The sequence below is a fragment of the Camelus ferus genome, chromosome 13 (assembly GCF_009834535.1).
Source record: "Camelus ferus isolate YT-003-E chromosome 13, BCGSAC_Cfer_1.0, whole genome shotgun sequence".
In the NCBI taxonomy this organism is placed as follows: domain Eukaryota; kingdom Metazoa; phylum Chordata; class Mammalia; order Artiodactyla; family Camelidae; genus Camelus; species Camelus ferus.
The window spans coordinates 39,344,560-39,486,474 of record NC_045708.1 but is presented as its reverse complement, the minus strand read 5'-3'; the positions used below and the strand labels follow the sequence as shown (position 1 = coordinate 39,486,474).

The 141,915-nt window shown below is 48.6% G+C and overlaps 4 protein-coding genes across 16 annotated transcripts in view; 1 reads left to right on the top strand and 3 right to left on the bottom strand.

Annotated features, from left to right (window-relative positions):
- The window catches only part of TTC4 (tetratricopeptide repeat domain 4), a 22,847-nt gene extending 2,534 nt beyond the window's left edge, over positions 1–20,313 (bottom strand). The window contains exons 1-9 of one of the 2 annotated variants that reach the window (XM_006180123.3): positions 20,111–20,310; positions 19,392–19,509; positions 18,452–18,613; positions 14,712–14,789; positions 13,171–13,295; positions 9,266–9,352; positions 6,625–6,842; positions 5,955–6,036; positions 745–827 (exon numbers count right to left, since the gene is read on the bottom strand). In XM_006180123.3, coding sequence (XP_006180185.2) covers positions 745–827; positions 5,955–6,036; positions 6,625–6,842; positions 9,266–9,352; positions 13,171–13,295; positions 14,712–14,789; positions 18,452–18,613; positions 19,392–19,509; positions 20,111–20,221 — 1,064 coding nt within the window. In that variant the 5' untranslated portion in view covers positions 20,222–20,310. Of the gene's footprint in view, positions 1–744; positions 828–5,954; positions 6,037–6,624; positions 6,843–9,265; positions 9,353–13,170; positions 13,296–14,711; positions 14,790–18,451; positions 18,614–19,391; positions 19,510–20,110 lie in introns of both variants that reach the window. The other variant, XM_032494363.1, reaches the window with a different exon arrangement.
- Positions 20,314–24,536: 4,223 nt separating this feature from the next.
- Positions 24,537–80,007, bottom strand: MROH7 (maestro heat like repeat family member 7). 6 transcript variants are annotated; one of them, XR_004325033.1, is made up of 26 exons: positions 79,948–80,007; positions 75,359–75,447; positions 69,537–69,571; positions 67,475–68,771; positions 58,991–59,064; positions 56,872–56,955; positions 55,881–55,960; positions 55,471–55,600; positions 53,508–53,603; positions 52,909–53,013; positions 52,564–52,699; positions 48,824–48,936; positions 48,268–48,444; positions 47,719–47,873; positions 45,201–45,339; positions 41,965–42,155; positions 37,398–37,535; positions 35,467–35,581; positions 33,000–33,140; positions 31,940–32,155; positions 31,208–31,363; positions 30,800–30,922; positions 27,440–27,542; positions 26,672–26,792; positions 25,359–25,421; positions 24,798–24,862 (listed from the first exon to the last, which is right to left on the bottom strand). XR_004325033.1 is itself a non-coding variant. In XM_032494338.1 (25 exons), exons 4-25 carry the CDS (start codon positions 68,694–68,696, stop codon positions 24,618–24,620), a joined length of 4,002 nt encoding a protein of 1,333 aa, XP_032350229.1. In that variant the 5' UTR covers positions 68,697–68,771; positions 69,537–69,571; positions 75,359–75,447; positions 79,948–80,007; the 3' UTR covers positions 24,537–24,617. The 6 variants fall into 6 exon arrangements, 5 of the variants coding, with proteins under 5 accessions (XP_032350229.1, XP_014410909.2, XP_032350232.1 ...); XM_032494338.1 differs by lacking the exon at positions 26,672–26,792 and having other exon boundaries at positions 24,537–24,862; XM_014555423.2 differs by lacking the exon at positions 26,672–26,792 and having other exon boundaries at positions 24,537–24,862; positions 31,940–32,119.
- A 1,402-nt stretch (positions 80,008–81,409) lies between these two features.
- ACOT11 (acyl-CoA thioesterase 11) lies at positions 81,410–141,135 on the bottom strand. 7 transcript variants are annotated; one of them, XM_032494343.1, is made up of 19 exons: positions 140,694–141,135; positions 116,681–116,882; positions 115,620–115,689; positions 114,986–115,039; positions 111,672–111,732; positions 110,548–110,646; positions 109,938–110,073; positions 108,407–108,563; positions 107,085–107,204; positions 105,501–105,645; positions 104,194–104,249; positions 103,319–103,385; positions 102,905–102,988; positions 101,696–101,829; positions 99,562–99,693; positions 98,778–98,904; positions 97,799–97,895; positions 83,383–83,463; positions 81,410–81,656 (listed from the first exon to the last, which is right to left on the bottom strand). In XM_032494343.1, exons 1-19 carry the CDS (start codon positions 141,021–141,023, stop codon positions 81,598–81,600), a joined length of 2,211 nt encoding a protein of 736 aa, XP_032350234.1. In that variant the 5' UTR covers positions 141,024–141,135; the 3' UTR covers positions 81,410–81,597. The 7 variants fall into 7 exon arrangements, with proteins under 7 accessions (XP_032350234.1, XP_032350235.1, XP_032350237.1 ...); XM_032494346.1 differs by lacking the exon at positions 140,694–141,135 and adding an exon at positions 140,542–140,668 and having other exon boundaries at positions 81,417–81,656; XM_032494347.1 differs by lacking the exon at positions 140,694–141,135 and adding an exon at positions 131,775–132,113 and having other exon boundaries at positions 81,417–81,656.
- Positions 86,963–97,674, top strand: FAM151A (family with sequence similarity 151 member A). Its single transcript, XM_006180126.3, has 8 exons — positions 86,963–87,094; positions 88,208–88,354; positions 91,650–91,802; positions 92,901–93,060; positions 94,496–94,720; positions 95,457–95,596; positions 96,346–96,489; positions 96,911–97,674. Exons 1-8 carry the CDS (start codon positions 86,968–86,970, stop codon positions 97,582–97,584), a joined length of 1,770 nt encoding a protein of 589 aa, XP_006180188.1. The 5' UTR covers positions 86,963–86,967; the 3' UTR covers positions 97,585–97,674.
- Positions 141,136–141,915: the final 780 nt, after the last annotated feature.

The window sequence follows — 141,915 nt, the reverse complement described above, 5'->3', positions numbered from 1 at the left end:
ACCGCGCCCAACCACCCTCATTCCTCTAGCACATCAGGCTCTTTTAGCCTTAATGCAAGACATTTACTCTGCTCAAAGCTTAGGGAAAAGTAGCCCAAGAGTCAGCTTTAAGCTACTGAGGGCATCCCCTTACTGTCCAGGAACACCCCTCCTCCCAAGTTGAAGACAGACAACTGCTAAGTCCAACTGGCTGCCACTGTGACTAACAAAGGTGCCCTTTCGTGGCACGATCACCCTTCACAGTTTATAAGGGTTTACACTTTAACTCCTACTCTCTCAAATACCTGAAAAACACAAAGGCAAGAGTCATTATCCCCATATTAGAGATGAGGAAACAGCCCCAAGGAGGCAGCATGTGCTCAGAGTCGCATGGTCAGTAAATGATGGTGTTTGACTTCAAGAGCCAGTGTTCTTTTCATATAACAGCACTGGGGACACAGGCACCACTGGGAACAGAAGGGCCATCCTGGCTGTCTCTGGTACAAAAGCCAGGTAGCTTCTTCCTTCTCAGGCTCCTGTCTGAGGGTGTCGTGGCTGTGGTGCAAATGGCTGAGTTGTCAGCACTGCAGCCGTTTGGCCAGTGGCCTGCACCAGCCTCCACGGTTGCTGTCTCACGGTTCTGAGTGCGGGGAAGGAGGGAGGGGAGTACGAGGCAAACACTCAGCAGCAGATGAGAAGCTGGCTGGATCGCTGGGACGGTGCGAGTGTCTTCCCTGGCCTCTCAGCCTCAGGAAGGCGGCTCACCTGGGCTGCTGCAGCACTTGCAGCAGGGTGCTCTTGGGAGGCACCTGGTATAGTTCTGCCCTGGCCTCATCCTCAAAGTAGACCTACAAGGTGAACAGAGGAGCAGGAGTCAGATGTGAATAAAGGGCTTCAGCAGCACGAGGCGTGTTGAGGCCAAGTCTAGGGAAAAGGTAAAGAGACGGCATTATTAGTGAATGCCTCCTTTACAGAGTTGTGGAGTATAAAGCACTCAGTCCTCCCCTGTGACACTAAGAAAGGTAATACTGGCTCCATTTTCTGAAGACAGAGACAAGGCTCACAGAAGGAAAATAACTCACCAATTAAACTCAGCTAGTAAAAAGAGGAAGACGCAAGTCCAGGCCTAGGAGCCTTCCCTTCCCTAACATTCAGTCCTAGCACTATCAGGTGTGGGGAAGGAAAGCAACAGTGGCCCAGAGAAAGGGAAGAGAGACGTCCACACTGGGGACATCCCTGTGCAAGTATCAAAGCCCAAGCAGGGTGAGGAAGATGTCTGCGTAGGAGGGCTGCTGGTGGGTGAGGAGTGTCAGAGCCTGGACAGTGGAGGAGGGCTTCCTTGCTGGGGACCGGCCAGCTAAGGGTGAGAAGGGCAGACACTCACAGCAGGGGGTGGCCTGCTGAGGGGAGTGAGGAGGTCGTTCATGCAGGATGGCCGAGCAGTGTGGGGTGTCAGGGTGTATGTAGGACGAGAAGGGCTGCTGCCTGACTGGGGGAGTCAGGAGGCCAAGTCGGGTGGGAAAGATTCCCCATGGGAGAGGGGACACTGGTGGGACAGGAGGGGGATTAAGTACAGGGGACTGATCAAATAAATATACTAAAAATAAAAGAAGCCACGTTAAAAATATAGGAAGGGAGAAAACTGGTCCTGTGATGCAGGGTTAGAACTGGAGATACCAGTGAGAGTTCATGTTTTCATACACATACACACGGCCCTGGAGCAGTGAGCACTTCCCTCCCTCGCCTCTGTACTTACGAGTATACCTACTACTAGATCTTGACTTCTAAATACCGTTTTCCACTAAAAAGAACCAGGGTTCTAGAGCTGGGGCAAGGAAAGCACAATTTGAGCCTGGAACATCTTTTGACAGAAAGCAAGGAAGTGCTTTAAAAATGGAAACAAGTTAAAAGGACACAGAAGCAGATTTGAAGGCATTCCCACTGACCAAATCTGGGACAGTTTGAGCATAACATTCATAGTAATAGATTATAGCACAATGAATAAAATAGGAAACCATAAATCCACTGATATAAACAATTATGTTGAAGGTTCAATGAACAATAAGATACTTATATTGTTTCAAAGTACCTCCCTTATAAAATACTAATTACAAAGGGGAAAAGAGTAACTTTGCAGGAGAGAAGCCTGGCAGACCCCTACCTCAATCAGGTGATCAAAGTGAACACCATCAATAAAGGAATGTTTGAAATTATGTGTGCCTGACAGGATACAGGGAGAACACAGCATCGCTTCTGTGATATTCTGGTCAAATATGCATAATCCAGGTCATAGTCACAGGAAACACAAGACAAACCTACACTGATGGACTTTCCACAAAATAACTGGTCTATAATCTTTAGCAGTGGTAAGATCAAGAAAGCTGCAGAAAGACTGAGAAAGTGTACACACCAGCACTGCCACAAGAACACGCAGCAGCTAAGCACTGGATCTCAGGTAGACGGGCCCTGGGAGAGGACTCAATCTAGCTACAGAGACAGCCTGGAGGGCCTGTGTGACTCAGAGGGAGGCACAGAGCCCACTGTCAGCACATGAACAAAAGTAGCGGGTCCAGCTATGGCAGACATTGTCAGCGTGTGCACCAGATGGTGCCACAAGAACATGCAGTGGCTAGGTGCTGAATCTTGGGCAGTCGGGCGCTGGGCAGGAGTATGCGGTGATCATTTCCCAGTGGAAGCACCCCAGCTCCCCACAACTGAGCACCAGATCTGGGGTGGACGGGTCCTGGGAGAGGTCTGCCACAGAGCCCAGGTCCCAGGTGTAGCACAGCCACCTTGAATCCCACAGCCACAGGGCCCTGACCCTCAACCCCAGCCTATTCCACACCACAGGATGGTTTAACATACATAAATCAATCAATGTGATAAGCCACATTAACAAAAGAAAGGACAAAAACTACACACGATTATCTCAATAGATGAAGAAAAAGCATCTGACAAAATACAACATCCATTCATGATAAAAAGCTCTCACCAAAGTGAGTATAAAGGGAACATAACTCAACATAATAAAAGCCTTTTATAACAAACCCACAGCCAATATAATGCTCAGTGGTGAAAAGCTGAAAGCCTTCCCACTAAATTCTGGAACAAGACAAGGATGCCCACTCTCATCACTTCTATTCAACACAGTAATGGAAGTCCTAGCCACAGCAATCAGGCAAGAAAAAGAAATAAAAGTTATCCAAATTAGAAGGAAAGAAAAAACTCACTATTTGCAGATGACATGAGATTCTATACAGAGAACCAGAAAGTCTCCACACAAAAACTATTAGAACTAATAAATGAGTTCAGCAAGGTAGCAGGATACAAAGTAATATACAGAAATCAGTTGCATTTCTTTACACTAACAATGAGATATAAGGAAAAAAAGTTAAAAAAAAAAAAAACCCACTTAAAATCTCATCCAAAAAAAAAAAAAAAATACATAGGAGAAATAACCAAGGAGGTGAGAGACCTATACACTGAGAACTATCAAACACTGACAAAGAAAATTGAGGTGATTCAAAGAAATAGAAAGACATCCCATGCTCTTGGATTGGAAGAAAAAATGGCCATACTACCTAAAGAAATCTACATATTTAATGCAATCCCTATCAAAATACCCATGACATTTTTCACAGAACTAGAACAAATAACCTAAAATGTATCTGAAACCACAAAAGATCCAGAATTGCCAAAGCAATCCTGAGAAAAAGGAACAAAGCTGGAGGTATAACCCTTCCAGACTTCAGACTATACTACAAAGCTACAGTAATCAAAACAGCATGGTATTAGCACAAAAACAGATATAGAGATCAACGGAACAGAATAAAGAGCCCAGACACACACCCATACACCTACAGTCAACTAATCTGCAACAAAGGAGGCAAGAATACAATGGAGAAAAGACATCTCTTCACAGCAAGCGTTGTTGGGAAAGCTGGACAGCTACATGTAAATCAATAAATTAGAACACTCCCTCACACCATATACAAAAATAAAGTGAAAATGGTTTAAAGACCTAAATATAAGACATTACACCATAAAACTCCTAGAAGAGAACATAGGCAAAACATTCTCTGATATAAATCATAGCAATATTTTCTTAAGTCTCCAAAGGCAAAAGAAGTAAAAGCAAACATAAACAAATGGGATCTAATCAAACTTAAAAGCTTTTGCACAGCAAAGGAAACCATCAACAAAATGAAAAGACAACCTACAGAATGAGAGAAAATATTTGCAAACAATGTGACTGACAAGGAGTTAATATGCAAAATATGCTCATACAATTCAGTATTAAAAAAAAACAAACAACCCAACCAGATGGGCAGAAGACCCAAATAGACATTTCCCCAAAGAAGACATACAGATGGCCAACAGGCACATAAAAATATGCTCAACATCACTAATTATTAGGGAAATGCAAATCAAAAAACCACAATGAGGTTATCACCTCACACTGGTAAAAATGGCTATCATCAAAGTCTACAAATAATAAATGCTGGAGAGAGTGTGGACAAAAGGGAACCCTCCCACACTGTGGGTAGGAATATAAATTGGTGTGGCCACTATGGAAAACAGTATGGAGGTTCCTTAAACAACTAAAAATAAAGCTGCTGTATGATCCAGCAATCTCACTCTTATTCATAAATCCAGAAAAGATGAAAACTCTAATTCAAAAAGATACATGCTCCCCAGTGTTCATAGCAGCACTATCTACAATAGCCAAGACATGGAAACAACCAAAGTGTCCATCAGCAGACAACTGGCTTAAGATGTGATATGTATACACAACGGGCTATTACTCAGTCATAAAAAAGATGATATATTGTCATTTGTAGCAACATGGACGGACCTAGAGAATATTATACTTACTTAAGACAGAGAAAGACAAATACTATATATCACTTATATGTGGAATCTAAAAAACAATACAAATGAATCTATATACAAAATAGAAACAGATTCACAAACACAGAAAATGAACTTATGGTTACCAAAGTGGAAAGGGAGGGGGAGAAGGATAAACAAGGAGTATGAGATTAAGATATAAACTACTATACATAAAATAGATGAGTGACAAGGATTTACTGTATAGCACATGGAGCTATGTTCAATTATCTTGTAGTAACTTATAATGGAAAATAATCTGAAAAAAATATATATATATAACAATCACTTTGCTGTAAACCTGAAACTAACATAATGCTGTAAATCAACTATATGTCAATTAAAAAATTAAAAAATAGTATGTACAAGAAAAAACATTAGTGGGAAAATTTGTGAAAAGTGAATGGAGTCTGAGGATTAGCTGGTACTAGTGTATCAAAGTCAATTTTCTGATTTTGATGATTGATCAGAATCATGAAAGAACGTGTGCTTGTCTGTAGGAAACAGACACTAAATTATTCAGGGGTAACGAGGCATCAGTTGGCACCTGACTCTCAAATGGTTAGAAGACAAATTCTTTGTTCTGTAAGTTGTGATTATTTTTTTCAAAATTACAACAATGGAATGTTATTCAGCCTTAACAGGAAGAAAATTCTCACATGTGCTAAAACATGGATGAACCTTAAAGACAGCACACCAAGCGAAATAAGCCAAATACAGGAGGACAAATACTATATGACTCCACTTACATGAGGCACCTAGAGTAGATAAATTCAGAGACAGAAAGTAGAAGGGCAGATGCCGTGGGCTGGGGAGAAGCGGACATAGGGAGTTACTGATTGATGGGTACAGAGTTTCACTTTAAGATGATGAAAATGGAGTCAGACGGTGGAGATGACTGCACAACAATGTGAATGTACTTAACACTACTGAACTGTGCACCTAAAAATGGTTAAAATGATATGTTTTATGTTCTGTATATTATACCACAATTTTAAAAGGCAGTGAAACCTCACTGCACCACCTGTCCCCACCCCCCAGCCCCTGCCAATTCCCACAGAAGAACAAAATAAAACTTCTCTTACCTCTAAATTATCAGGGCAGTATTTTTGCTCTAAATCCCAAGAGGGCGTTTCACCAAACATCACCATTAGATGATCAATAAACCTAAGGAGATATGACATGTACTTTCTGGGTATCAATAACTCATGATCTGTTTTCCCCCATCACAGTCCCCAGACATCAATCCACAGAGATATCAAGAATGTATAAATCATGAAATGCAGGCTTAATCCATTTTGACAGCAGTGCCCAAAATGTGTGAATCACTATGACATAGTAATTCTCTTTGAACTGACTGAGGATTAACAACATTCTTACATTTAGCCACATTCTAAGCATTAACCCTATGAAATCACATGTTAAAATGGATAGTTTTATGCTTTCTAATAAATATACCCTTCAATTACTATGCATGTACTACCTCCATTGAGTTCATCTCTCACCAGAGACAAGTACCAGTGCTTGACCAACACTGTACTATGGTGTTACTCAGCAAGAGGGTGAGACCGTGTCTGTCACTGCAAAGCTACTCAGTGAAAGGACAAATCAGCTATGTGATTATGTTAAAACCAGACTCTGTCAAACCCTCTCTATTCTCTTCACTCCTCAACCAAAAATCCACCTGTCTCTCAAGCCAAGGCAGCAGGGAAAAGCACACAAGCACGAGCAGAGGGTACCTGGGGAAGGAAGTACCTGGAGTCCTCGTGAAAAGCAGAGATGAAGTCCGACTGGGCATATTCCGGGTACAGAAAGAGCACAGGCCAGCTCAGTCTGCCCTGGTCATCCACACTCAGCCTGGCTCCGTAAGGGTTCTCAGAATTCAGCCCATTCAGGACAAGCTCACTGAGACCTTCTGAGGCTGAATCTTCATCCTCTCTGGCAGCTTCGGAGATTAGCCTGATGTTCCTAGCCTGGGTCAAAGGCAGAAACACACACACACCACTTATGTGTGGAAGGATGCAAACCCCCATCACTAAAACAGAGAAACCATACCACTGCGAGCTCCCTGGGGGCCAGCTCTACACGTGATTCATCTTCATTATCCCCGAGGCCTGGCACAGAGTCGGCATCACTCGTTTAACTCCCCTTTACTAGGCATCTACCACATGCTAGACTGTGTCAGAGATGAGCTAGACATGGTAAAAAGTACAGCATAAAGTAAGAAGTAAAGCTGTGGAACTGCAGACCATGAATAATTAATTCAGCCTGGGGGTTGGAGGTGACTGGGGGATGCCTAGGCCTTGAACAATGACTTTGAAAGGCAGAAAAATTGAGGAGCAGGGGTGTGGGAAGGGCATTCTACCCCAAGAACAGCCAAGGAACAGCATGTGCAAAGGTATAGGAAAGATCATGAGTAGCATGTATAGAAATGGCAGATGTTTCACTTTAGCTAGGACATGGAATACTAAAAATAATGTACACACTGACTTAATCTTAACTGTCTCATGGAAATAAGGATAAATCAAAGATCTGAACAGTAGTCACCTCTTGGGTATGCTGGGTGGAAGCTCCTAAGGCTAGCACCCAAGGAGAAAATCATACAGAAGCAAAATCATCTTGATCTATCTCCTAAATCAGGGGTTGGCAAACTTTCCCTTAGAAGGTCAGATAAGAAATATTTTAGGCTTCACAGGTCGAATGGTCTCTGTTGAAATTACTCAATTCTGTCATTGTAGTGTAAAAACAACCACCGGTAACACATACACCAATAGGCAGGGCTGTAAGCCACGGCTGCAAGCCACGGCCGCAGCTTGCTGACCCCTGCTTTAAACCATTAAAATATAGTATATATAGCTTTGTGTATACTAGTGTTGAGAGTAATTCTTACATACACTGAAATTTGAGATACAGTTAGGTTAAAGGAGAGAATCAAAATAAAGTCTGTAAGCAAATGTCTGGGTCGTCCAATATTCTACATTTCAGAAAATGACCAAATCATTCTAGAGTATTCCTTTCTCTTTAATTTGTTAATGTGTTAACAGATTGCTTGTTGTGGGGAGGGACCAGTGCAGTACATTTTAGTAATGTGTAGTTCTCAGAGTCAACAAGTACCTATAAATGGGTGCATAATTTAACTCAACAAAGAATGAAACCAATTCCATAGGTTGTCTTTTTGTTTTGCTTATGGTTTCCTTTGCTGTGCAAAAGCTTGTAAGTTTAATTAGGTCCCATTTGTTTATTTTTGCTTTTAATTTTATTGCTTGGTAGACTGCCCTAGGAGAACATTGCTAAGATTTATGTCAGAGGATGTTTTGCCTATGTTTTCTTCTAAGACGTTTATAGTGTCTTGTATTACGTTTAAGTCTTTAAGGCATTTTGAGTTTATTTTTGTGTATGGTGTGAGGGAATGTTCTAACTGCATTGATTTACACGTGGCTGTCAGCTTTCCCAACACCATTTGCTAAAGAGACTGTCTTTACTCCATTGTACATTGTTGCCTCCTTTGTCAAAGATTAATTGACTAAAAGTCTGTGGGTTTATTTCTGGGCTCTCTATTCTGTTTCATTGATCTGTATGTCTGTTCTAACTACTATATATAAAATACATAAATAATAAGTTTATACTGTATAGCACAGGGAACTATATTCAATGTCTTGCAGTAACCTATAATGAAAAAGAATATGAAAACGAATATATGTGTGTGTATATATATATGCCTGAACTATTAGGCTGTACACCAGAAATTGATACAACATTGTAAATTACTTCAATAAAAAACAAAATAAAATAAATAAAATAAAAAAGAATGAAACCAAGAACCTACCCTACAATCTCATAGCAGGTTTACCTCCCCTGTGAAGGCAAGGTTCAACAGGTGACGTGTTGGGTATCCAGATGAAAGCAAGATTTGGGTCAGACTACATTCATTTAAAACACAAGAAAGAGAGGGAAGGAGAGGCCGAGTTTTGTTGTTGTTATAGTTAGAGGAGCAGCATCCTAAAAATTCAGACTCCCTCAGGATGCGGTATAACACAGGGGCCAAGAGCAAGGGTGCAGCTCTGACACATATTAGCTGTGTGGGCTTTCTTCATCTCTGAGACTATGTGCTCATCTAGCAAAACAGGAGCAAAAAGACCTACTTCAGAAGGCTACTGTGAAGATTAGATAGTGCTTAACCCATAGCAACTATTCAGGATCTGTTACCTGACCAACACATGGACACAAGTGGGAGAGCTGACCGAACTCAGAGGGCCTGACTTGTCACACTGCTTCACCAAAAGCAGAAAGAAAATGAACAAATCATTCAGGTAAAGCATCCCCAGAAAGGTTGCCAACAGGCTACAGGATTAGTGGACTTCACAAGACCATAAATGCCTAAGGTTTGAGAACTCACCTTGATGGCCTGGAGTAAAGCCTCATTCTGATTCTGCTCCTTCTTTTCTTTCAGCTTTGCTTTCCTTATGTCTCTCTGTTCAGTTCGCTGAAAATGAAATTCAGATGCATCAGCTCCAGGGACCCTGCCTCCTCGTCTGTTACCCCCGCCTGATCCTAAATGACTATTTCTGATCTCTATTCAACCCAGGCTCCTGTATCAAGGGATACCAGTGGCTGGATTCAGTTCAATAAACACTTAAAAAGCACATGTCTAGGTGCCAGGACCAGTGGCAGCAGAAATGTTAAAATGTACAGTTCCCACATCCAAGGAGCTCACAGTCTACTGAGAGGGTCAGACACGTTAAAGGTCTGTTACATGTCACCCTGGTGGTGTGAACCAAGTGCTATGAAACACAGAGGAGGGAGTGACAGAATCTGCCCCACTGAGGAGGTGGGCTCAGATAGAAACTAGGTGAAAGAGAAAGGCATTCTTGGTTGAGGGAATGACATCAGGGCCTGTTTTGTTGGGTTTTTTCGTTTTTTGTTTTCTCAAAAAATCTTATATATCCTGGCTCCTCCCTTACTTATTCAGAACAGTCCCTCAGAGCTATCTGAGAGACTATATCTAGGCCTTAAGTCCCCAGTTAAGTCTGCTGAATAAAACTTAATTCTCAACTTCTAGGTTGTGCTTTTATTTTTTCAGTTGACAGTTCTTAGAACATGTTTAAAATAACTGGTTTAGAGGAGGGAGAGTACAGCTCAGTGGTAGAGTGTCTGCTTAGCATGCACGAGGTTCTGGGTTCATTCCCCAGTACCTCCACTAAAAATAAACATCTAAACCTAATTACATCCCCCCCAAAAAAATAAATAATAATTTAAAAATATAAGTAAATAAGTAAAATAGCTGGTTTAAAGTCTCTGTCTGTTAAGTACCATGTCTGGGCTTCCTCAAAGACAGTTTCTACTGATTTCCAGCCCCCACCCCGGGTATGGGCCATGCTTTCTTGATTTTTGTAATATTTTGTTGAAAACTGCAAACTTAAAATAATATATCATGGCAACCCTGCAAATCACATTCTGTCTCCCCTCCCCAGTGTTTGCTGTTGCTGCTGTTATTATTTAGTGACTTCCTTAAACTAATTCTGTAAAGCCTGTATTCTCTGTTGTGACTACTAATGTCTCCAGTCAGTGAGCTTAGTGGTCAGGTAATGACTGGACAGATTTCCCTAAATGTCTGAAGCCAGAGAGTGTCCCAGTCTTTGCCAACGTGCAGTGCATGCTGGGACAAGCCTTCGACAATCACCCTAGCAGTCAACTGTTGGGCCTCCATCTTCACTTCCTGCTTACACAGAGCTTCCAAAGCAGTCAGAGGTGAGAGCTCAGGACCTTCTTAGATCTTTACTGAGCACACATGTGACTGCCTAGAGTCCCAGGAATATGCTGGAGCTTTTCAAAGCCCCTATACAATCTCATTTCCCAGCTTTTCCTTTTAAGATTTCTGGTAAGCCTATTGTTTGCTTCAACAGTTTTTCACTGACTCAAGCAGCTGCAACCTTAAATAACTGCCTTGAATTGTTTTTAACAAATGCCTCCCACACCCACCCTCTGTGAAAACACTTCTCATACTGGGATAGCTCCAAGATGGGTCAAATAAAAACAGCTTATGAGTGGGGTCTCCTAGGGAACCACCAGATGGTCAAATAATGACAGCCCTCTGGAGTGGGGCTTTGAAGGAGCTCTAATCCTGTTCTGCCTCCTCTGGTGGCTGCCAGGCTGCTCAGTTTCACTATGATTGTGGGCTGTTGGCTTTCAAGGCTACTAGGAGGAGATGGGAATAGGGCAAGTTAAAATGCCACAAAGCTTGCTATTCTCGTGAAGGTTCAGCCATTTTTCTTGAATGAACACTCCCTAGACTGTTGCAAGCCTTTGGTTCATTTCAGAGTTCTGAAAAAGTCAATTCTGACCATTTTTGCCAGTTTTCCATTGACTTTACAGAGAAGAGAATTTTTGTAGGTCTTTAGTTGACTGTTTTTGCTGACGTCACCTTTCTTTACTGATTTCTTTATCTACTTATTATATCAATTACTCTGAGAGAGGGATGTTGCCATCTCCATCTCTCTGTACTTTTGTCTCTTCCTTCTTTGAGTTGTTAACTTTTTGCTTCATGTACTTTGAAGTTCTGTTATTAGGTACATATACATTTAGAATTATTAAATATTCTTGATAAACTGACCTTTTCATCATTTAAAAAAATGCCTTGCTTTATCTCTGGTAATACCCATAGCCTTGAAGTCCATCTTGTTCAACATTAAGATAACCATATGAGGTCTGTTGCTTACATATTACAAGCACATGTGAATCCAGAATCAATTTATACTCAGATAAAAGGGAATAATCCTGACACTCAGCAAGCAATGTCACCTATACCTAGGTCAAGCTTTTGGACCCTGAAATCTCTCTTTAATTATGCCTGTGCTGCAGGACCTAGAAGCTTTCATTTAGCTCCCATAAGGGCTTTTCTGTGGTAAGCTTAGCAATGGCCTTCCACAGTAGCCCTCTGGACACTCTCTCCTATATATACCATTTTTAGAAATTCTGGCTCACACCCAGTTACTTAGGCTTAGAATTCTGTTACTGAGCCATGTGGGTCTAGACATATCTATTTTTCTACCACTTCACATGACTAGAATGACTTTGACTAAAACTTATCCCTGTTCAGGGCCATCTCAAGGCTCCCTTGGCACTGAAAATTTCCATTCCGTAGTATAAGCAGTGAAGAGAGACCTGGACAAGGAATCAGAAGAGCTCAAGTCTTGTTCCAGGTTTGTACTGAACAGACATGTGAGGCAGTAGTGCACAGGGACTGAGAGTGTGGACTCTACAGCCAGACTCCCTGACCCTGAAGCCCAGCTTCGCCAGTTGTGTGACTTAGGCAACTTCCTGATCTCTCTGTGCTTTAGCTACCTCACTAGTGGAAGGTGAATTAGAGTACTGCCTACCTTACGGGGCTGTGTGTGGTTTAGCTGGATTCATATAAGTAAAGTTTTTTAAACAGCACTGGAACATACACACAGTAAGTGCTATCTACGTGCTGGATATTATTTTTGGTAGTGACGGTAGTCTGTTATTATTGTTTTTATCATCATTGTTGCTATTATGTGCCAGAATGTAGCATTTCATTAGCAAGTTATAGGTGTCGATGCCAGGAGCTACACAGTATTACAGAAGCTTAAGGTTTTGCTTAAACGTTTAACTGTCCTTTCCCCTTCTCTCTTTCAATAACTTTACTCAGTGTGCATACTAGACTATGGCAATAGTCTATTTAGTCAAATCAAAATAGCCACAGATTTATCAAGTCCTTACTAATGTCAAGAAATTTGCTAAGAAATACACATACACACACACACATTCTCTCTCTTTAATCCCTATAAAAACCTTTTGTATTATGTTCACTATATTCAAAGAGGGGACTTGAGTTTCAGAAATATCAGGAAGTTGCCCAAGGTTATATAGATCTGTTTTCTCCCATCTGGAATGTTCTCCCCCACATCCCCAAGCCAAGTAAACTCTTGTTCAGTCTTCAAGAGATTAGACTCAAGCATCACATCTCTCAGCAACCTCTGCTACCCCCATTTCTGCCTTGCTTTTGACCAGGGCAAAGTTAAATACCACTACTATATATACTATATATTCTTCCTTGCTTCTATCATGTTATAACTATTTATTTACTTATTTGTTTACTTATCTGTATCCCCCAGAGTCCCAAGGGTAGGAACTGATTTTGGGTTTTAAAGGAGAAAAAGTTTACAGTGACCCAAGACACAATCTGGGTAATGCTAATTAATTAATTAATTAATTAATTAATTAATTAATTAATTAATGCTAATTAACAAATGCCAACTGGGTACTGGTTTTGCCACCAACCTTTAATCTGTCTGCTTTAGCCCTCATCTCCAGAAGCTTCTTCTCTGTGGCATCTATTTGCAGCCCCTCATCGCACCAGCTCACAGCCTCCGCATAGTTCTTCAGTTCCAAATGGCATAAGGCACCTGTAGAAGCCAGCACCCTTAGTATCCCTGGACAACATGCATGGAAAGAGCCATCTTTGAACAGGACTCCCCACCTCAACCAGCTACCAGCCAGCACTCTGAAGGGAAAATGCATGACAAAGCCCCTTGTAGTGCATTTCCCAGACAAGGAAGAGTATTTTTTGTATCTTAGAAATTCAGTTCAAAACTCCTGTAAGCCTGGTGTCAAGGACTATTAAAGAAGGGAAGGCTACAGCTTAGTGACAAAGAACATAGTCTTTGGAATCAGACAGATTGGGGCTGGAAATCTGGTTATCATTTACCAACTACACATTAGACAAAGAACTGAGCAACCCTGAGCTTCAGGTTCCTCATCTATAAACAAGAGTAAAGCCCCACTCAGATGACTTTTTTTTAAATGGAGAGAAAAAATAGAATTTGCCTCAGTTATTCATAAAAGCAATAGCAAGACCAAAGACACTAGGTCTCTCCAAAAATTGTTCCTGATGGCTACCAGTTTAAGCTGCCTCTCCTTTAATCATGTTTTTTCCTCCAGTTAGCCTCTTTGAACTTTCCACAGTATTTAAAAATAATAGAACTGTAAGGGCTTAGATGTCAACAGAATCCAACCTCATCTTCCAGAAGTGGGCAAACTGATACTCAGAGTGGGTGTCTTGCCAAAGTCACACTGCTAAGGTAAAATTGACAATTCAATCAAGGTATTTCCAGCTATGGCCAATTTCACAGGACTACAGTCAATTTACTTGCCCTTCTTTGTTTAGTACTTTCTCTGCCTATAGCTGAAGGACTTAACCCCCTCCCCAACCATGAATACTTAAGGAAGCATAACTTTGATAAAGCATTTTAAGTTAATCCATGGGGATATAGAGATTAATATGTGATGAATAAATTAAAGTTTATAAAGTAACTTTGAACTTCTCAAAGAAAAGGTGAAGTACAAAAATAATAAAAGCACTATCATTACCTAAAAAGGTCAGGCTACAAGAGAAAAAAATAATCTGGAAACATCTCAGCACTCGTGTTATCGGCAAAAATCCCATAACTTCTCTTTTAATTAATATTAACATGGCATTTGAGATCTTGCCTTTCAATCAGCTAATTTGGAAAAAAAATTCCAATGTGGCTTTTGGAACTGCTTTGTTTTAATTAATTTTACTCTTTATTAATTTAAATCGAGTAGTTTCAATTTCTCCACAAATTCTTAAAACACAGAGGGTTGGATTATTCTGTGGGGAATTCTTTTAAAAATGGCATGTTGCTATTGATAAGGACCAGGAACTTAATATCAAGATTGCAAAAATAAGGTGACTTCATTAGTATCTTAGCACTTTTAATACCAAAGCTTAAAACATTTCTGGTGCAGTGTGTGCCAACTTTTCCATAATGATAATCATACTGTCACTCTACAAGACTTACCTCTTACTACTGCTTTGAGATGGCAGGGTTTTAGTTTTCTGGCAGCCGTTACATCATTGAGAGCAGAACGAAAATTGCCTAACAAAACACCATTTAGTAAAAGAGAAAACAAGTTTTGAGTTCAGATTATTTCCCAAATTTTGTGTGTGGAAACAAAAACACTCTTCTACAGTCTTGGAGAAATATAAACCAGAGCAATTGTTTATGGGAAAAAAAAAATAGTTGTGCTCATCAAGAGCCTCGGAAATGTTTGTAACATCAGGCAACCCACTGAACAACTATAAATGGCTAGTAAGCACATGGAGAGATAGATGCTTAACATCACTAACGACTAGGGAAATTAAAATTAACATGAAACTGGTAAAAATTAGATACCAGTAACATCCAATATTGGTGAAGATATGGGAAAAGGGCACTCTATGAGTAAATCAGAGAGCAAATTGGCATGGGCTTTGTGTATACACTTTGACCCAACAATACTCTTCTAAGAATTTATCCTTAAAAATGTTTGTAAAATTGTGCAAGGATAAATGTAAAAGCATGTTAACTGAAGCATTACTTTTAATTGTGAAAAGCTGGAAATAACCTAAATATCCTCAATTCAGTAATGATTAAATAAATTATGGTAACTCCATACTACTGAATTCTATGTAGTCATTAAGAAGAGTAAGATAGATCTGGTTGGCTGGAGCCCAGCAGCAAGTGTGAGTCAGTCAGAACCTGCTTCCAGGATCCAGAGATCCAGAGAAGCTGGGGTCAGAGCAGGTAGCTCCTCAAGAGTTACTGATATGAAATGGCTGAGAATGGAAAAAACTGTGACCAGAGACCTATAGCAATGAACAAGGAACAATATAATGGAACTTCACAAACGTGTCTTCAGTGAGTGAAAAGAGAAGGGATCGGGAAAAAAGGCAGAATATTGTCCTGTGGAGACAGCCACTCATTACCTTCCAGTATTTTTCTCTGGAAATCCTAGTAATCTTGAAGGAATGGACCTCAGAGTAAAGAGTTTTCCATTACCTTTTATATAAACCTAATTTACTAATTTTAGAAATCTTCAACAACTTCCTATTCCCTGTCACCTGCTCTATCAAAATGAATTAAATTTAGAACGTTATAGGAATAAAAGGGTAAGATAGAGTTGCATGTAAAAGGCACAACAGGATGTGTTAAGCGGTGGGTCAATGTGTAGAGAAGTCTATCTTTGTAAAATAAACAAACCAACCAATATAAATATACAACATATATACACACATATATATTTGTAAGTGCGTTTTAAAAAGGTGTGCAATCATACACGCTGGTTATCCAAAGTAGGAGGCATGAGGTAGATTTTCACCTTTAGTTTATCCTGTAAATATTACTTAATTAACAGTTTGGTATTTACCTACTAATTTCACTTCTAAAACCCTAGCCCAGGGGTTAGCAAAATTTTTCTGTAAAGGGCTATACAGTAAATATTTCAGACTTTATAGGCTACATATGGTCTGTTACACATTCTTCTTTGTTTTACAATCTTTTAAAAATGTAAAAACCACTTTTAGCTCACAGGAGGCTAGGGATCCAGATGTGGCCTGTGAGCCAGTTTGCCAAATCCCGCTTATCCAAAAGAATAATTAGAATTATTGGAAAAACTTTATTAATAACTTTGTTCATTTTTGCATTACTTAAAAAAACCTAAAAGCAGCTACATACTCAACAACAGCAGAATAGTAAAGGAAATAGTGTAAAGAGTGGTATATCCATATGATGCATCTTTATGCAACTATTAAAATAGTATTCACAAATAATTTAATGCTAAGTGAAATTGTTTATGTTACAAAATTAAGTGAAAAGAACTAAATACAAAATTGGAAGAACAGTATGATCTGAACTATGGAAAAAATACATATAAAAGAAATCCAAAAACTTCTGCTTAAGGCAGTAGACTGAACACGTGCATTTAACTCTACCCCTACCACTCCCCCCACCCCAAAAAGCCATAAACCCACAGAGACAAGAAGAATGAGAAGAACACAGAACACATTTTAAAGCTGGAAAACAAAGAGACGGGCTAAATGACTAATCAGGCTTGAGAAAACTGAATTCCAAGCCAGCAGAGGGAAAACTCAAAAGCCACCCGAGCTGTACTGCAGAACCTACAAAGCACTCAGGACTGAGGAATCGACAGCACCAGGTGCCGCTCCAAGTGTGGGTGAAGGTGTCTTCCGCTTGGTGTATTCTGAATCAGAACTGATTCTGCATCCTAATCCTAGCACTGTGTACCCTCAGATAATTCATTTGACTACATTTATTATATTTACTACAGTTTCTTACTGTGATAACTAGGGATAAAACTGTTAACCTCACCTATCTTACATAGTTGCTATGAGGTCAAGAGGGAGAAAAAATGTGAAAGTGCTTTGGAAGCCATACCAGTGACATCACTTAAGGAATGTTTCTGATTATTATGCATTTGCTCCTCTGGTATAGCACACACACGTTTTTTTCCTTGCAAGGTGCTTTTGGTCTTACTAGCCCTATACATGACATTCTTTAAGTTCCCCCAGGACAGGAACTATGTAGGTCTTGTTCACAGTGCAGTGCCTACTACACAGGAAATGCTTTATATTTAGTAATCGACTAAGTAAATGAATGAAACTACTTTAGGGAAAAGTCAGGTCTTACTCATTTCTATGATGCTAGTGCCTAGCACAGAACAAGAACTCAGTTTGCTGAATGAAAAAAATGTACTCCTCCAGAAGTTAGAAGACTGGGTTTTTAGTACAGGTTTTGGCACTAACCAAAAGGTCCCTCTCTGGGCCTATGTAAAATGAGGGGGCCAGTTAGCTCAAATAATCTCGAAAGTTATATACCACTCTTATTTGGGGGATTTTATAATGAAACAGGCTAAGGGAGAAAACACCTGGAGCAGATTACAACTGGGGAGAAACTCCGCTCAAATGGTGTTGAGTCCCAACAGGCTTAGTCCAGCCAGACTGCAGGCTTATTCCCTGCCAGCCCCTCAGAAATGCCTGAGGTCATTCCCTGGTCCTCTCTAAACTCTGTGATAAGAAACACGGGTCTAACATGACCAAGACTAGTCACCAGCAATAATGCCACCCAAATAATCAGTGTTCCCCAAAGTCATGTCTGCAGAACAGCACTCCATGTTAATAAGTATTATCTGCAAAGGGGGCTTATGAAACCTGTGAATCACAGGGTAAGGTTCTTTGCTGTAGGTTTTCTCAGTGTTAACATACTAATGTGCACTGCAAATCTCTAATGAAGAAGCAGCCCTTTCCAAATTTACTTGTCCAAAGAATATTTTTTACTTCAAATGTCCCACAGAATACTCTGAGAAATTCTCCCCTGGATTAATAGTTTCTCTCACACAAAGAACTCTATTGCCTTAATTCTTCTAGCACCCTTGAAAAGAGGCTAAAAGGCCAGAAAAAAAAACCTTTTGTTTTGAAAGCGTAGAAGCATTTTGGCTCAAAAATCCGAGATCATACCAACTCATGTATTAAGGCATTTGATGTTACTTATTTGGTTCAGATAGTAAGAATTACACAATCTACCTGGTTCCTCTTTTCACGAAGTCTACCTAAAACAGAGTTCAATTAGAGTAAACTATCCTTGGTTTCTGGGATAAGCAGCCCCTCTTCCTCTGACACTCTCAAACCCTCCACCAGCCATCATATAATGGTTTTTATCATATGCTAATTTTTTAGAAAGGACTAAATAATGGAATAAATTACCCAGATAGTACTGTGCTGCCGCCCGGTTGGTATAAAGAACAGCATTCAGCTCAGGGTCTGCACATTTCTTCTTTAATCCTTCGGTATATGAAATCACAGCTTTCTTATAGTCTTTTTCTTTAAAGTAATCATTGCCCTCGTCTTTATAGGTCCTGGCCTGTTCTATAGAGAAGAAACAATCACTATTTCCTATTTTTTAAAGGGCTTGTTAAAAATAAATTCTAAATCATGCAATAATGTAACATATGATAAACCAAACAAGAAACCAACAGGATAAGAAAACTTAAAAATGCTATAAAACTGGGTATTAACATGGAGAAATAAAGTTACATGTACTTAAAGCTACAATCAATTCCAAATATCTTATAAGGTAGATTATTAAGTGCTTACCAGAAAAAAAAAAAAGTATAAAGGAAAAAGTATACTTGTCCTAGCTCTTGAAGAGAGGACTGGGTTTTTTTTGTTTTTTGTTTTTTGTTTTTTTTTTAATTACTGAAGAGGGGAAATTACACTTCTGCTATTGTGTATGTTGTTCCACTCCCTGGAATGCAGATTTCTCTCCTCACCCTAGCAAGAGCCTACAAAACTGTTAGAATTCAGTTCAAACTGCTGATCAATTGAAAGCCCACTCCTACCTCCCCCACCTTTAGTGTTTCAGCAGCACCTAGTATATAGCTACATGTTGGCTCTTATCACACACGTTTGTCCTGATTCTTTATGACAGTTTGGCCTATCCACTGGTATGTGACCTCTGAGGGCAGTCTTATTCATGCCTGTATACCCAATGCCTAGCATTCAGTAGGTATTCAAGTAAGTATACATGGGATAAATAGTGACAAGTGAGCTCAGGCTAACTACTACTTGTTATCAATCAGAACATTTCTGACTTTATCTCAGTTCAACGGAGGATCAAAACAAATGTCAAAGTCATTGAAGATACCTTCTGGAGATCGCTCTTCATCAAAAATAATTGACTGGAGGCAAGCCAAGTCAGGATTCTCTCTGGGATCAATTTCTGATGGCGCTTTCTTCATAAACAGGGGGATTTTTTCAAATTCCTGGAGGTTGTTAAGAGAAGAATGAACTATACGAATAGGAGTTTCCACTAAGTAGCTCCAGTTCCATGTCTCTATATTAAAAGTTTTCTTACTCATCATGATTTGCAAATCATCATGATTGAATATATCTCTCCCCATTCAGGCCTCAGTCTCCCATTTGTAAAATGAGAGTGTAAGATAATAATCCCTAAAGATTTTTCAGTTCTCACATGCTTACAGGAGTGGTAGTAAATTGAGCGCTCACATGTTCCTAGCACTTTACCCACCCTCTCTCTTCAGCTTCCCCACAATCTTCGGAGACTGGTGCTACAGTTTGGGGAATTTTACAAATGAGACGACGGGCTCAGAGAAGTGAAGTAACTGACCCAGTATCACAGCCAGTAAGTGGTGGAGTCACAGGTTTCTGACTCCAAGACCTGGACACCTAAATGTACTGGCAGCTTAAGAAGACCTTCAAAACCTGGAGGCCGCTTTTTAACACTCAAGTAGAAACCACCTATCCGCTGCAGCGCCAGAGGTCGGGGGTGAGGGACGTGTCTCGGCCACAAACACACACACACACACACACATACACTCGTGCGGAATCCCTGGGCCCGCCCACCTCCTCCCACTGGTCCTCATGGAAGCCGCCGCGGTAAGGCTGGCTCTGGAACTTTTCCAAGAACGAGTCCATGGCGTCGGCGGCGGCGGCCTCTGGCTCGGGCAGCTCCATGTCAGCCCCTCCGCGATCCAGCCGCAGCCCAGACCCTGAGAGCAGCTCGGCAACTTCCGGGGGCGCGGGTGCCCTTCCCTCAGTCTTCCGGGCCGCATCGGTCCGCGCGTCTGGCGTTCCGCAGTTCTGGGGGCGTGGCCGACCCGACTCCACCCCGCCCCGCCCCCTCCTTCAGCAAGCGCCTGCCCGGCCCCGCCCTCCCCTAAACTGTGCCTCAGCCCCGCCCTCCCGAATACTCGTGGTCGTGGGTAGGCCCAGTGCCCTATAATACCCCACTATCACTTCGTTCACTCATTTGTTCAACGTGTCAGTCTACAAATAACTTCCTATGCTCCTTCCGTGTTTCAGGCCTAGTCTAGTTGCTGGGTGTACACTGCTGGGCAAAGCACGTAAAACCCCTGCCCTCTAGAAGTTGATAAAGTAGAGGGAAGAGACAGACAGTAAAACAAGTAAGATGTGAGAGTTGGTCAGGTGGTAGCAAGAACTATGGAAGAAAAGTTTTAAAGAGGGTGGACAGGCATTCAAGCAAAGAAAGAGGCCTGGGATTGGCCAAGGAGTGTCTGGGGAAGAGCATTCCCCCATGGAGGCAATAGAGAGGGCCAGGGGTGGGGGATGGGGCAAAGAGTGTGAGTAGAATGTAGGTGGAAGGGATAATGGGCCCTGATTCTTAGGGCTTGGGTTGGCCTTTAGAGTGCAATGGGACCTTTTGGAGAGTTTTGAGGAAAGAAATGATGTGCTCAGACTAGTCTATTTCTGAAGTTAACCACCCTTACACCCAGCCCCCACAGCTGAGATGGAAACAGGGCCTCTGGGCCAGGTGTGCCTTCCGGCAGCCGCTGGGTTGCCCAGCAAATGGCCGTGGGGCCTGAATAAGGTGCTACAGTCTTGGGAACTCACAGCCTATTCTAGAGGGAAAAGCAGACAGGAGAAGACCAACCTAAACCCGGGCTGGTCACAAGCCTGCACAGTGGAGGCACAGAGGAGTGCCTGTTCCCTGCGGGGTTCAGGGAGGTTTCACAGAGGTGATGCAGAGCTAAGAGCAGAGACGGGGAAGGTCTCGCAGACGGATGGGGCCTGGAGGGAAGCTGGGCATTTTAGGCAGTGGGGGTCCATCTGCAGAGAGACATGGAGGTGGGCAACCGCCTGCATGCTGGGTAGTGCAAGACTTAAAGGGAAGGCCAGCAAAGTGGGTGGAGGCCAGAGGGCCAGAGTAGCCCTTTATCATAAAGACATGAGGGTAAATTTATCTTCCAAAGACCTGGGTTGCCACGTGAAAGATTGATGGGGGAGGCTAGGTTAAGAGATTGACAAGGAGGATGCTGGTGAGAGGCCAGGGAAGAAAAGAGATCTGAAGCCCAGAAGCAGAGGTGGCAGGCTTACTCATTATTTGCACGAGAATGACGGACAGCAGGGCTAAGGATGACACACAGAGGTCTGTGAACCTTCCAGGGCCAGGACTGTGTCTTTTCCCTTCTAACCCATCCACACCCAGCAGAACACCTGGTCCAAATGCTCCCTTCCCTCCAAATCCAAACCTCCTTCTCCACGCTGCATCCTCCAGCCTGCTCCCTAATGGTTCCCAACTTACCCTTCCAATTATCTTTTCCTTTCTTCAATACAGATCCTATGAAGTCTTTTTGCTTCTATTGTAAAAGTTAAATACCTATAAAACCGTGTAAGAACTCATTTTACAGGTGATGATAGGGAGGGTTCAGCGAAGGGAAGTGGCCTCTGACCCTTCTAATTCAAGACCACTTGGGGTCTTTGGCCAATAACTGACACCATCAGCCTCTGTTGTGCTTCAAGGCCACCCAGACCCAGAATATGGCAGATGTGATTTGTCAAGGCCACCCCAGACCTGGGTTCCAGCCAATGAAAGCAGCAATATCTCTGGGAGGAAAGGGCTCAGGCATGGGAGTTGGGAGGCCTTTGGGATCCATACTTCTATTGATTCCTGGCATGACATTGGACAAGGCCCACCTGTCTTTGAGCCCTGTCTTCATCTGTAGAATGTGAGCAATGAAGCTGGCCTTCCTGTCCCATAACTCCATGTGGCTACTGTGAGACTCAAACAAGGCAATGCTCATGAACATTCTTGGCAACAGACAAGGTTATGCGAAAGGACCACCCTCATTTCCTTCTCTCTCTTAGGCCCAGAATCCTGATGGCCTTGGCCTACCTTTATTGGACGATGATTGTGTGGCCAACTTCGCAGTTTCCTCATCTGCAGCAGAAGCTTAAATATAGGTCATCTACAGGCTTATATCTCTTCCACTCTGCACACTCACCCAGGAATCTCACCTCACCCCTGTGCACAAATAAATCCCAAATCTGTTTCCATCTCATATCCCTCTGCTGAGCTCCACCCCCGTGTAGCCAGCACCTGGGGGATGTCTCCACTAGCATGGCACACAAGCCCCTTAAGTTCACCACATCCAGACTGAACTCATCCCCCTACAAGCCTGCTTCTGGTCCTGAAGGACACTCAGGGCGAGGGGTGTGGGGGAGGGACACCATTGGCCCAGTCATCCACCCAGAAACCTGACCACCATCCTTGACATCCCCCTCTCCCTCCCCTTCCTCCATCCTGTCAACCACCAGATTCTGAAAATACTCCATCCTCAGTCTCCTGCAGGTCCAGCCACCCTCTCCACCCTGCACTGTAACCCAGGTCCCTGCAAAGCCTCCGGCCGTGTCTCTCTATCTGTGCCCTTGTCCATCACTCCCTTCCCCACCCCTCGCCGCCAGCCCTTTCACTCCACTACTGCAGGAGCTTTCTTCCCTCCCTTTTTTCATTTATTCCCTTTTATGCTCCAGAGCCCTCCTCTTCATCCCCTCCCATCACTCTAATGTGTTTTAGTATGCATTTTCAGTTTGTAAGTGTTCTTGCAAAATGCGGCTTCTTTGGTGCATCCATGTTTTACGTACATTTTTCCCTCAGCACTAGGTCTTAGGTCCCATCAGTGGTGCTACATGTACCCCTACTGCCTCTAACTGCTGTGTGGGACTCCACAGTGCCCGCTCACTTCCCGAGGATGGATACCCAGACTGTCTTCTCTCCCAGGTACCGCAAATAACACTAAGATAGACTTCCTCATACCTCTCTCCTTATGGACCCATGGAAAGATTTCCCTGAGATGCGGAATTGCTGAGTCATGGGCATGCGTAAACCTAATATGACTGAACGATGACAGATTCCTGTCCAGAACGGCTCCACTCTCTACCCTCCCACAGCACTGCCTGTATCCACATGAGGGAGGAGCTTTCTAAAGCAGACATCTGCCCACACCTCTCCCCTGCTTGCCCCTCCTGCTCCCCACCATGCATTCCCATGCTCTCTGAAGACTCCAAAGCCATAGTGACCCAGCCCTTGTCCCCCTCTCCCCTCCCACTCTGGGCTCCAGTGCATCTGTATATCTGCAGTCGGTCCTTGGTCTCATGTGCCCTGCTCTTCTCCATACATGTCTGTCATCTTTCCAAGCTTTCTGACAGCCCCACCCCCAGCTGGTCTATGTACCTCCTCTGGACTTCACCACCCCCATGCTGCCCTTCTTCACAGCACTGACCTGCTGGGCAGTTGGTGTCTTTATACATCTCTGATACTTCTATTTGGCCAAAGTTTCTCAACCTTAGCACTTTTGACAGCTTGGGATGGATAAGCCTTTGCTGTGGGGCTGTCCTGTGCACTGTATGATATTTAGCCATATTCCTGGCCTCTACCCACTAGGTGATGATAACATCCCCCTCCACAAGTTGTAACAACCAAAAATATCTTCAGACACAGCCAAATATTCTCTGATGTCAAATCACCCCTAGGCATCAGACTCTGAACTGCCCAGGGCCTGGGACTGGGTCTTGTTCGTGTCTGTATCTCCTGTACCGAGAGCAGGCCTGGCCCAGACAAAATGTTCAACAAATGTTGCCTGAAAGAGTGGTGGCCAATCTCTGGACAAAGACTGGAGGGCGGGACTCAGAAATCAGGGTTCTGGGACATGCATGATGTCATAGGGCGGGGGAGTCTCTTCTTTTCCTCCTCCAAAGGCTACCCAGGTCATCTTCTTTCGTTCTTATCCTCTCCTTGTGAGGGAGGGGAAACTGAGACATCAGCAGACTTACTGTGTAGCCTTGGGCAAGCCACTCCACCTCTCTGAGCCTCATCTTCCCCACTTATAAGATGTGGACAACACAGCCTATGTGCTACTGTAACTGTTGACTGAGCCAACACTGAAGACAATGCGCATCTCACAGATTTGTCCCACAGAGCGACGGCTGCTCCTGACTATTGGGCATCTCCCACGAAGAAACACTCAATTGGGAGAGGCAAGCCATGTGGCATTTATAGTGAGGATGGCTAGGGCCATGGCCACCCCTGAGGAGGGCTGGGGGCTCGGGGACATCACTGCTTCAAGGACATCTTCCAGGAGCCCAGTGCCTTCATGATCCAGGAGCGCCGCTGGTGGGAAGTGGGCAGGTTCTCACAGCTAGGGCTCCAGCGGTGCATGGTGGCCGGGTCGCACACCCACGTGTCCCCATGTGGCAGTGGCCAGGAGTTCCGCCAGCAGCTGGCCAGGATATTGTCCTGGGCCTGGGCCGCATAGATGCACACTGATGCTTCTGGGTCATGTCTCAAGTTTTCCAGAGCTGAGTTATGGGGAGAGGAGATGCCACTTATTAAGACCAGGTTCCCACATGAGTCTCACAGCTCATGCTTCTCACTTCACACCTTGGCTTAGGCAGTCTGCTCAGCATCCCCTCATCTCCCAGCTCTTCAAATCGTTCATGCCTTTCAAAGCCTGAAGCAAAACCTGCCTCCCCTAGGAAGCCTTCTTGGACTTCCCCAGGCCTACCTTCATGCTCCCATCAGCTTCCTCAGTTACAAAATTAGCCTGCCCCCTGAACTACTCGGCCTGCACCGGTTTCCTAGATCATAAGCTCCCCTAGGGTGGGACTGTGTGTTCCGTGTCTTGGTGACCGCATAGTACCTAACATATACTCGCCTTGATAAATACTAATACAACTGGACTGAGCTGAAGTCCCCGGCCTGGGGCCACAACCCTTCCCCTTCCTATTAACCACTGTGAGCCTACTCCTTCTCTCACTGGCCCCTGAAATCTCACCAATGCCAGGCATGACTCACCCGCTTTGACTTCATTCAGACGATCTTCCGTCATGATGCTCTCCATGCAGGGGACCAAGGACCCTTGGGCATAATCCAAGAGGTGAGTGCATCCTCCTCCCAACTCCGACCCCCACCCTTGGACCAGACCTCCTCAGAGAAGCTCTCCCCATCCCCCTCCAGCCCCACAAAAGAGGACACAAAAGGAGAATTTCATCTTGACCCTGGGACAGATTCCCCGAGGAGGGTCCTAGGAGAGGTAGCAGGTCCAGCAGGCAGGGATGGCACCAAGACAGGGTCAGGAGCTGGGCTACAGCTGACTCTGACAGGTGGCCCTAGGTGTTCCCTCCCCCAGGCTGGTCCTTCGTGTCCTCATCTAAGATTCAGGGAGATGCTGCCTCAGCACCACCTCCTCCAGGGAGTTTGAGCCACAGTAACATGGAGGGTACCAAGTGCCTCACCTACCTTCCAGGCAGGTGGTTGGCAGGATCCCTGGAGGAGCTGAGACCCAGTTCCTTGGCCACCCACTGCTCAGCACTCCCCTGCTCCCAGCCCACGTGCCCAGCTCCCAGTATACCTGCAAAAGGCCCTTCCCACACTTCTTTGCCTGGCTAATTTGTCCTTGAATATACGGTTTAACATAGTCGCTCCTCCAGGAAATGCTAACCCTGCCCCAAGCTAGGTTAGGTGCCTCTCCGGGTTCCCAAATCTCTGAGTTTTATCTGCATATACTGTGTCGAATTTTAATTGTGATTAATGACCATCTGCCACCAGACCAGGGGTTTCTTCAGCTTAGATCCACTAGGGTGGGGGAATGGGAAGGGCAGTCTCTGAGGATCTTTAAGACATGTGTACAAGTGCATGCACATATGCAGTTTTCTGGGGAAAGTATTCATAACTTTCTTCAGGGACTCACAAAAGATCCCTAGCCCACAAGAGGTTAGGAATCAGAACACCACACTGGGGGCATATGCAGGCGATACTCAGTTTTGTTTTCCCAACATAGGCCTGGACACAGAGAAGACTCCCAGGGTGTTGAACCAACATTGTTAGAAGTGATTAATTTGGAGCAAGATTTAGAGAAGTCAGAACCTGGAAAATAATGTCACTGTGTGAGAAGTTGCCCCTTGTCCTGAGCATTGCTCCTCTGTCCCAGAACTGATCATGTTAACAGCCACGCTCCACACCTCCCCACCCTCAGCCATCAGCATCACCTCCTGAAGGATTCTTTGTTTTTCTGGACTAAGCGCAGGGCCTGACACAGAGTGGAGGATCAATCGATGTTTGTGGCATAAACAATGAATGCATGCATGGATGACCACATGGGCGCAAACCTTCAAGTGAACTGGGGGAAGGTACTACAGGAAACATCGCTTCACAAGGTGGGGGGCTGGGAATGTCATCCTCTCTGAGCCTCTTTACGGCAGGGTCTCCTGGTCCTTGAAGGGTGTGTGGCTGTTCGGGGGAGGGGAGGGGAGTAGCCAAGAGGAGACAGCATGTGATCAGAAGGGTTCTGTCAGGGGATCTTAAGTGTAGGGAATCTATTTGTCCCCCCCACCCCACCCCAGAAAGGCAGAGGTTGGGACTGTGGGAAGAAGAATGGAGGTGACTAACAATGAGTGAGCATCTTTCTGTGCCAGTCTTCACTTAAAAAAATATTCTCATCCAGTCCATGAAATAGGAGTTGATCCCCATCTTACTGAGGATCTTACAGATCTTACAGAGGAGGCTCAGTGGGAGTAAATGACTCAGGTAGGGTCACCCAGAAAGGGGATCATGGAGCTGAGATTCTGGCTCACTTTTCCACTGTGCAGCTTGGTGCCTCCTGCCATGGTCAACAGCAGGCTCCTGCTGGGCCTGGAGCCACACTGTACTCAGGAGGGAAGCAGCAGAAGCCAAGGCTGTCACCTGCACCAGGACTCCAGGCTGAATGCAGCCTGTGGCCCACTCCCCAGGCAGTGATCTCAGAGGAGGGAAGCCTTTCTAACTTGCACTATGACTGCCTGCCGGCCAAGCCTTGTCCCTAAGGGGAGGCAGCCACCCAGGTGCCGGAAGGGCAGCCGCTTCCTTCCAAGGGGACTAGTTCTGCCAGGGCAGTTTACCTATGAATATGACTGCGGACTTCCGGAGGGAGGCCCGGGAATTCTCGGCGTACTCCAGGCTCTGGCTGAGAAACGTGAAGGCGCTGTCTCGACGGGTGTTCACCTGGGACAAAGAAAAGGCCTGAGAGAGCTGGGCCCTCAGAGGGACTAATTACCTATCCACTCCTCCTAGGAACAGGGACCCTGTCGGGCAGCCAAGCCATGGCCCCTTGTCTCCTAAATATCTCTGCTGCCCTTTCTGGACTCTCCTCATCTTCTCTCAGCTGATTGCAACAATCACTTCAGTGGTCTTCCTGCCTAGGGTATCTCCTTTTTCAAGCCCTCTACCATTTGCAGCCAGAAGGTAGGTTCTAAAATGCAAGTCCAGCCAGAGGTAAGGATGTACATGGCATGTGAGGGATATGACTAAGGAGACAGGTATGACCAGGGTGAAGGATTCAAGTTACAGAGCAGTGGGGAAAAAAAACTGGAGACTTGGGTCTTAAAAGTCCTTGAAATCCAGACAGGAACAGGGCTTCTTTTAGCATTAAAAAATAGGAAGCCAGCATTCATTCTTAATAGAGCAATGACAAAGCAATAATTGGGGCAAAATAGTCTGACAGTGGTGTTCAGGTTAGGTTTGATCAAGTAGAAACTAGGGGGCAGGCAATCAGCTAAGATAATGTTGAGGGAGATGAAGAGAAGTCTGATCTGATCACTCTCCTGTTGATAATCTGCATGTCAGGGAGTAAAATCCTAGGCCTGGTGTGCAAAGCATTCACCGTCCTGTTCTTTCTCAGCCTCAACTTCCACCACCACCTAGGAATAAGGGACGCACAGCTGCCTAGCAGATGTATAATTTCAGTGTTTAGATTTCATTCTTCCTAGCTTCATTCTGCTAGAGATTTTGGATTTTCTATTTCTGTATGGTTTTTGACCTCCCTCAGTTCAGGTTCTGCCTCCCTGCCCCCCACCATGTACAGTATGCTCCACCCAGGTGGTGGCCCAGCTCTCTCCAAATGTGCCTGCTACAAGCCATTGTTCCTGATTGGAGTGCCTTTCCTCTCTTCTTCACCTCATGAATTCCTTTTCATTCTTTGAGGATCGGCTCAGAAACCATCTCCTCTCTGAAGGCTTCCACAACCCTCAGGCAGAGCTGAGCCCACCACTCTAGGTGATTCTGCAGCATGTTGCACAGCTGTTGTCATGACACCTATGACACTGTGCTATAATTATTTATAATGTTTATATATATTTATATTTATAACGTTTATAATTATTTATAATGTTTATATATATTTATATTATATATAATATATATATATAATGTTTATAATGTGCTATAATTATTTATAATCCATCTCCCCTACTGGATTCAGAGTTCCCTCAAGAGAAGGGGCCATCTCACTGAGCTCAGAGTCCTCAGCATCCTGGACAGAGCTTGGCATGGCCCAGGTGCCCAGAAAGTGTTGGATGAATGAATGAATGAATAGTTTACAGATCCTTTCTTAAAGCTAAGGCTAGAGAGTGACCTTCATATGAGCAAAGCTGTTGATGCCTGGAGAGCAAAGAAGAGACTGAGAATCCAGAGGGGTCTAATCCAGAGGTCACAAACCGGCAGCCCAAAGACCACAAGTGGCTGGCAGGGTAGTGGCCAGCACAGTGCTTTAAACAAGCTAAATAATTAATGTCTTATAAAAATCTAGGTTACTAGCTTTTCTTGTAGAACTGGAGGTGCTGGCAAGAGTGAGCTGCCTGGTGAGCTGAAGCTCTCCACTTGTGCTTTCAACAGAGCCTGGGCTCTCCAGGTTGCCACCACCCCACCACTTACATGTAACTTATAATCATTATCTGCCTGGTCACTGATCACGGTATGTATTTGAATTAGAGACCCTGGCCAAACACTTCCTCCAAGCCTCCTTTTCCCCCTATAAAATGAGGTAGTAATATTAGGCACTGGATTGCAGAGGTTTTGAGCATTACTGATAATGGCTATTGTTGCAAAGCAATAATCTGTTACTTTGTTTATTTTTGTTAGGTTGGTGGGGGATGGGAATGCTACATGCCCCGCTCAGATCTCCCTTAGGGTGTAAAGGATTTATTTCCCTTGCTACAGACTGCCTCCACGGAAGAGAACTGCTGGTCCAAGGTCACATCCTTTCCCAGGGTGGCTGGTACCCAATGACAAGTGGACATAGGGGTGTAAAGACCTGATCCCTGACCCCAGTGTGGGGGGGTCTCGCTGTAGTGTTGGCTGGGACCTCCCCTGAATCTATGCTGCAGCTTGACTCCTCCCTCTGCCACTCCTGCTCCCTGCCCTCCCTTCCACAGGTATTGCTTCCAAGGATGCTCCCTAACAAACCTGCTGGCTAATCTCTGCCTCAGGGTCTGCGTCCTGGGGAAGGCCCCCTATGACAACAGGATAGGTAGATGGGATTAGATGGCAAAGCTTCCCAGTTGTTATGCAGAGGGACCAGGCTGTGTCCTGCAGTGTATGTTACCCTGTGTGTGTGTGTGTGCATGTGTGTGTGTGTGTGTGGCTCGCTCCTACCTTAAGATGTTCTCCCTTGTTACCTGGAAAGGGAGTTCTGTGGTTAAATACGTTTGGGAAACAGTTCCTCCATGAAACAGAACATCTCAGAGCTTTAATGTACCAATGGCACTGCAGATCTCCAAAAGAAAGATGATAATGCAGTACTTCCCAAACTTATTTGTCTTGAAACTTCATTTCTCCCCTGTGGGGCATATCTTGTAGGACTGGTGTTGCATGGAATACACACTGGGAACTGTTATTGTAGAAAAGGAAGCCAGTGGATCCCTTCAGGCAGGGATATAACACAGATAGACTCGTGTTTTAAGCAGCCCACCCTGGTGGCCTGGGTGGGGAATGAATTGGAAGAGATGAGATTCAAGGCCGGGGGAGCCATGGCCCAGGTAAGAGATATTCATGACCTGAACTAAGAGTAATGACAGTGGGGACAGGGAGGGAAAAACAGATCCAGAGGGATTTAGGATATTTAAGATCCATCAACTGTGGAAGGTGAAAGAGAGGAAGAAGTCTAGGATGGTTTTAGGGTTCAGCTTTGGAGATCTAGAGGAACAGAGCAGAACTGAAATGGGAAGGCCATACGTACAGAGAAGACATGCTGAGTTTACAGTGTGTGACTCATCAGGGGAAGTGTCCGGTAAGCCACTGGAGAGAGAACACCAGAAGTAGGGAGTGAAGTCAGAGACAAAGATGAACTTCCAGGGACCAACAATTTGGAGGTGGCAATGGAATTGTCAGTAGGGATGCTCATGTTAAAAGAAGGAAGAGACAAAGAAAGAGCTGGCACCTCCAACATACTCATAAGGACCCACTGTAGCCTTGGAAGCACTCACAAGGTACTTGCAAATTTTGGTCACTGTCTGCTGCTGGCTGTCCCAGGGCTTCCGGCTGTAAGCTTTTTTTGGCAATTCCCAAGCCATGAAGCAAGAACAGCGGAACAGGGTCTTCACACATTTCTGGGAATCAACAGGAAGAGAATACCAGAGCTGTGGAATTCCAGGACAGCTGGAACATGTTCCAGGGGAAAAAAAAACTGGGAAACTGGACTTTGGAAAAGCCATTCCTATTTGAAACATCCAAATGAGGTTGGTTGTTTCAAAGAGAAATACGGACATGGTACCTTTGGAAAACAGACTTGGCCAGGTATAAATAAACTATCTCACAATGGGTTGTCTGTGATTCTGGGTGAGGTTCTGTAAAGGGGAGTGTACCTTCAGGGTTCGGTGCCTGTGCACACTCACCTGGCTCACCTTGGCATTGCCCTCTTGCATGGTCAGCAGCAGGGGCACCAAAGTGTTTACCAGCTGCTCTTCTGTCTCCGGGGTGCAGGGCGAGCGCAGCTTCTGGACCACCTTGCCATACAGGTTGATGCAGGAGGAGCGCACATCCTCTCGTGACTGGGGCAGATCCAGAGGCTCAGGTGTGCTCCATCCTCTAGGAGACTGCCTAGACCTCTGCACCCCACGTGGAGGCACATGGCCTTCCTTCCACTCATTCTGAGGGCCCCTCCAAGTGCAAGAGGCACTGAGATGGAGAACAGCAGAGACCAACTGGTAGGGCTGATCTGGGGCCAGCATCCCCCTCATCGGAGCCTAGGTCCAGAGCTCTGCCCACTCTTCCCAGCCACTAACCTAAAGATGCCTTAGTGCCAAGTGGAAAAATATCCCCATCTGCCACGACCAATTAAAAAATGTGACCCTTCTAGGTGGAACAATTACAGTGAGGCAAGGCTCTGGGGAGGCTTGATGACACAAGAAGTGCTCCCTCTCTGAGAACCAATTAGACAAGGAACTATCTCTGTGCAAAACAATTACAAAAAGACACAGACTAGTTGGAAAGGGTGCCCCTTTCCCTGGGCTGACTTGGACCTGTTCAGGTCCCAGCGGGTCAAGGGAGCTATTACAGGCCTCAGAGTAGTAAAGACCCGCCCTCCACGTGCCCCTCCATCCTCCCACCCTGGTGGGATTTCTTACATCACTGAAGTGCGGCAGCAGGATCTGCAGCATCTCCACATAGACCGAGCTGTTTGTCAACTTCCGGTCCTGCCCCTTGAAGATGGTCTTGAGGTTGTGGACAGCCTCTACCACCAGCAGCCCATCCACACTCTTCAGACCCTTCACCATGGAGGGCAGGAGGGCCTGCACCTTGGCGGTCTGCAGGGCAGGAGCGTTTGGGATGGAGGCTCCTACCTGTGCTAACGGGCGGGAGACCCAGCCTCTGACTCACTGACATGAACTTGATGAAGCAAGTTCCACCTCCAGGCCTTTGCTTATGCCATCCCGCTTGCCTAGAATGCCCTCACTCCAGCTACTCCTGTCCCCAAAGCCCACTTTGGCCTCACTGACTCCTTCCTAGCCTGGATGCCTGAGGCTCTTTGTTGTCTTTCCCCTTCCTGGCACTATGTAGATGATACCCTGCATTGGCTGTTAGCTTTCTGAGTCTACTTCCCGTGCCTTTGTCCCTCTATAACATGAGCTGCAACAGCACATAGCAGAGAAAAGCACAGCACTTTTTAAAATGCTAATGATACACCAACAATCTGGGACTCAATTTCTTAATCTGTAAAATAGGAAAAATTACTGCCATCCCCTTCCCCTCCTATATATGCCACCTTTAAGGTCATTGTAAAAAATCTAGATTTAGAAACTATTTTTTCCTTTGTTTTTGTTGTTGTTTTGTTTTGTTTTGTTTTCTTCTGTTTTGGGGGATAATTAGGTTTTATTTATTTATATAAATAAATATTTTTATTTATATAAATAAATATATTTATTTATTTATGGAAGTCCTGAGGATTGAACCCAGGACCTCATGTATGCTAAGTTTGAGCTCTACCACTGCGTTATACCTCCTCCCAAGAAACTACTTTTAAAAGAATAAAGTATATAGGGAATTATTAAGGGGTACTCATGTCACAGGTGGGACAACTGAGGCAGAAATGAGCTCTGATTCCAGCCACCAGCATCTGAGAGCCAAGCTCCATCTTTCTCCAGTTGGGGGCCTGGCTGGGTAGGCTCTCCCCTGCCCTCCACTTGCCTTCTCAGTCCTGTGGGCCAGAATGACCAGGCCTCGGATGGACAGCACCTTCATGATGGGGTCCCGGTGGTTCAGGCCTTCTGCCATCCGCCCCAGAGAGTATTCCTCAGGGATCCGCCGCACCTGCTCCATCTGCAAAAGCTGACGGAATAAGGGTAATTACTCCCTGGGTTGAGGGGCAGGGCAGCCTCCAGTGTCCCCACGCACTAGTAGTGCACACTGGGTGACCAGGGGCTGAGTGTTGGGTGTGAGCTATTGCTGTCTGGTCAGTGCTGTCCAATGCGAGCTACACATGTTACGTTAAATTTTTCCAGTAACCACATTAAAAAAGTAAAAAGAAATAGGTAAAATTAATTTTAATGATACATCTTATTTAACCCAAAATACTCAAAATATTATCATTTCAACATGTAATCAAAATAAAAATTATTAATCTATTTTACACTCTTTAAAAGATTTTTGTAACCTAGTCTGAAATCCAATGTGAATTTTATACTTACAACACTTATATTTACAATAGTCTTAATTCAGACAGCTGCATATCAAGGGCTGAATAGGTCCCATGCAGTGGCCAGTGGCTACTGTATCGACAGCACAGGTCTAGTTAATAATAACCACTGGGCTCTCTGTCTCCACCCAGCGCTCAGTGTTGGTGACCCCGAGTCTGGTCTTCTCTGCCCTGCTTCTCTCTGCCCATTGTGCTCAGTGAGCTCCCCCACTCAGATTTTAACTGCTCTCCCCGTCCCGAGGCACATAACTCACAAGTCTCCATCTCCAGTCTCAGCTTCTGTCCAGAGCTTCCAGCTTAGACAACCAACAACTCACCAGACATCTCCACCTGATGTCCATCAGCACCTCATGGCACAGCTGAACTTGTGACTCTCCAGCTCAGAGCCCTCTGTGATCCCTCTTGTCTTTCACCCACCAACCCTGCTTGCCTCTGGGCCCTCTTTCACACCTGCTCACCCTCTAGCCTGCACTCTTACCACCAACCAGCCTCTAATCAAGCTGCCCCTCATTCACAGAATGACCCAGGCTGTTTTGTGCCCCTGGGCAGGCAGGATGACCACCCAATAGAGATCACAAGAGGAAGGCAGGGGTGGCAGTTAAGAGAGTGGGTTTTCCAAGTGTCTGTCGACGGCCGAATGGAGAAACAAAATGTAGCATGTATATACAACGGATATTAGCAAGCCTTAAAAAAGAATGATATTCTGACCTGTGTTACAACATGGATGAGCCTTGAAGACACTATATTAAGTGAAATAAGCAAAACACAAAACAACAAACATTGATAATTCCACTTATATGAAACCTAGAATAGGCAAAATCACAAGGCCAGACAGGAGATTGGTGGTTGCAGGGGCTGAGGGGATGAGGGGAGGTTATTGCATAATGGGTGTAGAGTTTCAGTTTGGGAAGGAAGATGAAAAACTTCCAAAGATGGATGGTGGTGATGGTTGCACAATAGTGTGAATTCACTTAATGCTACTGAACTGTACACTTAATAATGGTTAAAATGGCAACTTTTATTATATATATATATATATATATATATATATATATATATATATATATATATATATATATAATTTATACATATTTTGTAACCACACACACACACACAACTAAAGAGAGGGAGTGTATTTTAGAGCCTAGGTGTCCGAGTTGAATCCTGGATCTGTCACTTATGAGCTGCGTGGCCTTAAGAAAGTTACTTAAATCTGTGCCTCAGTTTCTTCCTCTAAAGTGGGCAAAGGAATAGTATCTGCATCATAGGATTATTGTGAGGATTAAATGAATCAATATGTGTAAAGTTCTTAGAACATGCCTGGAAGGTAGTCAGTGCTCAATAAATGTTATTATTTTTAGCAAGTCTCCCCTTCTGCGTCCAACCCTACCAACCTTCTCCTGACCCATCTCTCCCCAGCACCCCCTCCAGTACCTGCATACACTCACTCAGCTTAGATGTCTCTTCCTCCAGGAAAGCCTCCCTGATGCTCCCCAAACCTAACACATCCAAGACTTCTGTTTTCCCACCACAGCTTGAATTGCCTCCATCACAGCACAAGCCACTCTGTGGTATCCCATGTTATAACTGGAGTGTCCTCTGTCTCCCCTGCCATACCAAGAATTCCTTGAGGGCAGGGCAGAGTCAGATTCATATTTGCATCTCCAATCTGGTACGTGGCACATAGAGGTGCCCAGCAAAGATCAGCAGTTGCCTGGGGGGAACTAGGGGGTCTGGGAAGAGTGGAATGGGGTGGGAGGGGTGAGAGATGGGAGGGAGGTGGGAGGGAGACCTGTGAGGTCTTTGTAGTCAAGACAAATCATGTTCAGGAGAGACTCTAAACTGTTAAGTACTGTTTGCACAGGAGAAGTGACCAGCAATATGAATTGAAGCCTATGCTCAGGGGAGGGCCTGGGGGAGCCCCTGCCCCGCACTCAGGGCCCGGGGCCCAGTCAGTACCTCCACGAAAAAGGCGGTGGCAGTGATCTTGTGCTTCTCGTCGCCGCGCTCCAGGAGCGGGATGAGCAGGTAGAGGATGCGGCACAGCTCCTGGCAGGAGTAGTGAACCATGGCCCTGGGGGTGGGGGGAAGCAGTCCGCTCAGGTTCTCCAGCCCTGGAGGGACCTGCTGGGTGGGGGTCTGGCTTGACACTCAAAACTCTGGGCCAGCCCAGGTCACCTGGGTTCCTGTATCCCTAGGATTTCCCACTTGGACAGGATCTCAGAGGCCATTTGTTCCAAGTGCTTCATTTTACAGATGGGAAAACTGAGGCCCAGAGTCGGAAAGTGACTTGCCCAAGAGCACAGAGCAAATCAGTAAGATAGGCAGGCTTAAGACCCCGGAGTGCACAGGATCATTCCAGGAGGAAGAGGTAGGAAGGAAAGGATGTGAGGACCACCCACCAGGCACCAGGCAGCAGCAAGAGGCTTTCAAGTTGTTATTGCATTTGATCCTCACCACCCCGCTCTGAGGCAGGTTACTGTTGTTATCCCCTTTCATAGGTAAGGAAACTGAGGCTTTGAGTGTGAACTGCTCAAGGTCACAGAGCTCGAGCCCCAATCCAGGGCTCCCCACTCCAGCTGCCTCATTCATTCTACTAAACCAGCAGTTCTCAAAGTGTGGCCCCTGGACCAGCAGTGTCAGCATCACCTGGGAACTTGTTAGGCATGTACATCATCAGGCCTCCATCCCAGGCTGACTGAATCAGAAACTCGGGTTGGGGCCCAGCCACCAGTGTTTTAACAAGCCCTGTAGATGATTCAGATGCACGCTCTAGTCTGCATCATGCTTCATTAATCCATGAACCCAGGACAGTGTGTCAGCCATGCGTAGAGTTTGGAATAAGACAGCCTGGGTTCAAATTCTGGCCCCACCACTAGCTGCATGACTTCAGGCAAGTCAGTTAACTTCTCTGAGCCTCAGTTTCCTCATGGGAAACACTGGATAATAACAGTGCTATTTCATTGGTCAAGGTGATGGTTAAAACGTACAACTCTTTGTGTGGTGCCTGGAACATAGTAAGTGCTCAATAAATATGGCTGTATCCTGAGACCCCCAGGGAGAGTACCATCATGGACACTCAGGGTGCAAGGCTAAGAGGCAGGCTGTTCCTACAGGAGCCACGTTAGTGAAATGAAATCAAGGTGCCCCCATACGCCTGACCCTATGGGAGGCTGTGTGTGGCTTGGGGGAAGAGCCCTGGTCTGGGTCAGCAGGTCATTTTCCAGCCTTGCTACTTCCTGGCTGTGTGACTTTTGATACATAACTGTCCTTCTCTGAACCTTGGCACCCTCCCCTGCAAAATGTACATTAATAATCCCTGCCCACCAGTCAGCATAACAGCAGTAAAAGCTAACCTGTGTTGAGCTCTTACCATATGCCAGGAGCTGTTCAAAGTACTTTAATCCTCACCCCACACCACAGAGGTGGGTCCTGTTATTATTTCCATACTACTGATGGGAAAATTGAGACACAGAGAGGGAAAGTAACTTGTCCTAGGTCACACAGATGGGAAGTGGTGAGCTGGGATTCAGATGCAGGCAGACCTGCTCCAAGGCCACACTCTAAACTGCTCGGCTCTACCACCATTTCTGTATCGGTGTGGGAACTAAATTCAGGACACAGTGAGCAGGCTGCATTATACACAGTCTAAGTGCCCTGCGACACCAGGTACTGGTACAGCCATGGCTTGTCTCTGGAGAGGGTGGGCCATCTTTTCACATCAGTATTGCCTGCCCACTGAGGTAGGCAACACCCTGCTGATTTCAGAGAAGAGGTGATGGAGTGAGGGAAAGGTCTTGCCCGGAGAGAGATGCAAACTCAAGTTCGTCTGAAGACCCCAAGGTCTCTCCCCTCCCTCCCACCCCTGCCCTGGGGGGCCACGGCCTCACCTGGCCAGCAGGGACACTCCGCGGTGATGGTTCTCCGCCTGCCCCATGAGCTCCCAGCCGCCCTGGTCCTCCAGAAGGGTAGCCTCGTAGGAGCAGCCCATCTTCAGCAGCAGGGTTTTCACCACTTTGACCACCCAGCTGCCAAGACAAAGGGGCTGAGACCTCATGTCACCCTGCCCCCAGCAGGCCGGACCTCCCTCCACCCAAGCCTCTCCCACCACAGCTCCATCTGGCCAGACAAGCTTCTCTCCGCCATGTTAATTGTTAGACATTGATGTTCAGTGTATCCATAAAGGGAGACTTTCTAAAAATAATTATTAGCTTTGAGAACAAAAGAGTAAACAGCAGCAAAATTCCCATTTTTTCAGAGATGGTGCTTTTACCCTCCCTTTTCTCCTGAGCCTCGTTTACTGGAGGGAGAGTTTGGAGCCTCCCAGCCTCCAGGGAGCTGCCTGCTGCTAACCCTCCATTCCCCATCCAGCTCATGGCTGGGTGGGGGCCCTGTGAGACTGTGCTCTCTCCTCACTAGGACGCAGTCTCCTGTCCAGGCCTGAGTCCTTCACCCTCATGGGACACTTAAGGAGTGATTCCCAAGGCTTGATGCACAAAAGACCCCGGGGAGCTTTCACAGCCCATGGAACCACCAGCAGGGACCCAGGCATCTGCACCTTTGAAGACTCAGGTGAGCTTGAGAATCCGTGCTGTGAGGGAGCAGGGAAGAGGGCATGGCCATGAACTGACATCCTGCTGTGTGCTGGGACAGTATAGGCACTCACAAACGTGAGATACACACCTTTGTTACAATAAAAACTGACAATGTGTGGAATAAAGTTTACATTTAAACAAAGTTTTCCAGAACCCTAAACACTTGCTTAAAGAGTTAACAGGGGGAGGGAGGGAAATAGCTCAGTGGTAGAGCACATGCTTAGCAGGCACAAGGTCCTGGGTTCAATCCTCACTACCTCCATCAGAAAAAAAAAAAAAAGTTAATGACACGTTGTGTGGACATACTTCAGATAACCCTGAGAGCAAGTGGTTCTCATGACTCAAGACAAAGCATCCAAATAGTTTGGAAATCAGGCAATGTGCAGAAATTTGCTCTTAACTTTCATGTTTCTGGTCTTGAGATGAGTGTGGATCCAGTGTGAAAATTCAAGCTTCTCCTGAGGCCAGGGCTTTTGGAATCACTCGACCTTTGTGCCGATTCTCTGAAACACGTGCCATCACTTGCAGTCCCTAACCAGCAACGACTCCAGAGTTCAGCATCACGGCCTGGGGCTCGCCCTCCCCAATTCTCCAAGTCCCTCCTCCTTCCCTCCCACTCCTCCCTATTCCCAGCACTGGCTGATTGGCCAGGCTGAGGTTTACGCGTTTTATATGGAGATTTATCTGGAGGAGGAAGATTATTCTCTTCCAAGCATCAGCACCTCTAACTGAGAGAACGAGCTGCCATATGTGCACTCCCCTCTGACCTGGCCTCCGCCCCTTCTGGGGGTCCCGTCTCCAGAGGTAAGACTTTCTCTCTTACTGGCTTTCTCTCTTACTGGCCTGGGGACAGCATTGTGCTCAGGAGATCCACAGGGAATGACGACTTCAAGGTTTCAGACAGTCAGAGCTTTTACCCAGACATCCCCCTCCACCCCGTCCTCATTTGTGCAGCCAACAAGGAATTAGATTTAGGCCAACGTTCCCAGACGCAGAGCTGCTTCATTCGTAGTCTGTCCTCTCCTCTGTTTTGCCATCTCCTCAATCAGGCTCCAAATTTTAACAACCCATCTCCCTTCCTCCCCATCCCACTCCCAAAGACACACGTACAAAAGCCCCCAGTGAGGCTCTGCCACTTTGTGAAAGGGCAGAGGTGACACAGTTAGGAGGAAGGCTGCAGGTGTGTCTTGTCCCCTTTGCCTCCCCCAAGCTTCACCTTCCTGGACAGTTCTCAGCTTTTCCCAGCAAAGTGGAGCATGAGTTGCCCTGTATCTGCACTGGACTTGGGTAACCAACGATCCAACACAGGGCTGCTTCAAAGCCTAGAGCACCACAGGGCACAGAATCTGGCTTCGAGGACACTCTGTCAGGCTGTATCTGTGGGGTCTGGCCCAGCAGGACTCCATCCTCCCCCACTTCAAACCCAACCTGTGTGATGGGGCTGGCGTCCATGCTCATCCCCACACCCGCCTCTCCTCATGGGAGAGACAGTCTCTGTGCACTTGCTCTTCAGAGCTTTCCTGTTCCATCACTGGAGTCTGAAGCACCGATGACCCATTCAGGTCCCACACCGCAGTGTCTTAGTTTCCCGTGGCTGCTTAACAAATCACATACCTGAAGGCTGGAACAACAGAAGTTTATTCTCTCATAGTACTGGAAGCCAGCAGTCCAAAATCCAGGTGCCAGCAGCAGAGCCACGATCCCTCTGAAGGCTCCAGGGGAGAAGGCTTTCTTGCTTCTTGCAGCATCTGGTGGCTCCCAGCATCCCTCTGCTTGTGACCACATCACTCCCATCTCTGCCTCTGTCTTCACATGGCCTTCTCCTCTGTGTAGGTGTATCTCCTCTTCTAAGGACACTTGTCATTGAATTTAGGGCCCACTTGCTTAATCCAGGATGCTCATATGTGAAGATCCTTAATTACATCTGCAAGGACTCTTTCTAAATAAGGTCTCAGTCATAGGTTCTAGGTGGGCATGTCTTTTGGGGGCCGCCACTCAGCCCACCACACCCAGGTACCTCCTCGTGGCTTTTCTGGTCCCCTTCAGCCTGGCGCTCGCCTGCCTCTGCTTTTTCAGTCTCACAGTTTGCTTCCTGAGACGTGGAGGTGAGGGTGGACATTCAGGCTCTCTCCTGCTCCCCCGTGCGGCCTCAGGTGAGTGACACCCTCCAGGTTGGGAGGTCACACCTCATCATTCAACAGTCAAAGATTTTCCTGCTACGTGCTCCTCCTTCTCCTCCAGCACCTTCTCCACTTTCCTCCAGTTGTGTTTTCCGCAGAGCCCACCAGCTTTCTGAGTTGAGGTGATGCCCTCAGGGAATCAGAATCAGTGCCGCAGCCTCTACACGTGGTGTTGTGCTGTGACGTGATCCTGTTTGGTCCCTACATTTCACAGGCGAGGGAACCAAGCTGCCAAGAGGTTGAGCTGGTTTACCAAAAGTACAAAGCACTATTACAGTGCAAATCCAAAGTGCACTGACTTCAAGCCCACCTACCCAACTGCTCCCTCTCTGCCCTTCAAAGTGCACCTTTCTGAGCATAACACACAATAGAAGCCAAAAAGGAAAAGACTGAGAAACTCGACTACATAAAAATTTTAAATTTCTGAACAGCAAAAGACCATAAAATAGTTGCAGGTTAAGTGACAAACTGGAATACAAATGACAAAGGGCTAATGTCCTTAATAAATAAAGAGCTCTTAGAAATTAATAAGAAAAAAATCCCAATAATCCTATATAAAATTAGGCAAAGAGCAAGAACAGGTTGCTCACAGAAAAGGAAACACAAATGGCATTTAAACTTCAACCTCACTCATAATAGAGAAATGCAAGCTAAAATTACAGCAAAATACCACTTTTTTCAACTTTCAGATTGGCAGAGATGAGACTATTTTATACCACATTGTGCTGGTGAAGTTACAGGGGTAAAAACAGCATCATATACTACTGGCAGCTGTGCCCTCTGTGGGAAGTAATTTGGCAGACTGGGTACTTTAGAAGGTACTTCATTTTCCTTTTCGTCTTTCACTGGTCCAGAACTTTTTCCACCACATAGTCCTCTTCCACTATAATATTTAAATGCAGAAACCCTTTGATGCACCCATTCTACTTTCTACTATGTATACAGTCACACATCTGCATAGAGACATACAAACAAACTCACTGCAGCATTGTTTGTAATTGTAAAATGCTGTGAAATACCTAAACCAATAGGATCCTGGCTAAATAAATGACAGTATGTTGGAATTCTACGCAGAGGGATACTATGCAGCTGTTTAAAATAAGGAGGTAGCTCTGTATGTAATGATCTCAGAGAGATGGTATAGGACAAAAGCAAAAATGTTTAACTGTGTAAATTCCACTACTGTTGGTGTAAAAATAGAGATTGTGAACATGTGTTCTTATCCTTGCATCAAACACTTGGAAGGGCAAGAAAGAGTGGGTTGTTAGGGCAGATAACTGGGGCGAAGAAAGGAACAGAGACTCCCTTTTAATGTCTTTTGAGATGTTTACCCACGTGCCCTTAGTTTTTATTCCAATTAATAAATCAAAATAAAATGGTTGGGCCTTGGATACAAATCTAAAACAAATAACACCTCTAGGGAAGGAAGAGGAAAACTGAATTGGTGAGCTCCGTGGGGGAGGCTGACTCTTCCTAGCTGTCCAGCACTGAGCAGCAGATACACACAGCAGGTGCTCACAAACAGTGCTTGAACAAACGATTGGCTCTCGCTCATAAAAGCATGCTTCTGTTTTCCCTTCTAGTCCCAAAGCTAATTTCTGCTGATCGATTGCCCTAAAGGCTTTTGGAAGGGCCCTTGCTGGTGGCTCTCCCTGCCGCCCAGGGGGACAGCTGGTGCATACCGTACAGGTACAAAGCTGGAGGGCTGCGCGTCCTTCTTGGCTTCATTGCAGGAGGCCACGTGGCCAGGCAGGTTGAGGCCAATGTGGTAATGGACCTGAATGAGCAGGGCCAGGAGCAGCTGGGGGTAGATGCGCCTCACGCGACCCATGCATCTGTTGATGGACAGGAGCTCACACAGGCCGCTGGCTGCCTGGGGACAGAAGGGAGGCTGGTGGGAGGTCCTGGCGCTCATCCCAGCGCTCCTGGTGGGCCTGGACTGCTTCTCTAGGAGGTTGGCCCTGGATCGTTGCTCTCCTTTAGCCCCCTTTGGGCCAGCCCAGATCCCCACCACCACTGCACCCCAGCTCCCAGCTCTCTGGGTGACCCTGCCCTAGAACAATCAGAACGACCTGCTGATGTTGACACACCAGTGGAAGACTCATGGTAGAAGGATCCCTTCCTACATTGGGTGGGGAGGAGACACGCTCAGAGGAGTGAAGAGACTTGCCCAAGGTCATCCTGTCCCTCAGGGCTGAACTGGAACTTGAACCCAGGTTTTCAGAGACGGGCTGTAGTGAGCCTCGCATCTTCCTGATTCATAACACAGGCACACAGACGGTGAGGGGGCACCAGCTGCCTCTTCATTTGGGGCCATTAAAATAGGCTGCCCTCACTGCCTCCTTCAGTGGCCAGCAGCCAAGAGAAACAAACCCCAGCCTGAGGCGGGCGCCAGGCAGGACCAGTCCTGGACTCTGCTGCTCCATGCTCACCTGCCTCACATCCTACCCATGGCCCCACACCAGCCCTCCAACGTCCAGGGGAGTTGAAGACAGACTTTGGCTTTGTTGGCATTTGGCCCATGGTATTCCCTGGGGCCCAGTTTGCACTCACCCTGCAACTTCTCCACCTGCCAGTCCTGCTCTGGTCCTGACCTGGGCCCACCCCTCACACTCAGCCGCCCAAGTCCTCTTTAACTGGCAGGAGGACAATGCGGGGGTAAGGGAGGTGATGGGCTGGGGTCCACAAGACCTGTTGGCTCATTCTGGCTCCACCACTCCCTGCCCCTGTCTGGCTTCAGACTCATCCTCCATAAAGTGGGGTTATGGTCCTAGTCCCACCAGCCCCACAGGTGTAGTAGAGGTTGAATGAGAGGAGAGGTGAGAATTCTTTACAAAGAAATGGTCAAGATCTGCCACCAAGACCCCGTGCAGCTGGCCAAGGGAAAAGCTTCCAATTGTGACGTGAAAGAACCCATGGCATGTTCCCATGGAAACACGTGACTTCATGTGGGTGGGTGAGAACAAAAAATGGCAGTGGTTTGTACTTTAGGAAGCCCTTTCACATATTCTGTCTCACTCATCTCAACAGGTAGGATAGATAAGGCAGGAGTTATTACTGCCCATTTTACAGATCTAAATACCAAGGCTGGAGAGGGGGAAGGTCCCAACCAAGGTTACATAATGAAGCAGTGGCAGAGCCAAGACAAGCCTCTTGGACTCAAAGCCTTTACATTTTTCAGTAACCCAAAGCTAATGGCTGCATCCAAAGAACACAGTCAGTGTGCAGAGAAAGTCTGCAGTGGTGTGCCACAGGGCTCTGCTCTTGACTTAATCTTGCTCAGATGGCCTCTCAACACCATCAGATAAAAATCAGTCCAGGCTGTACTTATGCTTAAACTAGGCTTGTTGAACAAGAAGCATGGATGGGTGCCTCAAGAATACACCAACACACACTGACTGGAGGAGTGTGTAAATGCCCAAACCAGGGAAGGAATGGGTGCTGGTGCTTATTCATAGAACTCAGTGCTGGGGGAGAGAAGCAGAGGCAATGGTGGTAAGGCATGGGATTTGGGGGAGGAGATCTGAGTTTGAGTCCTGGCACCACCGCTAGCTGTGTGACCTTGGATGAAACATGGAATATCTCTGAGCATCAATATCTTCCTCTGTAAAGGGATCATCCCATCCACTCCTACATCATCACGTCTTTGTTTATTTTCTTTCCTTCCCTTCTTGCTCTCTGCTGAAGCCCCAGAACTTATGAGTGTGCCTGGCACATAGTATGTGTTCGATATCTGTTGAATAAATAAATCAATCCAACAAAAAATTTGAGTGTCTACTCTGTGCCAGGTATACGTTAGACTTTGGGGATATCAGGCTCAGGCACTTAATTCATACATCTCACAGATTAATCAAATGACTCCCCACCCCCTCTACACACACACTATTGTCAAGTCACAAGTAGAGTAAATTCTCTCAAGATAAAGTATGTGAAGCAAAGTATAATATGCACAGATTTGATCTGGTCAGGGAAATCAAGAGGGCTTCCCTGAGGAGGTGATGATTTGAGTTGAGAGCTATGGGATGAGCGGAAATTAACTTGGAGAGTAGGCTAGGCAATTGAAACAGCATGTGCAGAGGCCCTGTGACAGAAGATAGCACAGTGTGTAAGAAGATCTGACAAACAACAATGAGGCTGGAGCCATGCAAGCAAGAGGAGCATGGAGTGTAGTGAGGCCAGCAAGGGGCACAGGGCTTTGCAGCATAGGTAGGGGCACTGTGTTACTCTCAAGGGCAATGGGAAGCCATTGACGGGGTTGAGGAGACCAGATGTGCATTTCTCAATGGTTTTTTTTTTTTTTTTTTCATCTGTGGTACAGATTGGAGGAGCTCAAGTGGAAGCAGGGAGATAAGTGAGGGTATTACCCAGCTGGCTAGGACCAGGGTGCTGGTGACAGAGGCAGAGAGACACCTGTCTGTCCACCTAGCCTTGTTCCTGCAGTCAGAGCCCTTTCCCTCTGTGTTTCCAGGGCCGACCTCTGAGACTGGCAGCAGAAGCGATTAAACATTTTATGTCACTAAATGGATGAATGCATTACCACGTTTCATTTTCACAACTGCCACAGGAGGCAGGGATCATTATTCCCATTTACAGATGCAGAGACTGAGCCTCAGAGATGCGAAGTGACTTGCTCAGGTTACAAAATAGTAATGGAACAAAGCCAGTTCTCAGACTAAGGTCTGCGAGTCCCAGGTCATTCTGTGCCCACTCTTCCAGGCTGCTGCTGTCACCGTAAGTAGCAGTACTGTTGTCATCCAGTGGATCACAAACAAGAGCCCAGAGACAGAGACTTGCTCAAGGCCACACAGCTAGTTCTTGGTGGAGCAGGGACTAGAAGACGGGTGTGCGGAGCTCAGCGGGAGGGGAGGCAGGAGGAGGGCAGGATGGGGCAGTGGTGGGGCAGCCGTCAGGTCCTCACCGCCAGGGGCACAATGGAGGCCCGGCCCTTCTTGGTGACAGGCTTCTCCTTCAGGCTGGTCAGGAGCAGATCCAGGAGGTCTCGGATGTCACAGCTGGGCTTGCGTAATATCAGCTGCCTCCACATCTCTGCTCCATTGCTGGGGAAGCAAGGGTGGCAATTGTTAGTGGGGACCAGGACAGTGGGGCCCACCCTACCTCCCAACTGTTTGAGGAGGGAGGAGGGAAGGTGCCTTTGAAATGACGTCCATGCGTGCACCAGCAAACTTCTGGAATGGTCCAAAAAATACTCCCTAAGAGGCAGGGGGCTAACAATTACTGAAAACCCATTTCTAAGGTAGCATGCCAGGTGCTTTGCATACAATTTATTACTTCAGCAAAGATTGAGCATCTGCTGTTTGCCAGTAGACATGAGCAACATATTCAAGACACTCAAGGTCACTGAATTCATACAATGACCCTCACAGTGAGTTGTTATTCTCATTTTACAGATGTGGAGTTAAGGCTCAGAGAGGTCAAATCACCAGTCCAAGACCACAAAGCTAATAAGCAGCAGAGTTCAGCAGTGACCAGGTCTGATAACTCCAAAGCCTGTGCCCATTCCTCTATGCCAAGACGTCCTTTGGGGCCTGGATCTTGCATTTGTCACATAATGTCAAGGAGCTCCCACTCCTGTCCCTTAGAAGGCAGTGCAGCAAGCAGGGGAAAATGTCCATCTGGGACGGCGGGCACCAGACTGCAGGCACTCTTATCATGGGGAGGTGACAGCACGGACAGGCCAGTGCACTAAAAGGTTAACAAAACCTTTTTCCCCTTCTGCTGGAGATTTGAACCTTCCATTAACTTTCTAGCTCTGTTTCCCTGGAAACCTGATAAAGATAGTATGTCAACTATGTTGCTAGGCAACATTGCTTATGGTAAAAATGACCCAATTGGTAAATTGGGCCTGGGCTGGGAGAAACTATAAATTAATTCTAAGAACCACTGGGGACGCTGTAGCGTTGAGCTTCCCAGGGTGCAGTGACTCTTGTGACTGGGTTTGTCCCCGTGGGGATCCTGGACACAAAGTCTCTAGAGTTACCAGTAAGAGATAACCAGTTCCTTCGAAGCCACAGCCACACAAGCCAGAGCAGCTCCTACACCGACCCCCTGGGAGGCCCAGTGCCCAGCCTAGGGTGAGGGAAGTGAGGCATCCAGAGTACAGTGTTTAAGGAGGCCCTGACTCTCAGGCTCATGCCAGGGCAGGTGTGGCACCTGAGAGCGAGGCCTCCTTAAATGCTGTCCCAGCTCTTGTCTGGCCTGCTGCGTGGGCTGCTGCAAGGACACTGCTCTGTCTTATATCCTGAGTAACTGATGTCAGGTGTGGCCCTGGCAGTCTTATGAGTCTGAGTGTTTAGTGACTCCAAGAAAAAAACCTTGGTAGGCAGTGAAGCCAGAAAGGGTTAAATTCTTCCAGGTGGGAGGTGGAGGTGTCACCCCAGCCCTCAACATCCCAGCTGATTTCCTTGGCTTCTATGACTGACGCCAACTCTCCTGGTTAGAAGCACACCCCACTTGCACAGCTCTTCATAATTTTTTCCATTTACTCTCAACCAACTACCTTAAGATATGGGTTCCACACTTCTGCCTGGGTTTTGTTTTTTTTTAACTTTTTATTTATTTACTTTTTTAATTTTTGGAAGAAGGTTTATTTTTATTAGGTTTATTTATTTTTATTTATTTATTCATTCACTGGAGGTACTGGGGATTGAACTCAGAACCTCGTGCATGCTAAGCGTGCACTCTACCCCTGAGGTATACTCTCCACCCCCTCTGCCTTGTTTCATTCATTCAAAGCTGTAGGAACAGTTTCCTGGGCTGGGAGGCTGGAGGAGTCAGACTGGTGTCTCCTGCCCATGAGCTCATCACTGTCTGGCCACAGTCCCCTCGGCGCATCAGACCAGAGCTCCCTGCAGGCTGACAAGATGGCGCGTCCTCCCTCACAGGCCCAGGCCCGGACAGGCACTCAGCATGGCTGGCTGCATTACTTGTCATGACCACTCATCTGGGTGAGAATGCAGGAATTATCTCCTCCTTTTGCCTATGGGAGAGAACTGAAGCCTAGAGAGGGCAAACAGGCTACCCAAGACCACATAGCAGCTAGAAGCAGAATCAAGACCAATGCTGTTCTCCTCTCTGCAGCATCACTGTTGAGCTCTGAGCTTAGACTTGGTCATATTTGAGTTTAGGTCCTCATCCTGTTGCTTGCTCAGTAGGGGCCTAGAGCTGGAAACTTCCCCTGAGCCTCAGTTTCCTCATCTGTAGAACGGGGTGGTTTACTAGCGAGAATATGTAAATGTGCACACCTGGAAATGCACAGGAAGGACTTAGTAGTTGTCATATGCACCACAGATCATTGAAGAGGGGCCACCTGGGAGGGCGAGGGGTCCTCTGGGTAGAAGGAGGGATTCCTAGCCCAGGAGGGGGGCTGCTTCAACCCTCTGAGATGTTAGTGGCTGGAAGCCCCCCTCACTTGGTACCTGTCCAGCGGGAGGGGGCACATGAGCAGGGCCACAACGACCTCGGTCATGAAGGAGCTGGCCAGGAGGGAAATGGGCAGCAGGGCCACCTCGCGGGCCCGGGGCTCCTGGATGTGGCTCAGATGCACATAGATGCCCTGCATGATCTCTGGGATCTGGGTGCAGCCGGGGCAGCCGGGAGCAGGCAGAGGGCCAATTGGAGAAGGCAAGGGAGGGAGGTGTTGGGGAGCAGGGACACGGGAGGAGGAAGGAAGGAGGTGACAGGGGACGGGGAGAGAGAGGGAGAGGAGGGTGCACAGGAGAGAAATCGGGAGACAGGTGAGCAGAGTGCCTGCTCCTTCCCTGGGGATGAGATAGTTTGTCTCTGTTGCCCTCCCCAACCCCACACCAAATAGTTGAGTTGTCTTAGGGGCTGGTAAGTGAGTTCTTTCTCAACCTGCAAGTTGGGAGCCCCTAGAATTCAGCCACCACCAGCCCTTCCCTGTCTGAGGGATGAGCAGGCCCTGGGGGGGGTCTCCCAGCCCAGCCCCTACCCCCAGGGGGTCTTACCACCTCTAGCGCCCTGTGGCAGTACCACTCCAACACCGAGCTGAGCATGACCTCCGAGGCTAGCTGCATCATCTCCCCCGACTCCTTCCCCAGAGCCTCTGAGCCACCTTTCAGCCCTTCTAGGGCTGCTAGCAACAGGTCTTTTACCTGCTGGGGCCCCAGGAAGTCTCCAAATTCCTGAAACAAAAGTGCAGAGATGCTGACACACAGGGACAGACCCAGAGCGGATGTACAAACACTGCCAGACTCGCAGATGTCAGCAGGGAGGGCTGTCTGCTCTGCTAGTGAGTGTTGAACCATTTGGGGAAGAGCTACAAAAGAGGAGGCGACGTGGCCCCTGCCCCGAGAGCTGGGTGACACAGCCCACACGCTGGGGCACAGACCAGAGGGGCTGGGGCACTCAGGATGGGCCTCTGTGGTTGGGAAAGGCTTTGTAAAGGGTACTTGAGCCTGGAGGGATGGAAGGGGTGGAGGAGGCTTGGGGTGGTCTGATGCTGCCCCTCCTCCCTCCTCCTGTCCCAGGAGGGCTCCGGGCTGATGGACAGCAGGCAGTCACCGCAATCACACGCAGAATGTTCTGGCATGGGCTGACAGGGTTGTAGGGCCCCAGGAAACGCTTGTTGCTCTCATACAGCTCCTTCTTATTGGTCTCTTCCTTATCTCTGGCTCCTGCAAGAAAAGAACCTTTTCAGTGAGACCTGACCACCTATTTTTTTTTAACTTTTTGTTCAACATAATTGTAGGATGTGCATACATCACAGGTAACCAGCCTGATAAATTTTCAGTGTACATATCCACGTAGGTGGCACCCAGGTTAAGAAACAGAACACGGTCAGCACCCCAGAAGGCTCCTGTGCCCTCACTTCAGTTCTCTATCCCCCTCCCCCACCCATAGTAACCACTGTTCTGACTTCTAAACCTGTAAGTTAGAGCTCCTTGCTGGACTTTTTATAAATAGACTCCTACAGTATGTTATCCTTTGCGTCTGGCTTTCACTCAACATTATATGGGTGAGATTCATCCCCACTGTGAGGTGGGAAGCCCCATAAAAAGACCGGCAGGGCCCCCAGGCAGGGCCACTACTTTCCTGCCAGCACCATCCAGTTCCCTGGCCCAGCGGCTCTATCTCACTTTTTGCCTCTGAAAGGGCTTACTTCTAGGAAAGTAGAACTTACCCCTAAAATTCTATTGGTTCCTGAGCTCACTCCTGATTGGTTATTTCCTTCACTCCTGATTGGTCCATTTCCCTAACTTCTGATTGGTCCATTTGTAGTACTTCACTTGCACAGAGCACACTCCTGATTGGTTATTTCCTTCCTCCTGATTGGTCCATTTCCCTCACTTCTGCTTGGTTATTTCTCTCCCTCCTGATTGGTCCATTTCTATAAAGCTTGTTCCTAATTAGTCAACATTTTGTTATACCTTATTTGCATATGATGTTGCAAAGTGTAAACTGGCAGCCTATAAAAGCCTTTGTAAACGTTCAGATGGGGTCCACAGCTTGGAGTGTTAACTTCTCTGGGCCCACTGGTGTGATAAACCTGAGTTCTCCAACTCTCCGAGTGCCGATCCAGGTTGCTGTCACAACTGAGCTGTAACACTGAGCTGTAACACATTTTTCTGCAACAACTGTTGCAAATTGCAGTGGTTCATTGATTCTCAGTGCTATATAATTTTCCATGGTATGAATATACTACAATTTATTTATCTGTTCTCCTTCTAATGGAATTTTGGCTATTTTGCATAGTGCTGATATGAACATTCTAGTATATCTAGCCCGTGACTTTTGGTGAATGTGGGTACCCATTTATAGGCATGTAGCTAGGAGTGGAACTGTTGTGTCCTAAGGTAGGTACGGGTTCAGCTTCAGGGGATACTGCCAAACAGTTTTCCACAGCGGGGGCCAATGATGCTCCCACCAGCAACGTATGAGATTTGCAGTGACTTCATGTCTCACGAGTGAATGGTCTGTTCCATTTTTGTCATTCTGGTAGGTGTGTGGCAATACCTCTTTTAAACTGCAATTCCCTTAACCCTGGCATTCCCAATCCCCTTTTTCTGTTTTTTTCTTTTTTCTTTAATCCTTCTCATCATCCAGCTTATTCTATGCATTATTTGTTTATTTTGTTCACTGTCTCCCGACCACAAGCAGGTAAGCTCAACAAAAGGATTTTAATTAATCTTTTTTATTCTGTGTCCCCAGTGCCTAGAATAGTACCTGGCACATGGGGGCTCCTTATTTTCTGTTGAAGGAAACACATTTCAGGCACATTCCTGAGCCTTACTGTGACCCGGTTTGGGTCCTACCTGGATCCCCCAGAATATGCAAGACACAGGCATAAGAAAGGGCCACTGAGGCAGAATGACCATCTGGACCAAGTGTGTGGGTTGTTTGTAAAGGGAAGGAGCTTGAGACCTGGAATCAGGCAGACCTGGGTTCAAATCCTAGCTTTGCTGCTTCCTACAGTCAGGGGGCCTGGACACACCACTACACTCCTTGAAACTCTAACAGTGTGGCTTTGTCCTAGATAAATTACAAGCTATCCAGTTAAGTTTGAATTTCAGATAAATAAATAATTTTTAGCGAAAGTATGCCTCAAATATACCAAAAAGCATTTATTGTTTATCTGAAATTGGGATGTAACTGGGTATCCTGTATTTTTTTTTTCATTTCAATCTGAATTTTATTTTATTACATAAGCATTGTATTTTTAAAATATACTTTTATTGAAGTATAGTCAGTTTGCAATGTGTCAATTTCTGGTGTATAGCACAATACTTCAGTCATATAGGAACATACATATATTCGTTTTCATATTCTTTTTAACTGTAAGTTGCTACAAGATACTGAATATAGTTCCCTGCACTATACAGTATATACTTGTTGTTGGTATCCTGTATTTCCATTTGCTAGATCTGGCAATTCTAATTTGATGTATCAGTATACTAAGACTGATCATTAATATGGCTCATACCACCTTCACCCAACACCCAGGGGGTCTGAGTGGTTCCTGGGCAGCAGTGGAGATCTCCAAGGGGCTAAATCTTTGCCCCAAACACTGGAGAACAAGAGAAGCAGGGACACCAGACAGACCCCAAAGGCTCAGTCTCATAAGATGATCCTTGTAGGGTTGGGGAAAAGGAAACTCAACTGGACAAGTACCTGTAACTTGTGGAACGAGCTGGTCTTTTATACATATGTGATCTCATTTAATCTTCCAAAAACCTTGTGAGTTACATCCTACTATATTCTTTTTACAGATGAAGAGATCTAGGCCTGGACAAGAAAAGTACTCACCTGAGTTCACACAGCTAGGTATGGCCAGAGCAAGGTCTTGTACCCAGGGCACTCTGACTCCAGAGCCAGGGATGTTTGAACAATATGCCAAGGTCCCTTGGTTTGGAGCAGAGTTGGGACTATGGAGAAAGGAAAGAGGCAAGTAACAGTTGATACTGTACACCCCTAGGTGCGGTGCCAGCTGGGTATCTGTGTCAGCCTATACCATATCGCTAGCACCCTGCAGCTGAATACAGAAATATTCTCCCACCTACAGGTTTTAGCCTCTCCAGATTCTAAGATAGGACCTCTTCTTTGTTTATTCATCCAATAAACATTCACAGAGCACTCACCATGTGCCAGACCCTGGGCTAGATCTTGGGAATGCAGTGGTGAGCAAGACATAGCTTCAAATGGAGCTATAGTCTAGTGGGGAAAATAGACCAAAAAACAGGACATTGGGGCTATCATGTCTGGGTGTACATGGTGGTGTGGGAATGTGAAAGTGAGAGTCACAAACTAAACTTGGTAGGATGAAGAGAGGCTTAAAGAGAAGCATTGCTTAAATCAAAACAGGTGTTTTCGGCGGGGAGGGGATAAATTGGGAGTTAGAGATTTGCAGATACTAACTGATACATATAGAAGAGATAAACAACAAGTTCATGCTGTATAGCACAGGGAACTATATGTGATACCTTCAGTAACTTATGGTGAAAAAGAATATGAAAACGAATATATGTGTGTTCACATATGACTAAAGCATTGTGCTGTACACCAGAAATTGACACAGCATGGTAAACTGACTATACTTCAATAAAAGTATATAGATACAAAAAAACAAAACAGGTGTGTTGTAGCCTCTGTCTCCTGATTCTGTGGGGACTAAGGCTATACGTGGGCTTCCACCTGTGCTGGGCTCCTCCATCTCCCATCAGTGTCTTGTTGCCAAGGCTCCAGTCAGTCCCCAGGCTGAGCACCTGCTCAGAAGCCTGGTTTCAGAGGCACTTGAAAGGGCTTACGTTTTTGAAGCTCCAAGATGGTGTAGAGGATGGTGATGCCGTCTAGAGCCTCGCGGCCAATCTCCTCGTCAGGATCCCCGATGCGAAGGATGAGCCTCCCCAGCAGAAGCCCCAGTGCCAGGAACCCCGAGGACATCTGTTTGTGTCATAATCTTAGGAACTGAGACCTACAGGCTCAGTAATGCTGTTCAGTAAATGGGGACAGAGCTGGATGGCTTGGCCCTGATAGCGGAGCCCTCTGAGGGTAGTGAGCCCCCCGGGAATCTCTGGACAGAGGCCCAGGCTCTGTCAGATCTGGGAATATTCTCCCTAGGAGTGTCCCCCCACTCTCCCAGGGCCACTCACAAAGAAAGGCAGGGTCAGAAGCGCGTGGTTCAACACAGAGACACAGCTTTTCACAGCCCGTGCTCTCTCGTGGGCCTTCCCAGAGTTCATCCAGGGCCCCAGTGGCTGTGAGGAGAAGGGCAAGGCTCAGATCTACAAGCTGGATGCCAGTCTCTGCTGCCTGGGTGGGCAGGCCAGCCTTCACCAATCATCAGGAAGCTTCTGGGGAACATAGGCACCCACCACAGTCCTCCTCCTCCTCTTGGAGCCGAGGGAGACGTGGGGTTCAGAAGCTGAGAACAGGACTGGAAGACCAGGGAGGGCAAAGGGCGATGAGGAGAGAGGTGAAAGGTGAGAGTCTTCAGAATAAGAGACAGACAGGGACAAGAGCTTAGAGAGCAAGGATTTGGGGGCAGTTACGGTAGGAGAGGGGATAGGGAGGGAGTGAAGGGACAGGAGTTTGGAACAGGTCCTGTGAGAGGGACAAGGAAGCAAAAACCTAGCATGAAGTGACATCCTGAAGTCAAATTTTCTGGGTCCAGCCTACCACCCCCCCAGTCCACTTCTCCTGAGTCAGTTCTCCATTCTCCTCCACCCGTCCTCTCCTCCCTGCCTCATACCTCCAAGATGCTCTTCAGCCCAGCAGGAGTGGGATCCTCAACAAAGAGGGTGTTGAGCAGTGTCTGCAGGGCATCCAAGGTCTGACGGTAAAGTATCTGTGGACAGGAAGAGGACCAAGCCACTAGGGGGCCTCTGGAGCAGACCCAGCCCCAGGCAACTCCTGGTGGGGGTCAGGGGAGGAGGGGGGTACTCAGACCCAGGAGAGCTGCTTTCCCGTCCCACCTCTGAGACTAACTTGTGTAATATTAGACAACTTACTTCCCCCCAGGGGTTACAGTTTCCTTATCAACAAATTGGTCATTATTATCCCTGTGTTTCTCAGGTTCCAAGGGAGGAAGCAGGGGCCCAGCATTTACTGAGAATCCACCTTGGGCCAGGTGAGTGCCTTGTGGCCTGCACAAGCGTATCACTTTATCCTTAAAGTGTTTTTCTCATTGTACAAATGAGGAAACTCTCATCCAAGGTCACACAACAAGGAAGTTTCCGTTTGTAAGGAATAAATGAGAAGATCAGCGGGGAAATGCCCTAGAACAGTAAGAGCCAGATAAACAACGACCAGCCTTACTTTTATCATTGTCTCTAGGGAAATGCTCTGATTCTTTGTTAATTGCTACTCCTAGACCCAAATAGATTGTCTAAGTTGCCCCTTCCAGGAGCCATCTCTCTCCTTCCTCAGCCACACTACAGTCCTGGAATTGTCCTAGCATTACACATGCACAAGGCTGAGCAGTGTCTTTGAGACCCTCTGTCCCTCCTGCCTCCCCTCTTCCCACTAGCTCCCCACATCTATCTTCCAGCCATTGTCCAGGCTTCCTGAGTCCACGCACACCGGGGTTACACCACAACCACCAAGCAAGCCTCATTCGCCAGCTACCTCCTCCTTCCTTCCCATCGGCCACCCATCACTGTGCAGCACTGACCTCTGCTGGCCTTGACTGGTACCACAAGAGGACTGCCCTTTCTCTTGGCACCCAGGAGGGATTCCCCATCTCTCCTTTGGATCTTCTCTCAAGAGCACCCCTCCAGGGCTCAGAGCCCTCAGGCTGTGGCTGGTCTGGCATCCACTGCTCTCTTGCTTCACCCTCTGGACTCCAGCCACACTGCCTCCTTCACATCCTTGCAGTCACCATGTTCTCTCTGTCCTCAGGCTGCTGCACAGGCTGTTCCCTCTGCCTGGCATGCTCTTCCTTCTGCCATCCCCTTCAGCTAGTTTGGTCTTCTGTAGCCTTTCACCTCCAGCACCACGACCCCTGACCCCCAACATGGTCATGTCTCCCCACTCCAGGCTCTTTATAGTACCAAGTACTTCTTGCTTGCAACATTTACCATTGTTGTAATTTTGCATTTATTCATACCATACTTTGATAATGTCATCTCCTCCCTACCCTCAGCCCTACTGGACCTCACCCTGCACTTCGGGAGTAGGCACTCGGTTAATATGTGCTGAATGAAAGGATGCATGCATGTGCCTCATCCAGAGCTGAAATCCCTCTCCTTCAACCTCCCCAACTACCCCATTCTACAGGAAGGCTCATCTCTGCTCACTCCTCCTGGGACAAGACTGCAGGGTTTTGAAGATGCTCCTGGGAACACCTGAGGTTCCTTTTCCTTTCCCCAACTCACCCAGTCCTCAGGCCTCCTCCTCCCAATCCTGGCCATGTCCTGAGGCCATGCCAACATCTGCCCACCTCCTTCTCATAGGGCAGATTCTAAAGTGGACAGAGTGCTTCAGTTGAGGGATCTTTTATTCTGAAGATTCATTCATTCACCAAGTATGTATCAAGTGCCTACTCAGGCCAAGAGAGGTGAGGTGAATTACCCAAGCTGCTTGGATAGGAGGGTAGAAGATCTAAATCTACCTCCCAGAACACTCTTCCTCTCCCTGTTGGGAGTTCGGGAAGGCGTCTCACTCTGGGGATGCTGGACAGCCCTGAGACCCCTCTGGGAAGGGCCTTGCCTCACCTGGATGGCCTCAGCCTTGGCCTCGTCTTTCTCCTGCATGGCCTGCACAGAGGGCAGGGAGAAGACACTCTTCACGCACGTGTTCACCAGCTCGAATCGTTCCCGCATGCCCAGGACAGGCAGGGAACGACTGGGGGAGAGACAGAAAGCAGGGGCATGGAGTGAGGTGAGGGGCTGGGGCTGGAGGCAGGAAGCGAGGGATGCAGGGCTGGGATGAGGGCTTCTGGTGATTCATATTCACAAAAGGGTGAGAAGAGGTGGGGAGGAGGAGCAGAGTAGGGTGCAGGGCAGACAGCCCTGGTAGAGGCTGGGCCAGGGGAGAGGAAAAGGCCTGGGAGTGGGGTAGGGGCACAGTCAGAGCCCAGGGGTAGAGGAAAAGGGACTGGGGGTAGGGAGGGGGCCGTGGGTACCTCAGCTGGGTCAGGGTCTCCATGGCTTGCTGGCGGATGGAACTTGAGAGGGAATCCAACGGTTCCTCCTGGATCTGCTTCTGAACAGGGGACCATGGAGGGGCCGCTGACAGGATGTGAGGCCACCCCTCCTCACGGCAAGTGGGCCGCAGCAGCCCCTCAGCCTGGGCAGCCGCCACACCCTGCCTGGCCTCCAGTGGGGGAGCCAGCTGACTGCTCAGACCCTGTCCAGATCAGTTCAAGGCCACCAAAAACACGCCAAGCCCTAACCCGCTGCATCGCCACGTGTACGGCTCAGCAAAAACGGTGCCAGCAGCCCAGTGGTGGGGAAGCCCATTTAAACCAGGGACTGGCCCAAAGCAAAAAACTCCATGCAGAGCCCTTGAAAGTGGTCCAGCTGAATTCCTTTAAAATGTCCTTCTAATTAATTCTCTTTTGATCTAGCACCTATAAGCAGTAGGTGCTCAATTAATGTTAAGTAAATGAAGGCATCACAAGTAAGGATTTTTTCCCCCTCTCTTTAGAGCTAAATATAATTCTAGAAACTTCAGTGATTATCCTAGCCCAAACATTCTTGAGGACAATGGGAAGTGACTGAATTTAGGAAAGTGATAAGGAAACTCTCAGAAGTTCCCCACCAGGAGAAATTTCGGGGGAAAGAATGTAGAAAATGATGACCGCTCCCACGTTCCTAAGGCTTTATAGTGAACTAGCCTTTGGGTTCTCACCACCCAACAAGCCAAGGACACAGATTTTATCACAGTCGTTTGTAAGGAGTGAGGCTCAGAGAAGGGACATGGCTTGGTCGAGCTCCCTCAGGGTAGGTGGGGGCAGTTAGAGGTGGAGCTGAGACTCAAGCCCGTGTCCTGTGCCTGACTGTCCTCTCTCCCCCTCACCTCCCCCTCCACCCGGCCTCATCAGTAGGTGGTGGACTCAGGACCTCCGCCCCCTCCCCACCCCAATGCCACAGCCCCGCCAGTCGCTCCCGCACCATCATCTTCTTCATCATGGTCTTCTTCTCTTCTTCCATGTTCAGCACATCCGGGTGCTTCTGGAGGCTGAGGACATTCTCGACCTCAGGGGCAGCAGAGATTAAAGCCACAGGGTGAGAGCCCTTGGGGGCTGCTGTAACAGCCTCTTAGCCACTTGCCACCTGCAGGCAAGCAAGCCTCTCCTCCCCAGCTGCCAGCCCCCAGCATCCACTCAAGAGAATTGAGAAACCACAGGGGAATGTGGGGTGGGGTGAAGATTTGAGAAGATCGTGGTGGCAGCAGGGAGGTTGAGGGGATAAACCCTGTAGACCAGCATTTGGGGAAGGACCAGATATCAGGGACCGCAAAACACTCTCTCCTCCCCAACCAACTAAGGGAGAAGAAGCAGGAGCTGATGGGACAGAAAGGGTCCCAACACCTCCAGCTGAAAAGCCACACTTAGTAATATCTCCTAAAGGCCTTCTAGTGTCCACCCTGGGCACATACCAGTCAGGCTAAGGCATTCTGCTACCTGAAGGAGGGAGTACATTGACCAATATCCAATTAATCTATTCTTATTATCTTAAAACAGAAGAAGAAAAAAAATTGAAGTAGATAACATAAAGTTCTTTCCCACCCCTCCTGTCAAGAGGACACATTGCTCTTGACTCTGGGCTCATCTGAACTCTTGTTTGGACCAACAGAAGGACGTGGAAGTGGTGTTGTGCCAGTTCCTGGTCTAGCCCTTAACCTAGCCACCACGCTGCAAGGGAGCCCAGACAGACCATGGGATGAATGATGGCACCAGCTGGAGAGAGATCCCAGAAGATCAGGGTCACCAGGGATGTTTCAACCCCTCTGAGTGATCTCAGTCTACACCACACAGAACAGTACCACCACCCCACTTGGCCCAGTCCAGTTTCAAAATTGTGAGAAATTGGGCCCCTCCTATACTTACTCCCCTGGCAGCCAGCATCAAATTTTAAACCACTAAGTTTGGGGGTGGTTTATTAAACAGCAACTGATCAACTGTAAAACTGATGGTAGAGGGAGGGGCTAATTTAGACTAAAAGTCAGGGAAGGCTTCTCAGAGGAGGTGAGTCCCAAAAGACAAGAAAGAGATAGCCATGTGAAGAACTAGAGGGAAAGTCTGCCTGTGTCCCCAGACTAGAACGTCAGCTCACTGTTGTATCTCTAGTGCCTGAGACAGTGCCTGGCACATAGTAGGGACTCAATAAAATTTGGTTGGCAGCAATAAACCCTCTGGGTTGCACACACCGTGCCCAGTGTTGTGCATACATTACCTAACACAGGCCTCGCTTCAACTTTAATATGCCCATATAGATGAGAACAACCTTTCTGACAGAAGAAGAAAGTGCAAAGGCCCCTGAGGCAGGAATGTGTGTGGCATGTGTGAGAAACAGAGAAAGACCTGTGTGGCAAGAGCAAGGCAGACAACTGGGGGAATTCCAGAGGATGAGTACAGATGCCCCCAAAATGCAAGACCTCTTCTTAGTCTTGTCACCCTCTCCCCACCCCCAGGCCCACTCTGCACTGCCCTGGGGGCTAGAGCTTCCTTTAAAGCAGCTTGTGGGCAGTGCCACCCTTCTGCACAGCCTGGGTGGATCACCTGCCTCCACGCTATCTGACAGCCAGGCTCACCTGCACTCTGAGTGCCACACTCGTGTTCAGCAGCCTGACCAGGCCGCCCCCACCGGCCCTCACCAAGTCCTGCAGATGCTGGCTTTCTCTGGCTTCCCAAGGCCTGCTGCATGGCCAAGACCTAGGTTGGGCCTGTGTCCTGAAAAAGGTCATTCCCAGCTTTTCTTCCCCTCTTAGAGACCCTCTCACAATTCATTCAGTTGTTTAAAAAACTGTTACGAGCTCCTATGACGTGCCAGACACTGCTCTAAGTGCTGGAAACAAGACAGACAAAAATCCCTGACCTATGGAGGGTGGATTCTAGTGCAAGAGACCAACAGGAAATAAGATGAACCAGTAAAGCCTATTGCACATCAGATGGTGATGAGTACCATGGAGGACAGAAGGGCCGGGCAGAGAAACAAGGAATGCTGGGGCAGGATGGGGGAGAGGGGTTGCATCCCAGGAAAGTCAGGTGGGATTGGGCAGGACACATACCAGATCCATTTTGTTGCCATCCTCGCTCTGCCCTGGCACCTTCACCAGGCACGAGGCCACTTCCTCGAAGGTTCCTGCACATCATAGTTACATTGAGAAAAGAAGAGGGAAGGTAAAGATATGGTGTAGCATTGTCCCGTCTCCCCTCCCCTACTGGGCCCCTCCAATCTTTACTCCTTCAGCAGCCAGACTGAGCCCCCATCCATAAAACCCTTCAGGGACTCCCCATTCCACTGAGCATAAAACTAGCCTCCTTATTAGTGCCTTCAAGGCCTTGCGAGTTCAGTCTCCCCCACCCTCCTCCCCAGCCTCACCTCCCCCTGCTCTCCTCTTGCTCACCATTCTCCTGCCACACAGGCCTCCTTCAGGCCCAGCAAGCTCCCCCCCAGGGCCTTTGCACAGGTGGTTTCCTCTACCTGGGCTGCTCTGCTGCCATCCCCTGTTGTCCAGGTAGAGCCCCCTCCTTCAGGTCTCTGCTTGCCTGCCTGACCTTCGGGCTAGCGGAGGGCCCACTGAGATCCTCCCATGCATCCTCCTATTCTCTGCTTTCAGTTGTCATCACAATTTAAACTATTATTTGTTATAGTAGATGTATGCTGTTTTGTCCCTCTCAGATTTCCTCGTCTTCTGAAGAAGCCCCTGGTTTTCCTACGGGCTACCCATTCCATGTAGCTAGGTGAAGCTGAATTCTGCAAACCCCACCCATCACCCCTTTCCAAATAAGAGTGGGCTTTACACCTGAAATTGATATAATACTGTAAATCAACTATACTTCAATAAACAAACAAAGGTGGACCTGGAACCCATGCTTGGCCAATAATAGATTCCCATGCCCTCAACCAGAGTGACTGGTGTAGGTATAGGCCTACGCCGCTTGGATGAGCAGGGCCAACAGAGCCTTTGACTTAAAGGGGCTGAGGGGAAGCCCAAGGAGAGACACCCTGGAACTTCAGAGGCATCTTGGCTACCAGAAGCTACTGGAGGATGGAGCCCACAGTGAGAAGCAGAAACACCTCAACAACAGTGAATGCAGTAGCACCAAAATCTTGGCTTCTAAGTACCATTTTCCACTAAAAGGAACGAGGCCCCTTGGAGAAATGGCTGGTTCTAGGACCTGGGCAGAGAAAGTGCAGGATGAGCCTGAGACCTTTTGTACCAGAAAACAAGGAAGAGAGTTCAAGAAATTATGGGGACATGTCAAAAAGACAAAGAAGCTTACTCAAAGGGGATTCCACTGGTCAAACTGGGGGAAGTTTGATCATCACAATAAATGACAGCAGCAACAGATTAGAGTGTAAACTAGGAAACCACAAGTCCACACTCATGTAAAGTAAATGAACAAACTGAAAGTTCGATGAGGAATTGGATATTTACATAGTTTCTAAGTATCTCCCTAATATTTTTACATACTAGCTAGTACGTAATATTTATTACAAAGGGGTAAGTAATGACTTCATAGTGGAGAGCCTTGGCAGGGACCATTGTACCCAAGTGATCAAAGCGAACAGCACCAGTAATGGAACAAATCAAAACCATACGCCACCAGAGAGGATGCAGTGAGAAAACCCCAGCATCACGTCCGTGCTATTCCTGCCACAGATGTATGACGTGAATCTGATCATGAATAAACATCAGACAAACCCAAATTACAAAATAGCTGGCTTCTTAGCTTCAGGTATATCAAGGACATGACAGTCAAGGACAGTCTGAGAACTGGGGGAAACAAAACAGACTAGACAAAAAAAGTACAATGAGTGATTCTGAGCTGGAACCTTGTTTTAATAAAGAACATTACTGGGACAATTGGTGACATTTGAATGGGGCCTGAGAATTAAACAGTAGCCATGTATCATTATTAATTTCCTGATTCTGACAGTTAATTTTTGTCCCTTTTTTATAAGAAACACATACTAAAATTCAGAAGTCACAGGGTATCACTTAGTAACTTATTATCATATTATTCAGAAAAAAATTTTACACTGTACTTTCAACTTTCTTGCAAGTTTTATTGCTTTAACTTTTTTTTAAAGAATGAAGGAGAAATACAGGTATTTTCAGACAAAAATGGAAAAAATTTGCCATTAGCAGAATTCACTAAAGGAAATTCTAAAGGATATGCTTTAGGCAAAAGGAAATTAATCCCAGATGGAAGGTCTGAGATGCAACAAGCAAATAAGGAAAAGAAAGAGGTTAATATTTGGGCAAATATAAAAATATTAACTATATAAAATAATAATAATGTTTATTGGGTTAAAAAAAAAAAAAGAACTAACATACATTACCAGGAGAGAATATTAGTTGCAGGGGAGGGTATTAAATAGAACTAAATTGTTTCTGATTCTTAAACTGTCTGGAAGAAAGATAAATGCATTGATTAGTTTAAAACTTTGATTAATTAAATATACATATTGTAGCTTCTAGATAGTCACTAAAAAACTTAAAACAGTATATAACTTCCACACAGTAGAGGAGAAAACAGAGAGGAAAAAACAACCAAAAAAAAAAAAAAAAAGGAGAAAAAAAGAAACAGAAAATGCAGAACAAAGAACACAGACATAAGATGATAGAGATCAGCCTATTCATAATGACATTAAATATAAGTAGACCATGGGTTGGAAAACAGTATTATAAAGAAGACACTGCTACATAAATTGCTTTGTATTGTCAATGAAATCCCAAGGAAAATCTAACCGATTCTTTTTTTTTTTTATGGAAATTGACAAGCTGTTTGTAGAATCTATACGGAGAACTAAAATACTTAGACAATCTAGAGAAAAAACAAAGTTGGAGGACTTACACTACTAAATATTAAGACTTACTCTAAAACACATTATTAAGGCAACAGTTAAGGATAAAAAACAAAGGAACAGAAAAAGTCCAGAAATAAACCTACGTATATGTGGTCACTTGGTTTATCTCAAAGGTGACACTAATTCAGTGGGGAAAGTATAGTCTTTCCAATAAATGGTCTGGAGCAATTAGATACCCGTACAGGGGGAAAATGAACCTTAAGTCCCTCTCACACTGTTTTCCAAAATTAATACATGATGCAATGTGTAAACGTAATGTGAAAGACAAAACAATAAAATTATAGACAAAAATATGAGACTATTTTCTCAAGATATGGGTACACAAAGATTTGTCAGAAGAAAAATAATAGCCCCCAAAATTGATATATTGGGTTCTTTAAAATTAAGAATTTTGTTCATCAAAATATTTCATCAAACCACAGACTTGGAGAAAACAGTTACAATACATATCTCTGACAGAGAACTCATACATGGATTATATAAAGAACTCCCACATATCAATAAGAAAAAGACAACCCAAATTTTTTGAATCAGCAAAATACTTGAACAGGCACTTCATTAAAAAGGATATACAAAATGACAACAATCTTATAAGAAGATGCTTAACATCAGTAATCATCAAGAAATGCAAATTAAAACCACACCAAATATCATTAGACACCCACCAGAATGGCCAGATTTTTTTTAAACTAACAATACCAAGTGAGGATGTGGAACAACTGGAATTCTCACATGTGAGAAGGTAAATTAATCCAATCACATTGAAAAACTGACAATATCTACTAAAGCTAAACATATGCTTATGCTCTGACCCAGCAATTCCACTTCTAGATAAATAAGTGTATCTGTGCACCAAAAGACATGTACAAAAATTTCAAAGTAACTTTAATCATAATATACAAGAAGTAGAAAAAAATCCTAATGTCCATCAGCAAAAGAATAAATTGTGGTATGTTCATAAGAAGGAATACTACAGAACAATAAAAAAGAATCAACTATGATACATGCAACAACGTAAATGAATCCAATAGGCACAATGTTGGGCTAAAGAAGCCAGAATCGAAACAGTATCTACAGTAGTAGCCTGTTGATAAGAAGATCAAAAACAGGCAAAACTAGTCTATGGTGATATAAACTAAAAGAATTATTACCACCATGGTAGTTGATAACTGAGGGCAGTTGTGCCCCCCATGGAACACTTGGCAATGTCAGAGACATTTTTGGTTGTCACAACTTGTGTGTGTGTGTGGGGGGGGGGGTACTACTAGCATCTACTGGGCGGAGTCCAGGGTGCATCTTTTAATGCACAGAACAACCCACACACCTGCATCCACACAACAAAGATTTATCTAACACAAAATGTCAATAGCACCAAGACTGAGAAACCCTGCCCCAGAAGAAGGGGTATCGACTGGAAAGGGTCACAAGGGAAAGTTCTGGGCTGCTGGAAAAGATCTGTGTCTTATCTGAGTGGTAGTTACCAGTGTGTATACATATGTCCATCAAGCTGTATCTACAACTTAAGATTGGCAGTGCACTTTACATATTTTACTGATACATGTTACATATCTTTAAAAAGATTTTTAAGGCTAATACAATTTGAAAATACAATGTTTTTAAAAATTCAAATGGACAAAAATGCTCCTATTAAAAAAATAAGGTTGACCCTAAATAGCCAAAAAAATCTTGAAAAAGAACAAAATTAGTAGACTCATATTTCCTGGTTTCAAAATTTACTACAAAGCTATAGAAAGCAAAACAGTGTGGTGCTGGCATAAGGACAGACATATAGATCAATAGAATAAAATAGAAATAAACTCTCATATATATGGTCAATTGATTTTTTACAAAGTTACCAAGACCATGCAGCAGAGAAAGGATGGTGTTTTTCAATAAATGGTGCTGGGAAAACTAGATGTCCACATTCAAAACAATGCAGTTGGACCCCTGCCTCATATTATATACAAAAATTAACTCAAAGACTAAACTTAAAAGCTAAAACTATGAAACTCTTAGAAGAAAATACAGGGGAAAATCTTCATGACATTGGATATGGCAACAGTTTCTTGAATATAACACCGAAAGAACAGATAATAAAAGAGTAGACAAATTGGTTTTCAACAAAATTAAACTCTTTTGTACATCAAAGGACATTATCAAGAGAATGAAAGATAACTCACAGAATCAGTGACAATATTTATAAGTCATATATCTGATAAGGAATCAATATACAGAATACATAAAGAACTCCTAAAACCCAACAACAAAAAACAACCAAATCTGAAAATGGACAAAGAATTTGAATAGCTCTTTCTTCAAAAAAGACATACAAATGACCAATAAGCATATGAAAAGATTCTCCACATCATTAGTCATTAGGGAAATGCAAATTAAAAGCACAATGAGATACTACTTTACACTCTTTAGGATGGCTACTATAAAAATGGTTTTTAAAAATGGAAGATAACAAGTGTTGACAAACAGTGATTTAGTAATGCAGAATTTGGAACCCTCAAGGTACATTAGAGCCTTTGCATGTTGCTGGAGGGAATGCAAAATGGTACAGCTGCTCCAGGAAATAGTTTGTCAGTTTCTCAAAAAGCTAAACATAGAATTACTATATAATCCAGTAATTCGACACCTAGTTAAATATCTAAAGGAATTGAAAGCAAGGATTCAAACAGATACTTGTGAGCAAATGTGTACAGCAGCATTATTCATGATAGCTAAAAAGTGGAAACAACCCAAATATTCATTCATGGGTAAATGAACAAATAAAATGCTGTACATACATTGGAATATTATCTGACCATACAGAAGCATGAAGTACTGACACATGATACAACATGGATGGACATTATGCTAAGTGAAATAAACCAGGTACAGAAGGACAAATGTATGATTCCACTTCATGAGTTACCTAGAGTGGGCAAATTCATAGATCCAAAGTAGATTAAAGCTTACGAGAGACTGGAGACAAAGGAATGGGGAGTTATTGCTTTATGGTGAGACCTGCTACTTGGGATGATGAAAAAGTTTTGGAAATAGTGGTAATGGTTACACAGTACTATAAGTGTGACTAAAGCCCCTGTATTAAACACTTAAAAAATGGTTAAAATGGCAAATTTCTGTTATATTTATTTTACTACAATTTTTAAAAGATTAATAATGTAATATACCAAAAGCCATTGAATTGTACACTATTAATTGGCAAATTGTATATGTGAATTGTCACAATAACTTGACTCCGCATGCAATGGAATGAAGTTGGACCCCAATTTCACATCATATACAAAAATTAAAGCAAAAGGGAACAAAGATCTAAATTTCAGAACTAAAAATAATAAAACTCTTAGGAAAAAACATAGGCATAAATCCTCATGATTTTAGATTAATAATTTCTTAAATATGACACCAAAAGCACAAGCAATGAAAGAAAAAATAGATAAACTGGACATCATTGAAATTAAAAACTTTTGTGTTTCAAAGGACACCATAGAAAAAGCAAAAGACAACCCTAGGTTAGAAAATATTGGCAAATTATATATCTGATAAGGTGTATATCTTATCTGGGGATAAGGGATAAAACTTATATCTGGAATATATAAAGATCACTTACAATTCAATAATAAAAATACATGTGACCCAATTATTTAAACAGGCAAAGGATTTGAATTGACATGTATCCAAAGAATATATAGAAGTGGCTGATACGCATACAAAGAGTCATCCAGTATTATTGCCCATCAGAGAGATGCAAATCAAAACCACAGTGAGATACTTCATACCAACGAGGATGGCTATAATCGAAAAGACAGATAGTAAGTGGGAGGTACAAACTATTGGGTGTAACATAGGCTAGAGGAATGTACTGTACAACACGGGGAGTATAGCCACTATTCTGTAATAACTATAAATGGAGTGTAACATTTAAAATTGTATAAAAATGTAAAGTTTTTTAAAAAAGGATTCCTAGCTTTTTGTTTAAAAAAAAAAAAAAGACAATAATAAATGTTGGTGAGGAGGTGAGAATGTGGAAAAATCAGAATCTTCATACATTGCCAGTGGGGAGTGTGAAACAGTTTAGCCACTTTGGAAAGCATTCTGACAGTCCCTGAAATAATTAAATGTAGAGTTATCATACGACCTAGCAATTCTACACCTAAGTATATACCAAAGATAAATGAAAACATACCCATTCAAAACCTTGTTCATGAAAGTTCATAGTAGCATTATTCAAAATAGCCAAAAGCTAGAAACAACCTAAATGCCCATCAAATGATGAATGGATAAAACAAATGCAGTATATCCATACAGCAGGATATTATTTAGTCATAAAAAGTAATGGGGTACATGACAAATGTTATAATATGAATGAATGCTGAAAACATTATGCTGAATGAAAGAAGCCAATCAAAAAAAGGACCACATACTGCATGATTCCATTCATACAAAATCTCCAAAAGAGGCAAATCTATAGAGACAGAAAGTAGATTAAGTAGTTGACTAAGATTGGGGGGCATGTGTGTGGGGGGCATGTGGGTTTTCTTTCTGGGATGATGAAAATGTTCTAAAATTGATTGTGGTAATGTTTGCACAATTCTGTGTATATTTTAAAACCATTAAATTGTATGCTTTAAGTGAGTAACTTTTATGATACGTAAATTTTGCCTCAAAACTGTTTTTTAAAAGAAAGGTCAACTTAAATAAACAAAGTTCCTCTACATCATCAGTACAAAATAAGAATTGTATTAGAAAATAAGGTATGATTCATGGTAGCAATAAAAACTCTAAAGCACCCAGGAATCCACCAATCCAAAATTGTACTAGTCTTTTATGGAGGATTTTTTAAATTCTAGTAAAGGATAAATCCTATATAAAGTGAAACTTGAATAGATGGATAAATTAATAATATTTTAATAAAAATGCCAGAAAGATTTTTTTGAGGACCTAGACAAGTATATTTTTAAATGTACATGGAAGAATGAGGGTGTTCTAATAGCCTCCAGGGCATGGTGTAGAATTATTCTGAGAACTTTAAAGAGGTATTCTCATGCTATCAGATATGAATGCATATCTGCAAAGCCATAGTAAATTTTTTAAATCGCAATATGGTATTGATGTACAAACAAACAACAATGTTTGGAGATATAAATAAGGAGATCTTTACAACATCAAAAACTGATGGGGGATGAATTTACAGATCATCCCCAGTCATCAGAAGTAAGAGACAGATTCCAGATAGGACCCCAGGGCTTCACTTTGGTGGGGATCTCAGAAAAATCAATAGAGGCATGCTGAACCTCAAGCCTGCCTGTTCCACCCATCAAACTTTGACCTGAGAAGCTAGGGCTGAAATTTATCAAGAAAGAAAGGAAGGTATAGTTAGCCGGTTGACTTGGAATTTGGACAGAATAAAAGTATTATGATATGGAGATACTATATTACAGTTAAGAAAATTGAAGCTCAGAGAGATGAAGTAACTTGTCCCAAGTCACACAGCAAGCAGAGGCTGAGCACTAGATCGTTTGTGTATAATTAATATATCATGTGTTATCTATTGCATGCTGCTCCCTTCCTTTCCCCCTTCCTCTCTCCTCCTTGCCCTACAAGTCTGAATAGAGATTGTCTGGGTCAGTGTCCTCTCTGGGGCTGTCCCTCTGGCCTTACTCACCCTGAGGGATGCTTTGGAAGGCCATGGAGTCCTTGTTTGCAGTGTCGCAGGTCGGGGATTCCAGTGGGAACTGGCCCACCTCGACACTGGCCAGCTCACTCCAACTCCCCAGATTCTCCTCCAGGGTCACGGTGTGGATGCTGTCCTCAGCATACTCATGCTGGCTGCTCAGTGTCAGGGTGGATGTGTCGCTGAAGATGAGGCTGGAGTCCAGGCTCACAGTCTCATTGGAGCCCAGGATCAGTGTCATGCACGAGGGTGGAGAAAGGGTGGAACTGGGTCTGTGAGTGCTGGAGTGCAGGCTGACAGCATCACTGGAACCGGGAACCAGGCTCAAGCATGAAGCCTGAGTGATGGTCATGTTCAAATTGGACCTGGGATTGCCACTTGAAGCCACGTTGATGGCTCCCTTGGAACTCGTGTTCCAGGCTGCACCAAAGGCTCTTTTTGAAACAGATCCAGAGATGTTATGTGAAACCAAAGTGATGGTCTCGTTCATGTCAGAGATTAGGGAACCATGAGAACTTGGAGCCGCATTCAGGTCCACCTTGGAGTTGTTTCTTGAGCCCACACTGAGCAGCTGATTGGAGTCAGGATCTGGGAAGGCATTTGAGGCTGGAATAAGGAGGGCTTTTGAGCCTGGCCTGGAGATGCTGTGGCCTAGAATGAGGGTTTCTCTTGAATAAGGCCTTCTAAATGGGTTTGATTCAGGCCTGGAAGGATTGGAGTTACTCTGACCCAAATCAAAAATCTTGTTTGAGAAGGAATTGAAGGCATCCTCAGAATCTGGCCCAGAGTGGTTCCTTGAGCTCAGATCCTGGGCCTCCATAGAGCCAGGGCTCAGAACGAGGTTTGAGGCTGGACACAGGGACTCCTGTGAGTTAGGCTTCGAGATATGATTGGAATCCGGGCCCAGGACTTCACCAGAGTGGGCAGCAGTGATCTGGAGGGAGGCTGGAGCCACGGCCTTGCTGTCCTCAGTTCTTGGGGTGTTATTGGACACCAGGCCAGGCTCCTCCTCTGAGACAACACCCAGATTAAGGTCTGGGACAAGAGCCAAGCCAGGACTCAGGGATGGATTCAAGACAGGAACAAGGTCCGTGTCTGGGCTGGGCCCAGAGTTGGTGCCAGAGCCTAAACCTGGGGCCCCAGTGGAACTGAGACTTGTTGTCATCTTGGAGTCTTCCTGGAGGACCAGACTAGCCCTTGGACTCAGGGCCATGCCTGGTCTGGTGTTCTCTCAATGCCCCTGCCCCCTTCTCTCCAATAGCCAACTGTTGAGCTCTCTGCAGTGCTCCTTAAGGGGAGAAAAGGCAAATTCAGGCATGCCTCACCTGCAACCTTTCCATGGCTCCCCACCATCCTTATGATGAAGGAAGGCCCTGGGGTGACTTACGAGGTCATCCATGACCATGCCCAGCCCCCCTTTCCAGCCCCATCCTACCGGCAATCCCCCACCACATCCCCTGTGTTTCCCGTCTCTGACCACACCCTGTTCCCTCTCGGCTTACAGCCCTTAAATGCGGTTCCCTTGGCCTGGAACCTCCATGTATTGTGTGCTTGCCATTCTCACTCCTCCCAGCAAATGACTCATTGCACTTTATTCCAAGGGCTCATTTAGTGGTCCAGCCCCTGCTAGAAATGAGCTCCCCACTGGCAAGAACTGTGCATACTTTAGTCCTTGGGGCATCCCCAGCAGCTAGCACAAGGCCAAGTCCATGGTAAGAAGTCCACAAATACTGGACAAACAAGGAACCTCTCCCAGGGAAGGAGGAGCTGCCTTACTTACCCTACTTCCAGCCAACCCCTAAGTTGCCAGAACTACTCGGCAAATGGCTGGGGCACTAGATTCCCAAAACAACCTCGGCAGAGCTGCCCACTGCCCTTAACAGTTTGCTCTGGGTGAAGCAGGCTATGTGGAGGAGAACCTGGGGCAATCATCCAAAACAGAGCCTGCCTCAACCCAGCAATCTGACTGCTGGGTGAACTTCCCAGTCCCCCCACCCTACCCTACCCCTGCCCCTGGACTACCCTCCCTAAGGGAATTGTAGGGACAGCTCACCTGCATGCATGGTGTTCTTAAGCAGGAGTTGGCCCCTGGGAGGAGATGCAAAAGAGACCAAGTCAAGCAAGAGTAGCTTTTTCAGTACTTACTGAACAAAGTCTACAGGCCAGGCATGCACATCTGACAACCAAATGCCACACAAACACACACACACACACACACACAGTCCTAGAAGTTAGATATGATTACTCCATTATATACTTAAGGAAGTGAAGGTCAAGGAGAGGAAGATTACCCACGCCACTGGCTCTCAAGACAGCCAAGATCATCTCTTTATGCCACCCATCTGCCTACCCACCAACACGTCCCATTGTCTTCAGGACAGTATCACCAATCCTTAGCAGGACCTAAAAGGCCCTTCTGTGTCTGGCCCCAACTCCTTTTTCACCCTTCTTGCCCCTCTACATGCCCTGTCCCTGGCCCCTCCATTCCAACATCCCTCAACTCCTTTGAATTTCTCCAAAGAGCCAGGCTCCCAGGTTACATCTGGCCTTCCATGGGTTGGGCACCCCCTTCTCCAGCCTCGTTCCCTGGGTAACACCTATGGCTTCACCCTTTCAGATTTCAGCTTATAAATTACAAGCCTTACAAGTGCCCCCAACAGGTAAGGTCCACTTGTAAGTTCCCAGGGCATCTTGTCCATTTCCCCTTTCTTGGCACATAGTATCTGGTTTCCCCACTAGACAATATGACCCATAAGAGTCTAGCACAGTACCTGGCACACAGCAAATGTTCAATAAATGAGCTTGTTATTTCATCTTTGTATCGTTTCTTCATTCACTCATCCATTCTGTCACTAGTTCATTTCATCACTTATTCATTATTCATTCATGCACTCACTCACTCACTAAATCATTTATTCACCCCATAAATGTTGTTGTGCATCTTTATAGTGTGGCTTTGGAAAAGCCACAGATTTGGAGTCATGTCATTCCAGGTTCAAATCCCCACTCATCCTCTTACTGGTGTTAGTGAACTTGGGCAAGAGACTTTCCCCCTGTGGTTCTCATCCTCCTCATTGCTAACATGGGGAGCATGAAGCCTGTCACCCACAGTGTAGTTTCACTGGTACGGAGCACATGACCCACTGAATTTCTTCTCTGAATGGTAGCTACTTGTCTACTACTCTCTGGGCACTGTGGGCAGAGAAGAGTGAGGAGCTCAAACCCAGTGGGAGCTGCCTTCATCTCCGAGCAAGTAGTTCATGCACAGCTTTGCATCCTGTCTCAGAAGGAAGCGTTCACCTTCCACCGCCACCAGAGGTGATTTTACCCTGAAGCTAATGAAATTTGAAATTTCAAGGCTCTTCAACAAATGGTGGTGGGACAACTGGAAATCAACATGCAAAAGAATAAAGTCAGACCCCTGCCTCACACTAGATACCAAAATTAACTCAAAATGGATTAAAGACCTAAATATAAGAGCAAAAATTACAAAACACTCAGAAGAAAACATAGGAGCAAATCTTTATGACCTTGGATTTGGCAATAGTTTCTTAGAAAAGACACCAAAAGCACGAGAAGAAAAAAATAGATAAATTAGACATCAGCAAAATTTAAAAACTTCTGCCTCAAAAGACACTATTAGGAAGTAAAAAGATGACCTACAGAATGGGAGAAAATATTTGTAAATCATATATCTGATAAGACTCTATTACCTAGAATATATAAAGAATTCTTACAATTCAACAACAAAAGACAAACAATCCAATTTTAAAATGGGCAAACAACTTGAGCAGCACACCTCTCTAAAGAAGATATACAAATAGCCAATAAGTACACAAAAATATGCTCAGCATCATTAGTCATTAGGGAAATGCAAATCAAAATCACAATAAGATACCACCTCACACCCCCTACAATAAGTATGGAAATAAGAAATGGAAAATAACAAGTGTTGACAAGAATGTAGAGAAACTGGGGCCCTCAAACACTGCAGGTGGGGATGTAAAATGGTGTAACCTCTGTAAAATCCAATTTGGTAGCTATTCAAGTCACTAAACATAGAATGACCATATAATGCAGCAATTTCACGTCTATGTATGTACCCAAAAGGATGAAAATTGATTTTCCAACCAAAACTTGTACACAGATCTTAACAGCAGCAGAATTCACAGGAACCAAAGGTGGAAGCAGCCAAACTGTCCATCAGCTGGGGAAAGGATAAACAAAATGTGGTATATCGATACAATGAAATGTTTTTCAGCCATAAAAAGAATTGACTACGGATGCATGTTAAATATGGATAAACTTTGAAAATATTATGCTAAGTGAAATAATCCAGACCTGAAAGGCTACACATTGTATGATTCCATTTATATGGAATGTCTAGACGAATATAAATCTAGGTAGATTAAAGCAGACAGAAAAAGGTTGTCAGGGGCAGGGGAAAGGAAGAATGGGAAGTGACTACTTAATAGGTACAGGGTTTCCTTTTGGAATGACAACAATGTTCTGAAACCAGTTAACTGTGACGGTTAGTAATGGTACTAAGTGTCACTAATAGTCAATTTTATGCTGGGTGTATTGTACCACAATTTTTTTTTTAAGGCATGTAACCGACAAGAGGACATAGACCCACTTTTCCATGCTCCTTCTTTTGAAACACAACTCAAAATCCTGGAAATAGTTCAGCAGATAACCATAAAAGGATTCTGAAAGCTAGAAAGAAGGCAGCAGTCTTACTAAGAATCTCAGGACTGGAAGAATGATGACTCTAGTGAGTTCATCAGGGTTTTCTTTTTATCATCCGTGTATCCCAGACTGGGTACCAGAGAGGCTTGCAACACAGATCTGCCAAGAGCATATACACACACACAAAAGAAAAGGAGAGCCTGCTCTCTCTGGCCAAAGGGCCAGAAAAGGGGAAGCCCAACAGAGAGGGAGCTGCAAGGGGGAGCCCCAGTCCCTACTCCATACCCAGGGCAGTGGCAGTCCAATCCACCTGCCGTGGCAGCGTCAGCAGAGCCCTGCATCCTGGGCCCTCCACTCAGTGGCAGAAAACTTACTAGGGCCCACAGCTCCTGGCCTCCCAGTGACAACAGTTGGCTCAGAGAAGGACCTTATTCCCCTATAGGCAACACCCGCAGGAATAAACAGATTCTTCAGTGGTGCCAGAAGACAAAGCACACTACTGCTCTGAAAATGATCATTGGAACTATGTCCACAGAAGTAGGCCAGAAGCTACACACTAAACCTTAACAGGTTAACTGCCTGCGAAAACAGAAGATTTAAATAGGCTCAAGAATCTCTTGGTGTAATATCCAAATGTCAAGGATACAATTTTTAAAAATCACTTGTCATACCAAAAACTAAGACAATCTCATCCTGAGAAAAGATAACTGACGCCAACCTTGAGATGAATCAGATGTCAGAATTTGCGACAAGGATTTTAAAAGCAGTCATCACAAAAATGCCTCAACAAGCAATAACAAATCTTCTTGAAGCCAATGAAAAATCAGAACTTTGCAACAAAGAAATCAAAGTTATTTAAAAGTACAATAACCAGAATCTAAATAGAAACTATTTTAAAAGCTCGATAACTGAAAAAAATTTTATGACTTGCTGGATGAGCTCAATAGTAAAGTGGAAGAGGGGGAGGGTGTAGCTCAAGCGGTTGAGTCCATGTTTAGCATGCACAAGGTCCTAGGTTCAATCCCCAGTACCTCCTCTAAAAATAAATAAATAACTAAACCTAATTACCTTCCCCCAAATAAAATAAATTTTTTTAAATAGTAAAGTAGAGATAACAGAGGATAGAATCAATGAGCTTGAGGACAGACTAAGAAAATTTACTTAACCTGAAAAAAAAAGATAAAATAGACTGAAACAAAATGAACAGATCCTCAGTAATCTATGGAACAAAACAAAATACCTAACATTCATATCATCAGAGTTCCAGGAGATGAGAAAAAGCGCTGAAAAATATTCAAAGTAGTAATAGCTGAAAACTTCCCAGACTTAAGATATAAACATACAGATTCAGGAAGCTGAGAAAACCCCAAATGGAAAAAAACTCAAAGAAATCCATACTATAACACATCGTGTTTAAACTTCTGAAAACTAAAGACAATGAGAAAAATATCTTCAAAGCCACCAGAGAGCGTTGCCTATAGGAGAACACCAATTCGAGTGACAGTTGATTTCTTGTCTGAAGCCACAGAGGCCAGAAAGAAGTGGCACGAATTTTTCAAGTGTTGAAAGAAAAGAACTGTCAACCATAAATTCTACATCTGGCAAAACTATTCTTCAGGGATGAAGGGGAAATAAAGATCCTCTTAGATGAAGGAAAAATGCATGCAAATTCAACATTGCCATTCCCCTCTTAGAACCGTTCTGTGATTTCTTATGGCTTTTTAGACTATGGGGTGTGGGTAGAGCTTATATTTTTTCAAAAGACAGATTCCCAGGCCTCACTCTGAAATTCCACTTTGCAGCTCTCAGCGGGCCCAGAAATCAGCCTTTCTCAAGCTCTACCACCACCACTCCTCCCCGAAGTGATTATCACATAGCTGGTGGACAGTCCACAAGGGGAGACAGCGTCTGCAGTCTGATGTCTGTGTTCCTTTTACCAGGACCCTCAGCACACAGGCCTTGCCCCTCCATCTCTCTAGCTACATCCAGTCCCTTCCCCAGCCCTCTGCTTGAACCACTTTCAACTCTTCCTAGTACTTCAGATATGCTGGCCTTCCTCTTGCAGAACCTTTATAATACTCTTTCTCTCTGTGTAAACTTCCCCAAGATTACCCACCTAAACCTCCATCACTCCCCTTGACTAACACTGAGTCACACTGAGATGCCAACTTAGGTGTCTCTTCTTCCAGGAAGTCTTCCTGGGACCCTCAAATGTGGGCGAGGTGCCTACCTCATATGATCACCCTGTATCAGAGAATTAATCTGTTTACTTTTATGTCTCCACTTTAGATAATGAGCTTGGTGAAGTGTCTGTTACCCCTGTTTTCCTAGTGCAGGGCACAGTGCCTAGGGAAGGTTCAGAGAATGTTCGTGGATGACAACTCTTCAAGATAGGTATCATTATCCTCATTTACTGGCATGTTAATGCAAACTGCTTAAGGATCTAAAGCAATTTTTGCAAGCGGCAGAGGAAGGATTCAAAACCAGGTATTCGTATCTCACAGTTTTCCCTACAGGACCCCAGAGATTCCCGAGGTAAGAACCACTCAGTGAAGTCATGTCTTCCTGTTTCTCATTCCCCATTCCTTCTGCCACTCTTTGGCTTCTACCCTGGAGGAAAGTCCAGTGAAACAGCGCACCTCTCCTGATGCCCAGCCACCATGCACAAGTCCACAAGTAGGTGTAGGACGAAGATGGGATAATGCACATAGTGATGATCATGTCATCTGGCCCCCTGGGGTCCCTCAGTCAGTCATCCTCTCTGTCCTTTCCTTCCCCGGGCAAGGGCAGGGTGGGGGCCTTGAGGGAAAGACCAAATCTGGCTTCCAGGTTCTCTGCCTCCTCTGCCTCACAGTCTATGATTGTCTCTCCCTGTGTCTTACTTTATTTCCTCTCAACTCCCCCAGACTCCCACCCACCACATTCCCAGATCTTGATACCCTAAACTCTTTCTCCAGGAGCCTTAAGCTGCTGATGTAAAGTTCAGGGTGTTACCTCCACCTGAAGCATCCACATGGTACCAGAAAAGTCAGCCTTAAGTCAAAGGTATGAAGTTCTGACTGTAGAATTACAGAGAGCGGGGAGACTTTTACCCAGGGGGGTGGGGTCAAGGTGGTAACTACCCTGTGGAGGCTGCGAAGGCTGCCCCCACCCCTGGGACTTTCCCAGAGCCACCCCTCTGCTTACCTAGGCTCCCCCCGGCTCAGGCCAGCACTGGGGTCTTTGTGAGGTCACCATGGCTTAGAATTCCCAGCCAGTGAGGCTCCTTCTCAAGCCTACACAGTGGGAAGAAGCAGAGAAGTGTGAAATAGAATTCACATTTTATGGCAAGACAAGAAAAATTTAAACATAAAAAGTTCTTCTCTGCCCTCTGGCCTCCTCTCTCCCCACACTGCACTGTGTCTCTGCATTAGGCATCGACCAAACCTCCCGCATCAGCAGGAAACCCTGCTCAACCATAAAGAGCACTGATGTCCTCCTAGAATCAACAAGACAACTCCTTAAAAGATAACAAGCCTTCCTGAGTTTGTAAGAGGTCACATGACCCACCAGGATGACGCTTAGCTCTGAATTATGTAAACCGTCAATAATTCGTCATTTGATGTACAGCCCTCTGTCTCAAAAAACTCTGCCTTGATTTCTAACTGGCGAAACAGTTCTCAGAGCTTTCTGAGATGCTCTTCCTGGGTTATAATCCTCAGATTTGGCTCAAATAAAAGTTTCTTTCTTACTTAGATTGGCTGATTAATTTTTCATCAACAGAGGTCTCCTTTCAAAGAAGGAGCTATCTTCAGACCCTCCACCACTACCTAGAAATGACCTCGCTCAAACAAAAACTGACCACCTTGCCTGGCATTCAAACTTCCCCATAAAAGCCCCTCACCCTGTGACCTTATGCCTCCGTTTATCTTGGGTGACAGACTGGTTCAGAAGAACACTGCAGATTTGGGGCACAACAGATGTGAGATGGAACCCTGTGGGTAGTCAGCCAGCCAGTGATGAGGAAACCGGGACCCACAGAGGGAAAAGATTGGCCCCTGGTCATGAGCTAGGACACTGCCTCTGTCCTTTGTCTTTTCCCTGCTCCACCCTGCCTCCTCAGGCACAGATGACAGTGTAGAGCAGGGTGGAAATGCGGGCTGGACCAGGAGACCCAGAAAGTGAAACCTGAATTCTGTGAAAAGGCAATGAAGACAACGCTATTATTCCTAAAGAAAAGCTGTTGAGCAATAACTAAGCTAATTAAGATTATCAGGGACTTCAAACTTCAAAACAGTAGAGGAACTGTCCACTAAGTTGTATTCCCGCTCACCCAGATCATTAATCCCAGCAGAGTCTGTGTACGTCACGTGATGTTCTGAGCTGTGCCCAGAAACATGCTCAGTCACATGCAGTTCCCACCCTGGGTGTGTCAGCCCTGGATGGTGGATTCCCTTCTGTCCACTTTGGGTCTCGCCTTTTCTGCCCTCACCTCCACGCCCCTGCCTTCCTTGCTCCTGGCCCTGCACCTCCCTCTGCCTCGGCTGCTTAGGGACCTGAGTCTAGAGCTGCTCCTCCACCTGCTTCTTCCCACAGCCTCCCAACGTGGCCGAGCTTTCTCTGCCTGAGTAAGCATCCTCCCAGCAAACCTGCTTCCTTCCCTGCAGCCCTTCACTTGCTCTTTAGCCACAGTGACAAGAATCATTTTTGCCTCCTCCTTCTCCTCCCCAATAATGCACTCAATTAATCACCAAGTACTTCTGCCTCTGCATCGGTCCTATCCCTCCAACTCCACACCCTATGTCCTGGCTGAGGTCCTCAACTTCACAAACCCAGATCCCGGCTAGTTTTCTCAAAAATGTCCCACAGGGCAGGCTCTCCCCTCTGCTAGCCACCTCTGTCCTGCAGCCAGGGAGCGTCTCTGACAATTCATTTTCCCCTTAATCCCTTCCACTGCCCACAAGGTCACATCAATTCTCCTTGGTCCGGCATTGAGACCCCTGCACAATTTACCTTTTTCCTGCCTGTCCTCCTTGTTTCTGCTCCTTTTTCAATTTTTAAAATGTGTACTAAAGCACTATATACATACAGAAAATTGCATATGTCATGTCAATTTTGTTGAATCTTCACCAAGGGAGTGCACCATGTAACTGGCACCCAGATCTAGATATGGAACCTTACCAGGACCCCAGAAAACTTCCAGCCGCTATCCTCCCCACCAAGGGTGACCACTATCCTGACTTCTAACACCACTGTTTAGATGTACCTGTTTCTGTATTTTATATAAATGGAATTATACAGCGCAGACTTTGGGTTCTGGCTTCTTTGGGTCGATACTAAGTTTGTGAGGTTTTACATATTTTTTGCACGTGGTAGCTGTTCCTTCTTCTAAATGTTGGCTCTCCTCTAGTCAATTCCTGCCTCCAATGTCTTTCCAGAGTTTTCAGGTAATTGTTCTTTATAATCTGTCCAGAGTTCATAATTGTTATCTCTAGGAGGGTTGGTCTGATAGGAGCTACCTTGCCATTGCCAGAAGTAGTATCTCTCCTTTTTAATTTGTATCTTATTTTTCTCCTTTCTTCTCTTCTTTAAAATTACTGAATTTATCTTCCTTCTCTCCTTTTATCCCCCTTTTTTTGTATGGAATTTACATATTCTATGTCTATTCCTTGGGGTCACTCTAGCCATTCTAACATGCATACTTTACATAGAAAAATCTAAAATTAAGTAATACTATTAATTATTACTAATTTATTATTACTAAAAAAGTAAAATGAAGTAAAGTAATACATTATCCTCCTTCAGAAAAATAAAAAAACAAGACTCAGGACCTTAGAAGCTTTTAACCCTAATCAGCCAACTTATATACTATCGTTATCCTTTATTTTAGTCCTGTTCTGTTTTTTAAATCCTACCCATTAAATATCATTGTTTTATTCAATCAGGGTTTGTTAGATTTAACCAATATCTCACTAATATTTTGGCTGATCATGTAACTGAGCAGGACCCTATAGGGCCTTCCCAGGACAGACTGCCTCCCCCCACACCCCACCCCACCATGTCCTCCACCTGCCTCTTGTTTGCCAAAAAAACTTTACCCTTCTAGGCCTTCCCCAAGTTCCAAAGAATAAATTTAAGCAGAGAAGTGAGAATGTGCAGAGGCAAAGGGAAACAGTCAAACAAGACAAAATAATAATAGTTTAGCCATTAAACAAAGTCCAGGACCTTTAGTTCCTCCGCAAGGGCTATAAATAATATTCTGAGCCATAGCCTTTGAGCTGTTTTGCAGATACTGAAACTCCCACCAGGTGAAAGAAGTTAACTGTGTGCTGCCCACAAGCACACGGACCCCAGACCGGTTGGAACCAGAAGGTTGAGGAGGTTGACTCTTGAAGACCTCACCACTAATCAGAAGAATGTCGGCGAGCTGATCACACTCTCCACAATCCCCGTCCCTCATCCTGTCTTTAAAAACCTTTCCCTGAAAACCATCAGGGAGCTGGAGTCTTTTAAGCACTAGTTGCCTGGACTCTTTGCTGGATGCCCTGCAATACACACTACACTTTCCCGCACCACAACCTGGTGTCAGTAGATTGGTTTTACTGCATGCAGGCAAGCAGACCCAAGTTTGGTTCATTCATTCTTTTAAATTCAATCTCAGGAGAGGAGGGTGCATGCTTAGCACACACAAGGTCCTGGGTTCAATCCCCAGAACTTCCATTAAAAAATAAATAAATAAACCTAAATAACCTTCCCCCAGCCAAAGAAAAAATAAATTCAATCTCAGACCTTCCATCTGGGATCAATTTCCTTCTGCCTAAAGAATAGCCTTTAAAAATTCCTTAATAAGAGTTTACTAGTGATAAGCTCTTTTAGTTTTTGTTTACAAAAAAATATATTTTATCTTCATTCTTGAAAATATTTTCACTGCATGTAGCATTCGAGAATATCTGTTATTTTATTTTAGCATATTAAAGTTAATATCCCACTGCCTTCTGGCTCTCACTGATGTTTCTAGTTTATTATACCACTGGAATCGTCCCCCAGTCTCACGTACCATTTCCTCCTACACAATTAGTTGCTGCTTTAGCAACACACTGTTTTCCCCAAACTCACAGTGATGTGTCTTGCCTCTGTGCTTTTTCTCATGCTGTTCCTTCCATCCAGAATGCTGTTTCCCTCCCATTCCTCCTTCATTTCACCTGCATGACTCCTACTTATTTGTCAAAGCCCAAGGGTATCTTCTCTAGGAAGTCCTCCAGGATCCCCTCCCAATAGCTAGATCAAGACTTTCTCCTTTGCTCTTGCTGCATAGATCAGAACTTTATGACAGTGTGCTATAAATTTCCAGTTACTTGACTATTTCCCTCATTAAACTGAGACTGCTGTAAGAACAGAGATGTCTTATTCATCTTTGCATACCTGGTACCCAAGGTCTTCAGTAAGTATTTGCTGAAGAAATGAGTCATATTCTTACTCTGGCCTCCTCCTCCTCACTCCCTGCCCTTTGCTTAAACACTCTGATCTCTGTCACCTCCTCTCCACTGAGGCTCTGCCTCTGAGGACATTGCTCAGTTGAAAGTCTTGTCCTCCATCTTCATTCTCTGCCTTCTCTGGAGCATCTGCTTTGTGATGCTCCAAACTTAAGACTTTTTCCTCCCTCGGCTTCTGGGGCACTTCACTCTGCTGGTTCTCTCCCCGCCCCAGACTCTTTTTCTCCTGTGTTCCCCCCGCCCCGCCCCACTCCCTACATCTGTGTCCCCTGGGATTCTGGCTTTGGGTCTCATAGCTCTCACCTGGGGTTTCTTCCACATTCCTTGCTTTAATTATGGCATCAATGCTGTTGGCTCCTGGATCAGTCAGCGTTCAACCAGAAAAGTAAGAAACCATGCTAAGTGTTTAAAACAGGGAATTTATTCCAGAGAAGTGGCTCCACAGCGATGGATGAGCTGAGAAGACAAATGGGCAGGAGTCAGGGATACCAGAGCCCAGGTTCCTGGGCACATGGTGGGAGCCAGAGCCACTGAGAAACAGAGCCATTCGTTGCTAAACACGCTCCCTGAGGCAGAGATGACAAAATACCCTGCCTCTCCCCTTCTCCCACCCACCATGCTCCTGCCAGTGCCTCCCATTGGCTGAAGCAGCTGGAACACTGTGACAAGGGAGGCTGGGAAACGTTGCTTGCAGGGTTCAACTCAGTGCAAGGCAAGGGAAGAGCCAGGAGATGTGGACACCCCAGCCTGAGACTGAAACAGCCGCATACCTACACTTCCTGCCCCAAGCTTGTTCACTATCTATATACCCTACCACTTACAGGACACCTGTAACGCAGCATGTCTCAGCTGAATCTCCTTCCCAGAAAACGTGTTCCTCCTGCCAACTTCTTTATTTCTATCAGGGTTCTTGATTCTCATAGAGACAGGCTAAAAACTTCCAGCAAGTCCTCTGACTTCTCCCTCCTCCACCTGGTGTCAGATTCCAGGTCCAAAAGACTCTTTGATGAAAATACCCACATATCCCCCCTTTCCATTCTTACTGCCCCCACCTAATTCAGGTTTCCTCTCCTCTTGCTTGGCTTCTAACAAGAGCCTCTTCGCTGGGCTCCCCGCTTCTGTTAGCATTTCCCTGATTCATTGTACACTGCAGCAGATTCATCCTGCTGGAAGCACAGACCTCAGCATGTCATTCACTTGTTTAAAAAACCCGCCCATCAACTTGTTTAAAAAACTGGCGAATGAAACAGGACTCTTCCCACCCTGCAGCCTTACGTCCCACCATGTGCTCACTCAGACCTCATGGCCAATCAAACAGGCCTTCTCCCTGCCCCTAGGGTGCCCTGGCTATCTCCCTCCGAGCCTTGGGTCATGCTGCCTGGAATGGTACTGCCTCTTAGCATCTCCTCCTGTGGAAACCCCATCCAGCCATGCAGCTCTAGGATGATGTAAATCTCTTAGAATGAAATTTTCAGTAGATTCTGAAAGCCTTAAAAAATGTGCTTATCCTTTAACCAAGCAGTCCCACTTCTGAGGATCTGGCCTAAGAACATAATCGGGAGTGTGACCAGAAATGCTCACTGGAGCGTTTGCTTATTAGTAAAAGATTATAAACAATCCAAGTATCCAACATGGAAGGTAATGGTTCCATAAACTATTGAATGAGATTTTATGCATCCATTAAAAATGAAAATTACAATCATATAGGGAAATACTCATTATATATGAGGGAAAAAAAGCAGGATACAAACTCATTTATTTTTTTAATTGTATGTACATGTACAACAACAGGTCATCTTTATCAAGCACTTGGTTTGCATTGGGTACTGTCCCAAGTGATTTACATGGATTTATTCATTTAATGCTCACAACAACCCTACAAGGTTATAAATGAGGAAACTGAGGCACAGAAAGGTGAAAAATGCCTGAGGTAGGTCACACAGTTGGTGCGTGTCAGGGCTGGAAGGGAGTTCTTAGCTGTAATGCCTCCCGCAGGCAGTGGAGCCCAAACCCTTTAAAGGGAAACAGAAGTTAGCCATCACCACGGTAGGTAGAATAATGGCTGCTCAAAGATAGCCACATCCTAACCCCTGGAACCTGTGAATATGTTACTTTCTATGCAGAGGGAATTAAGATTGCAAATGGAATTAAAGTTACTAACTAAATGACCTTAAAATGAGTGGGTCCAGTGCAATCATAGGGGCCCTTGTAAGTGGAAGAGAGAGGCAGGAGAAAGCGAGACTGAGAAGTGGCAATATGCTGAGGACCAGGCCCAACCTTGCTGGCTGTGGAGATGTAGGAATAAGGCCAGGAGCCAAGGGATGTGGGCCGACTCCAGAAGCTGGAAAAGGCCAGGAAATGGATTTTCTCCTAGAGCTTCCAAAAGGAACTCAGCCACACCAACATGTTGGTTTTGGCCCAGTGAAACCTATTTCAGATTCTGACCTGCAGAGCTGTACTGTAAGATCAAAAATGTATTGTTTAAGCCACTAAATTTGTGGTAGTTTGTTACAGCAGCAACAGAAAACAAATACACCTCCCAAAAAAGCAAAACAAAGCAAAAATTCCAGTAATAAACAGGCACTGAAAAAGATTGGAAAGGTCTTCAATAAAATGAAAGCGATCAGTTGTAACTGGTTGGTGAATCTCCTTATTTTTAAAGAATGATAATTTATTTTTCCATATTTCCAAATTTTCCAATAATTTTTTTGTACTGCTTTTATAAGGGGAAAAAGTTATTTTCTCCCTAAGAGATCCTACCAATCCTTCAAGGTCCAGGTCAAACACTGCCTCCTCCAGGGAGCTTCCCAGACATTTAGTCCTGACCAGGGGTGGCCGCTCTGCTTCCACGGCCTTAACCCTGCACCTGGATTCTAAATGCCTCGGGAGCAGGGCCCATGTCAGATTATCCCCAGGGTTCAGGGGCCCCAGCTAGTGCAAGCTGAATGTTCAGGAACTGGGATCAGGAAGAATCAATCATTTTTCATTAATAAATACACAAAGCTGTATTTCCCCACACTCTGATGGGATCCTCCGGGGAGTGGGGAGGGGTGGAAAGGTGGGAAGGGGAGATAGACACTGCCTCCCAGAAGCTATCAGGGCACAGTGAGCTGAACTTCCTGCAGGACCTGCTCTAAAGGCTGTAAAGGTTTCTGCTCCACATCTGAAATGGGGGTGCATCCTAACAACCTTGATTTCTTCTCCTAGTAATATGTCAAGGTGGAGGGTGTAAGCAGATAGGGTAGGGGGTCTCCAGAAAAAGAGAATGAAGCATGTCTTTCTTGCCGTAAGAGAAGCCATTTTTGGCCTAAGCCATTTTGTGATCTAAGCCTGGCCACAATGCTTGCCCTTGAACAGGTCTCAGCAATTAATGATCTTAAGGGACATGAGGGAATGCAGAGACAAAGGAAAAGCTGTCAAGAAACAGTAGCTCCGCCATAAAACAGAGTCCTAGTTCCTCCTCAAGAGATAAACATGACAATCTGACACATATCTTTGAATTCTGCAGGAACTAAGGCCCCCACCCAGGTGGAGGGTTGAATAATTATGTTGACTTTTCGTGACCTTCATGACTTCAATCAACTAAAGCCTGGACTCTGTCAATCTCTGACCCAATTCTATGCTGAATTCTCCTCTGCTAAAGCCCTTACATGAATGTGCTTGTACCCTTAGCTTAAAACTTTCCCAATTTTGCTGTTCGTGAAGACACTGCTTTGGGAAAGAAAGTGTTCTCCTTACTTGCTGCAGGTAATAAATCCTTCCTTCTCCGGATCTTTGGCTTGGTGGTGTGTTTTGACTCGACGCCCACAAGAGGTGAACCTAATTTTCAGGTAACAGAAGGGATTGAAGTAACCCAGGTTAACAGAGCCTGGGCCTCAAACCCCAGTGGGCCTTTGCTTGTTCTGAGCAGAATGGCGTGGGAGGTCATGTGGCTCGATGGCAGGGCCAGGGCCGGGGGTACTAAAATTGGATGTCCCCGGTGTTAGGGATGGTTGGGACGTCTCCAGCCATTTCTCAATAACAGCTTCCAGAATCACCATCCAAAATCCAAGCTGAGCAGGCCTCTCTCCTGCTTTTCCTATAAGTGAAGGCTCCCCATCCCCTCCAGGCTGGCACCAAGCTCTTTATTGGGGTGACCCAGCACTGCTCACCCCCCAACCTCCTCTCCTGAACACCCCCATTTCCCACCTGACAGGATCCAGTCCCACTGCACCCCACCATCCTGAGCAAGCCCTTCTCCCACATGCCTTTGCTCGCTACATACACGCGCACACACACACACACACACACACACGCTGCACCCTTGTCTGGGATGTCCTTCCTTAGCCCCAATCCCCCATTGTTGCCCAAGAATAGGTTCTTGCCTCATGCAGTAAAGAATTCAAGAGCGACGCATAGTAAAGTGAAAGCAAGTTTATTTAGAGAGATACACACTCCACAGACAGAGCGTGAGCCATCTCAGAAGGCAAGAGAGAGACACCATGAGATGCGGGATTGCTCGCTTTTATGGGCTTGGTACTTTCATATGCTAACAAGTAGGGGGATTATTGCAACTATTTTGAGAAAGGGGTGGGGATTTCCAGGAATTGGGCTCCAATCTCTTTTGACCTTTTATGGTCAGCCTAGGAACTGTCATGGTGCCTGTGGGTGTGACATGAGGCTCAAGGTCAACTGGAAGTCAAACCTTCTGCCATCTTGGTTCTAACCAGTTTGTCCTGTCCTCAATTGCTGTGTCATTCCTTCAACAATTGTGCCCTGCTCCCTTCCCTCCTGTCTCATCATGGGTCTCCAAGTTCTCCAGGCCTCCTCTGAAAGACTCTGGGCCCACCTAGGAGGTTAGGGCTCCACCTCTGTGCTCCTAATCCCCTGTGTCTCCATCATATCCCACCCTCCCACTCCCACCCCAAGCCCTGCTACTAGCACATCCTCGGGCTGTGAGCCCACTCTTGCAGCGTCAGCTTTAGAATGGCAGCTCTACCTTTAGAATGCATGCTGGAGTCCCTGACAACCCCGGCGTTCTCCTCTCCTACTTCATGTCATAGGGCACGAGTGGGCCCCCAGAGCTAGTGATGCAGGAAAAACGGATGTGGGGTGTGAGGAGGGCCATGTCCCAGGTCTCGGTTGAGCTCCTGGGATTGTGCCCCGCCAAGTGTGAGTCCTTGGCTTCACTCAGGAAAGAATTCAAGTGCAAGCCACAGTTGAATAAAGGTAGATTTACTTAGAGAGATGCATAATGCATAGAGTGTAAGGCAAGAGAAAGACAAGGAAAGAGGTGTGGGAATTGGGTGCTCAAGTTAAAGTAAAAGTAGGTACACACTCCACAGACAGAGTGCAGGCCGTCTCCGAAGAGGAGCGAGTGAAAAAGGACCACTAGGCATAGTGTTGCCAGTTTTTATGGGCTCAGTAGCTTCACATGCCTACAGGTGGGACCATTCCAACTGCTCTGGGGAAGGGGCTGGGATTCCCAGGAATTTGGCCACTACCCACTCTTTGACCTTTTGTGGTTAGCCTTGGGACTGTCATGACACCTGTGGGCATGCTATTCACCATGCTAATATGTTACAATGAGCAAATAATGAAGCTCAAAGTCTACTAGAAGTCAAACCTCCTGCACTCTTAATCCTCAAGGCCAACCGGGAGTTGAATCTTCCACCATTTTGGTGTTAACTGCTGTCATTCCTTGAATGGCTGTGCTCTGCCCTCTTCCCTCCTGTCTCACAACGACCCCCATTTCTGGGCTCTCAAATGTCTGACATTCTTTAATGGGTGTGTCTCCCCTAACAAACTGATAACCCCAGGTAATGACAACCTTATCAGAGTCAAACCCCACCACCCTTCACGGGCCCCAAACTTCTCACCTCACCTACCACCAATCAGAGACTTGCGCACAAACCGATCAGGCACCTTGTAACCCAACCTTATAAAAGACCCCAACAACCGGCCCTCAGGGCTCACACAGACACCCCTCGCCTGTGTGGCCCACTATTGTCTATGACAGCATACCCCTAATAAACTCCTTTTCTATTCTCATACTTTAACTGGTAAATTCTTTTACCACCATGTCACCAGCTGGCTGCCTTGTTGTATCCCACAACACTTTCTTCTTGAAGTGACCCTCCCATTGGCTCCTGGGACCCCTTCCTTCTGTCCCACTATGCCTGATTGATTCCTCTTCCTCCACTATCCCTAAAGTCAGTGGTCCCCAAATGTCTGCCTCTACCCTCTTCTCCTTTTGCTTTAGGCAAGAAGTAATGCTCACACCCTCATCTTTGCTCCAGAGCCTCAGACCTCTGTATCCAGTTCCTTCCTGGGCAGCTCTTCAAGGATGACACACAGCCCCCATGACTCCACAAGGCCTGAACCCAACTCCCTCCCAACCTGCACCCTACCTCTCGGATTCCCACCATCTGCCCACCTGGGCATCATTCATCCTTCTAGTCACTCTTGTACACACACACACACACACACACACACACACACACACACAAACACACACACACGACCATCACCAGGGATCCTGCTGGATTCCTCTGTGAACCTCTGTAAGCCAAAGTCCCTGTGCACATTACAGATGATTCTTGGACTCATTTAAACTCCAGGATCACTGAAAATAAGGTGGTCTCTAACTGCCTTCCCACACCAGGGTTCCAAGGACACCATCTGTGCCAGATGGTGACGCAGTCCCTTCCCTGTGGACTTGCTGAGTCAGGAGTGGCCTATAGCAACTCAGGCCAGCATGCCAGGCCTATCAGTTTCAATCCCAGTTAGATAATATATCAGGAATCGAAGGAAAATTCATATTCCTCAGGCAGATCTAATCTGCCCTTGTCACCCACCTTAGCCTGAACTTTGCGACTCCCTGGGGTGGGGCAGAAAGAGGGAAGGGCCATCCAGTTGCCTCCTTTTATGCAGGGGAAAGACTAGGTCCAGAAAACCTGCAGGTCTTCAGGAAGCCAAGGTCAAGCTTGTTCTGGGTCCCTGGTCTCCCAACCCCCAGGCAGGGGCCGACAGGCAGCAGGTGAGGGCTCCGTCCAACATCTTCTGCTGCCTCTTAATGAGCTCAAAGGTTATTTTGGGGGTGGCAGGATTTTCTGCTTGACCTGTTAAGATCCTGGGAGAGACAAGGAAGAGGAGGAGGGCCGGGAGGTAGGAGGGGCCTCGGGAGCTGTCTTCATCTGGGACATTCCAGGCCTGCAGGAGCTGGCTGTCCTGGGGGAGAAGTAGGTGCTGCTGGGGGCTCCTGCCTCCCACTCGACCCCAGCTCGCAGAGCCTCAGGAGACTGCACCAAAAGGAGTGGTGGGTCATTCCCTGGAGAGGTCATCATGGCCCGCAGGAAGGGGTGCTTGAACAGTCAGACCAAGTGGGCCCTTGTCAGCGGGGCCAGTGTGGCTGTAGTGTTCGCCATCGGGATGGTCCTGTGCTTCACACTGCAGGAGCACACCCAACCAGGTAGGGGCCTCCCGGTCATGCCACCTGGCTGGCTTCGCCCATCCTTCCCTCCTTGTCCCCACCAAGGCTCTGTCCACATTGATAGCTCTGATGGCCTCCTCTCCCATCCCTACTCATCCTCCTTCCACAGCTTGACTTGCCTCTCCTATCCACCAATCCCACTAAGACTTCACCCCAAGCAGAAGGTCCCGTTAACTTTCTTTCCCTTCCTCCTTTGCCTGGCTTCAGCTGCCTGAGGACCACAGAATCTCAGTCTTCAGCCCAACCTCCTTCTGTGCCCCCAGATTCCTTCTTGGGGAGTCACAGGGGCATCTCAAACTCAGCTGACTGAGCTGAACTTTCCCCACCACCACCTGCTGGTCCCTGCGCCCTCTCCCAGTGAAGGGCTCCTCCATTCACACGGGGACCTGGGAGCACCTCCTCTCCTCCTGTATCTTCAGCCCTGCGCCTCAAGGCTTCTTCCTTTCCATCATCTACCCTCCCACTCTGACCTCTCAGTCCTCCATCTCCTGCTGAACCCCTGCAGCAATCTTCCCCCTCCCACACAGACTCTCTGCCTGCCACCAGCCTGGCTCTCACCAGCCCATGCTCGCTCTGCCACCAAGGAGATCCTTGCCTGCTGTCTCCAGCACACACTCAACTCCTTTGCTGGCACCCAAGGCCATTTACAACCTGATCACAGCCCTTTTTTCTAATTTTGCCCTATTCCATTTCTCTACATCAGTACTGGGCCAGGGGCCATTCCCTTAGGCAATCACACTTTTTCCTGTGGCCAAGCTTTTGCTTATACTGTTCTCTCTGCGTGGAATAACCTAGTCCTCTCTTTTGGTCAAATTCACACATCATCCTTCTCGGTCTCCCTTACGTGTTCCCTTCCCAGTGAACTTCCTAACACCCCCAGGCTGGTTCAAAGCTTCCTTACACCCAGGAACCCATGTATTTCTCTCTCACGCAGCACTGATGACTCTGGGGGACTCCGGGGTCCACTGTCTATCTCCTAGATGCCATGCTGGACACCCCCTGGGGAACCAGGGAGGGTCAGTGGGATGTACAGATGGGAGTCCTGGGCTGGGCGAGAACTGATGCTAATAGCCCTCTTGGTCTTGACTCCAGGCTGTAAGCAGGATGCGGTCTGCCGCCCCGACGCAGACATGCTGGACTACCTACTGAGCCTGGGTCAGATCAGCCAAAGGGATGGCCTGCTGGTCAACTGGTACCACGCTGCCAACAGCCAGGAGGATATGAAGGCTGCCCTCAGCAGTAAGTCCAGTCGCCAGGACTGGGACAGGCTGAGGGGAGATGGAGGGAGAGCAGAGGAGGGGCTAAGGGAGCTCTACCTACAAGGAGGCATTCTGATGGGTATCTTGCCTTTCTCCACTTGAGGAAGTGGAGGCTCAAAGGTTAAGTGACTGGCTTAGGTTGTACAGAGATGTCTGGTTCCAAGCTCATGTCCTGCCCTCCCTCCAATGGCTTGTCAGGAGACTGCTTCCCCACTCAGGAGGCCTTTGCCCTCAAAGCCTAAGGAAGCCAGAAGATGCGTTTGACCTCCAGCACTACCAAAAACAAGCTGTGAAAACCTGAGTAAACCAAAAAAGCTCCTGAGTCTCTGATTCAGAATGATTATGGGAGCCAGTCGGCAGCTGATTCCTGTGCGGACACACGCTCCCATTCCACGTGGGGCCTCCTGGGGCCATGAGCAAAGTTTTGTGGGTACCATTTGACAGAAGAAAAATGAAGGCTCAGAAAAGTTTGGTGTGGGCCATCTCAGAGGGTCAGGGAGGCCACGAGGCATGGGGGTGGTTAAAGCAAAAGTAGATTTACACACTCCATAGACAGAGTGCTAGCCATCTCCAAAGGCAAGAGAGAGTGACCAGTAACCCACCCAAGGTCACACAGCTTGCAAGTGTTAGGACTGGGACTAGAAGCTGGCAGTCTTGGGTTCAGGGTGGGCACACAGCCATAGTGCTCTTCTGCCGGATGTGAGGCAGAGAGCTCCTGGCATCTGGGATGCCTGGCAACGTCCAGTCTGCTCCCTCTGGGGAGCAGCACTCCTTCCCACCTGACTGTGCCCCTGAGGACCAGGGCTTCTACTGTGGCTGCAGGAACCTGATCTTTCCCTCATTTCCTGTCCCTTCTTCAAATCCCTACCCAAACAAGTCAGCCCCCAGATTCAGCATCTGGAAGGCACATAACAGGTGCTGATGACAAGGGAGAAAATTTCTAGGAGGAAGGTGGAACCAGGTGGCGATCACAAGGAGGCAGGTTAGGTCCATCAGTCTTTAGTCCACTTCACTAAACATTTTCTGGGCCTGTGCTCTGGACCCAGGTCAGAAGGAAGGTTTAGAAATGACTGAGACATGACCTGGGGTTCATGGAGCTCGCAGTGTCTCAAGGGAGACGGCTGGTGTAGATCCAGCAAGGCAGCAGCATCGGAGGGTCACCGGGACTCTCTCCCAGAGCAGCCCCACCTTCCCCAGACTGGAAATGGCCCCCTTAGATGGGGAAGGAGACCCCTTAGCACCCATTCTCTTGAGCTACCCTCTTACCTGCCCAGCTGCCCGGCTTGGGCCTGGCTTCTCTGGGCCTTATTGGGCCCCAAACCCTTTGGACCCCTCTCTCTGCATTCCCAGATAACTAAAAGTTAAGATAAGAAAGGACTTTGTGTTCAAGCCATAAAAATAAAGGCTACCTTCATACTGCCCTTCACGGTTTACAAGGTGCTTTTATGTCCATATCCTGCAAGTCAGGGCCTGAGGCGGGAGGCTCATCCCCATCTTGCCAGTGAAGACACCAGGACCCGCAACCTCCGGGCAGAAGGAATAACATGAGGATGAAATGGGACGAGGCCAAGTACCTGCTCAGTGCTGGGGACAGCCTGGCACTCAGCTTCCTTCCCCTCCTGGATATCCAGACATCTAGGTGTTAGAGAAATCTGTAAAACTCCTCTGCACTTTTGGGCAAGCTCTTCCACCTTTCTGGACCCGAGCTGGTTGACCTTAACTTCTCTATCATTCATTCATTCTGTCATTCATCATCCAACAAACATTTCTGAAGCTCCTTTTTAGGCCTGATACCATCTTGGCATCAGATGTGCAAGTGATGGTCAGTGCAGACCCAGACCCTGCTCCCTGGCACTTACACTCAGGACGACTGATGCTGAGCGAGCAATTACACGGGGGCTGAGTGCTCAGAGGAGAAGCAGGTGACCTAACTCGACTGGGTGTGGGGTTCAGGGATGGCCTCCTTGAGGAAGTGATATTTTAAGCCAACACCCACAGATGAGCTGGAGGTGGCCTAGTAAAGCTGCAGAGGGAAGAGTGTTGCCAAGGCAACAGCCAGCCACATGGAATCGCCCAGGGATGGGAGGACAAGATAGTTGAGCCCCGATACTCAAAGTGTGGTCCACGGACCAGCGGCATGGGCATCATGGGGGAGCTTGTTAGACATCTCAGGCCCTGCCCCAGACCTACTGATCAGAACGTGCATTTTAACAGTTTTTGGGTGATTTCTGTGTGCACATTAATGCTGGAGAAGCAGGAGTGGATGGAACCTAGAGATTGAGGGAAAGAGGAATTCAAGATGAGACTGGAAAATTTGCCAGGGCCTGGTCATTCATGGTCAGGCGTTTGGATTTGATTCTCAGGGCAAAGGGCAGGGCTGTTTTTGTTTTTTAATAGAAGTGACACGATCAGGTACATGTTTGGAACACTCACTCTAGTGGCTGTGTAGAGAATGGACTTGGAGGGAAGTGAGAATGGTCAGGACACTGCAAATATAAACCAGAAGAGGCCCCTCCTCATGCCAGCTGTCTGAGATGATGCGGGAGCCACCCCGCCCTCCCCGCACTCTGTTCCCTGGGCAGAGACCCTGGTCAGCTCTTCCAGGTCTGCTTCTCACTGGAAAGGCCTTAGCTCTCTCTGGACTGAACTCTCAGGGCAGGAATGACACAGCCACCTGACCGAGTTAACTGCGTGAATTTAGGAGATAAAAATAACAATGCTCAGTGCTGTAAGGGTGCAGGGAGATGGACCAGCTTATGTACTTCTGAACAGAACATGAATCAGAAGAATTTTTCTAGACAGTAATTTGATCATATGGGCTTTAAAAACGACCCTGCATTGCCCTGACTCAAATTCTGCAAGTCAGGATCAGAAATAATCAGAAAATCAGAATAAAATTGTATCGTTACTTATTAGTAGCAAAGATTAGAAACTCCTGAAATGTCTCAGGAATAAGGGAGTGGCTAACTAAAGCAGGGTGAGTGCCCTCCATCAGGAATTCTGCAGCTTTTTTTTCTAATGAGACGTAGAAAGGATTGTGAACGTGCATTATAATATTGAAAGAAAAGGATTAAAAATTATAAATGCAGCATGGTCTCAACTGGTAAAAACTATACATAGATAAAAATGGAAGAAAATACATCAAAAATGAACTATGATGGAAATGTAGGTGACTATTTCCCTTCTTTCTGCTTTTCTGTATTTTCCAAATGTTCTGTAATAAACGTGTTATAAATGAGAAAAAAGGGACTGATTGAGTTTGTCCTCTTGCACAGGCGATGCCATGGTCCTAGAGGCAGATGTCACAGTAGAAGGACTTGGCACGGCCAACGAGACAGGGCTTCCAATCATGGCGCACCCCCCAGCGATTTACAGTGACAACACCCTGGAGCAGTGGCTGGAGACTGTGCTGACCTCTTCTCAGAAGGGTAAGGACCTCTCTCAGCCCCTCCCTGGCTGCCCAGCCCCCTGGTCCTCAAGCCACATGTCAAGGATCTCTCCACTGGGAGGCAATTCCAGTCCCCGTCAGAAGTTGCTTGTTGCCTCGGCTTTCCAGCCCACACCCTAGAGGCCTGGGCTCCGAAGATTGGTGAGATGAGGGATGTAAAAGTGCAGGATAAGCTGCAAAGGGCCAACCTCGTGCAGGGTGTTCCCTCCTGAATCCACAGAACTGGACACACATGCCCAAAACCAAATTCCACCTTCCCCTCCCATGTCTCTTTGCCAATTGCAGTCAGAATCCAGACATCCCCCTAATGCTTCTCCCTCATCCCCCACATACACTCATCTGCTGCATCTGCCAGTTCTAACCCTGAATCCTACCCCTTGATTCAGCCCCAGCCACATCATTTTCCCCCTGGACCTCCTTCCTTACTGGTTTCCTTCCTTCAAACTCAACCCCTACCTGAGTGAGCTTTCCAAAATGCCAATTGTCATGTCACTCCCCAGCTTTAACCATCCATGGCTCCCCACTGTCCTCAGGACAAAGTGTGATCTCCTTGGCCTGGCTTTTAACATCCTTCTCTAACTTCCCACCCTCATCTCTGGCTTTTCCCGTCATTCCCAGCCCCCACCCCCCTCAACAGAATGGGCTATTGTTCACGCTGGGTCCTTCCTCTACATAGACAACCCTCCTCCACTCACATGCCCCCTCCCAAAGACCCAATGACCTCCCCACAGGCTCGAGTGGCCCTGAGCCTGCCAGCTCAAGAATCACAGTGCCTTTTCATTGGATGCTTGACAACCCCTGCACCAGCCCCAGGTCCCAGGCCCTTAGCCGTCCTCTGCTTCCTCCCTTTGGGGATGAGGGATGGGAGCTCACTCCTGCAGAACCAAGACCTTCCTCTTCAGGTTAGCTCTGCTTGTTTGAAAGCCCTTCTTAACGCCAGGCCAGAATCTGGTCCCTATCTTTCCCGTACCACCACCCCCATACCTGCTTTCTCTGCCCCAGTAAGTCATGTCTTCTGGTTCCTTCCTCCTGGAGCATGAGGGACCAGTTCCTCAAGCCCCTGGACCTCTCCCCACAGGCATCAAACTGGACTTCAAGAGCATCAAGGCTGTGGGCCCCTCCCTGGACCTCCTGCGGCGACTGACATCGGAGGGGAGAGTCCGGAGACCTGTGTGGATCAATGCCGACATCCAGAGGGGCCCCAACGTCCCCATCCCAATAGAGATCAATGCCACACGGTAAGTGTTCACCTCTCTGCCCAAGCTGTGTCCAGTCCTCTTCCTTCAACATCTGGCACAGTAGGTCCTCAGGGGACCTTTGCTGAATTTGCCTCCAGCCACACTATGCAACATCTGAGCCTTTGCACATGCTGTTTCCGCTGCCTTAAATGCCTTTCCCCCATTTCCTGATGAAACTTTGCCCAGTCATTACCTATCCCAGAAACTTCCCTGACACCCAAGGCTGCTGAGGACCTTCACCCACACTTCCTCTTAACACAGTCCTGATTTCATTGCGTTATCATTGTCAGGTTACAGGTTTGTCACCCCTACTATACCGTTTACTCCTGGAGGGCAAGCAAGGTCTAGTCCAGTGACCAGGGCAGGACTTGGCCTGCTAGAAAAGTCTAAAGCCCTGACTCCTTCCCCAGGCCCCTGAAATCCCAGCACTGCCACCAACAGCCATCACGTACACCAGCTACATGGTGCTCTCCAATTCACAAAAAAGGACCACATATAAGGAGAGACTATATCTGAGTTTGATTTTCACATAGCAATGCCAGGTTAGGAGCATTTTTTCCTCCTCATTTTGCAGATGAGAAAACTGACAATAATTGAGGCTCAATTTGTTGACTGTTTATTATGTATCACAGGCACTGTTTTAAGTACCTTAGTTGTAGAATACCATTTAACTCTTACAATGACAATGAGGTAGGTACTATTATTTTCATTTTGTTAATACAGGAACTATCTCACTAAAATTAAATGATCTGCCTAAGTCTAGTAATACGCAGAGCAGAGATTCAGAGCCAGGCTTTTATGATTCTAACCCTCATGCTCTTTACCATCTATCTCTACATCCATCCATCCATCCATCCATCTTTCCAGCCAGCCAGCCAACCATCCATCCATCCAATATTTAACATGATTCTCAAACTGAGGTGCATCTGGAAAGCAGCAGTTTGAAAATGTAGTCAGTGGCCCAAGATAAATGTGGTTCATCTTCTCCAAATGATTTTACTCAATATTTTGGGGAGAGGGAAAGAGTGATTATTTCCCTATTAAAATCCACATCAGGGCAAAATTTGAATGAAATTTTAAAATAAAATCTGGAAGTTCAGAGACTCCACAGATGATAGAACCCAGATCCCACACCCAGGGTTCTGGACTGCGTGCCCCCTGTCCAGGTAGGGATGTTTAAGAAGCCCTGTCCTGCTTGAAAGGATGCCATCTTTGAGAATCAAAGAGGTTGGATGAGCTACCGAAGGTCACAGAGTCAGGACCCAAATCCAGACCTGCCGGACACCAAAGTCCAAGCCTTACTGTGGGACTTCTGTTCCTTAGGACTCTGCCCTTATCTCATAGATGCAATAGGTCCTGCCTCTTCTTAGCATTGATGGGAACCCAGGAGATGAGGAAGGGGCTCTAAAAGACCAGCATCTTTTATCCTTTTCAGGTTCCTGGCCTTGGCCCAGGAGAAATATCCTGAGGCAACCCTGTCTACAGGCTGGACCACCCTCTACCTGCCCATGTTCCCGAACAGTACGTATACCCGAGCCATGGTGGAGAAGATGCAGGAGCTGGTGGGAGCACTGCCACAGAAGGTCACCTTCCCTTTGTACGCTCTCATGGCGCGGTCTGCCTGGCCCTACTTCAGCTGGCTGCTGGGCCAGTCTGAGAGGTGAGAGCTCCCAGGCCCCTGCCACAGCCCCTGCTCTCTCCAAACCCATTCCCAGGCACTGATGCTCCAGGAAGATCCCAGGTGCTCATGGCTAGAAGAGTCTTAATGATCATCTGGTCCAACCCCCTCTGGTGCCCCCTTTCCCTACAGTGTCCCTGCTTCCCTGCTTCCTGCTTATATACCTCTGGTAATGGGCAGCTCACTATCACCTGAGGCAGCCTGTTCATTGGTAGATAATCTTGCCTGTTGGAAAGTGTTTATGCTGAGACACAATTTGCCTCCCAGTTTTCTCCCATGGGAGCTGGCTGTGCCCCTGGGGCTGCACAGATTGCACCTGCAGCCTCTGCCCCAGGATAGCTCTGTAGGGATTGAGAAACCCCCATCCCCACCCCTGCACTCTGCTCCCAGCTGCCCAGCACCACCTTCCTTAGCCTCTCCCCACAGGAGTCTGGAGGCTGCCCCTTTCCCCTCTTCATACCTGACCTCTCCCCCTACCCCCTGTGCCCATCTCTCCTGTCCTTGTCTTTTTCCTAAGGCAAGATCCAAAAACAGACACTCCAAGTGAGGAGGCAGGGCAGGCCATCCCCTCCCTCCATCTAAGCCTCTGTGGTTTCTTCTGCCCCCAGGAAGGAGGTAGTGCTCTGCCCCTGCCCAGCTAGGGTCTAGCTCTGAGCACAGAAGTGGGGCTGAGGACTGCTGAGCCCAACAGGCACTGAGCCGGCTCTCTGGGCCCCAGGTACAGCCTGACGCTGTGGCAGGCCACCTCAGACTCCGTGTCAGTGGATGATCTCCTCTACATCCGGGACAACACCGCCCCCCACCAAGTCTACTATGACATCTTCGAGCCTGTCCTGTCACAGTTCAGGCAGCTTGCCAGTAGGGAGGGGTCTGGGGAGGGTGGGGAGGGCGGTGGGGCTGGATTCCACACAGGGCAGCAATTGGTGGAGCAGAGCTAGGAAGGGTGGAGCATTGGCAGGGGGAAATCCTGGGTGGGATGGGAGGAAGGAATTGTTTTAAGCATCAATTGTATGCGACCCCGATACAATATGCTGTCTAAGTCTCATAGATCCATGAAGCATGGATTCCATTTCACAGAACAGTTATGTAATTTACACAGTCATTCAGCTTGTACGTAGCAGAGCTCAGACTGGAACCAGCAAATTCCAAACCCCATCTGCTTCCCCTTGTAACACAGCTCCTCTGAGAGTTACTCTGGCAGTTCAGAAAATGGCCGCTCCACCGTACCTGCTAATCAATGATCCAGACACTACCTATTCCTTCGTCCAAACCCTCATTCCCTGGACTCCAAACTTAGGAGAGCCTGCAGTTAAGTCATCTCAAAGGGGACCCAGCAGACCCAACACTCCTGCCATGGGAGCCATCTAGGCGAGGGGAAAGAATACCAGCTTTGGAGCCAGATGGATCTGGTTCCATCAGGTTCTAATCAAAGCAACTCTGCCTCATGGCTATAGGACCTTGGGCAAGTCACCTGTAATCTACAAAACAGGGAGTTACAGCTCCCTGGAAGCTTGCTGTGAGGCTTAGGGAGGATGTGTATAGGGCCATGCTACATAGAAGGTGCCCCACGGCTGGTGGTCACTTCATCTTGGCAATTTGTCCCACAGTGAATGCCTCACGGAAGCAAAACTACTACACTGGGGGCAGCCTGACCCCGTTTCTCCAACTCCCTGGGGGTAGCAGTCTGAGTGTGGAGTGGCTGGTTCCTGACATTCGGGGCCATGGAAGCACAGCAACAGTGGGCCTCCCAGGTAAGGTCTGCCTGCAGTCCTTGTGCGCCTAGCTTTCCCATGAGGGCTTCCAATGCTGGGGGAGCTACCTCAGGCCTCAGTTACCATGGCAACACAGCTGCGCGCTTAGGGAGTACAGTGCTGGCAAGAGTGTGGGGCCTTCAGACCAGCACCTGTGAGCCCGCAGTCACATCATGCTGCAGGAGAGGCGGGCACGGGCCCCAGGGCCAAGCCATAGGCAAGGGCCCAGAACTAAGTTAACGGCTTATTGGTTAATTCTCACGAGCCCCGGGCACATTTATAAAGCAGCCCTTTCATCTGGAACCCAGATCCCATCAACAGGTCCCATTACCCCCCTGCTATCCCTTTAGCTTCAGCAAGGGCCTCTGACACCCCAGGATAACCTAAACCCTAGACACTCTTCCTGCACTACCTCTTCCAGACAGAGAAGGCATGATCCTGCTGAACGTTGGCCTCCAGGAGCCCGCAGCTGAGAACCCCATGCCCATCGTGCGTGCCCCAGATGGCCGTGCCCTGACGCTGGAGTCCTGCCTGCAGCAGCTGGCCACACACCCCCGACGGTGGGGCGTCCATGTGCACATTGCAGAGCCCACAGCCCTCCGGCCAACCCTGGCCATGCTGGCCCACCTCTCTGCCCTAGGCCACCTGTCTAGGCCTGTGTGGGTCGGGGCCACAATCTCCCACGGGAGTTTTGTGGTCCCTGGCTACATGGCTGGCAGGGAGTTTCTTACAGCTATGGCTGAGGTTTTCCCCCATGTGACAGTGGCACCACGCTGGCCTGAGGAAGTGCTGGGCAGTGGCTACAGGGAACAGCTGCTCACAGATATGCTGGATCTATGCCAGGGCCTCTGGCAACCTGTGTCCTTCCAGCTGCAGGCTGGGCCGCTGGGCCAGAGCACAGCTGGCGTGGTGGACAGACTGCTGGCAGCCTCCCCCCGGGCCACTGTCACAGTGGAGCACAACCCTGGTCGGGGCAACTACGCATCTGTGCGGGGAGTGCTGCTGGCAGCCAGAGCCGTGGATAAGACCCGAGTCTACTACAAGCTACCCCAGGGTTACCGCGAAGATTTGCTGGCAGATGTTGGTAGAAACTGACCACCCAGGGGTGCTGGGCTGGCAGACCCCTGGGTAGAGGCTTCCCAAGGGGGAGGCGGGAAGAAATAAATGCCTCTGACTTCCTCAGTGCACTGCACATGTGTCCTCGGGGCAGGATGGAATGGGAATGGGTGTGAGGTGGCCACTGAGGGTGCCTAGAGGGTCTGGAGGCTGGGGGCCAGATCGTTCCGGTTGTCCAGGAGGAACTGCTCACAAGCCTTGAAGGTGGTGTAGAACTCAGAGGAGAGGCCGGTCACATTGGTGGTCACATAGTTGAGAAGGCCCGTGGTGGCCTGGTTGTAGTAGGACACCTGCAGGGCAGGAAGCTGCACTCAGGGAGGTGGGGGCGCAGGGGGCGGCTGAGTGGACAAGAGGCAGGAGGGAAGCAGCCTTGCTTGCCTGCTAGGAAGGCAGCAAACAGGAGCTGGCACCTGGGGCCTTAGAAGATTGTATGACTGGCAGGCCTGACCTCCTCCAGCAAGTCTCCCCTGACCCCTCCTCTGTGTGCTGACAATCCTGGCTTCCCTCTGTCACCACACACTGTACTGTCACCAAGTGCCTCCCCTGTCAGGTAGGAGGCTCTGGAAGACAGGTACTGGATCTCCAGAGCCCAGCATGGAATCCCTTTTAAATGAAGGTGCTCTCTGGGGCCATACACAAGTTAGAATAAGCCCAGGGATCGCCCTGAGAAGCTCGCCTGTTTAAGCGTATTAAGTTAGCAAACACTGTCCAAGGCCCTACCTGGGAGGAGTCTCAGGGCCCTAACAGCCTTTGTGAGCTGAGGAAGGGGAGCTGGGTATCCCCAACCCCATACGCTCTCAGCTCCTCCCCCACACTTTCAATTAACACTGACTGCTCTGCTGAGTTTTATGGGCCCTGAGAGCCATATAAAGCCTTCCTAGAAAGAAGTAAATAAGGAGATGGAATTTTAGATCAGAACACAGGCCTTCTGCCCTCGGCGTCCAGAGCTTTTTCAGAGACCCTGCAGTGGCCTCGGACTTATCTCTGCACAGATTAGATCTTATTCTATCTTAATGAAGGCTCATTTTCAGACACTGTTAGGCTCCCCTAAGCTGGAAGAGAGCCTGATGGCGGGTGTGGCTGAGTCTGGAGCTGAGCCAGACAGCACTGAGCTCTGTGTGGCTTTGGGGGTGAATCTGGGTGGTAGGGGGAAAGCGGACACAGGGCCTCACCTTGGTCAACTGGTCCCCCTCGCGCCAGAAGCAGAAGCCCGAGCAGAGGGTCTCCCTGCGCCTGTACTCTGGCGTCTCGCGGTGTGTGGGCAGCGTAACCGACCTCAGTGCGATGACGTAGGGGTCCCTGGAGAGAAGGAAGGGTGGGGGGTGGGCAGAGAAGAGGGTGAGGGCCTGGCTCCGGAGCCCCCTCTGGCACTGACCCAGGGTCCCAAGCCTCCTCTGCACTGATGCCCTCATCATTATCTAAGGCACATAAAGCCTGGCTCTGGGTCCACTAGAGAGAGGAGGTATCTGTGGGTTAGCAGCTCTGAATTTGCCAGGAGCCAGTGTGACCACACTGTGGATTTTCTGGAAAAGCCCCGCCACTGCAGACACTCAGGGAGCAGTGCTCCACCTTGGGATTTTTGCGCTTCACCTTTCTCCCCTGTCTCGAGCAAGAGTCACGCCATCGCTCCTGCATCCTCATCATGGCACAGCTGGCAGCCTTGCCACCCTTCAGCCAACATGGGGCTTTTAGAGACTGGAGGCCAAAGAGCTGCCCACGTGAGAAATGGCCTGTCCATGGCCTGGGGCAAGGCAGCCTCACCACCCCAGGGACAGAGAACAACCTGCTTTAGAGGATGAGTGACCAAAAGGGCCGTGCCTCCCCGTGTCCTCCATTCTACCCACAGTGTAGACCACGGCCCACAGGAAGCAGCGCACTGACTCTAGGCTGAAGTCCCTTCCCCAGGGGAGGAGGATGAGCCCTGCCCACCTCCCACCCCAGCAGGCAGGCACGCACCCATTGTCACAAGGCTTCCGCCGAGAGGCCAGGATCACAAAGTCCTGGGGCTTGGGATCACTGCCGAGAGGGGGGCTGATGACGTGGTAGATGGCATCATCCTCATCCACCTGCTGCACTAGCTCCGCACTCCTGTGCAGAGCCCATGGGAGTCACAGGGGAGCTTCTGTCTGGCCCAAGCCCTCCCAGGCTTCAGCCTCCCCGAGCAGATGCTTAGGGGACATTTCACACCCAACACTGCTCAGCAGGGATCAAAGGAGGGCAGGAAGGCCTGGCCAAGACAGGCACACACACACAAGCAAATGCACAGCCCCACACATGCAGACCTGGGAATAGACTAAGACATACACGGACACACCCACACCTGTGGGCATACCTATGTGCACAGACACATAGACACCCACCAGTGCGCACACAGGTGCACGCACCCTGCACAGATGTGTGATGATTGAGCGGTTGTTCTGTACTTAATATTTAGTGAGTGCCCACTGTGTGCCAGGCACCGTTCTAAGTGTACTATCTCATTTAACCCCGCAGCAGCCCAAGGTTGGTCTCAGGACCCCCATTTTATAGATGAGGGGCCTGAGACCCAGAGATAGAACTCGTCCATGGCCACAGAGCTAATAAGGAAGCAGGGCTGGGAGGTGCTCAGGCTGCTGGGTGTCAGAGCTGTGCCCCTCAGGCCTGGATATACTGCATACACATGCCCAAGTAGAAACACACAGGCTTACACCAACACACACGTACACAGACAAGGCCATCCACACAGAAACACGCATGACCAAGTCCAGACCTGCCACCTTTCCCTGCTGTCCTGCCCACCCTGGGAGCTGCCTCAGGAACAGGGCAGCTGTGGGCAGGGTGGGGGGAGCTGCTAGAGGCTCCCTCCCCTTAGGCACGCCCCTCAACCCCACCAAGCATCAAGATCTGATCAGGCCTCCAAGGCCCACGCCAGTCCACCCCCTACAAGAAGCCTTCCTACCACATTTACAAACCCCTCCCCGCAACATCCACCACTAAATCACCTCTCAAGCTTCTAGAATGGCATGGTCAGCAGGCCTGGGGTCACCTAGACGAGGGCTTTTTAAAGCAACACAGCCCTTTTTGCAAAGAAACCTTAAGCAGAAAGCCTGTGTACGAACAGCTACAGGTAGACCTGCTTTGTGAAGATAGACGCGGGTTGGTAGGGGAAGGCCAGTCTGTCAAATATCAATTCACCAAATGACCTGCTTACTGAGTTTCCAAATACACAGATCTTCCTTGGATACACCCAGGAATATAGGCTTCTCCTAATAAGCCATTGGAGAAATGATCAAAGAACCCCCAAAGGACGGTGTTGGCATAAAAGAAAGTGACTTTAGAGAGATACGATAAAAACAAGAGTTTCAACTTTAATATTCCCATATTAAACACTGAAATTTTGGCTATTTTCCTAAGAATAAATTTATCTTCCTTGGCTAAATTCGAGAAGAAAATATTCACATGGAGAATCAGTAAATTTGGGGAACAAATGTATTCATAGGAATAACATATTTATATTCAGTAACTCACTACATTCAAAAATAACATTCATATCCATATAAGAACTGGTAAACTTGGCGAATTCAGCAAACTGGCCCTTCCGTTAGTTACCCTGAGCCTGGGAAGGAGTCCCACCCGCCTCCTCAGCCTTCCAGCTCCCACCCCAAGCCATCCCTGAGTCCCGTCTGGGAAGGCAGAACTCCACAGAACATGGTTTGAAAATCACTGCTCTATCCCTGAATATAAATCCATGACTCGTATCTTAAGTACCCATTTTAACAGAAGGAAAACTGAGACCTCAAACAGATACGACTTGCCCATGGTCACATAGCTAGTTGGGCCATAAACAGGACTTAAACCCACACCCCCAACTCCAGTTCCAGGCTCAGTACCTTCCCTGAGGGCTCAAAATACCCTTGACTCACACCCGCCTAGTACATAACCATAGTACCCCCTACCCCAGGCTAAAGGCCAGCAGGCACAGAGCACAGTTGGGGAGGGCTCGGCAGGAGGCGACACCTGAGGACCTGCCCTCCCCACCAAGCCTGAGAAGGGACCATGCCCCACCCCGAGTCCTACCCCTCCACCTCCCACCGGGGTGCCCCACCCTCACCGGTAGTGCTTGTCCCACTCGGGCCTCCGACGCAGGTCTGAGAGCAGCAGGAAGGCCTGGGCTGCGTCCACGTGCACCAGCATCTCCATGTGGAAGGAGAGGAACTTGTCCTCCTCTAGAGTGTACAGGCGGACCTGCATGGGACAGACAGCAGCCTCGTTCCTGCACCTCCTCCTCCGACTATGCTGGAGGCCAGGGTTGGAAGCTCAGGGCTGCCACTGACTGCTGTGTGACTGTGAACAAGCGACTCAACCTCTCTGAGCCTTGGTCGCATCCCTATGAAAATGAGCGATTCAGCACAAGCAGACAGGAAGGGGTCTGAAGAAGCGGTCACTGAATGGGTAATCGCACTGTGGTCTGATGAAACGGTGCTTAGGCATGACATGGAACAAACCACAAACACTCCACAACACGAGGGAATCTCAGATGCATTGTGCCAAGTGAAAGAAGTCAGATTCAGAGGTTACATTCTGTACAATTCCCTGTATTGGACGTTCTCAAATAGACAAAACTGAAGGGACACAAAACTGATTCATGGTTTCCAGGGGATTAGTGTGCGAAGAGGCTTGACCACAATGGAGAATGAGAGAATTTGGGGGGATTATGGAACTATTCTGTATCTTGATTTTGGCAGTGATTATGTAATTGTATGTGTTTTCAAAACTGGTAGAATTATACACTAAAAGGGGGAATTTTACTGTATGTAAATTATACCTTGATTTTTTAAATGTGGAAAAAAATTAAAAGAGTGACTGATGCAACAAGAGAATGGATCTTCAGAGCCAGGTGTCCAGCCGACCCCCTAATGTCACTGAGGGGAAGTGACCGTCCCAGGACACAGACAAAAGTGGCAGAGCTCAAGTCCTCCCTCAGCCTGCGTGTACCCCAGGCCTCACCCCTGCAGCACCTCACAGTAGAAGGAGCCAGGGTGGGGAGTGGGGAGCAGGTGAACAGCAGGGCAGGCAGTAGCAGGGTGTGATGGGGCAAGAAGGTGGGCGGACAGGAGAGGACTTGGAGCAGGGAACCCCTCTCCAGGCCCTGGTGGGGCAGGCATGTTTCTATAACTGGGTCGGTTTCATGATCTCATCCAGTTCCTTTGAAGGAATCCCCTTTTGACACGAGTGGTTTGAGAGGGTTGCTGTGGCTTGCAGTCAGTCACCTCTGGTTGCTCAGAAGAGGAAGGAAAGCCGGGAGGGTGGGGTCAGCTACCTGGTTGATCTCCGAGGACAGCACCCAGTTGTCCTTGGCCACGAGCATCTTCAGGGAAGAGACGTTGTTGTAGCTCAGGCACACCTGGACGGAGCACACAGGGAAGCCTCACCTTCTCCCCTTCCTCGGGGCTCCACGCCCGGGCCATGCTGAGGTGGGCAGAGGAAACTGGACGTGAAGGAGGATGTCCTGGGCTCTGGGAAAGGAGGCCCGGGCTTGGCCAGACTCGCTCCTCCTCTCAAGGCCCCAGATCCCTCCTGCCAAGCAGGCGGACCCAGGAAAGCCCTTGGCTAACTGTACCAGTCCTGAGGCATGGAAGCAGTATACTGTCCCCTCTGGGCCTACCTCCAAACCCACTCTGACAAGAGGAGAGGGGAGGGGTGGTGGGCAGCCTGGGCAGGCAGAAGGCCTCACCTGGTTGCTAGGGTCCCAGGGGACAGACAGGGGCATCTCCGCCTGCTTACAGGACACGATGTACTTCCTGGGAGAGAGGGAAGACGACAACCTTGGTCCCTTGGGAGCACATCTCTTTCGACAGACTTCACTGCAGGCTTACTGTGTGCCAGGCCCTGTGCTCAGCCCAGCAGGGTGGGAGAGACTCCTGTCTGGCCAGGGAGACTGGATGGGCACACAGAAAACAGCAGCTGAGAACATACATAGTGAGAGGCCGGGACGGGCCGGGGAGGGGAAGGGGCAGACCCTACAGCCCTGCTGAGCGACTTCACTCTGGCTAAAGTGATTTCACCCTTATGCCTCAGTGTCCTCATCTGTAAAATGGGATCGGTAGTCACACCTGCCTCCTCATGGGGTCATCATGAGGGGAATAGTGTTTGGCATATGGTAAATCCTCCATAAATGCGCATGCTTCTTATTTACATTGGATGGTGAATTCTGGTGCGTTTACAGAACTTTCAAGTCTGCAAAATGCTTTCCCAGTAGTTACTCACACCTGGGTTTGCTTCTTAAGTAACTGCATCTCCTCTCAGAGCCTTCCTTTCTTCATCTGCCAACAGGTATCAGAGGCAATGGAAGGAACACAAGATTTAAAATTGGCCAAACCTGGCCAGGTTCAAATTCTCATTCTGCTGAGCATTCCTGTCTGTCCTCGCCTGTACAATGGGCCGTAAGACAGCTGTGTAATGAGGCCAAGACCGGAGGTTGCCTGACATAAAGGCCCAGCCCAGTGCCCAGCACAGGGGCAGCACAGGAGAAACGCAAGTTCCCAGGGCCAGGGAGCAGATGACAGCTCTGAATCTGTGTCCCCTCCCACCGCCCGGCCCCCAACTTGCCTGTCCAGGCGGATCTTCTTCCTGGCACTGGCCTCTCGGTACCGCCGCTCACCATCCTGGGGAGAAGAGCGGGGACAGACTGTGGTGCAGGCAGGACAGCCAGCCTGTCCCCCGCCCAAGGGCCCACAGAGACCCCACAGCCCTGAAGTGGAGGTCAGGTCTCCCTGGGGCAGCCAGCCCCTGAGCTCCAGCTCCAGCTTCCCCTCAGACTCTCGGAGTGACTTTGGGAACACCACCTGCCCCCTGGACTGGTTTCCTCCTCTGTAAAAGGGGGTCCCCAAGGGCACTTACAATGCTAAGAACCCACATTTATTGAGCATCTGTTATGGGCAGACATGCTTCTAAAGTTCCATGCAAAACTTCAACTAAGCCTTACGACAACCCTCTGCGGTTGGTACTGGTCCTACCCCCATTTTACAGAGAGGAAACTGAGGCACAGAAAGGCTAAGTGGCTTATCCAAGGTCACAGGGTTAAGGAGTAGGGCCAGGAACAGAACCCAGATGGCCTGACTCAGAGCCCACCCTCTGAACCACAACTTCTAACGTCTCCTCACTCATGAACATTAAATGGCAAAGGCCTGAAAGGCACCTCAGGGACTGTCCACTGTCCTGCCAGCCACTGGACTCCCCACTCCTCCACCTACTACCTGTCTTGACTGCCCAACGCCCAGCTATGGAGCAGGGATTTTCACAGCCACGCTCCGCCTTGTGAGCTGGGCAGGCAGGGCAGGGGACCTTCCCAGAGAGAAGGTGCAACCTCTCCAAGGTCGCTCTCTGCCCCCCTAGAAGCAAGCCAGAGCCTGGCCCACAGAAGGCACAAGGGTAAGAGCCAGCCTTGAATCCAGGTCCCTGACTCTCATCCCAATGCTCTTTGCTCTCCTGTCACCATCATCACAACAGTCGCCACTTACTTAGCCAGGCATGGAGTCAGTATCCCCGCAACAGCCCCGCGAGGCAGGGACTGTAGACACGCCCTCTTTACAGATGGGACTGAAAGCTCGCAGAGGGCACCCGCTGGAAAGTGGCTAAGGTGGGGCTCCAACCCACATCTGCCCCCAAAGGCAGTGCTCTTCCAGTTCTGCTGTTAATGGCCAGCGACAAGCCAGGCCCACACGCATGGTCTGAGTTCTTCCAGAAAGCACAAGGTGTCTTCCCTGCTCAAGGGACATCCCCGGGGGTCACACCAGGGCACTCGGAGTTGGCTGTGCCCCAGCAGAGGGGCAGGGTGGGCTCGTGCTCCCCAGGTGTCACCCCTGGGCAGCCAGGGAGAGGGGCTGGTGGTGGGGCAGGACCCTGCCCCTGCTCACCCCAGGCTGGGGTCGAATCCAGGGCAGCATCTGAGGCTGGTCATCGGCATCCAGGACCACGAAGGTCATAAAGGCGCTGTTGATGTGCCGCCGGTGGGTCTCAGCCTCCTGGCGATAGGCCTCCACGCACACGCCCACCTCCATGCTGAGGGGGAGGGAGGGCTTCTCTCATGCGGGACAGGCCTTCCCACAGCCACCCCCTCCCCAACACACACACGCACGCACGCACACACACACTCCTGCTTTCCTCCCGCAGCCCCCCTCAGAGTCCCATGGGCAGGAAACCCAAGCTGTTCCTTTCCAACAATGTTTACAGAGCACCTGCTGCACGCCTGGCCCTATGCTAGTCACTGGGGTCACAGAAATGAATGAACCTGTCCAGTCCAGGCCCTCATGGGCTAACCACTGGGGGACGGAGCAATAAATGTACATATAAAATACATAAACTGCAAGCATTGTGGAAGGACATAAGAAAGGAGGTGGAGGGACAGAGAAATGAGAAAATGTTCACTCTGCACATATTCACGAGCGCTCTGACAGCTCAGTTGCTGCTGTTTCTGGATATCCGACTGTCTTTATTAATTATAGACCAGCACCACCTCCATCCCCTCTCACATAGGAAGGTCTATGACCCCAGGATATGGACATTATGCAGATGGGGAAATTAAGTCCTAAAACAGGGCAATAATTCGCTCAAAGTCACACAACAGTCAGGAAGCGAATCTGCACTAGAAACCAGGACTCCCAGCTCCTAGTTCAGGGCTTTCCCCTGCCATGACAGCAGACCACGAATTTGTTTTAATAAAATAAAAATAAATTAATAATAATAATTATCATTATAATAGCAGCAGCAATGGCTGACCTTCACGGAACATTTTCTCCGGCATTCCACTGGTAACCCCTCACTGAATCCTCCTCACAACTGTGAGGTAGTTGTGGTGAGCCCCATTTTACAGGTGAAAAAAACTGAGGCTCAGAGGGGTTAAATAACTTGCTCAAAATCACACAGCTGATAAAGAGTTGAGCCAAACTTGAATCCAGGTAGCCTAGCTCCAGATTTTTAACAACTACACTATCATTGAAAATCACTTTCAACGACTATACTATCATTGAAAATCACCAAATCTTTGAAATCACCAAAAGAGATACATATTTAAAGTAAGCTTTCATGGGGTTATCAGAATTCATTCCAAAGGTAAGTGCTCTGGGAACTAATTACTGTTTTAGGAAAAGGGTGGGAAAGGGTCTGATAAACAACAACACATTGGCAAGAGGTGGCCCTGTGATCTGTGCATCCAGTGTGGCAGGACCCAAGGCAGGAGCCAGGGAGAGAGACAGAGACACACTGAGCACGTGATATGACCTGAGACAGTGGGAGGCACAGGGCTGGGGAGCCCAGAGGAGGGAACATCAGAGCTGAATCTTGGTGATGGTGAAGCGGCTCAGCAGGCAGGCAGGGTTTAGACCTCACAGACCTCATCTGCAGGTGAAAGGGTTCCTGGCAGGTTTGCAGTAAGATCTTTTCTCAGGTCAGGAAGAGCCCACAGCCCGGGGAGGCCCGTCTCACCCATCCTAGCCTCTCACCTATGTTTGAAGGCGTTGTTCACGATGGCCTTGAACACCAGACGGTCCCCAACCTGGGATGGGCCCCGGAAGTGGAACATCTCAATGGCCTTCAGAGTAGGGTGGGCTCGGCACAGCCGGCTGGAGGAGGCCAGGGGTTCAGGGACAGGACAAAAAAAGCCCCCTGTGCATCAGCCACTGGCTTGGGCCAGCCTTCTCCCCTTGCCCTCATCCCTAGACCCAGCCCAGAACCACATGCACCGCCCTCTGACCCACCCTCTCCAGAACCCAGTGACAGTTCTGCCCAGAGGAAGAGAACTAAAGTCCCATCTCACAGCTTCATATACTGAGGTCTACGTGCGTAACTGGAAAGCCCTGAATTTGAGGTGACAGAGGAAAGGGCAGGGCTTGGGGTAAACCTTTTCCTTCCAACCTTTACACCCTAGCACCTGCTGTCCCTACTACCTGGAAGCCTTCCCCTTACCCAGGCTACTTATCATTCACAGCTGAAGTATTCTTCTTCCACGAAGCCTTCCCTGACTACCCATACCCTGACCCTCCTCTGAGATCTTACTGCATTAATAGCTGGGGCTGCCCAAAATGGCATTGCTTATGCACTGTGTCCACAGGTTAAACACAAAGGAAGGGCCACAGGTGCTGGGCTCTAAAGGGTGAGGTAGAATTCGCCTGGTTGAGGAAGACATGGGTCTGGGAGGGCACTCCTGGCAGAAGGAACAGCAAGTACAATAGCATGGAGAGTGCCAGTTCCTGAATGTCAGTTATCATAACTATAAATTTAAAAAATGCCACAAGATTTGGAGCAGAATGTGCCCCAGACAGGCAGAGGTTCTAGGAGAAGGAAGGAATTATATTTACCTCTAGAGAGAAGGCGAAAGTCAAAGAGGCTTCATGGAGGGGGTGGGCAGGGTTTTAGCAGACACAAAGTAGTGGGGTTGGCATGGCGGGAAGTCAGTCCAGGAGTGAAGGAGGGGCTGGCAGCATGGAGGATGGAGAAGGGAAGGGCACATGGCCTGATTTACAAGGGGTGTAAAGCACAGGAAGCGAGCAGGCAGGGCCAGGGCAAGGAGAGGCCCTCACGCCAGCTGAGGGGCTTGGCATTTCTCAGGCCAGTGACAAGAACCATGGACGGAATGGCGAGCTCACAGAAAAATCATTCCTTTCTGGTTCTCTGGGTCTGAAAGCCCTGGGTTACCTTAACAGAACAGCCAAGTTTCTAAAGCCTTGAATGCCAACACCAGGATGGGGTTTCTTGCCCAGAGGGAGTTGGACAAGGGAAGGAGGGGGAGAAAGGAGGGGAGGCAGAGGCAGCAAGCACCCCTCACCTGGCTGCAATGGTGGCCACGTTCTCCATCCAGGCCATGATCTGGCCCCCAAAAGTGTTGCCCTGGTGATTGGCGTGGGGGGGCAGGACCAGCTCCACACTCTCCACTCGGGTCTTCTCAGCCGGCACCATGTGGCTACAGTCCCTGCTCTCCAGATCTGACCGGGGATGGGGAGGGAGAGGAAGCGGGGAAGTGAGAAGACTCCCAAGGGCAGAGCCTCCCTGTGGGCCTCCCAGGACCCCCACCCCACCCACCCCACCCAGATTCTTCCATTTACTCAGCACCAAGGAGGTGCCATGCACCTCACATCTCCCAGGGAGAGAGAGTACGTCAGGGAAAGCCCATGAAAGAGGTGCCTTTCCCTTGGCTTGCAGACTGCTCAGAGATGCCACAGGCAAGGAGACGGGACAGGCAGGACAGTCACAGGGAGCAATGAGGCCTTGGCTTAGCTGGAGCTGAGGGCAAGTAAAGGGACAGTACCAGACCCAGCTGAGCGGTCAGCCAAGGCCCGGACGCCAGGCTAAGGCATTTGGACTGGCCCTTGGGTAGAAGGGCTGTCAGGGCAGGAGGGCTGCAGGGGATGGATGGTTCCAGAGGGCCTTGACGACAGTAGGAAGAGCTGGGCCTGTCCAGCCGTGGCCTCTGGTATACGGAATTCAGAGCACAGCTCACTGCTCTCCCTGGGGCTCACAACTTCAGCCTGCTCTCTCCACTCTAGATAGCTGAACTTCCCTTGGTTGATCCTAAAATTGCCTCCTTTAGGTTTCCAGGAAGATTCTGCATTCTAACCTTCTGAAGATCAGTAAACAAATCCAGGGTCACCCCTCCGGGCCTTTGGCCAGCCTGTACCCCCTGTCAGGAAGACCTGCCTCATTTCTCCACCCATCAAAATCCTCCCAGTACAAGAGATCTTTGCTGTGCTGGTATGGGACTATCTCCGAGATATGCTTTTAAGAGGAAAGGCGCAAGATATAGAACAGTATGTACTGGACATTCCCTTTTGGGTAAATAGAGAAGGTGAAATAATAGGTAGACGCTTAAATATGCAGGGAACACTGACTGGAAAGACGCCCAAAGATGAGTGACAACCCCGAGGCGCCTGGGTTCTAGGTAGGAGAGACAGTCTTGTCTTTTATTCTCTCTCTGTCTCTATCTCTATCCCTACACCTTCCTCTACCTACCTACCTACCCACCTATCTATATGCTTTTTTTAAAGTCCCAGGGTCTTCAAGGCCAAGCTCAATACCACCTTCCCAAATACCTTGACTTCCAGAGACCCAAATGCATTTTGTGGATGACAAAGTGTTTTCCCTGTATCCTAGCTCCATCTTCATGGCTCGTGGGAGCTGGCGAGAAGTCCAAACACTCCCCTTTCCCTGGAGGGACCTTGAGGCAAGAGGCCATCCAGGCCTGAGGCTGCCAATGGGTACACATCCCAAAGAGACTCCCTTCCTTCCCCTGCCCAGTGGAGACCCAGGGCAGAGGGGGACATGCAGGATGCCAGCTGCCCTCCTCACCCACACCCACTCACCATCCTGAATGACACAATTGGCCAGGAGGTCCTTGATGGTGTCCGCGTAGACCAGCCGCATGCGCCGGCGCTCGGCTGCCACACTGTGCTCCGTCTTCTCCTCTTCTGTCTGCGGCATGGTCTGCTTCAGCTTCACCTGTAGACGCGGGTAGGGTGGGAGATGCTCAGGACAGGTTCCCTGAAATAGCACAAGGGCCTGCCCTCCCAGCCACCATCTCATGCTCGGGGCTGCTAGGTGGTTACAAGTCTTCATCCCTTCTTTGTCCCCATCTTCCTGTCTCCGTGTTGACTGATACATCATTTCATCCTCCAGTGTCCCTATTCCCCTTCTTCAGCAAAGGCACCTTGGATGGGGGGGTGTCAACGCAGGACATGGAAGGGAACAGGGAGACCTGGAGGATCCTCGCGTAAGGTGCACAGGGAGAGGTGGGGAAGAGCAGAGCGGAGAGGTGCCTGGAGTTCAACTGCAGTAGGGGAGGGGGCCTTCCTCTAGGGACTGTGGTACCCCTGCCATAGCCCCTTCTAGCCTTCCACTCACCCCTAGAACCACTGTCCTGGGCAGATGCCCAGGTGGCCCAGCAGCATCGGGTAGCCAGGGGTAGCCACCTACCTTGGAGAGCTCCCGGTGGGCCACAAAGGTGGCCAAGGCCTTGCACACGTTCCACTGATTCTCAGAGCACAGGTCCTCAGAGGCCACGTGGATGCCCACCTGTAGAGGAAGAGCAACGTGGGTAAGTGAAGAGGGAAGAAATAGGGTTCACCAACCTGAGGCCCCACAGCTCAAGACGGGAAGTCTCACCCCAGACCTGGCCTCTGGTATTTCTTTATCACCTACCAAGTCCAGAAGGCCAGAGACCTGGGATAGGTTCTGATTCTGCCCCTGGCTCCCTGGGAAACCTTGGGCAAGTCATTCCCTTCTCTGGGCCTCAGTTTCCTCATCTGTAAAATGGGAATGATTGTACTTACACTCTCAGGGTTATTGAGAGAATCAAAATGAGACTGTGTTTATGAAAGGGCTTGAAGTAAGTAAAGTGTTGGCTAAATTGGAAGGACAGACACCTGAGGGGGTCCTCGGAGGTGGAGAATCTTAGTATTTATAGGGGGCCAGAGGTACAGTCAGGACCCTGCTATTCCAGCCTCAGTGATTCCTCAGTAACCACTGGTCCAGCTAGGTGAAGTTGCCTGGGCCTGACATCTCTAGGTGGGAAATAGAGGCCATGTGCATCATCAAAGAGTCCTCCCATTAAAACTTCAACAACCCTGCAGCATAGGAATCATGTTCCCATTTTACAGATGGGGAGATAGAGGCTGTGTGTGAGGTAAGCTAATGGGCCAAAGGCCAGTACCCTTCCCACTCCACCATGCTGCCTCCAGGGTCAGGCACAGCGGCTATCTTCCTGCATTCCTGAGACCACCTGGCCCTTGAAGAGAGGGTCTGAGACCAGGTGTGAAGGCCCAGGAGACTGGAAGTCCAGGCCCACATTGGAATCTACGTGACTTGGTGACCTGGGGCAAGTCCCTTCCCCTCCCTGGGCCTCAGTTCTCCCTTCTGTGTTACAGGGTGTTGGACAGTTAGACCCTTAGGATCCTCCCAACCCTGCCAGCTGTTTCAGAACTCTGCTGCCTCAACCAGGGCTCTGTGTGTGTGTGCCCGGGCTGGGGGCTGAGAGTGGAGAGGAGGCAGAAACCCCACCCATGCGCCCACTCACCCCAGCCAGTGCCCGCCCCACACACCTCCATGCTGGAGTTGAAGGCCCGGTTCACCTTGGCCTTGATGTTCACCACCTGTCCAACACTGAGGAGAGAAAAGCAGGAGGTGAGCCTTGGAGAGTGGACAGTGGGAGAGAACAGGGGCCTCAGATACTGGTGGGGCCTCTGCAGAGGGAACTGGAGGGAGAATGGCACAGGGGACAGAACATATTCCCGTCTACGATGACCTCGAGTCCTCAGTGTTCGCACCCCGTGTTACAGGTGGGGAAGCCGAGGCCAGAGCATCAGCATGGTATCATTCATCTCCCTCGTCCCTCTGCTCCCCCTTGTCCAGTGAATGTTCAAGCTTCTCTTTGCTCTCAGCTCAACAGTCCCTCCTAGGGAAAGCCCTCCCTGCCCTCCTGCAGGCCCGTAAGGTTCACCCTCCTAGTGCTTCTTCTAACTCTGTCTCCCCCACAATCCTTAAGTTCCCCTGGGGCAAGGATCATGTCTGTTTTGCTCACCACTACACCTTCAATGCCTTGCACACAGCACAGGGTAGGCACCCCATAAATAGAGACCTTCTGAATTAATGAATTCCACAATTACTGAATGCCTGTTAAGTGCAAGAGGCTATAAACAGAGGCTGGGAAGGGAAATAAAAACAAAGAATACCTACTCTGTGCCAGCCACCGTGCACAACCTCATTTGAGTCTCAAAACAAGTTTAGCAAGTAGGTTTAGGAGGGACTGAAAATCAGAGTGGGTAAGCCATTTACCTAAGGTCACCCAGCTAAAAATTGACAGAGCCAGCATTCTAGACTGATTCTATCAACTACACTAGCCCTGCTCTTTCCAGCTGCAGCTGTCCCTCTGGAATGGTTCCATGTCCAGAAGAACAATCAAAATCTCTGGGGGAGCCACCTAGCCTGCCCTGTGTGTGCTGACTTGTTTTTCTCCTATTTTCTTCAATAGGTCTAATAGTCATGTAGGGGACTGTCATTTTTAGGAGATGCATGCTGATATGTGGAGGGATGAAGTATCATGATGTCTGCAACTCACTTTCAAATAGTTCATACAATGGAGATACTATGGATTTGGTTCCAGACCACCACAATAAAGCAAATATTGCCATAAAGGGAGTCACATGAATTTTCCGGTTTCCCAGTACATGAAAAAGTTTGAAATATTGCAAGAATTACCAAAATGTGACACAGAGACACAAAGTGAGCCAATGCTATTGGAAAAATAGCATTGATAGATCTGCTTAATGCAGAGTTGCCACAAACCTTCAATTTGTGAAAAAAAAAATGTAATATCTGTAAAGTGCAATAAAATGAGATATGCCTGTATTTATCTACATACAGACAAAGCAAATTTAGCACAATGTTAATTACTGAACCTCAGTGGTGATGACCATTGCACTATTCACTTTTCTATAATTTTGAAAGTTTTCATGATAAAAAATCAGGAGAAAAAAAACCTTCCATAATCCCCCAAATAAAAATAAAAGTCTGTTTTTTGTGGTGCTAAAAAAAAAGAAGTTTGTGACCCTTTCTATTCTTCCTCTTCCACTCTTCCCTTTCTTGATTTTCCAAAGCCAAGCAGTCACCCATTTGGACTCACAAGCTTGTGTTCCTTCCTGACTATCCTCCATTCTACCACTCAGGCCAAAACTGGCTCCATCCCCAGGGTCACTGCCCAGCCCCCTTGGGGGCCCCTTCAAGCCCCTGGTTTCCTAACATCCCCTCAGCTTCTATAAACAAATCTGACCCCTGCTCAAGCACTTCCCCAGGACCAATTTACTGTGAGGACAGAGGAACATATATAATGACACCACAGTTACACTAATAGCAAAATCCAGATGATGGAGAACTCTAGAGAGCCCATGACCAGGCTTCTTCAACAAATAAACTTCAAGGTAAAGAGAGAGAGAGAGATGGTAGGGGGAGAGGGTGTTGGGGGGAGACGTAAAACCTACAGGTTAAAAAAAAGACTTAAGAGACATAGCAACCAATTGCAACCTTATTTGCTTCCTGACTTGAGCAACAAAAAGAACCGTAAAGCACAACAAAATAAAAACAAATTCATGAGACAGTAAGGGCAACTGAGTGCTGACTGGAAATTTGATGTTAGGGAGAAATTGTTTGTTTTATTTAGGTGTGCTAGTGGTGATGAAGTTATGTTTTAAAAGCGTTCTTACCCCTTAGAGAAACATTTTGAAGTATTTTTAAATGACAAAAGCAAAAACAAACAAATGAAAAAACCTTCCCCAGCTTTCCTCAGGTATGGCCAGTCCTTTCCTGACCACCAACCACACTCCAGGTCTTTCCCCAGCTTGCCCTCCCTCCCAGGATCCTCTCCAGCTTTCCCTTCCAGCCACACCCTCCTCTGCCCAGACTCAACCTCCACTCTGCTGGGTCCTGCAGCACATCCATCATCATGCACACATCCTCGCCCAGCCCTAGCTACCCCTTGCTCCTCCAAGAGCCAGAACCCATGTTGGCAGCAGAGACCCAGAGCTGGCCTAGACTCGGCTTCACTGGCCTAGAAAGCGTCACTACATACAATACTGGAGCCAGCTCAAACACCTCCAAGAAGCCTCCCTTGACTATCTTCTGCCACTACACCCACACCCAGGCATACAGACAATGTAGCCCACTGGTTAACAGCAAGTGCTCTGGGGCCAGACAGCCTGCCTGGCTGGTAGTGTATCCTGGATTCTCCACCAGCCGTATGAGCTTAGCAAGTTACTTCACTTCTCTGTGCCTCAGTTTCCACATCTGTAAAATGAGGATACTAATCGCCAGGATTTCATAGTATTGTTCTGAGGATTAAATAAGTTAATGTATTAAAAAGGCATTACAAACAACACATCAATATGGGATCATTAATTGTGACAAAGGTACCATATAAATGTAAGATTGTTACTAATAGGGGATCTGGGTGTGGGGTGTACGGGAACTCTCTGTACTATCTACGGTGTTTTTGTAAATCACAGACTATTCGAAAATAAAAGATATTCAGAAAAAGTATTACCAAGGACCGGTATGTCAGAGGAACTTATCCTTCTGAACTGAAACTATGTTTCCACATCTGCCTCCCTGCTGACTGGGAGCTCCTGGGGCACAGAGACTATGTTCCAGTTTACTTTGTGGACCCCAAACCCAGAGTGGGCACTGGTCCAGAAAAAGTCCAAGTAGTGATGAATGACTTAATAAATGAATTCAGGGACTGGCCGAAACTTTCCTTAACTGACACACGGGGCTCCAGGAAGCCCCGAATAAGCCCTTGGCCCTTGATGTCCTGGGCACTGAGAGGTTAGGAAGCAGGCCTGGGGGTCAGAGCAGTGTATGTCACCTCTGCAGCCTGTCCTGGGCCAAGGGCTTGGATGTTCTTTGGGTCCCGGAAAACCTGTGTGGAGACAAAGCTCAGCACATTATAATGAAGAGCTTTCTAACCAGTACAGATATTTTTTTTAAAAAAAGAAAGAAAGAAACTGGGAGGTGGTGAGCTTCTCATCCCTGGAGGTATGTGATCAGAGGATGAGTGGCTCAAGCTCCTGGCTCAGGCTTTGCCAAGGCACTTTGCCCAGGGACCTCCCCAAAGTCTGGTGACCAATGACCCGCAGAGAATGTCTGAGCTCAAAAAGGCATTCATTGATTAATTCTGCAGGTAAGAAAACTGAGGCCCAGAGAAAGAGACTGACTTCCCCAAAGTTGCCCAGCATCCCATGATGCTATCTCAGTAATGTCCAATTCCAAACCTGGCCGAGGGAGCCCACACCCCATGGCACCCAGCTACAGGGCAGCTCTGAACCCACCACTGCCCCAGACACCCTGCAGCCCGGTCGGCCGCCCTCCTGCATCTGCAAAGGCCCTCAGTCCGCAGAGGCAGGCTCCAGGCAGCACACAGGCTGACCAGGCAGGAGTTGGGGAGGTGCCCTGGGCTCAGGGCGGGGAGACCAGAAGGAGAGGCAGGCGGGGCCACTTACCTAATGGTGTGCTCAAAATAGATGTCGTCCATGGAGGCCGTGACGCAGGGGCAGCCAGCATGCCTCTCCGCTGGCGTCAGGAGAAGAAAGCCATGCGTTAGCAGCCTCCCTGTGGCACACAGGCCTCTAATCAAATGTCAGACCACCTAGCTAAGGCCTGCCTCCTCAGCCGCACCCCCACCCTTCTGTACTTTCTTCCTCGGGGTTAGTACACCCTGACCCTGTCTTACATATCTGGGTGTCATCTGTCTCGTGTCTCTCCCTTCTGCTAGATCACAAGTCACGAGGGCAAGGACATTTGCCTGTCTTGTTCATTGCTGCGTCCCAGTCCTGAGCAGTGCCTGGCACACAGGAGATACTCCCTGAGCAGCTGTCGAATGAATGAATGATCACACCCTGCTATTCTACTTCCAAGCCTCCTCGAGTGCCCAAACCTCTGCCCAGTCAACCTCACCCACCTTTGTCTCCTTGCCTGAGTCATTCTTGCCCTCAGGATCCTGCTCCCTTGCACTCGTCCCTCTAGAATCCCTTCTCTGCCCTCAAGGCTGGGTCAGGGCCACTGGTCTGTTCTCCTACAGCCCCACTTCCGCCTCCCTTTCCCAGGCCCCATCAAACACTGCTGGGGGGCAGTCAGGTCTCCCCCACCAGACTGTGAACTCCCTGCGGGCTGGAGAAAACTGGTACGCTAAAGGCAATGAAATGAGCTCAATCCAGCTCCACTCAGCTCTACTCAGTGTTGGGAGGTGGTTCAGGCCAACAGCCTTGGGCTTTGCTCACAGCAAATGCCGTCCGTCTTGGAACAGCCACGTGTAAGGCTCTGCTGTGTCAGGCAGAGGACCTGAGGGTGCAGGACCAGCACTTGGAGCCCTGGGGGTTTGCGGGTGAGAGGGTGGGCCTGCACTGAGCATGGAGAACTTGGAATGGGCATTGCAGCAGGTGGAGCAGCATGAGCAAAGGTCAGGATTAGGGAGGAGCACAGCACCCAGGGGACAGTGACCACCTCTGAAAACAGAGGCCTCTCCTCTGGGTGTGCGGAGCCAGCGCTGGGATGGGAGCCTTACCAGACAGGCAGGCCGTGGCGTCAATCCACTTGAGCAGCTGCCCGACGCTCAGCTCACCACGCTGGTTGGTGTGGCAGGGCAGCACCAGCTGGCTCATCTGCACCTCCGTGGGGTTCCGGTACCCCTCGCCCTCTGCCATGGTGTTCTCAGCACGTAAGGCCGACTTCCGGGATGTACGGCTGGAGAACACTGAGGCCAGGCCCTGGGGAACAGGCAGGGACAGAGAGGTCAGCTCACAGCTGGGTCTCCCAGGTCTCCCTGAGACCTGAGGACCACCTCCCATGAGACCCCACTCCAAGAGCTGGCCAGCACCCTCCAGCCCATGGTGTCAGACCCCAGAGGCTCTCTGGATGCCACTTATCCCTACCCTCCTTTTAGCCAACAACTCTGTGTTAACACAACCTTGGACCTGAGGGGGGTGGCGGGGAGAGGTACTGAGCAGAGAATCCACCCAGAGAAAATCCTCAAACTCATGAATTAGAGGCAGAGTTTCTGCCTGGGGCCCAGCCCATTTTGGAGCAGCCACATGTAAGGCTGTGCTGTGTCAGAGCAGGGACCTGAAGGTACAGGACCAGCACTCAGAGATCATCAGACTGTGAACAAGAGCTGGGGACATTTGCCTGTGTGAGAAAAATGACAGGAGGAACAGGCCCAGGGTTCCAATTTTCATGGCCAATGTCAAGTGTGGTGATAACAGTTACCGCTAACATTTATAAAGTGCTTAATAACTATCAGATTCTCTTCTAAGCACTTTACAAGTACTAATTCAACTTCCACCTGTCCAAAAAATCTCTGAGATAGGTACATTATTACCCCCATTTTACAGATGAGGAAACTGAGGCCCAAGGAAGTGCAAAGCCCAGCTGTGACCTCAGAGGTCTAGCCACAGTGTCTGAGGTCCTACCCACCACACTACACTGCTTGCAGGGCCTCCTGGGGCCTGAGATGAGGAGTCCAGGGGCCTGGATATGGATTCAGCAGCAAAGAGTGCCATGACCTGATGCAGACCCTGCCAGTGCTGCAGGATGGGGCAGCGATGGCTCAGGGTAAGGATGGGACTTGCACTGGGAGTCTGTATCCTTTGGAAATTTTCCCTTATGAGGATCTTATAGCTAATTTAATAAATCCAAAACACTGAGGTGACTTGTTTAAGATCACTGGCACCCTACGTGGTAGAAATGGGATTTGAACCAGGCCTGTGTGACCCAGAGCAGCTGTGGGTTCCAAAAGAGGCAGCTCATTCCCAAGAGACCCTGGGTACCAGGTTCAGTGCCAGGCACCAAAAGGAGAGGAAGCAGCCACCCCAGGAGCTCGCAGCCTGGGTGGAGGCCTGCAGGTGCCAGGCTGCCAGGCTGCCAGGCTCTTGCAGGCAGCTCACAGGCCCCTGCGGTCCAAGCAGCAGGATCTGTCACCATGGTAACCACTGCCAAGGCATTTCCAGCCTGGTGTGCATCGGGGGCCTGCCTGGATGTGGATGCGGGTGGCTGGCTTTTCGGTGTGGGAGACGGTTAGAGGGAGGAGGTAGGCAGACTCTGTTTACCCACACTATTCCCAAATCCTTCCCACAACTAGGGGTTCTGGGCAGAACATTCCAGAAACAAGCCCTGGAGAAAGTCAGGGCAATGGGGAACGCAAGATGCAGAGGGGAAGGGGGCAGAAGAAAAGAAGCAGACCATGTGGGGTTTCTGGGCAGTTCTGGATGTGCACACAGGGAAGCCCCACACACAGTATCCCTACTTTACAAGCTTATTCTCATTCACCACCTCACTGGATCCTCACAAAGAAGGCAGAGGGTAAAGACTATTTACCTCATTTTACAGATGAAGGTCAGGATGGAAACAGCCCTAGACCAGCAGTCAGGACACCTGAGATCAATCCTCTCTGCTTCCCACCTAGCCAATCCCCACTCCTACCAGCCTCCTATTTCCTGTCTGTGAAACAAAAGTCCCAGCCATTGGAGTCTACCTGCCCGCAACTAGGATCTTTACCTTGTTCATTTCATTCATTCGTTCACTGAGTACCTCCTCTGTATTGGGCCCTCAGCCAAACATTGAGAATACAAGATAAACTGGGCCAATCCTTTGAGAAGCTCCTACTCTAGTGCTCATGCTTAGAAGGGCCTGGCACACATTAGGACCTTATCCAAGGTTTGTAGAGGAATGTCCAGAGACAGATTTGAGTTCAAACCCAGCCCTATCCCTCAGGTGCTATGTGATCCTGAGCAAGTCCCTTCCCCTCCTGAGCCTCATCTGTCACTCACCAGGCAGAGGCAGGGAGACTGCTTATCACCAAGGCACCCCAGCCCTGGTACCAGGACCCTGGGTCTAACTCTGCAGGGCTCAGGCACAGCCAGCTGAGCTTTCCCATGAGGAAGCTAAGGAGCCCTGTCACCTGTCAGACAGGAAATACTGTGTTCCAAGCAGGACTGAGCTCCCACCCCACCCCAGGCAACCTGAGGGACAAACCCCACTGTGCGGTGTCCACATCCGTCAAAGGGAGGCATACAGAGCCCCAGGGCTGTCGCACAGGCAGAGGGGGCAAAGCAGCACTGGAAGCCCCAAGCACAGCCTCTCAGACTCCAACTTGGGCTCCTAGGCAGTCTGCCACATCAGGCCAGGGCAGGCCAGGGCAGGCCAGGCCTCCTCCTAATCCCAAGGTGGGCAGGCAGCCTAGCCCAAGAGGCAGGGGCGTGTGTGGCCCAGGCAGTGTTTAGCCAATGGGGCCCCAGAACCAGGCCACTCCTCCCAGGGCCAGTCATGGGGAGAGCAGAGGCCCTGGACAGAGTCAGGGCCTGGGGCAGCCAGGCAGGCTGAGCCAAGACAGCTGACAGGGAGAGCAGAGCCCACATGAAGGTGGGGAGGGCATCTGAGGGTCAGAGACGTGCGCTCTCAGACAGCAGCATGCCAGGCGCTGGCCACCAGCCACAACAGACACGGCCAGATTTGATATCCCCAGACTAGGCCCCAGCTGACTACACTGTGGGCTCTGTCCCCCTTCTCCTGGGCCAGAGTCATGTGACAAAACTGGGGCAGAACAGGAAAGGCCACTTTGCCCAATCCCTTCACGACTGGGGAGACGGAGGCACATAGAGGGAAAGGAGGTCCAGGGTAAAGCCTCCCAGGCCAGCGCTCCATCTGGGCAATGTGACGACAGGCCCACGCTAATAGCCTTAGCTGGATTTCCTCCCTCCCCCAAGTAGCCAAATCCCAGTGATCCAACCTCCTCAAACTCTCAGTATACCCACCACTGCCCTGCTGCACCCAGGCCCCCACACTGCTCACTCACTGGGTTGTTTCCACAGCCTGTCCACAGGCCTCTCGTCTCTCCTCCTTCCAGCCTCCCCACAGCACAGGAGGGAACTTTCCAAAACCCAAACCCAACAACCCAACAACCACAACCCACTTCATCCTGCCTTGCAGGGAGGCTAGACCCAGTCCTTGCAACTCCTCCCACTACAGGACTTCATTCTGTCCCTTAGGACCACACAGACTTTCTGAAGAGCAAGCCAGAGCGGGACCTCCCCTGCTCAAGAATCCTCAGTGGCTCCCTATTCCCCTCACAATCAAGGCCCTACTCTGGGGCTCCTGTCACTGCCCCGCAGCTGCTCTCCCAGCTCCAGACCACACTGGGTTCCTCAGAGCACCACTCTCACCCACCATCTGTTCCTCTGCTGCGTGGGCGCTGCTTCCACCTAAAATCCCTTCATCTGCCTTATCTGCCAAGTGGGTCCCTCCTCCTCCCTCTTCAACCCCTCCCCCACCCCTGCCTCTTCCCTGGGGAGAGCTAGGGCCTCCCTGGCCCCTCAGCTTCACTGTCTCTACAACACTGATCCAGCTGTGAAGTCACTGCTTTCACAGCCACCTGCCCCAGCAGACAGGCATTCCCACAGGACAGGGGTGCACTTGGGCCTGGCACCGAGGAGGTGCCAAATAAACACCTACGGAAGAGGAAACGGGTAATGACCGGGGCGGCCCTGGAGCCGAGACCTGAAGGTGACGACGGTCTGAAGTAGAGAGAGGACTGAAGAACAGCAGAAAGGAAGGAGAAGCAGGAACAGCGGTGACTGGAGTGGTAGGGACAAAGGGCAGCCCGCTGGAAAGTGCTAGGGACCTGTGTGGGTGGAGACGAGGGAGAGGGGCCAAGGAGTGCCCAGAAACCAAGGAGGACCAGCGGAAAGATCTATGGTGATTGGCCAGAAAATGCGGAGACCAGCCAGCAGAGAGATCACAGTGCCTTAGGGAACCATCAGAAACAGCAGGCCTAGAGCAGAGGAGGCCCACCTGCGCTGGAGGAGGGGGGCTGGCTTGGATGACTTCTTAGCTCACCCACCATGACCCAAGGCTGTGCACAGGCCTTGGGGGTCAGCCTGGCTTGGGTTCAAGTCCGGTTCCACAACTAACTTGTGGGTGACTTTGGGAAAGCTGCTCCACCTAACTCTATGGGCCTCAGTTTCCCCAACTGTAAACATGGGATTATAATACTTATGTCCAAGGGTCATCGTGGGGATGAAATTACACAGGATCAAGTGTCCAAAGCTCCTAGCACGCGCCTGCCACGTGGCTAACGTTTATTGAGCACTTATGTTAGCATTATAAAACTGAGTTTAGGCTTCCTACAGAAATACAGCCGGGAGACACCTAAACAGAATTCAAACCAGACTGTTTACATAGTACTTTCTCACCCATGATGTCACCAGAAGCACGTGACAACCCCGTGAGGGGGCAAGATTCGTAGCTGGTTTGAGAGCTCCTGTGAGAACTCAAAAAGCCAGTGGAGCAGGGATTCAAGTGCAGGGTGCGAGACTGCATGGCCCTGTTCCTCCCACTCTCCCTCCCTGCCTCTCCCCAGGGGCTGGGGACTGTGAAGGCAGGCCCCGAGTGGGCAGGGAGAAGCAGCCTTGGCCCACCCCCAACCAGGCCCCATGAAAGGCCGGGTTGTCCGAGCCAGGCACTCTAGCAGTGAGGGGAAGCTGCCCAGGCTGGTGCCCTGTCCCCACAAAGGTGGCTCCAAGTTCTCAGAGCAACCAGCAGCCTCCCAGCAGTTTCCCCACCAGCAAGGAAGGAGCATCTGTCAACCTCCCAAGCACCCTTTCAGGCCTACTCCCTACCTTCTTCCCTAAAAAGGCTCTGAGGCGGCCTGCACATGCACACAGGAGATGCAGGCACGCACACACGGGTCCCGAAATGCAAACACAGCTAAGGAACCAAATAAGGGAGGAGCAAGTCTTTTAGGAATCCAGTTGCACAAAGGTGCTGCTATAGAGAATTTCATTTGGCCTTGAGATTCCCAGTAGCCAAGGCAAAAAAGGGTAGTAGTGGGTACCAAACGCCCAGGTAAATAGAGAGTGCATCAGTCCATGAAGCCAGCGTGAGGGCTGGGAGGACATCAGTGGACTATTCCATAGGCTACTGATTGCCACACAACATCAAATCATATCTTCATTCTAGAAGATAAATAATGGTCCCCAATCCTATACACACATCCTCATGTTACTTCTAGCTACAGGGTGTGTTGGCACTTGACAATTTTCAAAATTTCAGGGTGGGAAAGGTAGAGAATAAAACTGTTATTTTTTATTAAGCACCTCCTATATGCCATTCATTTGGTTAGCATCATTGAACACCTACTGTGTATCGAATTCTTTGCTAGGAGCTTTTCATATGTATTATCTCAGTAATTCTCAAATCTATCCTACAAGGCATTGTTTTTCCACCCATTTTACTGATGAGCAGACTAAGGCTGAGAGCAAGTGCATTGCTTCTGAACACCTGAGAAGTGACAGGATTCAAGAAAATCTCAGACTTACTAGCCAAAGTCCACGTTTATATCTCTACAGCACTTCTATAGGACTTGGAGATGAAGAAGATGGAAGAAACTCTTTCTAGCGGAAATTCAGAGACAGGATGCAAACTACCCCAAGTCACACAGCCAGTCAGTGACCAAGGAGAGAATAGAGGCCAGTGCCCTGAGTCCCTGTCCAGAGTCCACAGACTGGAGCTGGCTGATCAGGGGGTGGGCACTCCCCTTCTGAGCCAACCCTTGTGCTCCCCTAGTAAGGACAGAGGGGGATGGGAGGGCCTCCAATCTTCTAATCCTGCTCCTGACCCCAAATCTGGCAAGGAAGGGAAGTAAGGCAGGGGATGATAATTGGAACGCTAAGCTAAGGACAAGCCTGCCCCCACCTCTCCTTTGGAGGTAGAGCTTCATGAGGCATTTTCAGTTCAGTGCCTTCCTGTAAAACTGAATATAAATGGAACTTTTATCAGCTCATCACCCCCAGGAGACCTTGGATGAATTATTTTACCTCTCTGTGCCTGTTTCCTCATCTGTCAAATGGAGTATTTGACTGAAGAATCTCCAAGACTCTTTCTAACCGTGAAAGTGTTTGGTTTACCGGAGGAACTCCTTCACAAGGCCCACGAGGCCCCCAATAACTGCCTTGCCGCCCCTCCAGTCTTACTCACACCAAGTACCCCCCGCCACACCTGCCGTCTCTCAGTCCCTCACACACATCAGGCCATCTCCCACGGCCGGGCTCTTCCCATACTGTCCCCTCTGCCTGAGGACTCTTCTCTCCTCTTCACCTCTATAATGCCCACTCGTCCCCCAGATCCGTTATCTGTTCTCCGTCCTCATGCTCCTGGCCCCAGAGACCTCCCCTCTGTAAGGCTCTCCACTGTGATAACATGCATTTAATTGTGAGAGTATTTGGCTGACATCGGACATGAAGGTTCACCAGGCAGGAGCCCTCTCTCTCTATACTCGGTGTGGACAGGGCCCAGCACAGACCCTGGCTCACTGTGGGCCAAACGAATGAGTTTGCTCAGAGGGTCACCAATCCCCACTAATGTTACCCCATGCAGGCAGGGGGAATGCAGGCCAGGAGGTCAGGAAAAGTTCCCCACTAGAGACTTTGCTCCCATGCCAGCCCCCTCACCCCATTCTAGAACAGAGTTTGAACATAATCTGTCTCCCCCTACACCCAAGGGTAAAAATAGCCTTGCCTGAAATCTGACACCTCCCCTCAGCTGGGTTATCTGGACAACTCCCCCTGCCCCACTGTGGAGCCAACCAGGAGCCAGAGTGGGTAGAGAGGACGTTTCCTGAACGCCTACCCATTCCCATCTCACCCGACCCACAGGAAATGGGTGAGGCGTTATCATTGGTGAGGTACACAGGGGACCCAACGGAGTCCCAAGTCCAAGGTCTGCCAGCTCTTAACCAGAGAGGTGGGGTTTAAGTGCAGGCCTCCTGCCTCTGTCTACACAGCAGTCCTTGCCTCAGCACCATGACAGTGAAAAGGGCTTAGAGACTGATTGCAAGTGCCTGCTGGTATGGATGGGGAAACTGAGGCATGAGGGGGCTGTCTGTCCAAGGTCTTAAGTGAAAGGGCAGACCTTGGGTAAGTTATTGGAAGCTGAGGATAATCCCCACCCCTTCTCCCTCCAAGAGTAGTGACGGTTAAAGGAGGTCCCACAACTAAGGCACCCGGCTGTCTGTGAGGGTGGCTGGAGAGGATGAGGCAGTTGGGCTGGACCAGACTTGTCTTTCCTCCAGTAGTCTTCTCACTTCTGGGAAATGAACATGGAAAAGGGAAGGAACGTATGGAAAGTGCTTTGCAGACCGCAGTGGCTCAGCCCTCCTCTTACTCCTGCACTTCTTCAGCCTGAGGGGGACCAGCCACACAGACAGGACAGTGGGTCCCCGCCCGCACAGAGCCAAGACAGGAGTGACCTGGCAGATGCTGTTACACCGAGACGCAGCAGGAGCCTGGAAAATGGGCAGAACCTGCAGGGACTGGCTGTGTGAGGCTGGGTTCAGATTAGCTTCAGCCAACATCCTCAGCTCTGCTTCTCTGCATCATTTCGGTACTGTCCCTGCAGCATGTCGCAGAATAACGACTGATGGGACATGAGCCAGTTTTTAAATTTCTCTGACCCCAGCTTCGTCGTTTATAAATTTGAAAGGGTAGATGTGCAGGTGAGGTTGAGAACAATCATGCTCCCCAATTTAATTATTTAATATGTGCCAGGTGCAGTGCTCAGCATTTTCTATGCCTTATTTCTTTCAACCTTCACATAGCCCTAATACTTGAATGTTGTTATTATTCCCATTTTACAGATGGGAAAAGAGGTTCAGAAAGGCTAAGTAATGTGCACGTGTGCACACACACACACAATCACACAGCCAGTAAAGGGCAGAGTTGAGACTTGAACCCTGGTCTGTCTAACTCAAGGGCTGAGGCCGCTTGGGTGCTTTGCTCTAACTGCCTCTCTCTCTTGTCAGATGGGCAGGATAGTTCCTGTCACATCCCAGGCACTTGTGCCAGGCTGGGCCCATTCAGGGAAGCTCTCCTCCCCACCGACCCCATCTCCTCTGCAGGAAACGGTGGTGGTTATCAGTACCTCCTCCCAGCGTGGTCCAGAGGCCAGGCGCTTGTCCCAGTGGGTGCTCAAGACCCAGCGGCCTGTGAGGAAGTGAGGCAGCCACCACCAGTGAGGAAACTGCAAGCTCTCTGTCAGCTGAAAACTGTACTTTGTAAATCCTCAGCTCTCAGGAGTGGGAGGAAATCTCATGGTCAGCTAGATATGCCCCTCTCAGATGCAGGAATCTCAGCTACACCAATGGCTGTACAGTGTGAGCTTGCTCGCTCCCAGAGACAGGGGGCTCACTCCCTTACAATGTAGACACTTCCCCTAAGGAGCAGGCCTGCCTGTCAGTTTTCTCATCTACCCCTCCCCCTACATCTCCAACAGCTGCCTCCCTGCAGCTTCCTTCCTTGGGGCTGATTGCCACCTCTCACCCCTACCTCCAGCAGACCCCAGAAAGAGGTAGGAGGGGTCTGCAACAGGCAGTCCGACCCCAAGAGTGATGGGCCCCCACTATGTGGCCCCTTGAGGGAACCCCTCCGACAGCACCCAGCCTAGAACCCACATTCACCATCAGCTCCCTCATGATGGAGCCCCTGGCAGTGGGATGGGCCCTTCACGGGCTGTGAAGAACAGAGCCAGCCTCTCTCCTCATCAGAGTCCCTCATACCCTCCCTGCCAGACAGCCAAGGCTGCTGCCTGACACCACCTCTGAGTCACCATAGCAACGGGCAGCCAGGCGACAGGCCAGGTCTGGCCACCCTGCAAGCAAGCCCGTTTACCTTGGAGCTGGGCACACCAGCTACAGGCAACACAAGCCCCCTCCGGGAGGGCAAGGGGGAAGGGAGGAAAAATGAGAAGAGGGAAGCGGGGAGGAGAGAGGCTTTACAGAGAGAGAGGGAGGAGAAAAGAGAGAGAGAATAGAAAAAACACGAGGTCAAAGAATATACGCTGGTAGGAACAGACCAAGTAGAGGAGAGGGGAGACGCGCGCGCGCGCACACACACACACGTCCAGAGAGAGAAGTAAGAGAGGCAGGAAAGGGGCCCCCTCTCAACCACCCCCACTGCACACATTCCTCAGGCCTGAGCTGCTCTCAGCCCTTTGGGATTCTGGTCACAGCTGGGACTTCCTGCCCCGGGAAGCTCGGAGCCCTGTGGCCCCTTGGAGGCCCCAGATGCTACTCCAGCCCCTGCAGTTCCCTCCAGCTGAGGGGTGGTGACCGCCCTCCCCAGCAGGTGGGCCCCTCAACCCCCAGGCAGCACCTACAGGCTCAGTCCCCTGCTGGTTCCCCACACTCCCCGCCATGCCCCAGCCAGTCACCAGTTCTCCTGTCCACCCAGGCCTCCCATTCTCTCACCCAGCTCCCCTCCCCTCACACAACACACTGACTTCTTTCCCCCAGTGTTCAAGAAATCATTCCTAAACAGAGCAGAGTGGTGGGGGTAGGAGACACTTCATCCACGGGACACATTTCCTTACACCGCACAAGGAGTGGACCAGGCCTCAGAAGGAGGCCCAGCAAGGGGACACCAACCCTCAAGGGGCTGCTTCTAAGGCCCCGAATTGCCAGGTCACAGGATGGGGCCCAGAGCTGGGCCTGGCCTGCTCTCTGGAGGGGGCTGCTGAGCTGAGCAGGTGCCCAGCAGTTACCATCTTCCAGGGCCTTCCTTGGCCTCAAGCTCTCTGGCTGAAAGATGGCATGACCATTCCTGCCCTAGTCCCACTCCCGCCACCATGTGCCCTACATTGCCTCAGAGGAATCTGAAGCCACAAGAAAAGCTTGTTGAAGGGGTGATGAGCAGGGCAGGAAGAGAAAAAGGAAAAAACGGAAGGCACAGGGGCTGGCAAGACGGACACAGGCTGCACTGGAATCCCGGCCCCACCTCTGTCTCCCTGGATAACCTTAGCCACTTACTTAAGCCACTCTGAGCCACATGTTCCGTATCTGTAAAATGGGAATAATAATATAGGGAGGATTCAATGAGACTAAACACAAAGTGCTTAGACCAGGACCTGACCTGTGGAAAGTGCTTGAAAAGTTTCAGCTCTCCATGTTAAAAAGCCGAGGCATTTGTATCACTTTTTTTAGATTCCATACAAAACAGAAATAGACTCAGACATAGAAAACAAATTTATGGTTACCAAAGGGGAAAGGGCGGGGGATGAATTAGGGGTTTAGGATCAGCAGATACACACTGCTATGTATAAAATAGATCAACAAGGTCCTACTATATAGCACAGGGAACTACACTCAGTACCTTGTAATAACCTATAATGGAAAAGAATCTGAAAAAGAATATATTTATTATGTACATAACGGAACCACTTTGCTGTACACCTGAAACTAACATAACATTGTAAATCAACTGTACTTCAAAACAAAAAAAGCCAAGGCACTGTTGAATGACACAGGAAATTGTCCTAACCAGGAAGGGCCTGCACAGGTCCCTGGGGGTCAGAAGTGCCTACCATGACTGGCCAGGCAGCCTTGGCAGATCCCACGCCCAGCTTGAGGATGAGGACCCAGGCTTCCGGGGGATAGGAGAGCTGCAGGAAGCTCCCAGTAGGGGTGGGGGTCAGACGGCCCTTTGTGCCCCACTCTGTGACCATCAATGTCAGGTGAACACGCACTCTGCCTGCCTCCAGGGCTTCATTTCATGGATCAAGATGCTGAATTTGACAGGCCTCCCATGGGTGACCACCCACAGTCCAGCTAGACTCAGCAACTTCTCATCTCCCAGGCCCCTGAAAGGCTCAAGACGCCTCACAAAGGAAATGACTTCTTGGAACAGAAGGCAGAATCACTAGAAACCAGCTCAGGTATCAGGGGAACAGGGCATTCTAGGCACAAGGGAAGAACTCACTGGGGCAGGAATAGACATATTTTGCATTTGCACAGACCCAGAACATCGTGGGTGCTCAGTACACAAGAGTTAAACTGAACCTGGGAGCCGTCTCCCACGGAGTCCCACATTTGTCTGCTCGTTCAGCATTTGGCCAAGGGGTTGAATGAAGACACACACAAGGTTGTAACATGGAAACATAAAACCAAGCAGATGAAAATGAACAAGAGTCAGGCAGTCAGCCTGCATTTAAGTTTTTCTGTTGTTGTCACTTTGTTCTAAGCTATGTTTGTGCTGGGGTGGCTCTAGCTTAATGGTTGTTTATACAAAAATGGTCTCATGGCTTCATCTCTCCACAAGCTCAACAGTGACAACTCCTGCTGCATCCAAACAGGGCCCTGTGGCTGCTGAAGGCCTCTCTGGAAGTGAGGGGTAGGGACGTGTTTAGGGCAGGAGTGATTTGCTGGCAGAGAGGAGACAGCCTCCAGCAGGGATAGGGCAGGCAGTGTGAAGCCCAGCCCTGTATGGGGGGAGGAGGGGACAGAGGGGACAGGAAGTGCCACAGGTCAGACAACCAGGCAGCACGAGGGACAGCAAGGGGCCCAGGTTATGTTTGGCCTGGGTGATAGGACTCTGGGTGCAAATATGAGAGCTGGCTGGGTCAGAGGCCAGGAGGGTAGGGTCCTGGTAAGGATTAAAACCAAGACCACACAGGAGTGGAAGGCTGGGAAGAAGCCAATCCTGGTTGGGGATCCACAACAATCTTTTTTAATCTTTTCGTTTGTTTGGGGGGGGTAGGTAATTAGGTTTATTTACGTATTTATTTATTTAATGGAGGTGCTGGGGACTGAACCCAGGACCTCATGCATGCTAGGCATGCGCTCTACCACTGAGCTATACTCTCCCCACCCCTACATCAATCTTTTTTAAAACTCCCATTTCTTCCTCCAAGGTGCTGGGAATACAGGATCGAATAAAACACAGACCCTTCTTCTTATGAACAGACAATAAAGGAACAAGATTGTGTTAGAGTGAAAAGTGCAGTAAGAATAAATACAGCGGATGAGATAGAGATAAGGTGGTGGACAGGAAGGAGCTACTTTAGGTTGGGTAATCAAGGAGGCTCACGGCCAAGATCTGAATGAATGACAAGCTGCGGTTGGGCAAGGCTCTGAGAGCACAGGGTTCAAGTCAGGATAGCAGAGGGTTCAAAGATCTCAAGGACGGGTGGGGACAAGCTTGGCTGCCAGAAGAACAGCAGGGTGGCCAGAGTAGCCGGAGTAGTGTCAAGGAGAAGGGAGCAGACAGGTCCCAGGTCACCCAAGGCCTTAGGTCCCAGTGGAGTCTGGATTTTACTCCAAGTGTGATGGGAAGAACAGGAGGCTGTGAGTGGGGAGGGAAGTGATCTGACCTGCATTTTAGGATCACTCTGCTGTCATATGGGTGCAGATTTCAGGATGAGAGAGAAGAAGCAGGGAGACTACTCAGTGGGCTACTGCAGTCCCAAGAGAGATGATGGACCCAGGTGGATTCGGCAGGTGGATTCAGCATGACTTGCTGATGGATTCCATGTGTGAGACAGAGAAAGGAGGACCCAGGCTTTGGACCAATGGCTGGTAGATGGTAGTGATGGTTACTGGGTTGGGGAGACTGGGGAGAAATAAGTAGAGGTCAAATCAAGAATTTTTGAGGTCTTATAAAAAAATTAAAGAGATGTCAAGGAGATGAATGTTCAAGTTTGGAGCTCCCTGGAGAAGAGCCTGCACCTGGGGACATGAGAGTACACAGGAAATTAAGTTCCACATGTCTCTGCAACCTGCGGTTGGTCAAACACGGCTGCCAAATCTTTGCTACTCCTCCCTAGACCCCAGGTCGGGTTTAATCTCCTCCTCACGCATGTGGGTCCGTCTTCGAGACATATCGATTGGTGATTTCCGAGACCAGGTCACAAGAAGCCCAGCAGCCTCCACCCAGTTCTGTGGGAGCCCTTGCTGCGGCAGAGCCCACTGCCAGATGGGAAGTCGGACCACTCTGAGACCCTCACACGAAAAAGGCCCATATGGCTGCTCAGAATGATAGTCCCAGCTAGTCTCAACTTTTGGGCTATTCCCACCAAGGGGGCCAGATACCAGTGAAGCCATCGTGGACTCCCTAGTCCAGCACATCCGCCAGCTGAACACTGCCAAATAACCTCCATCAACACCCCATAAAGCAGAACAGTCACCTGGCCAAGCCCTGCTCGAATTCCTGACCCACAGAATCTCAAGATATTCATAAAATGGCTTCTGTTTTAAGCCACTAAGTTTGGGTATAGTTTGTCACACAGTCATAGTAACAGAACAGACATCATCCAAGGAGAGAGGGAAGACAGCTAAAGAGGTCAGTTGGAGGAGAAGCCTGCAAGGGAGCCTGGGAAGGCGCCTTGGGCAAGGTGGGAGGAGCATCAGGAGAGGGTGGATCTCCAGGAGGAGGGGTGCCAGGGGCAGAGAAGCTCTAGGGCGGCAAAGGCAGAGAGAAGAGCTCATTCAAGGGGATCAGAGAAAGGATGGGAGGAAAGAAGTGGAAGCAGGGACCACAGAAAACTCTTTCAGAGTCTTGGGGGAAACAGGGAACAAAGAAACAACGGAGTATCTGGGAGGGGGCAGGAGGACAAGGGAGGGGTTTTGTTTGCCCAGAGGTGAGGAGATGTTAGAGCTCATTTGTCTGCTAATGGGACAGCGCCAGTAGGAGAGGCGTTCCCCGAGCCTAAGGGCTGCCTATAGCACAGGGGCTGCCCAAGAATTGCCCTCCCAGAAGCACTAAATTCCCTTTTCAGAAACCCATGGCTGCCATTTCCTGTGCACCTACTGTGTGCCAGACCTAGTCCTTGGGAGGTCCTTTAATTCTCAAGTCCACCCTGAAGTAGAAGCCCTCATTTTACAGTGGAGGACAAGGAAACTTAGGGAACACGGAAAGATTCACCCGAAGGCAGGTGGCCAGTAAAAGGCAGAGCAGAGACCGGTCATGGGTTCTTCTGACTCCAGAGCCTGGCAGGGGTGCTGCATGGGGGACCACAGCCCTGGAGATCAGATCACCCAGCCCACAGGACTTCTGAGACAGAGCCTGGCACTTGGGAGACCCTCCATCGATTGCCTCCAGGCTCTCCTGCCTTCCAGATGGCATGGAGAAAGAGATGGAGGGGGAGTGGTCCCTGACCAGTCCATCCCACCTGGGCAGTGGGGATCGCAACACTCCTTCCCCCCTCCCCCGCCCCGTCATCATCCCCTGCCACCATGGCCTCTCCAGAGGGCTTAGCAGGCTCGGAAGTCCTTCCCAGTCTCTCCTGTTTGCCTGGCTGAGAACCAGTTTGAGCAGGGATGAGACATACCTTCTCTTAGTCTGGCTGCCTGGAAATTCTACTTTTATTTTCAAAAGCAAGGGCAGGCAGGTGGGAACCAGGTAAACTCAGTCCCAGGAGGCCCTCAGGGTTGGGGTGGACGAAGCAGTGCTGTGCTTACCCCTTCCCTTGCCCCAAAGTCCTTTAATCTCTGGGCCCCTTCCTCTCTCCAGGCTGCCTGTCCCACGTGCCCCACTGCTCTCAAAGCCTGTAGGCAGGCCATTCAGTCTCTGCATAAGTGCCATCATGGCACTAACCTGCTTGGTACAAAGCAGGCTCAAGTGATGGGGACCATTATTACCCCCGTGTCCATATCTTACAGGTGAGGAAACTAAGCCTAAAAGGGTAGCCTCTAGCCACTAGCCCAAACCCACCAGAGCCATCCGACTCCAGACCACCACCCCTCACACAGCTGGGGGGTTGGGGGCAGCATCCTCGGAGAAGGAGAGGAGCTGGGTCTCCCCACACCCTCCCTAAGGGATCAAATGGAAATTGAGACCCACCTGGTTCAGCTCAGCCCTGGAGTGTGCCGGAAACCTGAGGCTGCTTTAGGAAGACTGGAGGGCCACTCCCCTTCCTGGGCTCTGACCAGATTCCATGCCTGAGAGCAGAGCCACACCTGGCCAGGCCACACCCACAGGGTGGAGCACAGCCTGTTCTAGAGGTCACAAGTAGGATGAGGCCAAGGAGTGGAGGGGCAGGGGCTCAGCACCGCCACCCAGCAGCGAGCATCCGGTCCCGAATGATGGGCCTCTCGGGGCCACAGCAGAGGTGGTACCAACCAGCCTGAAGCTTCCCTGGACTTTTGAACAAGATAAAGTACATACAAGCGCTTTCTAGATTGTAAAGTGGGTGTGCATATGAGAAGATAGAGAAACTCTTTGAGGCCAGGGGCCAGGTCCCATGTCTCTCTAGAGTCCCAGGGCCTCACTATAATTTTATTCCCAGTTCTATTGCGATATGGTTGACAAATAAAAGTTGCATTATTTAGGTTGCAAAACGTGATGGTTCTTTTGGGGTAGGTAGCTAGGTTTATTTGTTTTTTCAGTGGAGGTACTGGGGATTGAACCCAGGACCTTGTGCATGCTAAGCATGCGCTCTTCCGCTGAGCTATACCCCCTGTGTGTTTTGATATATATATACATTGTGAAATGCTTACCACACTCAAGCTCACCAACACATCCATCAACTTACAGTTACCCTTTTTTTGGAGGGAGTGGTGAGGCTTGAGAGCCATATCTTAGTAAATTTCCAGTACATAAGATGTTATTATTAACTATAGTCACCATGCTAGACATTAGGTCTCCAGAACTTGTTCATTTTATAAATGAAAGCTTGTACCCACTTGACCATCTCCCCACCCCCCACCTTCCCACCATACTTTTTTGAGCACCCACTATGTTCCAGGCCTATATATACATTACTTAATGACTTTGTATTCATAATATCATTTAACCCTCACAAGGTTTTGGTGCAACTATCCCTCTTGCACAGAAAAGGGAACTGAGGCCAAGGCGCTCGGAAGGACTCACCCGAGGGCAGGCTGCTCGGGATGGTGCAGCCGGGATTTTGCTTTTCTCGCTACCAAAACCCTTTCTACTCACTCACTAGGCTTCCTCTCCAAAAGAGATGCTTAACACTTCATGTCTGCTGACATTACCTAACTCATGTCTGACTTGTTAAGAGCAGGTTATTACTACTGAAGAAGCCCCAGGCAGGATATACATATTACATGGGCATGGGGGCCAGAGAGGGATTCCTTGAGGGGTCACTGCCAAATTCTCTCCCTGTTCCTTGTGGAAAGGGCTTTTTCCCACATCTCACACACAGATGCCTCCACCTGGCCCATGCTTCCTAACCTGGAAAAGTTTTCAAGGCAGAGCCAACCCAGCACCTCCTCCTGTTCTGTAGACTGTGAGGAAGACCTCTGGGCTTCCCTCTGTCACGGCCTGGCCACACTGTGCAGTCTTTGTCGTTTTGTACCTTTCTCTGTCTCCCCATCAGCCTGGGGGCACCTGAGGACAGGTCCAGTCTGACTCATCCCTATGTCCCTAAAACGCCGGGCTCTGGTCCTTTCCCACAGCCTTGATGTCACCTCCTGCCCACAGGTAGGCTGCTTCTGAGAATGGCAGGAGCATGCAGGCCTGCAGCCAGGGAGCTGGCAGAGGACCTAGTGGGCAGCACCATCTGTCCCTGGAGCCATAGGACGGAGCAGGCACAAGGCAGAGGTGTCAGTTCCTCGGTTCAGCCAGGTCAGCCCAGGACAAGGAGAAGTGCCACAACACCAGGGCCCCAGCCCAGCTGCAGCTTACAGTCAGATAAGACTTCGAATTCTCTAACTAGCACAAAGTGACTCAACGCCAGAGCCTTGGTTTTCTTAGCTGTACAGCTAGATGAATACCGGCAGCCTTGCAAAGCTAGTGGGAAGTTTAAATATGCCTCACACTTAGGTAGGTGCTCAACAAGAAGCTAGCTTTTACCACCTCATCCCACCAACTGACCCTGTCATTTACCCACTGAGGAAACTGAAGTCCAGGTGAGATGAAGAAAAAGAAACAATATTTACTGTAGTCAATTATGTGCCAAGTTCTACATTCCTCCAAAGTCTTTAATCTTGCCAAAAATCTAGCAAGATCTGCAGGAACAGATCTAGTTCACAGATGAGGAAACTGAGGTCTACAGGGGTGGTGAGTTAGTGTCTCTAAGGCAGTTTCCTATACTCTGACCACTGCCCAGCAGAGTGGGTGAGCAGCCATCCAGACACACCAGGATGCCAGCGTGGTCCCACCTAGACCAGGCACAGGTGAAAGGCAGTGATGTGGCCTCCCTTAGACCCTGGTGCGCATGAGGTGGAGGAAGGTGGTCGGTGCTGAATCTGCAGTGCAGTGTGTGAAGGCTGGGGAGGCTGGGATGGGGTGAGTTCAGGTGTGAGAGCGAGGCCACTTTCTGAGTTGCCAAGACACGGGCTGGAAAAGGGATCCCAACCTAGCAGGTAGGGGTTCTGAGTCTCTCGCCAGTGGTACAAGCCCAGGCATATCCTCTCATTTCTCTGTGCCTTGTCAGCAGCTCCCTCCCTATTGTGAGGGGTGGATGGGAAGGCTGTAGGGACCTTCAGGGCAGTGGCCATACAGAGGAGAGGAACTGTGATGATGTGTTTCCCCGGGTTGCTGAGCTCCGTGTGCAGGGACTGAGCACCCTGGCACCAAGCCTGAAGGCCGCCATCTGAGCAGGTGAGGAACAATCCCATTTGTCCTCTTAGAAGCATCCCTCCAGCAGAGGGTTGGTGGGAGCAGGGTGGACATGGGATGAGGAAGCGGGGAGGGGAAGGTGCTCCGGGCCAGGGAAGGATGATGAGGTCTGGGCTGAGTGGTGGTCATGCAGATGGAGGGAGGGTGGAAAAGAGATGTCTTTATTTGCCTCTACCCCTTTTAAAAGGCTTTTCCCAAACATGTCTTTAGAGGACACTCACTCTACATCAGCACGTCTACCAGTCTGTCCTGAACCCTCTCCATTCATAAGATCAAAGGTCCCCACCAGGAACCACTGAGCACTGAGTCTATGTGGTACCTCAGCATCTAATCGCAGCTCCAAAGTCCCAGTTAAAAGGTTCCAGGGAAACGTTCTCTGCAAGGTCACTTAGTCCTGCATGTGTTCTCCCAAAGAGGTTACTGTCCCCGAGAACCCTGGCTTCACCTTGTCACACTCTCTCATTTGCACATACACCCCTAGCCTGTGACATCTGGCAGCTCTGTGGCCTTTGAGCACCAAAATCTGAGAGTTAAACACCATAGAGTCCCAGAGCTGTGCCGTCCGGTGGAAACCGGCACAGAACTCCATAGAGAGAGACACACACCCCTAGAATAGAATTCCAGACAATTCCACTCCACACAGCCAGCCCTCCAGGAGAGCGAGCGGCCCCTGGGGCTTGTTTGGGGCTTGTTGTTTATAATAAACCAGCCCAGGAGTTCTGCAATTTCTCCTTGCATAGAGAGCTACAAAATAGCCCTTGGAAAATGAGACAGAAGATGCAGAACTTCTGACTTAAAATGGAAACTTCGATTCTCTTTCGGGATCCCCAGCCTCCAGTCCCCTCCCCTCCCCTTTGCCTCCACCCGTCCCCAGCCCACCCTCCATACCCTTCGCAGGTGATTTCCGACATTCTGGATCATTGCTGCCGAGCCCCCGCTAGCTGGTCGCACACTCCTTGAAGAGACACTGGTCACCTGAGCGACGACCCGGCTCTGGCTCCAAATGAAGCCGGTCGGCCTCTCCTCCTGCTCCTCCTCCCCAGCCCCCGCCCCCTCCTGAGCCCAGCCGTTATCACCAAGTCCGGCCTTCCCTCAGACTGCCCGCGGCCCCCTCCCACTAGAGCCCCGCACAGAACCTCCGGTGCCCGCCAGCCCACCGGGTGCAGAGGAAGGAGGGAGGCTTTCAGCTGGGCCACCGCCACGTCAGAGGGCCCTGCGCCCGCCCACTGGGCACTAGCTCGACACTCGCTTCGCCTCCAGCCACAGCCAAACTTGGCCACCTCCACTTCCAGCCCCTGACATCATCCTCATGGGATTTCTGGCTCTGGGCTCGCTCCCGGGGCCAGGAGGCTCCAGATCCCCAGCCTCAGCCAGTGAGACGGGCAAAACAGGCACCAGGGTTCCATCTGTCCGTAAGGGTTCAGGCCAGAAAGTGGCAGGAGGCCAGGGAGCTGCCAGCAGCCTCCAGAGAGATACCAGACCCACCTGCTAGGACTCTTCACCCTTGGGAGTGCTGCCCGCCTGCCACGCGCCCCACCTCTCCAGGCTGCCGGAATCCAGCAGCTACTGGCCAGGGCCAGGGCACACCCCCTCAGCTTCCTTAAAATAGGCAGTGTGACTTTTCTAAAAGTTGCACCTGTCAAATTCCACCCATTGACTCCACAGAGTTCAGCCTCCTGGGCACTTACCCCAGCCCCTCTGTAGCCACCACTGACTAAACGACCACCAGGATTTCCCCTTCTCCCTCTCACTTCTGCAAGAGGCTTCGTGAAGTGGCCTTGACACTCACATTGGACTTCTCATGACAGGGCAATAAAATCAAGTGCTTGGTGGTTAAGGGAAGAAGTGGGAGGGGGAGCAGAATCCAGGCAGAGGAGGCGGGAAGGACAAGTGGTCGGGAACAATAATGAGCTCCTCACAATAACCCAGCACCTACTGTGTGCCAGGCCTCACCATCTCCTCATTCCAACTCACCTGACGGATGCTTGGGGAGGGTAGGTGAGGTGCCCCAGGTGGCACAGCTATTGAGTGCAGAGTTGTGCTGGAACAGAGGTCAGCCCAGTTCTGAGGCTCTGACCTTTCCTCTGCCCCACACTACCTCTAGTTCACTCATCACATCGCTAATAACATCTCTCCCTGGGCCTAAGACACCTGAGTTCTGGGCCTGATTCTTTCACTAATGTGCTGTGTGACTTTGGGTAAGTTCCCTCCTTTCTCTGGGCCTCCCTGTTCTAGGTGTCAAGGACTCACATTCATCACTATAAGCTTAGGCCTTCATTTCGAGGAGTTTATGGTCTGTTGGCAGTTCATTGTCTACAAATAAAAAATTAAAGTCACAACTTAAAGATGGCAAGATGGTCCAAGGATGGCATTGAGGGTTGGGGCAATCTGGGAGGCTTCCTGGAGGAGGTAGTGTTAGAGCTGGACTGAAGACTGAACGAGTTTGGATAGGCTAAGAAGAGAGGTGAGGTAGGAGGCCTAATGGGAACAAAACAGGATGCAGTCCTAGGAAGTGCACAGATCCTCTTCTTGCAGGAGAAAGCTAGGAATATCGTGGAGTACCTTGAATGCTGGGCAACTGGGTTTTTAGACATCAGGAGCCTCTGAGGTTGAAGAACATGCTTGACATGATAAAAGTCATGTGAGGTGAAGAGGACAGGTGTCATGAGACTTTTCTGGATGGGCAAGGAAACCAGCCCAGAGAGGGAACAGCTTATCTCACTGAATCCCCAATCGCACTGGGTAAGGCAGGCAGTCAGGACAATTTCAGGGTCCTCACAATGCAGATGACAGATGGAAACACAGAGAGCTTCTGGTCCCCAACCATTCCCTCTCTCCAGAGATGTCTGGACTCAGACTCTCTGGACTCAGTTCAGTCCCCCCTATCCTATCAATGGACACATTGAGGCCCAGGGATGAAAAGTGAGCCAACCAAAATCATATATCGAGGAAGCTGTCTAGAATGACCACCCCGACCTCAAGTCTAGAGCCCTGTCCATTCTGCCTGCCCCCACAACAAGGCATAAAACATGAAAGACTTCAGTTAGACTTATAAGAGGACTTCCAGCAAGGCTGAATCAATATACTAACAGGAACCAGGTTTTTCTGCAGAGACCCCTCCAGCCCACAAAGGTCTCCCTGCCCTATGCTACTTATTACATAACAGACTCTTGCATCTCTTTAGCAGCTCTGTTCAGTCTGTTACTCCAATGAATAGTGTCTGTCTCCCCTTTTCAACTCACCTGGGAGCCCCCTTACAGCTGAGACCACATCTTACTCATCTCTGTGCCTCTCCCAGCAGCCCCCAGACCAGGGCCCTAAATGCAGAAGGCATGAAACAACTGATAAATCATAGTCCTGGAAAGGCGAGTAAGGTTTTAAGTAATAGCTAGATCAACAGTTCTCATACTTCACCCTGCATCAGAATCACCCAGGGTGCTTATGAAAATATAGATTTCCGGCTCCATCTCCAGCAGAGCTGTGGTAGAGCCCACGAATTTGCATGTCTAACAAGATCCCAAGTGATGCTGTTGCCGCTGGTCCAGGGACCACACTTTGAGAACCAGTGATCTAGTCAGTCCTCCGATTTTGAACTGGACAGAATGAGGCCCAGAGCTTTTAAAGGCAGCACTTGATGGTAAATACTATCATCATTATAATCACCGTCGTCATCATCATTGTCATTTTAGCCCTTCATTATAGCCCTCCTCACATGCCCAGCCCTGTGCAAGCACTTCTGGTTTGTTGCCATCTCTGGGCCTCACCCTAAGAAGAAAGTACTATGATGATTATTCCCCTGCAGAGGAAAGAACAGAGGCAAAGCATCATTTGTCCAAAGTCACACAGTTGATACGTTAGCAGCAGGACTTGTACCCTGATACAGGTCCGGAGCCCACAAGTTCAACCACCACTCTACACAACCTGCTTACAGCTTATATTGACCAAGGAATTCTCTAGAGGTTCCCAAATCCAGTGGACTTCTTCCTGGCGAGGGATGAGCTTGTGATGGCTTCGAACGGTCCATGGAGGAAACTTGCCTCATTTAAGCCCCATGAACCCAGAGTACTTTCTCCCACAAACACTTCTTTTTCCACATTACATCTTTCATCTGGACCCACCAATGGGGCCTTCCTGGCTGGAGGACAAATAGCTCTATTAATTTTTCAGGTCCATGTCCCAGCTCTACCACCGAAGTCAGCAACAAAACACAATGAAACAACCTCCACTCCTATTCCACAGTGATACTGGGCTGTCACTGTCAGGTATGGGTCTGCTCCCCCATCAGACTGGAAACTCACATAGGCAGGGACCTCATCTGTATTACTGAGTCCTCAGCACGGGATCTGCCCAGAGCAAGGGTTTAGTGACCAAGTGATGAGCGAATGAATGAATGAATGAATGAACGAATGAAAGAATGAATGGGTGGAGGGGCAAAGAGGGAATGAATGAGTGAATAAATAGCCAAACTCCCAGGAATTCCCTCTGCTGGACCTTTTAGCCTTCCCAGGTAGGACAACAGACTCTAGGCGAGAGGCAACCTCTGACATCATGCACTCAAACTCCTACTTTCCTCCCTGTCCTAGAGGAAACCCTCCCGGGGCCAGAACCCACAGCTCTCCCCACTCCACACACATGCCTAGTATCCCAGCCTCCACGCACACACCTCCAAGACTGAAAATCTCACTCCATCTAAGACTGCCTATAAAATTAAAGAGCTCTCATATCCACAAGGATATTTCCATTACCTCATGACCAAGGTTCTGAGTCACCCAGAGTAAGGCTGCTCCCCTGTCCTGTGACAGCTGGCAGAGATGTGGGAGCACATGGCCTGTCCTCTGCTGGCCCTGGTCTCCTTGTCCAGATGTATTTCTTTTAATCCTCTCAAGCCATGAACAGAGCATCCCACTGTTCCCTTACACATTTGAGCTTTCCTTTGTTCCTAGTGTTCCATCCACCCTGATGCCCTCTAATAACTCAACATCTAAGCCCTCCCATTGAAGCCGGGCTCAAATGGCACCACCTCCAGGAAGTCTTCTGGGCCCCTCATAAGTGGAAATGACATCCTCCTCCTCTGTACCCTCACTTCCCACACATAAACACAGAGCCACACTTCACAGCCCTTTGTCTCTTTTGATTTGTGCTCATTTCTCCTTCTTGACTTGAACAAGCTGGCAGAAAGGAAAGTACTGATTCATCAGAGTATCCTGCCTCCCTCCCACCAAATACTCAAGTTCTTGAACATAGTAGATGCTCAGTAAGCGTCTAGAGAACGAGGGAGTGAGTAACTGAATGGAAAAGAACAAGGGAACGCACGAGTGAATGAAGTAATGAAAGAATGTCATCGTGGTCTCCTGTTCTCCAAGCTAAGACTCCCAGTTCCTTCTGGGGGTCCCCTGGGCTTGGTATGGCACAATAAAGGAAGTTGTGGGATAAACGGGGACAGGGCAGGAGAGAAGAACAAAGGAAGAGGGTAGTGATACCAGCAGGAGAGGAAGTGGACGTGACTTCATCATTGCTCCAAGGCCAGGCCCCCCCTTAGAACCACAGCGCATTATGGAGAAGCTGGGCAAGCTGAGCAGTGAGGAGCCCATTCAGTGGTCCAGAGGGGAGAAGACACAATGTGGTGGTGATGGAGAGGAGGGAATGCCTACAAGTCATGAAGGCCCGATTCAGGACACATGAGCAGCCTGTCCAGCCAGCCCTGAATTCCAAGCAGCTCAAACATGCTCTGGGTCCACCTTTCCCACTGTCTCCTTGCGTAGCAGCTGGACCCCCTTCCTTGGCCCAGCTGCTGGGGCTCTGGACCCAGCCTGACTTCCAGGATTGGGCCCTTGCCAGGGAGTTGCTCACCCACCCTACCCCAGGCCCAGGTGAGTCAGTATTGGCTGCATCCTCTGGACTCAAAGTCTTGTGCCCCTAGGCGCTGCCCAGGGCCAGCCTCCTTGATTCTAGTGAGAGGCCTGCCTACCCCAGCTCAAGTCTCAGGATGCTTTATGCCCCAGCCTAGCAGAGAAAGCACCACCTGGCTTATCTGAAGCGTGGTCCTGGGGTAGAGGCAGCTCTGCTTCTGGAGGCTGCTGGGGGAGGAGGAGCCAGCCGCTGGAGGATCCTAGGGAACGTGGCTCTTCTGAGACAGGGAGGTGGGGGAGGGGCTGCGGGCGGCAGAGGTCTTACCCAAGTGGTGGGACACTCTAGATCCAACAGCCTGCGGGCCAAGGCCCGGGAGCCTTCTGGGGACACTGGGGAAGCGGTCCGTGGGGAGAGGCTCAGCAGCGGGCATCCAGAGCAGAGCCTGGCGGGGGGAGGCTGTAGGAGGCCAGAGGAAGGTGCAGGAAGCGGGCGGAGGCGCAGGGAGGAGCAGCCCGGGCCAGTTCCCTCCCCTCCCCTCCCGGCGCGGGTGGGGCGGCCCTGGGCGCCTCCGGGGCTGCAGAGCGGGCAGATCACCAAAGGCCAGAGCACCTGGACTGGCGCCAGGCACTCCGCCTCCTGAGGCGTCAATCCCATCAATCCCGGGGCGCTCTGCAGAGGCGAAAACGCTGGTGTCCCGGCCTGGCGGGGTTGAGGTGGAGCCGGACAGCAGCCAGAGTGCAAAAGACACCTCCCCGTTATTGCTAAACCAGCCCCTCACAGTCTTAAAAAGTAATACCTTATTGAGCGCCTACTATGTGCTAAACAAGGAGATGGGTTTTGGGACGAGGTTCTAAGCAGGACAGGCGGTCCTTACGCTTACTGGTACCTGATAGAAAAACAATTAAAATGGACCCCCCAAAATTAAAATGAACAAAAAACTAAATTAAATTGAAAATTAAATGATTAAATTTAAATGATTGCTTTAAAATAAAATTAAATTTAAAAATTAAAATAAACCAAAAAATGGACAAAAAATTTTAAATGGACAAAACGGTACTGATAGAAAAAATTAAAATGAATTGTCATTCAGAAGAGAACAAAGAAAATAAACACCAAGTGTCTCTTCACCCAGAGAGAAGCACTGTTCATATTTTTGGCATGTGCTTCCAGCCAGACTAGAGCTGAAAGATGTAAACATGCTGACCTGAGAGAGAGGCACTGTCCCCCCAACCACGTGTAAGCATACATGTTCTGTCATATGACACAGCGTGATATGTAATATATGACATATGATATGATCAGAGACATGAAGGAGCCGCCTAAAAGAATCTCCATCAGTGTTCATGTTTGGAATACAGGCTCATCTGGCAGACTTGGAAGGGGCCTGACAGAGCATGCTGGTGGTCCCTGAAAAACAACTATCACGGGAAGAGGAATTTGGCAGTAAGAGTACGTTCCACACGAAGACCAGCGTGTGGGATGGGTCAGTCATTCCAGACACCTCCCAGAGGCTGCTAGTTGAACTCACCCTGCCCCAGACCCTCTG

Bases quoted from the DNA above. Each gene is read 5' to 3' on its own strand.
- MROH7 (XM_032494338.1), bottom strand. From the start codon at position 68,696: ATGGCCCTGAGTCCAAGGGCTAGTCTGGTCCTCCAGGAAGACTCCAAG. The intron at 56,956-58,990 runs GTATGTGTCCTG...GCTGCCCCTGAG, and splicing joins ATGGCAACAAAATGGATCTG to GTCGAGAATGTCCTCAGCCT. The intron at 47,874-48,267 runs GTAAGACCCCCT...GGCTGCACCCAG, and splicing joins GCCACAGGGCGCTAGAGGTG to ATCCCAGAGATCATGCAGGG.
- FAM151A (XM_006180126.3), top strand. From the start codon at position 86,968: ATGGCCCGCAGGAAGGGGTGCTTGAACAGTCAGACCAAGTGGGCCCTT. The intron at 94,721-95,456 runs GTGAGAGCTCCC...TCTGGGCCCCAG, and splicing joins CTGCTGGGCCAGTCTGAGAG to GTACAGCCTGACGCTGTGGC. The intron at 95,597-96,345 runs GTAGGGAGGGGT...TTTGTCCCACAG, and splicing joins ACAGTTCAGGCAGCTTGCCA to TGAATGCCTCACGGAAGCAA.
- ACOT11 (XM_032494343.1), bottom strand. From the start codon at position 141,023: ATGGGATTGACGCCTCAGGAGGCGGAGTGCCTGGCGCCAGTCCAGGTG. The intron at 110,074-110,547 runs GTAGGTGGCTAC...CCGCGTCTACAG, and splicing joins CCCACCGGGAGCTCTCCAAG to GTGAAGCTGAAGCAGACCAT. The intron at 99,694-101,695 runs GTGAGGGTGGGG...GGCTCTGCACAG, and splicing joins GAGTGGGACAAGCACTACCG to GAGTGCGGAGCTAGTGCAGC.